The sequence below is a fragment of the Amaranthus tricolor genome, chromosome 11 (assembly GCF_026212465.1).
Source record: "Amaranthus tricolor cultivar Red isolate AtriRed21 chromosome 11, ASM2621246v1, whole genome shotgun sequence".
Taxonomy (NCBI): domain Eukaryota; kingdom Viridiplantae; phylum Streptophyta; class Magnoliopsida; order Caryophyllales; family Amaranthaceae; genus Amaranthus; species Amaranthus tricolor.
Window position 1 is genome coordinate 20,658,235 of NC_080057.1, and position 144,179 is coordinate 20,802,413.

The following is a 144,179-nucleotide window of genomic DNA, read 5'->3' on the forward strand; positions in this document are numbered from 1 at the left end:
TGCCTAAATTAAACTAATTCTTTACTGATTTATCAACTAAATGTATTAATTCATTCATTAACCTTTTTTCAGGATGCGATTTAACCCCTTCACGGCGAGTTGGTCTATGAGGAAAATCTGTAATATTAAACACAAATTAGCCTTTTAGATTCAGAAAAGACAATATGAGATAGCAACCGTTTATAAGGAGTTTTCACAACATCCCCTTCATGTCCCCTGGACCAAGTATGTATGGAATAGAGCTTCAATCCCAAAGCAACGCTTAGATATTTTGTTCTGTTTGGTGCAATGGATATATTCGTTTTCCAAAAAAAATTTTTGTTTTCTAAATTAATGCGAAATGTGACCGCATGTGCAAGATCATTCGCCATGTATTTTATTATTAATTATGGGCTGCTTTCCAGTGGTACTTAACAATGGTAGTGTAACAACCCAACTTACCGTTGACTGAGTAAACAAGGCCATCACGGGGTTTATTTCCCAAAAACTCAAATCTAAACTCCAAAACTTTGTGCAAAGGGATCACCAATTTTATGACATAGCTGTATTAGCTAATTCTCAATCCAAACATCTAGCTAAATCAAAAAGTAATTATAAAAGTCTCTATAAAAGTCCAACATAACCAATACAGTCTAGACTAATATACAATTACCAAAGCCTAATACAAAACTACAAAATTCTAATGTGTTCAGCTCAATATAACATCCTTGGAACTCTAATCAACTCCGCTAACCCATCGTTCCCGACCAGTTCCGATCTGTAAAACAAACTAAAAGATGGAAGCAACAGGGGATCAGATTAAACTGAATGAGAAGTAACAATCCAATGTAATAAAAACACAGTAATTCAAAACAAAGTTTAAAAGCAACATCATTTTTCTAAATCTATGTGCGCACAGGGAGTCTAGTTTGAGAGGTGCCCCATAGCTCTAAGGCTATGTCGTTCTCGGGTGAAGCTAGTCAATATTTGAATGACAACTCGCCTCAAAAACAGGGAGTAGAGAACAATGTTCCTCAACTCCGTCAATGACCAGCTCGCAAGGCCGATCCATTGACCATATCATAATATCAACATAAACAGTCACAACAACATTTGTCTCAATAATTTTTAATTTCAAAAGAGCTTTAGTAAAAAGTTTATTTTCATGAATGTAGTCTGGCCAGACCCCTTTTAGGGACTGTTACTACTCTCCAAGGACGCTTTAAGAAGCTAAATCTGCTTTTCGGTGATCACTATAAGGGTTCCTCGTTGATGTCGCCTCCTGAAGCATAACAAACATAACATCACAACAAAGCGTACGATACTACAAACTAAGGTCATATAACTCATTGCATCTCCTCCTATGACCGCATCTTAGTTCCAACTTCTATTCTAATATTTCTAATTTCAAAGATTGCGCAAGTCCAACCCCCAATATATCATCAAAATATTATAACCATGCTTTAGACTAGCTTATACTCTTGTAAAGATCATACGTCTCCACAACATCCTTTGTATTTCCAATTCAACCACTTCTATGTTCTTCTAAACTCAAAACCAAGAATATTTAAAAGAATCCAAGAGACTAAAAACAAGAATGACAAACCATCTAATTAGAAAACACAACTAATTTATCCAACATTTTTCCATTACCATAATTTTTTAAACTAATATCATGATTTCCAACAATATATCCCAATGTCTTCATTTTTACTATTCTAGTCTCTACTACAAGATCCTTATCTTCCAATCAAACAACATTTCCAAGAACGCTAACTAATCAAAACCAAGTCATTAGAGTAGTCTCCTACTAAAATTATAATCCACACTTAAATTCTCATTATCACATAACTTACTAGTAACACATTTCCCATAAATTTCTCAATTAAGAACTCATCTAATTTACTCATACAAATTTTCAAGATTCATCAAAGTTTAGGGTTTAAAACATGATAAAAGAACATGCAAGTGAAAGTATGCCAATGAAACTAACCTTTATATGAATAGGAGTATAGTTATTAAGGAAAAACAAAAGAAAGAATTCAAGAAGGATTACCTTCTGTTTGCAGCAGCAAGAAACGAGAAAGAACAGGTTCAATGTTTGATTTTTGGCATGGATTTGATGTCTATGCAACCGGACCAAAACTCACTCAAACCTCCCCCATTTCAGTAGAATCTAGGTCAAGGAAGGGAAGTTGTCGGATGTTTCTACACTCATTATGGTTCGAATTCAGAGAGAAGTGAGCAAGAAAGATCAATTAGCCATAATTTACACAAACAATCAAGAATGTACAAGTATAGATCATTTACCTTGAAAATCACGAAGGGAAGAAGAACCAACTGATTTTCGCACGCAGGTCCTTCGAAGATCAGAGGGAAGAAGAAGAATGCTGGTATGCCATTGTTGTTTTTCGAAGTAAAGCTTCAAAGGAGGCTATGTTAAGGCTAAATTCCTTGAAAACTCAGATCAAAATTACAAAGGTTGCACTCGAAAATCAGTGAATTGAATAAAGGAGAAGGTTGCTAAACTGTGGAAGATTTCAAGTAAGATTTCGACCATTTTCAGAGGAAATGGTGCGATGGAAGATGGTGAAAATCTGATTTTTCTTTGGGTTCAAATGAATGAGGAATAAGGACTGTGTTCATGGGTTTTGATGTGTTCAATTACTGGGTTATGCGAATGAAAGAGGAAAGAGGAGGAGGGTTTGGGTATTTTATTTATTTATTTACTTTAAATTCCCGAATTAATTACTCGAATGTTACAGGTAGCGCTGATTTCAGTGGTGGTGGGAGCTTGTTTTGGCTGCGAAAAGGGTGGGGTTTTGGCTGATTTTAGTGGGAGTTGGGAGTTGGACTGATTTCGAGTGGTGGTGGCGATGGTAGGGCTAATTTCAGTAGGAATGGAGGGTTCTTTTGGCTGCAACAGGGGTAGGGGTTAGACTGATTTCAGTGGGGGTTAGGAATTAGGCTGATTTTGAGTGTTGGTGGTGATTTAGGCCGTAAGGGATGGGAGTGGTGGTGGTGTGGCTGGAGAGATAAGAGGTAGGAGAGGCGGTTAGGCTGGGGTGGTGGTGGCTAGGTTGGGGTGGAAGAATGGGCGATGGACAGGGTTTTGGGATTTTTTTTAATTTATTTTCCTTTTTACTTTTGCAAAAGTGACCTTTTATCATAGGTTATCGAGTGGTAGGGTGTGCCATGAACAAATTCAGGTGAAAGTTCAAATTGTTTAAAAATAAGTGATAGTTGTAATTATTTCTGGCCAATAAATAATAGATGAGATTAATTTGAGCAAATTTTCCTAAAAATTAATACTCCAAAATATTTCATTCATAAAAAAAAAATAATATACTAGAAAAGTCAAAATAACTAAATAATATGTTCTGTATAAATAAATTAATAGTAAAATTTAAAATGTCTAAAGTACGAAATTATTGTTAAAATAAACTAATTACTAATATCCTACTGAAACTAGATAAAATAATTAAAAAGGACCACTAACTTACTAAATTAAATAAAATATTATCATCTTACTATGAGATGATTCCACTATTTTTTTTTATTTAATCACTTTAAAATGATTTGTGATTACTTTAAGATTTTAAGACATCACTATAAGACTAGAACTTAATTACTTTAAAGTTATAAGTAATTGTTTTAAGGTTATAACTATATAATCATTTTGTTCCTATTTGCTTTTGTGGAACAATTTATTACGAATTTAATCCTCTGATTTGGAGTTAATCAGAAGTTAAAGCTGGTAATGTGGAGGTCTGTCTTTGTTATCTAGCCAAGCTATGCAGTAAGATCACCTCAGAAGATACATGTTCCTGTAAAATGCAACAAGGAGTTAGTAGGGCCCAAAATATTTTTTCGTGGATTAATATTATTATTATCATTAATAAAATAAATTAAAGTTCATTATGAGCTAGGGTTAATTTTTTTTTTTTTTTAGTCTTATAGATAATATACCCAAGTATTGTATGGGCAAAGTTTTAAAATGTAATTACCCCCTCAAACAACCCATTTTCACATTTTAATTCTACCTCGCTCCAATCTCTTATTCTCCCTCAAGCTCTTGCTCCTCCTCAAAGTAATTCCAACCACCACAGCAAGCTAGCAGCCGCCAGACCGGCCACCCACCTGCCACCTGCGTTCAGCCGGCCGTCAGACTTCCCCGCCACCAGCAGGCCGCCGGTAGCAACCCTCCCCCGCGCGGGCCTCCTCTCTCTTTTCCTCCATTTTTGTGAGCTTCTTTATCCTTATTTAAAATTAGTGCTTTAAATCTTTAAAGTTTTAGGTAAATTCATAAATCTCAGTTTAAATTAGTTTATATCTTGATAGAATTTGTAATGGGTAAGTGTTAGAAGTGAGATTTGAAAATGAATAAGTTAGGTTTGTGTTGGGGATGAAATTGAAGGTATTATGTACTATTTTTATGTATTTTGGTGATTTTGTGATATTGGGACAAATTTATAAAAGCTTTTGATAAGTGTTATTTTTTATTAATAATGGTGGTTTTGATGATTAAAAATAGTTAGAGCTGTTGGTCACTTTTAATAGTTAAATATTAATTAATTATGCTAATGGTGGTGAATATAATTATTATTGTTGGTTTGGTAGTGATAAAAATTACTAATAAAGATTAAGTGATAACTAATAAAGAATTAGTGTCTAAAAAATTACTAGTAAAGAATTATTGTATAAAATTACTAATAAAGAATTATAATATCACGTGTCGGTGGTTAAGTGTCGTCATTATAGTTGTGGGTATATAGTTGATGTTTAGTTGTGGCGGTTAGTATCCAATTATTGTCAAACTAATTTCTTGTCATGATTTTGAGATGTCTAAGCTACTAATCGCTTTGTTATCTTACTTTGTCACTTCAAACCTTGAGGATTGTAACAAATATGCTTGAAAATCATTATCACCTTGAGTTGAATCATTGAAGTCATGTGTAATACGCTACATTATACAATTTAAGCTCACATAGTCCTTTTTTATTGCAAATGTGTGTGAATTAAATTTTTTCCCCTTGAACATGCCTTGTTGTAGAATTTAATGGAAACTAATGTTATAGTTAGATTGATTGATGGTCATGTTTGTGAGTAAATATGTTGTGTGTATGATTAGATTGCATATTCATATAAGTTGTGGCTTGTAAGGATTGAAGTAGGGTACTTAGTGGAGCAAGTAGCTTCTAAAGGAAGTCAAGTAGACTTATTAGTCTTACTTTAAATGTGTATAGGTGCCCAGTTCATAAGAGGGGCGTAAGAACCTCTTTTGAAGTGATTTTACAACTTGTCATCTTGCAGTTGCAGGTAAGTACATGCAGTAGCTAACTCTTGCATGCATCTTGAATATGTTTTCTTTGCGTAACAATATTATATGAGTTATGTTGACTGTGATTTGCTATTAAACATTATTAAGTTATTGTTTCAAATGTGGATCGGTTTGTAGAGATGGTAGAAAATGGGTTTTGATGTCGCAAGAGTAGAATGTTGGATTATATGAGATGGAATGGGAATGATTCCTTATTGATAAGTTTTGAATTATGTTTTATGAATGGGAATGAGTCCTTATTGATGAGATATTAAGCTAGTTGTTTATTGTGACTCCACTGGATTGATACCCTAGTTGGTTTAGTTTCCGGAGGCATGGATCATCTGTATATGGTCGCTGTACGGGGGTAATGATCATATTTTGTCATTAGGCGCCGGCATGGCCGTCACTGTCCTTGACTGAGGTGTTACCATGTTGGTCTTGCAAACCCTAATATGGTGGCCTATGGTGGCCTCTTGTCACATAAGAGAATATATGAAATCAAAAAAGAGAAGGAAAATGGTGAAGGCATTGAGTAGTACATTGAAACGAGAAGTAGTTGGAGTTGATACTTACAAATTGGAATGTCTCCCTTACCTTGTTTTGTTGATATTGATTGTTGGTTATATGTATAACATGTTGTTAGTTACTGACGTGTACTGTTTGTTTTCATTACTGATGGCTCGTCTTTGATGGCCCTGCTATGACGCGGTCTATGATCTTACGTTGAGCAGCGGGGATATCATAAATAAACATTACAGGTGATGGAGCTTCTATGCATTGCATACGGGGGGAATGCGTGAGAGTCTTGAAGTGTGCAATAATCTTATTGTTTTGACTTTACCTGTAGTATATTTTCATTCAGGTTGTTTATGTTTTGAGTTTGAGGCACATGTCCTTTTTGTATAAGTTATCTCCGCTGCGTTGTTTTTGTGGTTTGTATGATTTAAATAGTTATCGTTCTTTTTCTTTCTTCAAACTCAAGTGTTTACTTTGGAACCACGATCCATGCTTAGCATGTCGACATAGGATTAGGTTATGAACATTTCGCCGTGATATTTTGTTACAATGTCGATGTTGCCTCTTCTTGTTTATGTTTTAGTGCGCGTTTATTTTCTTTTGGTGCGTCCAATTTCAAGGCAGGTGTTGTCGAAATTTCTGCACGGTTTTAGTTAAAAGTTTTTCTATAATCCCTTTAATTAAATCAATCAAACTTTATTTTTTGTTCTTCCTTTTCTTTATTTTTATTTTTATTGTATTTTAAATGTAACACCCGAATTTCCTCTGTTCCTTGCGGTTTTGGTTCCGTTTAGAGGGTCGAAAGTTCAAAGGTGTTACAATTCCCTCGCATGCCACTATTGCTGTCTTTGACGTGTTGATTTCTCCTTTACTTTGGTGGTTTTTCCTCTAATTTGAATGGTGCTCTTTGCTTCTTTTATTAACACGTGTCCTACTAGCTTGTAATAATCTTCAACAGTGGACAAGTGTCCTCATAATTGTACGTGACCTTCTCATGCACTAACATTCTTAATGCACGTTTAATCCTTTTTCAGCCTTCCCAGATAAATGTTCTCAGATCTTCTTCTAATCTTATTATTTTCTCCCAGATTAACCTTAATTTAATCTTCACAGACGTTTTTCTGCTAGAATTACTTATGACTAATAATTTACATATACACATTTTAATTAAGATAATATGTATATATTAGACCAATAAAATAAAAATAATCTCATTGTGAAATCGTAAAAATAAAAATAATCTCATTTTAATTAGGGTTTTTAATGTTTAAACTCAGTTGGACTCACATTTGGGTTGGGCCATCGAAAATCTATCCATAAGTTGTTCATTAATGTATAGTCCACCATAGAATGTTCAGATCAAATATCTTTACATGTCCGACCTATGAATTGTGATAAGCTCTTTTCGGAAGGAAATATTTAGGTGAGATTCGATTTAAAGATATTTTTTGAAAAAAATAATATTTACTTTAACTGAAATAAAATTTGAATTTTTATAATAAACTTTGATAGTCCAATGCAATGGGACTAATTAAGAAAATTGATTAATAAACAATTATTAAGTCGAATCGAGTTATTTTTGAAACAATTATTAAAAATTTATGAAGTATAAGTAAAACTTCAACAAGCCGTCACTCTTCTTATCAGTCTCCTTTTCTTCTCCTAATTTTCTTTATCAATATTGGACTTACATTGGTTGATGATTAGCTCTTTAATTTAAACTGCTTATTTATTGAATGCTATTTTTTTTTTATCGATTCATTGAATGCTTATTTTTTTTTAGAGTCTGGGGTTTTGATTTTAACTTTATTTTTTTAATCATCATAACATATCATATAATCATACAATACTATAAAAGTGTTCTAAAATTTCAAGTGTCATCTTCTAAAAAAGCGTGACAAATAGAAAAATATCATTGGGTGTGAAAATATTACATGACATATTGATTAATTTTTATTTAGTAATAGCATAACTAAAATCATACAATACTGTACAAGTGTTGGAAAATTCTCTGTGTGATCTTCTAAAGAAGCGTGACAAATAGAAAAATATCATCGGGTGTGAAAATATTATATGACATATTGGTTAATTTTTATTTAGTAATAGCCTAACTAAAAATGGTAAATGAATAAATTGAAACATATAATATAGCAATAATTAAGGAAATAATTATATAGTAAAATTTTTAACTTAATGTATGTTTTGTCTTAGGATGGGAAATAAAATCAAAAGATTATGTAAAGCAGAGAATAGTTGATTACATGACAATATTTATCTAATTTCATATTTAATATTATTTTGTTTAAAATTGGATCTAAATTAGGTAAAGTATTTGTATGATTTACTATAGTAATTCTATTTAGTTAACTTAGAATTTAATATGTTCAATTGAATGAAAATAATTTGTTTATTGGGTAAACAATTTTAAAAAAAGTTAGTGTTTATGTTTTAAAAGTCATGTATTTGAAATTTAATAACGATAATATATACTTGATTTATTATTTGAAACTTTTTTTTTATATATATTTTGTACTAATAAATTCGTGTCATACACGAGTTTCTATACTAGTTTTATCTATTGATGAAGATTTTTAACATCAAATTTTTTTTTGATAAAAAAACTGCATCAAATTTAGTTACATTCTTCTATACTAATATACTAAAACAGAAATCAAAAGAGTATCTTATTGACACGCGTTAAGCTAATAGTTAAAAAATTTTCCGCCTAAATGATCAAGCTTTAATAGTCAATTCCATCATTAAATTTAAGTAATAGCATAAAATCATATTTAAACATATACCATAAAATATTATCAATCAATTAAATAATTTAAAGGAATATTATAAAAATGATATAAGAATATAAAAGGAAAAATATCAACTAATACGGTAAGGAAATAATGGAAGAATATTAAAGCTTGACTTGTATATTTTGTAACATAGTAGCTAATAAGATAAGGAAAAATATCATGTTAATTTAGGAAAATAAAGTGCCAAGTATTCAATTCTAACCTATGAAATTAGTTTCATTTGACAAAGTTTTAAAAGTTTGTTATTTGTCATTTTTCAACTCTTTTATTATATGATAAGTGATTCAATTAAAAAAATATGTGTTTTTCATATAAAAAAGAAATGTTGAATGTTGTCATCGTATATATAATGTCATATTAAATAATTTACATCTTCAAAAGGTGTTAGAATTCTCAATCGTCCAATTAGCAAAATTTTCCTACACTACTACTCTATTGATAATATCATTTATGAAATATCTTACCTTATGTCATCAAAAATACACAAAAGCACTTATGAGTTGAAAAAATTAAGATATTATATTAAATTAGTGCAAATCTTGATAGAGCCTTTAATTCTTCAACCTTGCTGATTTACTGGATCACATGAAAAAAATAATATCACTAATACTTTTTTTGATGTAAAGAAAATACAAATTTATTCAACCATTAATTTAAGTTTACATAAAAAAAACTTAATTATTTATTAGATTCTTTAATTTGACACTAAATTGTGTTATAAGTTTTTAAATTATTGTTATGTCAAACGAATATTTTAACTTATTATATGGTATTTATACTAACATACTAAAAGAGAATAAAAAAAAAGTATTTTATTGACATGTGTCAAGTAGTTAGTTATAATAGTCAATTGCATACTAAATTCAATTAATAGAATAGGTTTCATATTTAGACATATATACCATACTAGAACATCAATCAATCAAATAATTTAAAGGAATATTATAAAACTAATATAAGAATATAAAAGGAAAAATATGCATATCAGCTAATAAGGTAAGGAAATTATAGAAGAATATTAAAGCTTTACTTGCATATTTTGAAAAATATCAGCTAATAAGATAAGGAAAATATCATGTTAATTTAAGATAATAAAGTGGCAGGTAAACAATTCTAACTTATTTAATAAATTCATTTGGAAAAATTTTAAGAGTTTGTCATCATTTGGAAAAATTTTAAGAGTTTGTCATTTGTCATTTTTCAACTTTTATTAAAATTGTATGATACGTGATTCAAATCAAAAAAATCTGTGTTTTTCATATAAAAAAAATGTTGAATGTTGTCACGCTATATATAATATCATATTAAATAATTTATATCTTCAAAAGGTGTAAGAATTCTCAATCGTCATACATACGATTCATTTAATTACTTGATCAACAAAATTTTCCTACACTACTACATCTATTGAAAATATCATTTATGAAATATCATCCCTTAAGTCATCAAAAATATACAAAAGCACTCGTGAGTTTAAAAAATAAGATATTATATATTATATTATTTATAAAAAATTACACATTGAAGTATATATTCAAAAGATTAAATTGTGATTACTATAATACTCGATATTACATGCATAAGAAAATGTAAAGTGATACGTTTAATTTCTCTTACACGTCAAATATTATTTTCTCTATATTTATTATAGTTAACAAATGACAAATTAATATCATGATAATTTAAACAATTTTTTTATATTTAAGAAATTATTTAATTATTTTTAAATTATCTGTACTTGACACGGGATTCAAGCTAGTTAAAACTATATCAGAACAACCCTTAGTTGAAAGTTAAACCAACAACGTGAGAGAAGGTACGTTAAAGCTATATGTTAAGATAACATCGAGAATTATCATGGTTCAATTATATAAATCAACAACGTGAAAGAAGGTACGTTAAAACTATTACATAAGACTTGTTACAAACAACTAAATTTAAAAATACAAAGAACATAAAACAAAATCTAATAAAAGAACTAACACATAAGAAAGGCTATTCTCTTTTAAGGCGATATTTTTTGGGAATAAACTTATCATTGATTGCCATGATTCGTAGTTTTCCTTCAACTTTCATCCATCTCCGTCCTTTTGCTGAAATCAAAGCATCCTTTATATCAAATGTCCAAATTGAATCCACTAAATTATACGTGTCCAACTTTCCCTGTCAAACACCAACATAACTACGACTGAAGTAAAATACACAATAATTATTAAGGCCCTTTTCATCCAATATTTTTCATAAGTTTAAGGTATTAAAAATAAAGTAATCCAACTAAAATAAATTGATGAAAACTAATGTACACTAACATTTGATGCCCAATCTAGCTCCGCAAAAGAATCTATGGAGAGCTTATTTTAAATAGCGAATATTTAAAATTCCAGAATATTTTATATACTCTACAAAAATTTAAGCATATTTTTATTTAGTTCATCATCAAAACTAGTGTTTGAAATGGTGAATAGTTAATACAATCATAGAAGGGAGGTCTTAGACTTGAAAGACTTTTTTTTTTTTTGAAATATAAGCCAAATATAATTTAATCGAACTAAATTTAAGGTCAATAAAATTATTTTTGTTAAAATAAGTTTATTCTAAATATGCATCACACAAGTACTAATCTCATAGAAAAAGTATCTATTATTTCTAAAAAAAAAAATAGCTAGCATCTTGAGAGATATTATATTTTGTGAATAACATTTTATTGGATAACTATTTTCTAGTTATGAAAACTATACCGAAATAGAGAGATTCAACATCGATTCTTGGCTTTGAAAAGCTTTTAATGTCGACTGCAATAAAATTAATAGTCAGTGAAGAATCAATGTTATTCCAAGAAAAAACAAATATTATTAATTGATTAACAAAATAAAATTGATAGTAATCTAATCCGTGCATTTGTTAAACATTTATAATATGTATAGCTTTCAAGTCTCACTAGTATAACATTTAATTCAATTCTTACATTTAAATTATTTTATTTTTTTGTAACTACAAATCACATTATTTCTTATTATTGCATTGCTTAATAACTACTACTTTTATGGACAATTGAAAAAAATTTATGTTTTGTATTTTTATGAAGCACCAATGCTACTCTTACGTAATTTTCCAATTCCTCTGAATTTACTCTTCTTAAAACCCTAAATATACCCTCGTCGCCAACCACTACAGAGACCTAATCATGCCTGTCGCATGTTGTGACTTCAGATCGTGCTGTCGATTTAACATTTAAGAATTACGGTTTCATCCTCTTTTCTTATTAGATCAAAGTTCTTCATTTTTTACTTTAATTCCTTTTTAATTGATCTTAGTTGTTTTTGTAAGTAATTTCTAAGCATATTATTGAATTTAATTATTCAATTTTAGAATGAGTTATGTTCTTTTTTTTTCTTTTTTTTTTTTCTTGTTTTAAGATTTCTTTTTTTTTTTTTTTATTTTGATGTACATATTTTTGGACTGTTTAATTTTTATTTGATTTGTATATAATTCTTAAGAATATTATTTAACTTATTGTTCAATTTTAGAATTATATAGGTTTCACTCTTCTTTTCTATATTAGGGTTTTTTATTTTTGATTTTAATTTTTTTTATCTTGTTTGTTTTTGTGGGGAATTTTGTGGATTTTATTTAATTTTATTATTCTATTTCATTGTTTGAATTTAAAACATTATCAGGTTGATATGTATATTCTTTTTGGGATTTATGGTTCATCAATACCTAGTTAATTTTATAAATGAATTCCTGCTGAAATGTTGGAAAATTATTTTAAAATTTTGTCCATTTTTTTTATACCCCTCTAATTCTAAACCCTGAATTTGATATTGACTACATTAATGTTTATGTTCCAATATGTATTAGAATAGGTACGACCTATTTAATTTACCGTTAAGAATTTCTAAATTCAACACCGTCAATATTCATTATAGTGCAAAAAATTAGAAAACAAATCAAGTTAATACGATTTGACCTTACAAAACTGTCGCTGAACTTTTTGAGCCAGCTTCATGGTTATGACTTTAGCTTCAATAAGTTCATCTAATGCTGCAAACAAGCACCAACCAATCGTTGCGTTAACGGACATTATTGGTCATATCCTTGTTGATATTAAAAACTAAGCAATGACAAAATAAAACTAATTGTAAAATTGTGTTTTCGTTGTTTAATTTTATGTTTGTAGTATGTGTGTATAATAATTCTTGAGAAAAACCTTATATATATATATATATATATATATATATATATATATATATATATATATATATATATATATATATATATATATATATATATATATATATATATATATATATATTGAAGATTGGAAAATAAGGAATAGGAAATGCATTTTCCTATGCAAATTAAGTAATATGTTGTGAGATTGTGTTATATGCAAAACTTGGGAGTTTGGAGGGCTCCAACTGTTCTAATCGTGAAGAATTAGTACAAATCCCCACAAAATATTAGCTTTTATTGTGAAACATCTAGCAATATATGAAGTTTAGACATGATCCAACTGTTCTAATCGTGAAGAATAAGTACAAATCCAACTGTTTTAATCCTAGCTTGTCTTGTATGAAACCGTCTCACCATAAAATGAACTCATATAATAGCCCATCTCTGTAATTGATCACTTTAAAATTGTAAAAAGTTATTTTAACACACTAAATACACATGGGTCAGACCAATAAAAATGGTCTTATTATTAAACCATCTCATTTAAGAATTTGTGTTCTTATCGTGAAGAATTCTAGAGTTGGGAGTCTGAGTGGTTGAAACGACCTTTTTATTTTTTAGTCTTAGTGCCTGAACCGTAGTCAATTGATAGCATTTACACTAATTCTTTATTGAAGTCGTCTCATCATGAGACGATTGTAATTTGGCAAGCTCAAAATAATTTGAAGAAAAAGTTACTTCCTGTACAAGTGTGAATTCAAATTTTTTTTGTTAATGATTTTTAACAAAAAGACTGTTTGTATGGACCCGTCTCACAGTGAGATGGTCTCATACAAGAGTTGTAGCATTTAACTTTTGTACAAAACTAAATACCTTTGGATACTAACATATGTGTTGGTTAAGTTGGTAAGTTTCAAGAGTTTTGCTATGTCATAGCATTGATTTGAATTTGAACCTCATTAAGAACATTTTTAAATCTAAAAAGAGTACATATCCATTTTAATCAACAATTATAATTTTTCAAATATTATCGACATCATTTCATTAAAGTATCCTATTGTTAGTCCTAGCGAGACTCATCAGAATAAATATTATAAGGGCAAATCAAAGAGAGGTAGCAATGTAACGAAATGAACTTGGATGCTATGAATCTAAGTTAATGTTGTGTCTTTTTGAGATTATGAGAACATGTAAATTAGAATAAATGGCGTGATCATGAAAAAGAAAGGAGATGAATGTGTATATGAAGTGTAGATGAATTTTGTTGATTATACACCAAGATTCAAATAAAAATACGTTTTAGAAAAAGGAAGGATAAATATTGATTTTTTATTAATCAAAAATATAAACGGCTCAATTTTCGTAATATTATATTCGAATTATCTCTCATAATGCTTGATCACACACTATCAAGCTTAAAGCTTGCACCTTTAATGGCTTTCATTCATCTAATTCATGATAGGAACTCTCTAGGCTCTCTACCTCTCTTTTCCCTTGCATTAGTCTTAGGGACTATATATAACCCCTAAATATTAAAATAACCCTTGCTAAAAGGACAAACTTGGCCACGAAACAAAATGCAAAACAAGAAACTTGATTTGGGCCCTACACTAGGGTGCTCGAACAAGCACCTACTGCCAAGAATTCACTAGATCCCGCTGTTGTGTGCCTTATTTCAGACACCTTCCAAGCTTTTCATGCCTCGTTCAAAGCATACCCAATGTGCACCTTCTTGCCTTGTTAATGTAAAGGTGCCTTGAACAAGACACACTTCATATAGTTTCATCTTTTTGTTCTTTGTTGCTTCATCACCATGACACATCAAAGACCCCTTAATTGTTTCCTTAAAGCTCCCAACTTCAACCGTCTTGCACCTCATCATTACTCACAACATATTGTGCCTTAATTTGATCAACTCATTTGGTGATCAACATTATCACCTCCAAGAATACGTTGCCGAATGAAAAATTGTGATGCCTAATCTTAATTCTTAAACCATCTACCCAAACTTACTACCTTTTTTTACCTTTTATAAATTGATCTTTTACTCATTTTTATTTTATTACTTTTTTTTTTTTACCTTTTTACTCTTATATTTTTTTTATGTAGCTTATTTTTATTTCCTAATTATTGTTAAGGATAAATATGTGTTGTAAGTTCCAGGTTTTAGGGTAGTTGCAGGCTTCATTTTCATTGAAAATCTTTTTTTAGCTGATGGACTTTTTGACCGCACTCTCCTTTATGGGTATGAATTGCCGTCTTTCTTCCCTCCTCAGATCCTAATTATAATTTTTCTATGAACGTGATACACCAAATATGATGATGATGTAACCAAACTTGTTTAATGGATTACTTTGAACATTGATTAAAGATTGAATATTAAAAGTTCAGTCATTCTGAGCCATTTGTTATTTTCTTTCCATAACCACTGAAAACAATAAGCAATAATTGAAAAGAAATTTATGTGTAGTTCATTAACAAGCTAAGTGCTCGTCCAATTCACTATCTCATTCTTGCTAATCTATGTACTCAATATTAGGTTCTTACCAAGATAATGTTATTTACATTTGTTTGGTGTGGTGCACTTTCACCTTTTGACTTAGCTTTTTTGGGAGTGTAGTTATTAGTTAAGATTAGTTAACCAATTCTATATTTTAGAATATAAAACATTTTTCTCCTAAATTTTGGAAAAAGACAAACCCTACTAATCATTAAAATTTTGATCAAATAGTTTACTCCCTTTGTACCATTCTAAATTCGGACCGAATAAAGTTTGGTCTAAATCGCAAATCAAATTGGATCAATTTGTAATTTTAATATATGGTCTGGTCTACGATCTAAACGGTTCGATCCGATTTGTTTTTAAAATTATCGGTTTCTGGTTTGGTCTCGATTTTTTATTTTCCAGATCAGACCAAACCGCAAACTGTTTGGTGATTGACTGATTGTTGGGGTGAAAGATTTGCATAAACATATATATTAATTTGGAAAAAATATAAAAATAAAAATCGTAGATCATACTAGACTAAACAATTGTAGAATGGTTTTATCCAATCCGGTCTGAAAAATTACCAAACTGAAATTTTAGTTTGGTCTGATTTTAGTGTCAGACCAGACCAAATCGGACCGTGTACACTCCTAAATACCACATTTAAATTTCTACATTTTCAATGGAACACAAAGAATTTAATATTGTGTAATTTTGGGAATACGGCCACATAAAACTTTTGTATTTAAGTACTTAAACTAAAATTATTATTGAATATCAGGTTTTGATTTTATTGGAGCATGTACCGTTGTTTATAGGTAAGATATTGAGTTTGATTTTTATTGTCCTTTAATTTTCCCTTTCCTCTCGGGCCTCAAATTATCGTGAATAATATTCCCTTTTATTCTTCACAACTGTCCAATTTGCTTTTTAAACACTGTTCATCATTTACTCTTAATTTTTATTTATTTTTATTAATCTATAAGTTAAAATATAGTCAAGTGGGATCTTGTTTGATTTGTCTTAAAGTAATGATTATTAATATTAACTTTCCATAATTTTTAATTATGTACAGTTAGAGATATTAAGGATTGAATAAGTGCATTGGATAAAGTGCATAGAGCAAATGGGTCACTTGTGTTGAATAAGAGGGAGTACAACATTTCGTTAATTTCCCTACAATAATATCAAACTATTGACTAACTATGAATAATGCCAACTTAAGAGTTTTTTTTGTCCTAAAATAATACCAACTTTAGTTTATTAACTAATTTACAAATTTTTTTGTCATATAATCTCCTATAGTTTGATTTTTAACATGAAAGGTATATTCTAGGAAAACACCCCCTAAAGATGATATAATTCATGGTTAATCAAAAGTTGATATTATCATAGAGAAATAAGCAAAAAAGATCGTAAGCATCCTAATTAGGGATATGTCTTCAAATAAAAAAATAAGGTAACACACGTTATGTTAAGTTGTATATAGGAGAGGCGTCATTAGCTAGAGTTGTGAAGTTGAGCAGCAGCAGGTACTCTAGGACTAATCCATCACGTAGTTGGAGTTAGCTCCTTACTCTTACCTCCATTTTCAGCCATATATAGATAAATGTATTCATCGCTAGGTGAAACTTAGGTTAAATTTATATCCTAAAGATTATAGGGTTTTTCAGCTTAAGGGTTGTCGAAAAAAAGTATGAATTGTGAGTTGTTCGAGATATTCAGGATCCGAATGAGTTGTAGTGAAATCCGACTTATGTTGTTTTTCCGATCAAAAAACATGCTCGAGATGATAAGGATCCAACTTAAATTTACTTGGGCGGTAAATGATGCCATGATTTGATAAAGTACAACTTGAAATTTCTAATCTTTATATGAGCCCTTTAAGGATCCGATTTTCATCGTCTAATTTTGGCCTTAGGGGTGTTCTGATACATTACCTCGAGTAGTGTGTTACGATACATAGTATCAAAAATCGACAAAAATTAGAATTGTAACTTAGATCAATATTTAAAATCTAAAAGTTTTACAAACTAAGCTGTTATTAATCTTATATTTTTTCATCAATATTTTTTTTCAAAAACAAACATAGCATTAGCCACCACTTGCTACAAAGTGGATTGGCCTATGCTATCCATAATACCCCTTCTCTATATATTAAAATTTTATTCAAATTATCATCATCGCATAGACATGAGTACGCAATCTTCCAAAAATCATGGTGCAATACAATGCTATGGGAATGGAAGTAAATCGTTGAATAGAGGGATTATTATTATTATTAATATTATTCATTACTACATCACTAATTCCAATTTCCATATACATGCATTTGATGACTTGAATTTCGCAACGCAATAGTGGGATTACCCAAGCAATAATAATCTAACACATTAAATTTAATTATATTTGTTGTCTTGTTAGGCATGTTGTGTATTACTTATTTTTTTCTTTGTATAAACCTATTTTTTGACAGATAAATTAAGTGCGCATTTTACTTTTTATCCTCTCTTTGTAGGGGCACGTATATGATTTGTCCACTACTCTTTTTCTCCCCCTCGGACCCTAATTTATACGGGATATTAGGTTGATGATCATAACCAAAACTATGGGTTCTCGAATTTAATTTTGACAAAAAAAATTAAAAGGCCGATGATATATATTTTATTTGAGAAATTAAACATTTTCTAAAATTTTTATTATGAAAATCAACGTAATTTATAATTTATGGTGAAATTAGAACACTGAGAGACCCCTGAATAGCCCTTAGTGTTTCGCCACTAACACAATGTATATTACATGGATTCACAAAGTGTGATAAGATTAAGACCCAAGTGTATTAATTAAGTAAGGAACCGCCTTTGCTTATATTCCAATTCTTTATGATTATCACCACCTAATTATTTAATTAGTCCTAAGAATAAGTCAAGAAGCTAACGTAGCTATCATCATTTCAATTAAAAAAATTAGATTTAATCATCAAATTAAAAAAATATTTTCTCCTTATAAAAATCTTCTTTGCTACTTAAAATATTACATATATGCATGGATGCTTACATGAATAACACCTTAGTGTAAAACAAGAATTACACCTATGCTAATGATGATAATTATGATTAATTAATTACTATTTACTTATATTTATTATTTATATATTTAGTAATACATTGTTGTCCACACAATATAGAAGTATATATTAAATATTTTTGTTACATGTATAGTTTTATACTTTTATTAGTTGGTATAAAAATTTGTATATATTGTTAGTTGGCTTATGCCTATTTTGAGGGTGAAGGTTAGTTAATAGTTATACAACTGTGTAAAGATTATTTGGTAATGGATGGCTACTCAAAGACAAATAACAAAGACCTAAATAATTAATTATTGCTAATCAAGGACGGCTAAATCTAAGAATATGCTTAAGCTAAATATGATAGCTAACTTTTTCTTTTATCAATGACTAGGGGAAGAAAGAGAAATCAGGTAAGAATCAAACTCATGATTTTTTGTATTTGCTCTTTAATTGAGATAAGATTTAATTATTTTATTATCATTATACCCAGTTATCCTGCCTATAGGAAATTATGATCAAGATATGGGGAGGGAAGTAAGGCGGCAACCCATACTCATAAAGAAGGACGCGGCTAAAGAGTTTCTCGACTCAAGAAAGTTCTTCAAAAAGAGAGGTTGTTGCAAAGAAAGGAATTAAGTGAAATTGAATCCGCAAGCTTGCATCTCATCACACAAGCTTGACTCTAGATCATAAAATTTAAAAAATAAATAAAATACATATAAATAAAATAAAGTTAACAAGGTAAAAACGAGTAAAGAACAATACGTAAAAGGCAAAGGCAAAGGCAAAGGCAAAGAATAAAAACACCAACAGGTAAGCGAGAGAGTATCAGTAGTCTAAGACATGAATAAAGCCCCTCCAACTATTTATATACATGGTTAGGTCCTTCAAGAGGCGTAAGTCATACAAGTCATTTTCTTTATCTACGATAGCTAATTAGTCCTTTTGTTTTTATCATTGATGACATTTAAAATATTTTTTACATGTAGAGAGAATTTTTGCATGTATATAAAGAAGTTATAAGTGTGTGACTTTAAAACTCGAATCATAAGTGAAAACTATGCGAAAAAGTTAAATACAAAAACGAAGTGATAATTTTCCTTAATCCCTCTCAATGTTTCATATATTTAGTTTGGCACACATATCAATGTAATTATTTAAACTTAAATATCTTTAAATTAACATATTAAAAATTATAAAAAATTAATATTAGTAATATAACTTTGCATTGAGACGAATCAAATAACATTTTGTTTTATGAATTGGGTATAAAAATTAGTGGGATACTTCGGCGGAGACAAATGGGAATACTTAACTGTACGATAAATTACTAAATAAAATTACAAAGGTTCCTTAAATTCGTGACAATGACACAATGTGATTTTAAAAATGAACTATCATCACTGCAATTAAGTGTAAATTATTTAATTTTTCCGAGAATAGTGCCCTAAATTCTTCATTATATTATATACACTTATATTTAATATTCAATCTTAGTTATTAAAATTGTTATTTATTAGACTAAAAAAAGTTTCATAAAAACTTTACAAGTTTTCAAATGACAAAGAGATTAACACAAAGTTTTCTTAAGGGTTTAGGAAATCAAATACTTTATTCAATAAAATATGAAGAAACAATGTGATTATTTTTGTAGGGCAAATTCAAAATACTAGTATAAGATGGCTGAAACTCATTTTTACATGTGTACATAATCAATTGACTTTATTTTTATCTTACATGTTACCAAATTCAAAATTAATAAGTTTTCAAACAAATAACTCAAGTCATAATTTAGATAGAAAAATATATTTTCACCATATATATCAAAAAAAATATTTTATAAGCGGAATACGATGATTGATATCAAGAAAACGTTTCAACAAAAAGCATAAAGTTTGTGCGTGAGACTTTGGTGGTAGAAAAGGACTTCACAACCAAAATGATAAGCTCCGATCCAATCAGCTATAGGGAATGAAACGAATGAATTCGATTTGACATTTATTAGTTAATAATGTAATTAATAGAAATATTTATACTTAATTTTTACGGATATTTCATGATATACCATTGAGTTTCTTCGAAATTCACCATATACCACACGAAATGTTTTAATTCACCATATACCATTGAGTTTACGTCTGTTAGCACATAATACCATTAATGACAACTGCCGTCAGTGTGCCGTTTGTGGTAAATTACCAGTATGCTCTTACGCATTCAACTGGCGCCATTATTAGGCTTGACTTCCTCAAACACAATCCGTATTATTTTCTTTTGCAATGCAAATCAATGCTTACCCCAACTGTAAACTTTGATTCCAAGAAATTCAAAGGCCACCTACTTAGTTCGCTTTCTTCAACCGGGGGTGGAGGAGGTCTCCAAACAATGAAATAGGGGAGAAGAGCATAAGCGCCTCCAAAAAATGAAAGAGTGACAAATTAATGACAGGGATACTACTTTTGGAGCTGCAAAAGAAGTAACACTACTTTCTCAGGGCAATGAACAAGTAAAGCTTTAAATAATGCTACAGAAATATATGAATTCTCATGCAGGTAAACTTACTTACCTTCTACCAGAAGGAAGCAGTAACAACCCCATAATTCATCCACCTTCAATTAAAATGGGAAAACCCACAGCAGGCTTTTACCTCAAATACTAATTTAGGCATAAGTCTAATTAGCATCCCTTTTACTCAAATTTTTGATACCATGAAGTAAATCTTTGTGTAAGAAAAAGATCAGCTGATCTTAGAGTTGGAGATAACTTTACAAGCCTCGCACAAATCAGCCAAGAGAGACTCAGGAACTGAAAAAGGACATTTTGGAATCTTGGCACATGGACCTTCACATCTTAGCCTAAGAACATTGTTTTACATAGAGGACAACCCATGTAAATCATTGGTGAAGGTCACCCAGTCAGCAGATGACCAAAACAAGACAGAACAGCACAGTTGGTATTCCACTGACCAGGTGACCTAGCAAGACATGTACAGAACGTGTTCGTTGATCATTAGGGCCACCAAGGGTAGAAATGGAATCTCTACATTAGAAACTTTCTACCAGGACTCATAATGGCCATCATCAATCATTTTTAGAACACGAGAAGATGGGTGGAAGGTCACCTGTTCAGTAGCCGTTTATCAGAATATCATAATGTTTAGCAAAAGTTTGAAATTTCAGAAAATTAATTCATTGGCAAATTGAACTCTCTTCAGAATCTGGAATCTTCTTATTGTTGTTGTTAAGATTCGACGACGTCGTATTGGATTCCAGATATCGATCTAATTGTATAGCTGATAACGTTGGCATCGTCTGAAATCTCTAATCAATCTCTGCAAATTTCAAAAAATTGATTCAAAATCTCAAATCAAAATTTGATAATTGAAAATTCAAAATTTGAAGCTTGATTTTAATTTTTTTGATGATAAATTCAGAAATTAAAGAGAAATTAGTACCTTCTCAATGAGGAGAGAGAGAGGGAAATGGAGGAATTCAATGGAGAGAACCCTAGAGGAAGGAAGTGCTGACGGCAGTTGTCATTAATGGTATTCTGTGCTAACGGACGTAAACTCAATGGTATATGGTGAATTAAAACATTTTGTGTGGTATATGGTGAATTTCGAAGAAACTCAGTGGTATATCATGAAATATCCGTAACTTTTATATACCGATTTGAAAATTAATTCTTATTTCTATTGAAATGAATACGATTTTTATGAGGAGGTTTCAAATTTTACAAATTTTTATACGAAAATGTTTTACTGAATATACGTTTTACACATAAGTTAAATATCTCATCTAATACTTTATATTATGAAAATATGAGCTCCTTATTTAAAGTCATCTCACCAAAAGACATTTTTTCAGAAAAGTAACTCTTTTAAATTTTTTTTCTTACTGTCAGCTTTTCTCTGCTAGCTCTGAATCATAAAATTAATTGTATGAACACGTTAATTAATAAATTAATAAAAAAATATCCCATTTTAATGATAATGCTTGGCATTTCATAATGTTTTTCTAAATTGACCATATATTTTTTATTAATATTTGAAAGACCATCAACAAAATCACTTACATTATACAGTAACCGGCAATTGAGACTGTAAAATAAACAAATGATCAAATAATAAAATATTCAGAAATAGAGGAATTAATCAACCAATATTAAATTTCTAAATTTTTTCAACCACAAGCCATATAAAAACTAATCTTTTTATTTTTAATAATTAAATTTCCATGTTCATTGCCAACTAAAGACACGCACCATAGTATTAGTCCCGTACATTTCCATGAGTCTTCTTTATTAGAAAACTTTCGAAAAAGTTGCTTTCATGAGGTGACCTCTTTAGCTAAATAAATTATTCTAATTTTATTACAGGGTATAAAAAATAAGAAGTGCTAAATTAAAAACAAACTCTGATTAATATATATTAATAGGGTACTTGATTCAACAATGAAAAAAATCCAATTCTTATAAAAAAAATTAAAATTATATAAATATTAAATATTCAATATTATTTTATTGTACTCGACTAATAGGGTTTAAATTTATGTTCAAACACTAGATATTTTTTATTTCACCCGAATAAGACGTACATAGTTTTAATTTAATTAGAGAAATATATTTAATAACTCCCTTCGATGTTTTTTTGTTCTTCTCATTTAATTACTTTTTACACAGTTTTCAAAGCAAATTTTAAATCTTTAGACGAATCTAACTAGATCTAACATGAATATATTTTATCTTCTTAATATGTCACAAAAACATTAATTAAAATTTTTTCCACTTAAAATGGAATATTTCAAACGGAAAGAACGACTTTAGAGAACGGAGGGAGTATTTATTTGCAGGAATAATTTATTTGATGAATTAGATAAGAAAAGTTTACGAAATTATCTATATATAAATTATTACTTTTAAAATATAACTTATAATTTCTTTTTAAAAAAAATCAAGATTTATTTAACATAAATTCTCGTGAGAGACGGTCTCTTTGAGAGACCATCTTTAATTGGGCCAACTCATTATATACTTTTTAAAATATTGTAAGTATGTATTAAAAATAATGTAAATAAACATTTAAAATATTGAAAGTAGGCATTAAGGATACGTAAGTAGCGTCAAGGATAATGTAAGTAGAAATCAAACATATGATAAGTAGGCATTAATTTTTTAATAAATTGGGCTTGAGATACGTCTCTTAAGAGAATAGCTATTTATTTAAAAACCACCATTTCAATAATATTAATGAAATTTGACCGTTAATTTAATGGTTTAGCTTGCACAAAATTTCTTAAATTAAGTGTTTTTCTCTACTTTCCTCTAAACAAATTAATACTTTGTTTTTACAAAAATATATAAGGTGAATTCTTAAGGAAAATATTAGTATAAAATAAAATAATCTTGTGGGAAATTTTCATGAAAATAGAATAATTTGCGAATTATAGTTTTAAAGTTTATAACATTTGCGAATTACAACCGCAATATTTTTTTTTTCGAATTATATGCCAAAGTATCAATGTCTAGAGCATTTAGACCAAAACACATAATTTTGACCATTTTGGTGATCAAAACATTTGGTAAGCGATTATTCATGTGATGGCTTGAATTTATAAACATTGATACTTTAGTGATTATAGTTCGAAAAAATATTTAATTAAAACTATATTTCACAATAAACATAAAATTTAAGACTGTAAATCACAAATTATTCTAAATGATTTAAGATTTAACGAGTCTAAATTTGTGATGCACTAGCAAAACGCCCTTTTAACAACCCATAAAGAGCCATTACCTCCATTATCACACAAAAACTAGATATCTTAAACTAATGGTTTGACTAACATAATTAGGTCACTTTAAAACTTTAATACTCATATAAAAAGCCTCACCACACAAGCTACATTCAAACCAATCTCAAACTCACCTTCTTCTTTACTTCTTCAAAGTAAACACCAAAAACTAATTTTGTAAAAAAAAATTTTAAAAAATGTCCAAAATTCATCCTCAACATTTATCAACACCATCACAAACACAATTAGTTTGTGATCAGCCCTCAATTTGTTATGGTCATCCTCTTTCTATATCCTCCTCGACCTTGTCCTCGTCCTCTATACAAGGAGAGATCTTCACCATTTGGATGAAATCTCTCATTCTAGGAGGTAAAGGTTGTACCGTTTTCGACTCGAAAGGTCAAGTTGTTTATAGGGTTGATAATTATTCTTCTAAATGTTGTGATCAAGTTTACCTCATGGATTCTCATGGCCATGTCCTCCTTACAATCCTTAGAAAGGTAAGAATAACAAAAGGGTATTTTTGTCATTTTATATACTTTCTTCGTTTTAATTTGTTTGCTATATGTCAAAGTGCAACAAACAAAGTGAATATATTGTTAGAGTATATAATTAATATATTCTAAAATCTTAATCATCAGTTTAAACTTTTATTTGAGTTGATTTCTTAACATGATATCAGAAACCAACATGATAAGAATTCACGGGTTCACATCTCAACCACCCCTATACATCTAAAGTGGAATATTTAGCACTAGGTACGAGGAGAACTTGTGTAGTATCTACACTTTAAACCCAAAGAGCTTTCATTTGAGGTGACGTGTTAACATATCCTAGAGCCTCAACTATCAACTTAAGCTTTTGATTAAGTTCAGTTAATTTCACATATATATTGTCATGTTTGATAACCTTTATTAAACTCTTTTTATGTGAAATATATGCAGAAGTTTAGATTGTTAGCAAGTTGGAAAGGGTATAAAGATGAGAAGAAGAAGGGAGCTTCATGGTGGTTTCAAGTAAAAAAAAGTTGGAAATTTCCCAAAATGCCCTTAGAATGTGAGGTTGTAGTGAATTTATACCATGATAGAAAATCACCAGCTTTCAAGATTGAGAAGGGAAAATCTGATTTAACATCTTGTAAGATTGTAGATAGATTGGGAGGCCTCATTGCAGAGGTAATATTTTGATCTATAATTTTATTTTAATTATTTTTTATTATTTTTTAATAAAAAAATTGATATTTTGTACATATGACATTGATAAAATGTTTATGACTAATCTTGTCTTTTGTTTTTGTCATGTTGTTTACAGGTGACAAGAAAGCAGTCATTCGGAGGGGTAGTTTTGGGAAATGATGTGCTTACATTAGTGATTGAGCCTAATATTGATCCCTCATTAATTATGGGAGTTATGGTTGCATATAATCTCATTAATAGTAAAATGTGATTATATATATATATATTTTTTTAATTTATAAATTTATAGAGTGCTCGATGAAATGGGGGTTTTTTTTTTTTATCACATAGTAGCCCCGATATGATGATTGCGGCCAATGAGAATATGGTATTTGCCATCAATAAGGCAAAACTCGAGTCTCCATGAATTAGGGTTTATTTTAATTCAATTGTAAATACTCTCTTCTCTTTTTGTCTTTGATTTTAGGTTATTGCTAACTAGACAACTTTATGTTGTCAACAAAATTAATGAGATGTATATGACATGGTTTTCATATATGAGACTCCTTGATTTGCCAATGTCCTTTGTTTAAGCGGTGAGACAATCACATACAAGAGTTGTTTTTTTGGGCACAGAGTGTCATTTAAATGATAAGTTTTAGATGAGATTGTATAACAATTATCATCATTATGCTTGGGAAAAAATTATCAATAATAAATCAAATTTTACTTGATTCCCTGAAAATAAACCCACTAATTAGTAATTTTTAGATAAACTCATTTATAAGGTATATGTAGGAAAATAATTCCCAATGACACTCGTGGTATAGTAATTAAAAACGTAATTTTATCTACATTAATTTTAGTCATCGACTTCTAGAACTTACAAATGAACTTTTTTAATTAATCTATTAATCTAGAACTTTTCTTATCATACTCCAAGTTTATATGTAGAAGACTTTTCTAGATTATTTCTAATAGTATATTTACTAAAAAAGTCCACATATTGTTTATAACGACCATCTTGAAATATTCTTTGTACGACAAACAATTAGGATTAAACAATAGTTGAATTTCGTTTCAGAAATTATACCAAATAGGCGGACTTAAGTATAAATAAACAATTGAATTTATTTTTAGCAAATTGAGCAAAAATTAATTTATTTTGAGAAATTTGTCAAAAAGTACCTAATAATTTTTTTTCCAAAAAAAATACCTAATAAAAAAAGTTTTGCCAATAAATACCTAACAAAAATTTTTCTTTTCTAAAGAGTAACAAGTCACGTTTTCTTTCAATTGGCCGTCAAATATAATGATTGACTGGTCAAAATTAAAATTTTTCTTCCTCATCTTCAATTTCTTTTCCAATTTAATTTTGATTTTGAGTAAAAAGTAGAGGAACAAGATAGTGAGGAAATTAAATTTTGAAAGAAATTGAAGATGAGGAAGAAGAATTTTCAATTTTGATTAGTCAACTCTTATATTTAACGCTCACTGAAGAAAAACATTAATTGGTACTCTTTAAAAAAGAAAAAAATTTATTAAGTACTTTTTAACACCTTTTCTATTTATTTTTAACAATTTTCATAATCCATAAGTGAGGCTCTAACATTTACTAATAGTTTAACAGAGAATTCAAAATCTACAATCATTGAATGATAATAATACTCCATATGTAGCACTAGGGTTATACATAAGTGTTAATTAATTTGATAATTTATCATCAAACTAAGCGTTAATCTATAATGTAATAAAAATTAATAACTCCTAATATTTCTTTTGTTTTCATTTGATGTGCTATTTTTTTTTTATTTTAGGTCATTTATTTGTTATTCTCAAAAATAATCTTTCCATAAAAAAAAATTTTGGACTTTATTAGCCTTAGTCATTTTAATTTAAATAATTTTTTTAGTGTTTATAATTCTAACATATATTTCATTGACTTTATTTTAATATTTTTATAATGCTTATATTTTCAAATATTTCCTACTAATTTTTAAAATATTTTCTCATATTTATAGTTTTCATATTTTTTTAATGCTTATAATACTCAATTTACCATTAAATTTATTATTGAAAAAAAATAATATTTAAACCATTTAAAAAAATTAATTTTTCTTAATTTCTGTAATATAGGAATATCAAATAGAAACAGAAAGGAAGGGTATACAATATATTGCTCAATAAATATATATCATATGATATGATTAAGTATTACCGACTTGATGGAAATATGAACACGGCAATTGATGCGATTGTCCTCATGAAATGTTTGGATAAATATTAGCCACAATTATAAATCTTAGAGTAGAATTTAGTACAAAATGTATGAGTGTGCTCCCCATTAACCAAAACCTGCCATCATGATAGAGTTTCGCGTATTCATTACTCTTCCTCTCAATATACTTCCTCAGTTTCAAATACTCCCTACATAAAGATTTTTTTCCCTATTAATTTTACGATCATATTTTATAGATTGCTGTTAATATATAAGAAAAAATATGGTCAAGTAAAATCTTGTTTGAATTATCTAATCGTATATTTTCTAATATTAAGTTTTTATAAATTTTAGACGTGTATAGTTCAATATATAAATGATCAAAATGACATATTAAATTGCACAAACAGTCAAATGCAGCAAATATAGTAGAACGGAGGAAGTATATTATAGAGTAATAAAAGAGAAACAAGTAGATAAGATAAAAAAGTGAATTAAATATTTAAGTAAGATAAAAAGTTAAATATATAAATGAAAAGTAAAATATAATACGAGTTATTATTGTCAAAGATGAAATAAAACAAATTAAATTGAATACACTAAAAAGAAAAAATATGACAAATTTGGTAGACAAATTAATTGTCAATTCGAAAGCATCATTACATGGAAGGAAGTCAAGAAATTCACCACCGGCCATATGCCATAAATATCATCAGCCGAATTTTATTTTAAAAACGTTTTCGTAACATAACATTTAATCTAAGATCTCATGTAGGAACATGCATTTTAAAATATAAATTATCAATATATATATATATATATATATATATATATATATATATATATATATATATATATATATATATATATATATATATATATATATATATATTATTACGGGCCAAATATTTCGTATATCAATAATGTCGAAAATACCCTTAGTCAAAGGTCAAAGTCAATACATAAGTCAACGCTTCAACAACTACTTTCAATAACTACCCATTACTACTAAAATAAGTACTCGCTATTTCCACTTACACAAGCCTGATCGCAATGAATTACCATTAATTAGGTAACTACCTCCACAATCCTACAACGTATTGCTATAAATACTTCATTCATCTACATGAAAGGGATATATAATCTTATTTTCAGACTATTCTGCTAAATTATTATCTTACACGGATTTCCTACTATTACCTTTCTCGATCTAACTTAAGTATCGGAGAGGCTTTTCGGGACATCAGCCCCCAGTTTAGTCTTTCTTTGTGGTTGCAGGCACTCCATCACCGCCGTCAGATCATCTCACTTCCCTTAATTTAAAGGTACTTCCTACTTAAAGTATCTTTTATAAATTCGACCGTTTCTTAGCAGAAACACACACATACATACATACATACATACATACATACATACATACATACATACATACATACATATATATATATATATATATATATATATATATATATATATATATATATATATATATATATATATATATATATATATATATATAATTCTCTCAAATTGTGAATTTCACGTAGCAATAAATGGGTATGAACTACAAGTCTACAATAATCGGAGATAGTCAAAATGTCATCAAACATTGTTCTTTTTGTGTTAGTCTACAAGTATCAATCAGATTACGACATAAAAGTATACTAGTAATGAATAAGAAACCTCTTTCTTATTGATTTCAAGGTATAAAATATATGATGTAGAAAATTTAAACGGACATGGGCGGCTCAAAGCCTATTTTATATGCTCGACCGTTTACCGTCTAAAAAAATTAGAGACCCTAAATATTAAATTAAGCCTATAATATACTTCTAAGAAAAAAGAAATAACTCATTTGGTTAACATGCTTCCTTTTAAATGCGAGGCTTGGTTCTTAACTTATTAGACGCCTTTTGGAATGATTAAATGGTTTAGTTAAGAGCTTTTTGATAGTTGTCTACTTTGAACCAGGGTCGACCCTAGTTATTTTAGGGCCCGGGACGAAATATCATAATAGGGCCTTTTTATCCTTTTCCTTTGCAATTTATCACCTATATGGATTCTTCTACAACCATTAATTTTACTTTTTTTGACGTAGAGCCCTGGACGACGACCCCTATTGCCCACCCTTAGGGCCGACCCTGCTTTGAACTTATTAGTATCTTTGACAATGTTCATGAACTTATTTATGTTACACAAAAGGCGACTGAAGAGACAGAATACTTGAGTTTTTAAAGAAGAAAAGCGGCCAGGAAGTCTGAGTAAGAGGCCGACAACCACAAAGAAGAACTTTTGATGGGTGATTTCTAAAAAAGCTCATTTGATGCTTAAGTCAGTCCGAGAATAATGTTGAGCGAAAATCAGAGAATAAGTTTTTTGTAAAGAAAAATAATTGTGTAACCTTTTTACCTGTTGATGGCAGTGGATATTTATACTTGTAACCTATAGGTAAATTGGGATCTTTTAGTGGATAGTTTCTGGTTTCTGATTGATATTTAGTTAGAGTTTCTAATAGGTTAGTGATTTTTTGAGATCATGGTTCATAGATGGTGAAAAGTTATGTGAATCATAGGCAACGAGTCAATGTTTGATCACTATAAAAATTATAAGTAGAGACGATCATGCTATAAAATTATAAGTAGAGATGTTCAAAACATATCCAACGATTTGATATTCATCCGACCTTGTTATCGAAATTGATTTAACCCGATTTAAAAATGAATTTACAATTATGTAAAAATTATTGTGGACACAAAACCCGATTTAAACCCGAAACACCTTATTCAAACTCAACCTGATTACTCGAATAAATACCTCTAGTTATAAGTGATTACTTAAATATACTAAATGTATATATGATAGTGAGACCGTCTCATTTAAGAATGTGTGTTTGTTTAATCACAAATTCTTGTGAGACGGTCTCTTTGATAGACCATATCTGTTTGGATCGGTCCACAAAGGAAAATATAGAGTAAGAGTAGACATTAAACAAGAGATGATCTCTCACGAGACTGACTGTTATTCAATTTCTCTGTTACAATTGGTTATTTTTTCAACAGTTCAAGATTGTGTCATGTGGCCCAAGCCCAGCGTATTGCAGGCCCTGAAAGGGCGCATTCATCCGGACGATACCATTTATTGAGTAAGAAAAAAATCACTATAAAGTACCAAAACCCTGTAAAAACACAATTGTTCATGGCGATAAAACCCTAACAGCGAAATTTGCTAGAGACATTCAAAAAATCGTTCAGGACTAAGTGGTAATTATCTCTGACCTGAACTTTTCAATCGTTGAATTTATTGAGGTTTATGTTGCTCCTAATTTTTTCTTCGTTGTTGCCGTAAACTGTAAAATGGTGAATAAAATATCATGGTAGAAAATTAGATGAATAACATTTGTTGATTGATTTGGAAAATTTTAATGTGAAGAAATACAGCAGCTGGCCGAGCTAATTGGCTTAAATACTGTCAATTAGTAAGTTAATACAGCTGCTCAAATCGAAATTTGGGGCTAAAACCAGCTCTTGCTTGTTGTAGTTTCAACAGGCTAAGATTGATGCTGCTCTACATTGTATTCAAGGATTTGTGGTTCAAATCCTTGTATCTCTGAAATAGAGTATTTCATTGATGCTTTAGGTAAACATCGTATTATCCACATTTGTGGCATTTGATATGTGGTGTTTGGTTTTTGGGTTTTGTGTTGATTGGTGAATAGACGGTAGGTCATAGGTGGTCGTATTTTTGTTTTCTTTCTTAGGATTGATGTAATTTACAGCAACCCTGAATAAATGGGATTGTTTTAAAGGAATTTATCTCATACTTGACTAGTGAAGGATGTTCTTTTTTGACTTCATTATGAAATTTCTCATGGTGGCAATGTTCTAAACCTTAATAATATACCTGCTGCAGTTTATTTGGATTTTGAACTCTAACCCGTACTTGGATTGATTGAAAATATTAAAGGAGAGAATAATTGTCAAAGTCGGAAAACAACGATAGTTAGATAGGACATTAATGGAATTTGATTGTTGGAGAGATAGGACATTAATGGAATTTGATTGTTGGAAAGGTGGAAAAATTGGTTTCAAATAAATGAGAAAGGATAGAATAACTATTAGTTTTCTCATTTTGGGTATAAATTTAACCTAGATAGGAAATTAATGGAATTTGATTGTTGTTGAGGTGGAAGAATTAGTCTCTAAATAATGAGAAAGGGATAGAATAACGATTACTTTCCTCATTTTGGGTATAAATTTAACCTAGGGAGGGTGAGAAAATATTGTTCCTCTAAATGAAGGAAATCATCCTCTATTTTCATTCATTTTTTAGAGTAATCTTATTTTACCTCTTTCACACCTATTTGGATTAATTTATATGCATTTGTACTTGCCTTTATTTCATTAGTTTGACTTTTTTACCCCTTGAATATTTACATTCAATCCAAGCATGCCCTTAGAATAAATTTTTTGGGCGTTGAGTTAACACCATGAATGTCTCTTACTTGGTTCATTGACCTCTTGTGATGCTTGTTTTAGTTCCTATGAATGTACTTGAATTGTGATTCAGTTTATTTTTGTTGAGCCTTAAGGCTACTTCATTTGCAAAGTACTAAAAGAAACTTGAAACATTGTGATTTACAGATTTTCTAAAGTTAGTGGGTTATCATAGTCGCCTTCATTTCTCACTACATCTTCCTGAACCCACTGTTTCTACCTTAAGATGGGAAGCAACAAACTTGAAAAGAAGGTAAAGAAGATCAAAAAACGCACTCGGGAGCCAATTGATTATGATGACAAGTTTACTATTGCCGAGACAAATGAGGATGATGTAGCTGAAGCAGGTAAGAAAGCTCACAAGTCAAAGAAAGCTTGTAAGAGAAAAGACAATGATTCATCAATGTTACCAAGTGTAGTGGTGAACGATGCAGATAATTCTATTGAAGGAGAAAAAAGAAAGTCTAAGAAGGCTCATAAGAAAAAAGATGGCCACTCAACAAATAATAAAGGCCATTTGAAGAAGGAGGTCCAGGAAGTTGCATACGATTCTTTAGGAGAAAAAATAAAATCTAAGAAGGCTCATAAAAAGATTACCCATTCAAAAAACAACAAAAGCAAGTTGGTGAAGGGGGTACAAGAAGCTACAATGCCTAATGTATATGAAATCTCGTTAGGAGAGGAAGATGACTCCAAAGGGATGAAAAAATGGATTAAGGAATTCCACGAAAGGAGACCTGGACTGAAGGTTTTGCAAGAAAAGGTTGACGATTTTATAACTGCACATGAAGAGCAAGAAGAACAATTAAGAAAAGAAAGAGAAGCCAAACTTAGTGAAGAGGGATGGACTGTTGTTGTACATCGCAAAGGTGGGAAAAGGACTACTGATCCTGAAAGTGGTGTTGCTGTTGGGTCTGTAGCTGAGGCTTCTGTACGTGACAAAATTGCCAAGAAAAAGAACAAGGATTTTGGACTAGATTTCTACCGATTTCAGAGGAAAGAGGCACACAGGAGTGAGCTTATGAAGCTGCAAAACAAATTTGAGGAGGACAAAAAGCGGATTCAGCAACTACGAGCTGCTAGGAAGTTTAAACCTTACTGATAAGTATCCTTGCAATAGCAAATTGAAGTTAAACCGTAGCCTAGAGTTCTCGAGCTTTAATCCTAGGCCTAGGATGCTCTACATTAGTTCAGGATCTGAACGACAATACGACATTGTCTAGTTGGCTTTTGTAATCGGGTTGTGTTCCTTAGATTGAAATATAAAGAACTGATCGAGTGATTCAAAGGTATGACTGTTGCCAGCCTCTGTTTATTTTATTTACCGATTATATTTTCAAGCATTCACTAGCAGAAGGCAGAAGTGATTGTAAGTGCCAACCCAGTAAAAATGGTTTCGACGTGCGACTGTGTCATATGAGAATTTGTGAAACTTTTAACATATAATGATAATGATTCTACATGAACTGCATTTCAGTTTTTGCTGTATAGTTTTAATTTTGCCGGTGTGCCTGATTGTTCGGCTGTTGTATAAGAAGTTCTCAGCAATCTTCATAGATGATCAGCTATGCACAAGCATCTTTAATTATGCATAAATGTCTCCAATGCTTCTCATTTATTATATAGTATTTGATTTAATTCTTCAATCAATTTAATCATGTTTTTTTCGTTGAAATTTACTCAGCATTACATCTAGCCCTATTAAGCATATATAAGATGTGCATTAGAGGCGTTTATGGACAGACATGCTTATAAAAATTAGTCTGCGGGCTCAAATTTCAACCTTTATTATAGACTTAATTTTTTTGCTCGTGAATGACAAATAAAAAAGTGAAAATACAATTTCAAAAATCAAATAAACATTCCACACAAGAAAATATTAGTACAATACAAAGTCTAAATTTAAGTCTTATCATCAATGAAAATAATACCATTCATAATATTTTTTAAAACTCAAAATGGCTTTTGATTGTCTTACACAATAATGTTCTATCCACCTAGAAACTAACAATAGTAATAATTAACCTCAGTTCAATATTCCACTCGAAAACAAAGTTGAAAGGGTAATAAATAGTCCATACTCATATCCCCTTTAAAAAACAGGTCAAAGAAATATGGTCAATTTAACCCCAAATAGTCAACTAAACATATATAATCACATAAGGTCATATGTGTCTAAAGGAAATACATTATGACAAATCAATAAGTCTTTTGAGAGACGTATCTCAAGCCCAACTCATTAAAGATTAATGCCTACTTATCGTATACTTAATGCCTATTTACATTATCCTTAATGTTTACTTATCGTATCCTTAATCCTTACTTATTGTAAACTTAATAACTACTAACATAATTCTTAATATCTACTTACAATAATATTTTTAAAAATATATAATAAACCAGCCCAATTAAAGATATCTCTCAAAAGAATTTGTGATACTTTAATATGGCAAATTCAACATAGGAGTATGTCTCAAAAATTCAAATAATTGAGCACTCGTCTGCTCTTCTCTTCATCTACCCTTTTCTCTACCACAGCCCACAGGACAAAAAAAAAAAAAAAAAAAAAGATAAAAAAGCAAAAAGCCATGCAATTGAAAAACTGATGAACCTGTAATACATAACGTTAGTACGTTACCATTAATTCTGTACAACAAACAGCCTAGAAGCTAATCAGCCTCGAATTTATGGAAATTAACTTTCTAAATTCATTTAAAAAAATAATTACATTCTACGACTATAAACCCCAAATCATGTACTATCGTCTTTCTTTTTAATTTCATTCTACAAGTATAAATTCTTAAAATAGAGAAGTACGTGGGTTGATCATGCATGATGATGACAAGAGTCGGGAAGAATGTCAAATGATGAAGACAAATGAGGAAATTACAAAAGATGTAATCATCTTTAGTTACGTCTTAATCAAGGTAATTGAATTTGAATTAATTTGATGAGGTTAACTTGAATTAGAATTAATTGGTTATATTTTATTGTTTTAAAATCAATATTTGATTGAATTTTTTTTAAAAAAATATTAGGATGTTTATCTGTAAATGATTTCCGCGCTAAGAAATGTTGAATGACAGACTGGAATGTTGATGATTTATGCAAGTAAGCGTGTTATTTCTTATAATTCTCCACATATAGCGGGGGTGTTAATTGATTCTGCAGTATTTTCTGGGTTTTCTTCCATTTATATAAGGTGAAGAAAGACATTTTCGTTTTCTATCGTTTGATTTCTGTAATTTTGAGCAATTTTTTTGGGTTTTTTTTATGTTCAATTTGATTGTGAGTAGTGATCACTTATGAGCCTGATAGCCATTGGTTACAATTTAGGTGGAAAGACTTGCAAGAAAAGAGCTGCAGTTTGAACTGTCATTTTTAGGCATTTTTTGGGGTTATGCTAGAGGTTTTATTATATTAGTAAATTTAAGTTGTGGGTTTTTACTGTCCTTGTAGGTTGTTGAAGTTTGAATTAATACTTCGAAGATTTTGCATTCGAGGTTATTCCAATTGAATTTTTGTTCTAGATTTTGACGGAGACGCAATGTTGGATTGGTATGAGCTACAAGCAATGGTTTCCAACTGAAATTTTAATTTGGTGATCGAGGATTTCCGGGGTGTAGCGTGGTTTGGCATCGTGTGATGTTTATGTTGTATTTCTGCTGTGGTTTATTTGACTTGTTTTCTTGATTATTACTTAGTTGATTAATTAATAAGATTTAGTCAATTTGAGTTCATTCCTCCGAAGCCACCTCAAGCTTTGCCTAATTGATGTGAGGTGGCCTTAAGGTCATTGTGCAGTCAAATGAGCATTGCACAATGAGGAGGGGAAGAGGATTGTCAGTAGATGGGCAATTCTATCAATAAAGGTTTTGATCTATTTAGGGTTCTCAAGACTTGGATCCCATGTCGATTCAGATCTGCTAAGGTATCGCGGGACTTTTGGATGCCTGATCATAGCTGTAGGGTGTGCTATGATTGTGATGCCCAGTTTACAGTATTCAATCGTAGACATCATTGTCGACTTTGTGGTCGAATCTTTTGTGGCAAATGCACAGAAAATTCTGTTCCAGCTCATAGTTTTCAGTCTAGTGATTTTCTGGGTGAGTGGGAGAAAGTTCGGGTGTGCAACTACTGTTTCAAGCAATGGGAGCAGGGTTCAGCTAGTATTGATCATGGGTCACATGATCCGATAGATTCTGTTTCAGCAGATAGTGATGCCAGTTCAAAGTCTAGTGAATCCGCTTTTCCATATCAATCAGCAATGATAGATCCATCTGTAGATGTCCAGTTCACAAAGAGATCAGGAAGGAGCAATATCACTGTCCCCTATGCAGATGATGCTTCTTTATATCAATGTGGATCGTGTACAAACAGGTTCAAATTCTATGCTTTCTGGTTAAATAAGCTGAAATCTGTTGTGCTTCTTTTATGGGGTCTAGCCGTTCCAATCCACTGTTATTTTCTTATCACTGTTTTGGTGGATTGGTTTCTTCAATTAAGTTGCTGTTTCTAAATGTTTACTTTTATATTACTAATTAGATTCATTTGTTTAGCAACTTTTAGTAGCTTTTTATGAGTTGTTTGCTCATGCTTAGTTTACTATGCTACTTCTATATGAGATGGCTAATAGCTATGTTTTTCAAACTCGTCTTGGAATGTGAAACACAAGTAGGGATTAGAGGATCTAACACATCAATAACATATTGGAAAGACTACATTTCCAGTATTCTTAGAGTATTTGCGTCGGACTCTTGAATGTTCTATCATGTGACACATGGGGATATGGGGTAAGTAGGAGGGTCAGAGTAATAAAGACATATACACATTAAATTTATGAGGCAAAATTAGTCATGTCAACCTATATTGATGCTTTTGCCTATGCCGTATGAGATGGCTAACAGTATGCTTACTTTAATTTGTTTACTTCAATTTGCTTTAACTTTATTCACTTCTGTCCAATTCAGCTCAGCTCATTAATTTCATTCTTATATCTCACTATTCATTTAGTTGCTCATTCCAGTGTTACACGAAACAAAATTCGATTTTATATGAGAAACATAACAAAAAAAGAGAAACATTAATTTAGTGTTTCGGAAAGTTAGGAAACAAAATTTGATCCAATAAAAGCTAAGATAGGAGCATAATGTTGTCTGAATACATTGATTGGTGTAGTGTAACGTGTTTAAGTTGGGGGCAGTTTTTTAGAATATAGATTGGTAATAACATCTAATTAGCCCATACAGCCATACCTTGTCGTTGGCTAATCAAAATGCGTTTTGAATCGCGATTCCGTATCGTTTTTGTACAAATAGTTCGAAATGTGGTAAGGGGCAACGTTTTGCGTTTCACACTTCAATGCTCATTCACCTTAGGTTGACTCCATGTAGTTTAGCTTAGCTCCATTCTTTTAGCTCTGTTTAATTTCATTCAATTCAATATAAGTGATTTCATCCAAGATGACGTGTCCTAATCATTATATCTGATTTAATTTTTATTTTATATACATCTCTTTTATGGCTCTACCACCTACTCATACTAATTTTTGTAATTTTCATTTATTTGCAAATTGAAAATTAAAGTTTATTTTTTATTTGAAAATGGAAAAATTTATATATTTCAAGATTAATGATGTCTTATTCTACATCAAAAAATGATGTTTTATTCCAATTATAATGCATTTCAATAAGAATCACATTGAAAAGCAAGTTAGGATTCTCATGAAAAGAAACTGAATAAAAAAATATTTTATGATGGATGAAAAAAAATATTTTCTTATATAATTATGCTTCCATATAGTGTCCTTTTGGAATAATGTATGGCTTTTTAATCTATTTGTTTAATTTTTTTTATTAAACCATGCCCTTTAAATTTTCAATTGTATTCAAGGCCTTTTTCTTAAAAAATGAGCCTCCCTTCCCGTGTTTGCACACAACATTTCAAATGACCATTAAATAATGTGCACTTTTGATTTTGGTGAAGTTGAAGATGTTTTCTATCAGGAGTGAATTAGAAACAACCTTTTTGTTATCGTTAGTATGGATAAGGTTGCGTAAATCTGACCGCCAAGAACCTCACCTTCTGAGGGAGACATTTAATGGCATTGGTGTAATGTAATGTTGTCGGATTTGATATTCTTTCCAATACATTACCCCAATGCCATAAAGTGGCTCCCACTTAGGAGGGGTTTCGGGATCCAATATACGGATCCTTAACCTTGTTAGTGATTTAGAGTTTGTTTTCGATTGACCCTTGGTAGGAAACGCCTTTTGCAACTTCTCATAAATAAGAAGTGCATATGGTTTACTATATATTCTCACAGAATGTCTTTTTGCTAATATATATATATATATATATATATATATGTGTGTGTGTGTGATCTGTGTATCAATGAAACTTTTTAAGGTCTGCAATCCAAAACGGTATATATATATTTATTAATTTTAGTTTAGTAGTATGCATATATATAGTTTGATTTTTTTATTGAAGATGTTCTTGTTCTTTAGCCTTGTGCAGTTTACTTTTAACCTAAATATTTTACTGCATAACTGTGTTTAAGATTGTTTTTTGGTGGTTTTTGTGGGGAGACCTTTCAATGATTATGCTATTAAAATGTTGTTATTATCATTGATCATTCTTAATCTTTAAGTTTATGTACAGCATGAATATAATCCCATAAATATTTTATTCTTATCTATTATCCACATGCTATATTTTAAACACCCATTCATTTGCAGGGCATTGAATGTCATTGACTAGTATATTTGTGTGTGTACACAAAAATAGCAACATCACAATGCTCTAAAGCCATAAGTGGCTTCTGGCTATGCAAGATTAAGGTGTTAGGTCAAATGTATGTGTGTCTATGTGTATGAGCTTTAAAGAAAGAATTAATGTTGCTTTCTCCAATAACTTGTTGTAGGGCCTTTTACCTGCTCAACTTTGCTTGTCTTTTACAAGTATATTATAACTGCCCCTTGATTGACTATCTTCATTTCTGTTGCTTTGTTTAACTTCTTTGTACACCTTGGACTTATATTGACTAATTGGCGATGATAAAATTGTGGTTTCTAGGAGTGATAATGATGATGATGATGACAACGATGTTTTTGGAGTTTATAATTTTGATTCCCCTGCAATGAGTACTCAGTTTAATGGCTTCTATGGTCCACTTGAATTCAATGCAATGCAAAATGCCTTTGAATCGTACAATTATGCTTCTGATATGGACACTGATGCAATAGAAAGATTGTGTAGCTCTGCTTTTCAGGAGTGTTTCAATGTGCAAGATGATGGCAAGCATTTAGTTGTGAAGAAGGCAGATGATTTTGGTGATGTATGTGAAGCATCCTCATCTTTGTGTACTATTGAGGAAGTGAACAATATCACTGAGCTTGTGGATTTTGAGAACAATGGACTTCTTTGGCTTCCCCCAGAACCTGAAAATGAAGAGGATGATGGAAATGGTAGTTTTTTTGATGATGATGATGATGATTTAGAAATCTCAGGAGAGTGGGGTCATCTGTGGAGTTATTGCAGTTTTGGTAGTGGTGAATATCATGAAAAAGAGAAGTCTGGTGAATACCAGAAGAAGGCTCTGAAGAATGTAGTAGATGAGCACTTTAGGGCTCTTGTATCCCAACTTCTTCAGGCTGAGAACATTCCAGTTACTGATGACAATGCTCAAGAGAGTTGGTTGGAAATTATTACTGCTCTTTCCTGGGAAGTTGCGACCCTCCTGAAGCCTGACACAAGCATGAGTGGGGGGATGGATCCTGGTGGATATGTGAAGGTGAAGTGTGTGGCTAGTGGACGTCGCTCGGAGAGGTAAATAAATTTTATGAGCGTAATGATATAGAAGATGCATATCTTTTTGCAATGTGTTACCCGGAGATTGTCACACCGCATTTCTTTTATCACTTTTTTCCCTGTCAACCTCTTTCCTGATGCAGAACTTTGCTATTGTTTCTCTTAGTATGGTTGTGAAAGGCGTTGTGTTTAAAAAGAGCTTGGCTCATCGTCGAATGGCTTCAAGGATTCAGAAATCTCGTCTCATGATCCTTGGCGGAGCTCTGGAATACCAACGGGTTGCTAATCATTTGTCAAGCTTTGATACTCTTCTGCAGCAGGTTTGGATAATCCTTTCTCATTTTATCTGTTATCTAATTGCTGTCGTATTTGGAATATGTCACGTGAATGCAGAGTAGATTATGTCTGATATTCCTCTGCTCAAAATGTTCAATTTTATATTTGTAATTTTCATCAGGAAATGGACCATTTGAAGATGGCAGTTGCAAAGATTGATGCTCATCGTCCTAATGTCTTGTTGTTAGAGAAGTCAGTTTCTCGTTATGCACAAGAATACATCCTTGCAAAGGACATCTCTCTGGTTCTTAATGTCAAGAGACCAATTCTTGAGCGCATAGCACGTTGCACTGGAGCTCAAATAGTTCCCTCAATTGATCATCTTTCAGAGGAAAAGATTGGGTATTGCGATCTTTTCCATGTGGATAAGTGTTATGAAGATCATGGATCTGCTAATCAAGATGGGAAAAAATTGACAAAGACGTTGATGTACTTTGAAGGTTGTCCAAAGCCTCTTGGTTTCACAGTAAGTCCTGATATATGATTAATTAGCTGGTTAGAAACTCAAAAACTTCATCCTTTGATACAATTTTGCTGGATTTCAAAATTTCTAGCACTCTAGCCTTGAGGTTTTGCAAAACTGTGAGTTTGTGTTGTGATTATGATATTTGCATATTGAGGCAGAAAATAAAACTGAAAGAAAAAAAAATAATGGTATTGTTTGAGTTAAAACCTGACTGCATCTAAACATCTTTCTGTACAGCTCCCTAGCGTTGACCTAGATGACTTCATAATTCGCTTTTCCCTTGAGTCTTTCTGTCAAACATTTTCTTGTGTTTTGGGCTCTCCTTATGTTTTATTGGGCTTGTGGTAGCTTCTGTTTGACACAACCATCTTGAATATATTTGGGGACATATGTGAAGCCTAAAAGTGCCTTATATAGCTATAAAACAAATCTATAATCCCATATTTTCTATAATTGGATTAAATTTTGATGAAAAAATGTTTGAAAAAACAAGTAACTTTTAAAATGTTTCAATATTATTTTCTTCATTTTTCTAACAAGAGCACATCCAATATAAAACTATAAAAATATTGTAGCTGGGGCATCTTAAAATAGGGGCCTCTGAGCCGCTGCATACTTTGCTCATGCCTTTAAAACCCCCCTTGTCAAGGGGAACTAACTCCAAAAGTCTTGAAATCTATGTTTTGATCAGTGTTGGAATTTGTAGAGAATCCTTTTAGATTACATCTATTTTGCACAGAACAATCATTAGCATGCTTATATGAGCTCTCAATTTTAGCAAATGGATTCTTAGTTATCAGCCCTTTGCTGTGATTGATGCTTACCACTTTCATTGTTACATCCACTGCAGTAGGTCTACCTGGTGGTGATGTTTATGGGGTGGAACTGTTATCTATTTGGATCTACATGAATGCTTTTGACTGATTGATAACATTGCGCACTCCTTACTATGTCATTCTTAAATCAAAGAACTTTTTTCTTCTCATTGTGAATATAAAAATAGCCATAAGATAAATTAATGGACGTTATTGTTGTCCCCAACCTTATTCTGAGCGCTTAAAGCATCAGCAAATGTACCAAATATACCAAAAATAAAATATAGGAGTAATATTTGTTTTAGTTTGGAGTGAAATCAACATGATAACTAAAACCAAAAGAAAAGATTTATCACATCAAACAGTCTTAACGAAATTGTTGCAGGGTCCTAAATTCAAATTGACTTAAGTCACTGGGACTTCAATATGGCTGTACTTGAAATGCTCTTGATATCATTTTCTTCTTTCTGTTGGTATGACTGTTGGTTTCTTGTTTGGCAGTGATAAAATGTACTGATTATGTCAGTATATTAGGTTTGAGTACATCAAACTAGTTTCTTTAATTTTTACATATTGTGTTTTAGATTTTACTTAGAGGTGCAAATGGAGATGAGCTGAAGAAAGTGAAGCATGTGGTGCAATATGGAGTCTTTGCTGCATATCACTTAGCTTTGGAGACATCTTTTCTTGCAGACGAAGGGGCCTCCTTGCCTGAGCATCTGTTTGATGAATCATTAACAGTAGCTCTTTCAAATAAATCCTTAAATATAGATTGTTCTATCTCATTGGTGCCTGGCTTCACATTTCCTGCACATGAGAAGCAAGGAAACTTTGGGGAGCCCGAAGCTGTGAATACTATGTCTACTTCATTACATAATGTTGCAACCGTGCAAAATACAGAGTTGATAAAATCATTGTCTTTACCTTCAAACACTATCCTTAAAGATGCAGGACCTGTATTAATCTGCAGTAATATTACTAGCCCATCCAGTAAGCCTTCAGACATTGTCTCTGGTTCAGAGCATTGTTGTGATGATGTGGCTTCCATATTGGAAGTTGACAAGGAAAATTATTTTGAAGAACTCATGATTTCAGATGCTATTGCAGACGATTTCTGTGAACAGTTACATGCTCCCCTTGAAGATGGTCATTCTGAATCACAAGAGTCTATGGACGTTACATCTGATTATACTTGTATTGCTGAAAATATTTCTGGCTCAAATAAGACAGGTTCTGAGGCTATCTGTCTTCAACAAGATGCTAAAAGTGTTTTGCAAAACCAGCCTGGATCCTTGAAAGAGGCATTTCCTAAATCTATATCTGATGCACAAAGCATCTTAGTTTCCTTGTCATCGCGATGTGTGTGGAAGGGGACAGTCTGTGAAAGGTCTCATGTTTTAAGGATCAAATATTATGGTAGTTTTGATAAACCATTAGGTCGGTTTTTACAAGATCAATTATTTGATCAGGTGAATTCATCTTAAATGCAAATACTAGTTTTTTCAGCAATATAATTAATAAACATACTCTAAAATATATTTCTCCTGTTCTTAACAGAGCTACAGGTGTCGTTCATGTGATATGCCCTCCGACGCTCATGTTCATTGTTATACTCATCAACAGGGCACACTCACAATTTCAGTTAAGAATTTACCAGATATGCTTTTACCCGGAGAGAGAGAGAAAAAGGTATGGATGTGGCATAGGTGTTTGCGTTGTCCCAGAACTAGTGGTTTTCCTCCTGCTACTCGGAGAGTTGTGATGTCCGATGCTGCGTGGGGTTTATCATTTGGAAAATTTTTGGAGCTTAGCTTTTCAAATCATGCAGCAGCTAGCAGGGTTGCTAGTTGTGGTCACTCTTTACATAGAGATTGTCTTCAGTTCTACGGGTACGTATTTATTGTAAATACTAATAGTTTTCTGCATCCATGCATAAATAGATTACCATCCACCAAATTAACTGGTATTGGTTTCAATGATGATTGCTGCGAAGTTAATTAGATAAGTTTGTCTCTTGCTTAAAGCATAAATGTCCATCTTTGTTCTGTACAGATTTCGCAATCTCACTTTTATAGACTAAGTTTAGACCAGTCTATTTATAAGACATATATAGGCCTGGTCGTTGGGCAGGATGAGGTGTGAAACATGATGGGAGACCAAACTAGATTTGACACAGGTTTGGAGTTTGTCAGTTTGATACTGAATAGGAACATCTCTAAACTTGAATTTATCTTCCTCACTTGACTTTGCTCTAAAGATTGACCTGCAATCACCTAATTAGCTCAAGAATTCCCGATTTACTAACAGTATTATAGAAAGCTAGAAAATGGTAGAAAAGATAAGCATTTGTGTCTAGCAGTAGACTTACTAGTATGGCAATTGGCAAACGAATGATTACTGATGGTACTTTAATGAATGTTAATCCTATATTGGGCCTAGCAAATAGGTTCCTTAGAAGGGGTATAGTTCGGTATTGGTTATGGTCTTGTTTTCCATTTTTCTTTTAGTATAATTGAGGACATATGTGGGTCTGTTTTCATCAGCTTGTTGTGAAAGTACAATAGCTGTTGTCAAATGATTCTGAATGCATAGATTTGGAATTGGTCAAATTAAGTTCGATTTAAAGCAGGTAATTTTTATCTTGGTGACAGTTGCTGTGGTACAGCTAATTTGATTGAGGTAATTGGCTACAGAATAGCGATGCCAACTAGGAGCAACCTTCTACTGAAGATAATCCCCGCTCCCCCTCCCCCCCCCCCCCCCCCTCTTTTCAGCGTGATAAATATTTTTCTAAAGGCCTAAAGCTAATCATGCCAGATTTTGTCGTTACCTGAGAAAAAAAGGGTATGGCATAGAATTAAAGTGAAGGGAAGAAGTACAGTTAATATGGTTACCTGGGAAGGAAGGACTTCTTGATTTCTAATCCATTCCTCTGGAATCATTAGAGGAACCTAATGATGGGTTGGAGGAAAGCTAGGTATAGACTTTATATTCTCAAATTTTATAAGTCTAAAGCCTAGAGGCTGGATACATGATGGTCTTGTCTCATGTTGTATTTTCTTTGAACCATGTGGAGATTAAAATTTGTCAAGCAAGATAGATGTTTCGTCTGTTGTTTTCTCTATCCCTTAACACCAACTGGTATTCTTATTGCTAAAGGTTAATTTGGAAAGAAAGAAGTGACTTTGATTTTTAAAGGACAACGATTCCAAGAGCTTTGTTGCTTTCACTCTCTCTTTCGGCCATCTGACATTTATTTTATCTTTCTTCCTCTGTTGCCACTTCAACTGCTACAAATCTCCTGGTGGCATCTCCCAGTTTAGGATTTAGGCCTGTGTTTCCTAGAGAATAGAGAATTTGAGTGAAATTTTAAATTAATGGCAAGACTAGAGGTTTACGGTCGTTCATCTTTTCTGTTGACGGCAGTGTCAATTTCAAACTACCGCTAGTGAATAACATTGATGAGATTTGTATCATGTGAAGGAGGGGGAAGGGGAAGGTCTGAAGGGGTGAGGAAGAGAGGGACAAGAGAAAGAAGTTTGATGGTGAACAGAGAAAGAAGAAAGGAAAATGAATCTGCAAGGGAATAGAGTATTCTTTGTGATTATTATTGCCATCTCAAACAGAACTAATCTTGAAGTAGTACTCCTGGAATCTTCTACCTTCTCTTTTCATTTTCTGCATTCTCAACTTGAAATGGAATTGGAGTAAAAAAAGCTTCATCCATAGATAGGATCATTGCATTTCATAGGAACATCTTGCATGTCAGCTGGAAGTTGGTTACTTTCATTAGTAACTTAAAGTATTGGATTTTAAGAGCTTTTCTTTGGATTTGCTGCTGAGAATATTAGCTTGGATTTTGAAAGCGTTTATCTGTTATTTGTTGCTGAGAATATTAGGCTTGGATTTTAAAAGGTTTTTCTTCTGGTTATGGTTGTGCACTTATATGCCCTTGATATTGTATGTTTATCGTGGTTGCAGGCTGATATGGTAATAACTAATGCAATTCCTAAGTTTCCTTTAGTGTCTGAATTCTAAACAATGAAAACATTCTTAAATTTCCTTTTTAGCGCGAGTTTGGTTAGAGGCGGAGCAAATATACACAAAATTTTGTTGCCATACCAGTTTTACATTTTTTCGCAATTTTGGGAGCTAAAAAGAAGTATCCAAACCAAAACAAAAGTAATTTAAACTAGTTTTTGAGAGAGCACTATGCTGTTGGACACCTTACACATGCTTATAAGTTATAACCTCCTTGCGTTTTCTATAAAGGTTTTCTATGCTTATGACATTTTCTTTCAATTATATTTTTGAATGATTTATAATTTCCAAAAGTAGTTCTTAGAAAATCTCATTCCCCTTTTTCTATAAGGTTTTTCTATACTTTGTATTTGAGGAGTTGCAAATACTCTTCATACATCCTCTTTTTTCTACTATGTTACACTTTTAATCTTTGACTTTTTGCATCACAATAACATGTATAACATAGTATGGTAATGAAATGTTGGATTAAAATGACAACACTACTATACGCGTTAGAATATTGAACTTTTAGAAGAAATCATCGTAGGATAACTAGGGTACTTGAGATGTACAAGGTAATATGGATGAGTGAATATACTCTAAAGGATATAACATTAGAAAGTATCTTAGAGGAGTAGATATTGAAGATAAAATGAAGGAAAATTTACGTGGGTTTGGTAGTTGAAGGTCGAAACTTCGAAAAGCTTATAAGAGTAAGAGGTACGCTGAAGATTTGTTGTGTTTAAGTGTCTTGGTTGTAGTAGTAAACTACATAAAATATAGGCTTGCCTTACCACAAAGTTATAGAAAGACATGGACCCTTTATTCTTGTTTCGGTCACAATTAACAAAGCAAGCGTCACAACTATTATTAGAAATAAAATAAATATTTTTCTGAAAAAAATGAGGGGGAACTCAAACTTCCGTGGAAGTCCGAATTCTTGTGCCTTAACCTAATCTTGCAACCAAACACCATACTCAATTGCCAAATCCCTGGATTTTTGAATGCCGGTGGATTATTCTTGCAACTAAACTAGCACTTATACTTTTTAAGTTCTTAAATGATGCAGTTGTGGAAAAATGGTTGCTTGCTTCTGGTACGCACCAATTGTTGTTTACTCAGTATATCTTCCACCTGCTATAGTTGATTTTAACTATGAGGCTCAGGATTGGATACAGAAAGAAGCAGAAGAGGTATCATAATTGAAGGTTAAAAAGATGTTTATATATGGTTTCATTTTCATGATGCATTGACGTTCCTTTGCTTTAGGTTGTTATACGTTTTGAATCCTTGTTTTCTGAGGTGGACGATGCCATCAAGCGAATTGCAAAAAAGAAGTATGGTGATTTGGGTGCTGGTGCCATACCTTCTGAATCAAGACTTGCTGCCCTTGAGGAACTTCTAGAATATGAGAAGACAGAAATTGAGGTAATATATTGAGTATTGTCTTCTGTTGCTTTGTTGCTCTTCTGTGGTATTGTGTGCAGTATCCAGGGAAAAATTATTACTCTATAGTGTAGTGCAATTTACCAAAACTTTGATCAATTCTTCATGAAGTTGGGATGTCCTACTGTGATTTTTTTTTTTCTTGTTATTGTACTTGTGTGTTTCAGAATTCTATCATAATTGTTATTACTGAAATGTTTAACTACAAGTTGAACTCGTGGCCTCCCTAAAAATTTGTTATTTATTATTTTTTATGTCATTTAGACTGCTTGATTTTATTTGCATTGTTTTTTGTGGCAAGTTTCTCCACAAATCCCAAGATGGGTGTCAATTGTTGTGGCAAACTTTGATGTGTTCATTTTTCTTCAGCAAACGAGATCGGATGCATTTTTCTTGTTAGCTTTCAGTGGTCTGATAAATGTTTTTCAGGATTTGCGCCAGAAATTCTTTGACAGGGAGGTGATAAAGGGCCATCCTACTCAAGACATTTTGGAGATTAATCGATTAATGAAGCAGCTGCTCATCTTATCTAGCTTTTGGGATGAATGTCTGGTAGATGCTGCCAAGGATGACAACCTAGATGCCCCCAATGGTTTTATGGGAGCAAGCATTCTCACAAGATCAAACAATGTTTTTACAGGTGGTGAAGCTCTTCCTCTGGACCAAAAATTAACGAGAGGTTTTGATCTGGAAGAAGAAATTAAGAGTGCTGGGAAACCTATAGAGACAGCTTTGCAGACTAGGACTAGTTTGAATCTCACCTGTGACTTTGAAGACCAGAGTGAACCCTCCACTCGCAATGAGAATTATGAGCGGCTTGACCCTTTGGCGTGTGGATCAACTGTTCGAAGGGCCGTATCCGACAGTCAGTTCATAAATATTTCTGATACTCTTGATGTTTCCTACTTAGGTAAAACTCGGCCAGGAATTGGGGTTAGAAAAGATAACAGTTACACATTGATGGGGTCGATTTCAGTTGATTCTTCATTGGCGACAGTGGTTGAAAGGTTGGCGCTTAAAAATCAAGCCATAGAGATGGGTTTTGTGAAGGCATCTTCGTCCTCTTCACCTGTGGCATCTACTTCTTCAAAAGGTTCAGACAATGCAGAAGATACCCTAAACCGATTGAAGATTCCCTTTCTCAATCGCGCTTTAAATATTAGCTATCATGGAAGTCATCAAAATTTTGATAGATTTTGTGAGTACAAGCCCACATACGTATTATCAGCCAGGGATTTGGGGTCGCAAGATGCAGTTAAGTGGCTTCTGCCTGAAGGTCCGAGTGAAACTGTTGTCCCAATTTATGATGATGAGCCGACCAGCATAATATCTTATGCATTGAATTCTCATGAGTATCACACTCGGTTATCAGATGATGGAGAACGGTCCAAAGTTATCGAGTCTGCATCTTCATTGCCGCTGCACGAATCAGCCAGCTTTCATCAATTTCTTTCACTTGCTATACTATTTAGTGAATTAAACAGAACTCATTCAATAGATGAGAGCATCTCATCCCCATCTCCTACACGCAGTTCCTTCATGTCAGATCCACTTTTGTACACAAAGCCATTGCACATAACAGTACCTTTTACTGTTAATGGTCCTATTGATAAAGTGAAATATACAGTTACTTGTTACTATGCACAACACTTTGAAGCCTTAAGAAAAGTTTGCTGCCCATCTCAGCTGGATTTTATTAGATCATTGAGTCGTTGTAAGAAATGGGGTGCCCAAGGTGGAAAAAGTAACGTCTTTTTTGCAAAAACTTTGGACGACAGGTTTATTATCAAACAGGTTACAAAGACAGAGCTTGAATCATTTATAAAATTTGCTCCCAAATATTTCGAGTATCTCATGGAGGCAATAAAATCAAGGAGCCCAACATGCCTAGCAAAAATTTTGGGCATTTATCAGGTATGTCTGTACTCTGTATATTTCTGATTGTTGTTTATTATTAATATGTTTTAAGCATTACTGCTGTTATCTTAGGAAGCATGCTTATAGAACTTGTAACTAACATCTCTTTCTGCAGATTTTTAATGACTGTTCACTTTAATGGCATTTGAGTAATGCAATGGTGTTCTTGACTATTTAGATAAGCATCATATTCCTAGAGAGTAGAGATGAATCTGATCAAACGACTTAGCCTGTGATTTAGTGCCATATACATTAATATATTGGGTTAGGGGTTCTGAAAACTTTAGGCATCGCCACTTCTGTTTCCCCCCGTATCTCACAGGTGTATCATGTCTATGAAAACAAAAATAATGTCATTCTATGTGTAATGCTGCGTTATGGATTCCAAAATGTGGTTGTGTGGAATGCCATTCCTTCATCAGTTTTAAAATTACGTCAGTTTCTCTATTCTATACCATGAGTTTTTAACATACTTCCTCCATATCTTTTAGTTGGTATAGACGTACAGTTCCCCCAAAAGGATGCCTTATACAAGGGAGAATAGTAGCAAGTGGCAAATAAAAGAAATCAGAATATATAGAGGAAGTATTAAGTGTTATAGGCTGCTTTCGAAATCCTTATGTGCAATTATACAATAGAACTGACATATGATTAGATATTTTAAATGTCAATAACCAGCTATTCCTATGTGAAAAATACAAAATTTTAAATGCTAATTATATATTTGGTTTGTAAAAAACTGCTTAAAGAAATCTTGAATAACTTTACAATGAATCATTTTTAATCTTTCAATTAACACTGTGATGGGTACGAAACTTGTTGTAACACCCATGAATTTCTACTTCATGTCCCTGTCATGTCTATGATTGCAACTTCAGCAGCTTTTTGTAATTTTTGTGACTCCTTTGTCTTTATAATAAGTAATAATTACATGTCTTGGTATATTTGGTATTAGTTAACTCTTTTTTTTTTATTTGTAGTTGTGCTTGTTCATTTGTATTGCTTTATGGCTTTACCTGCATCATTCAGCTTTTGAATTGTCACTGGCTATAAATTGCAGGTTACCTCAAAGAATTTAAAAGGAGGTAAGGAATCAAAGATGGATATTCTGGTCATGGAGAATCTTTTTTTTAGAAGAAGTGTCGCAACAGTTTATGACCTGAAAGGATCTTCAAGATCACGTTATAATTCAAATTCTAATGGGAATAATAAGGTTCTTTTAGATCAAAACCTAATTGAAACAATGCCGACCTCCCCCATTTTTGTTAGCAAGAAAGCAAAGCGCTCATTGGAGAGAGCGGTGTGGAATGACACTTCTTTTCTTGCTGTAAGTTCCTAATTCTCAATTTTCAGTCAAACTGTAGGAATTTCTTATTAAAGGCCCTTAGTTTTCAAAATCCAAAGCTATTTGATGGATTTATATTGGTTTTACTAATTATGAATTTCATGCATAGGCAATATCGTTCATGAAAACGTATGAGATGTTGTTTATAATTTAAAAGAATGGGTTAATGAAGGATAGGGATCAGTTTAGGAGCAGGAAAGTAAGGAAATACTTGACAGAAGAAAAGACAGGAACTTTGACATGCTTTATTGACAACGAACTATCGAATTTTTTGCCTGGCTAAACATGTGCTGATTTAATCGGAAATTGCAGTACTGTGCTCATATCTTAAACTTTCATGATCGCTTATTAGAAGCTGTTTTGTCATTGTCTGTTTGAAATCTATGCCTCTATTGAATTCAGCATTTGTTCCCATCTGCAGCCAGATCATACATTCTCTCTAAAGGTGGTTTGTCTCTGCAGTCTGCACCATATTACTCCCTCTTTACAGCACATCATAAGTAACTTATCAAATGCTCAATTCTCCAACTTGGGAGAAACATTTTTTCTTCGTAAAATGAAATAATTGAGTTTAGTTTAATCTTTAATGTAATGAGATCTAGATGCACGTTCATTGCCTGGCACCTAGCATCTCTAAATAGATCTTTCCCTTTCTGACATACTTACGAAGTACCATCGCACTCAGCATTAGATATATACTACTAGAGATAATTGGTTTATTTTTATTTTGACTTTCATTAGATGTCGATTTGTGAACCAAATAAAAAAGCTCCATGGCATGACTAATTCTATAGAATTTTTTGAGGTTGTTCTTATATACAGTCTAATTATTGTTTTTTGATAATGCAGTCTGTGGATGTAATGGATTACTCCTTGCTGCTCGGAGTGGATGAAGAGAAGCACGAACTAGTAGTTGGGATCATTGATTTCATGAGACAATATACCTGGGATAAACATCTGGAAACATGGGTGAAGACTTCAGGTATTCTCGGTGGACCTAAGAACGTATCTCCTACTGTGATTTCTCCCGATCAGTATAAAAAAAGGTTCAGGAAAGCCATGACTACCTATTTTCTCATGGTCCCTGATAATTGGTCACTGCCATGTGCGCTAAGTGCACCAACTGCAATACCTTGCGATTCGCCAAGCAAATTGTGTGAAGAGAACGCTCAAGAGGGTTGTGAAACGATTGAAAATCTGTAGATTGAAATATAGTATGTCCATAGTAGTTACTGTTAGATTGAGATATATGTTATCATTTGTGAGACATGTTAAGCGTCTCGTAAAGTGAAGTTTAGAATGTGTGATTGGGGTATATATTTGATGGACTACCTCATTTTTGAAGGATGTGTATGTTTCTGTTGTGCCCTATTGTATGGTTGTACTAGCATTACAAGCTGTAATTTGACTACATTTTTGGTAATGTATATAGTTAGTGAAGTTTCATGTTACCAATCTTCAAGTCTGATATATACATTTCTGTGTAAACACTATAGTGTCTCATAGCAAACAAAAGGGTGTTCATTTCATTTCTTTTCATGTCTATTGGACCTGGGTCGGATCAGGTCATGTAATCCGTTTTGATCAAATTCATTTCCGATTCATAAATTGTTGAGAGGTAGTTTTTGTTGAGAGATCATCTTTTTGAGCTGCCTAAAAGCAAATTAAATCTAATTCGCGGTTGGATTTCTGTTCACCAAGAATGATTATTATTGGAGGTGTTTGAAGAACGGCCGATAGCAAGTGCCTAGTGGAATGGTTGTTTCGACAAACTATTTTTATCAACTGGTTTGACACGCTAACAAGAGCAGCTTGTTTAAAATAGATTCAAACCAAGTTTTAGACTTAGATGTTTAAACTATCCAACAATCTATTTGTACCGAAATAAACTGAAATCGTCCAATAAGTTATTTTACCAAACACGTCAATTATTTTTAAACAAGCTATTCTCTTAGTCTCTAAGAAATTGCACCATCCACGATTGACACAATATTAAAACTTAGTAAGAACCACTAAATTGTTTGAATATGGTTAAAAATGAGAGAAAATGAGAGATCATATATAGATTAGAATTAAATAAAGTGGTGAGGACCCCATCTAAAATAAATTGTTGTCATTTTAAAAAATAAAACTAAAATAAAAAAACGTAACAATCTCATACTGACACGGAGAGTAAATGACAAGCTGGCCTAGTTTCGAGAACTTTGAATGAAAATGTCCAAATCAACAGATACCTGCAATCGAAAGAAAGAAATTAAATTTATATGCAGATGGTTTGATTTAATTCCATGATTATAGACCTTACTGAGCTCTGAGAATGACACAAATAAGTAGTTTTACCATATTTTATGATCTTAACTCATTTAACAACTTTGTCATGATGACTTATAATATCCTATTAAAAAATAATTCAATTAAAAATTTAAATAAATAGTTAAAACCCTACTATATATTATATTATATACTCTAATATTCTCTCAACTCTAAATTTACTGGATCAAAGAAGATATTCATACACAAATACTGCACTTTCTGCTCATTTTCATACAGATTACAAAAGGTGTCTCTTCCCCTTCTTCAAAAAGCACCTACTAAAGGGCACAACTTCTACCCGTCCGTCACATTGAATTTACATTATTTTTTATTTTAGTATATTCTATTTAATTTGCATTATTTTTATTTTTGGATAATAGCTCACTACTTTCTTTTAATCTCATCTATACATTTTAACTCTTTTTTATTTTCATCTACACAATTCATTCTTTTTATTTTTTTATTATGACCTTTTTAAAAATTATCATTTTTCTCTTTAATGCAAATCTAATAAGATTGATCAAGTATATTAAAGTTGTCCTTTCAGATGAGTTTTCTCACTTAATTTCATTGCCTCTATATTCAATCCATCTTTTCAATTTTCAAATATAATTTAAAAATACTCCCAACTTTTTCAAATATTCTTCCTATTTATTTTTGCATAATTAATTTTCAAAGTAAATTTTGAGTCTTAATATCTCTAAATACGCATCATAAAAAATTATAAAAATTATATAATTAAAAAGTATAAATTAAGACGAATCTAACGAGATTTCACTTGGATATATTTTATCATCGATATATGTCATAAAAATCTTAATCAAATTTCCCTCTCCAAAATAAAATATTCTAAAAGGAAAAAACATTAGAAAACGAAGGGAATATTTTAGTTTCCGATTTCAAAATTTTCAACCAGACTCCTTTTGTTCCTTTAAATTTGCGTAATAATATTAAAAAATCCTATAGATAAGTTGATCTATTTAATTTTGTAATTAAACATGATTTTATCACATAATTTGAAAATAAAATGCTTTTAACTCAAGAAAAGCTGAGTTTATGTTATAGAAAGCTAAGAGGTCTCAATTAAAAGACACCATTTTATACAAACAAAAGTGTACACACTATATTATTCAGTACAATGTATTGTATCCATTACATGAATGCTTCTCCTTCACCAAGAGGCTAGAGTTTGCACCACTTTCTCCGTCCACAAACCGGAGCCATCTTTCTTCAAGACGCTCACCGCCATCATCCCTACACAGGGGCGAATCTAGAATAAAATCAAATAATGTCTATAATATTAAAAAAATAAGTTCTTAATGTGCTGTGAACTCGGGTTAATACTGTCACATAGCAAAACTCCTACCAACTCAACCAACACATATATTAACATTTACAAATGTATGATTTTATACATAAGTTAAATGCTGTAAGTTGACGACATTGACGGACCATGGATCTACCCTTGTCCCTATATATTTTCATTCATTTTGAATCACTTAGATGGGGTTTTAGGATCGGAAGTATTCAATATTAAGTTGTTTCATTATCATCATCATCAGTCCAACATCTCGCTGAGGAAAACTAACAAATATTTTATACTCGTACTCCTTCAAAGAGAGGGCCAGAAGAATATAGTAAATAAGAAGTTATTTCCAACTCAAAAAATAAAAGGTGTACATAATTTAATCAGTCATTTTAAAATATTTCATTTTTATAATTCGATCCAAAGAGCGATTAATCTATAGTCCAATAATTATAAGAGACAAAATTTATGCACTTGCCTTGAAGAAGGTAAAGGTGTTGGCTGATAATGAGGAAGAAGGCGAGGACCTTCATCTAAACCTTCACATATAATCTCCCCTCTATCATCTTTATAGCAAACTATACCTCTTGACTGATCTTCAAAAACCTACAATATTCAATCACACAAATCATTAGTACAGGTCCAATCACCATTGGTTGAAGGGCCCTTGTGCGGTCTAACCCCTTGCACATGCTCAAAATCACCCGTAAACGAGACAAAACCCAAACAAAGAAAAAGAAATGGTAACTATACCATGTCTCTAATGGAGGATTTGATCTGAACCTTGATTGTTTTACTAAGAGGGAGCATAGCTTTTCTAGGCATTACCATTCCATAAATAGGCTTTCTAAATGGAACAGATTGATGAATTTTGAAATGGGGTGAAAGATAACCTTGTAATTGTATAGCCATTGATTATTTACTAAAACAAGGAAGAAAAGATAGAACAATAACAAGAAAACAGAATTAGAAGAATAATAAAAGTGGGGTCTTTTTATTTTATATATATAAGCAAACATTCAACTCTTGTAGTTAAGAGTTGAGGCAGAAACAACTCTATTAGTTATTACTATAATAGAAGGTGTATGATTAATCAAAGTGTAAATTAATATAATTATTTATGATTATTATATGATTATGAGAACATTAATAGTATGTCTAATCACATTCCATCATGTGGGGTCAAGGGCCCCATCTTGCTTATCTTCTAACTGTTGCTGTTTATTCAAATGAAAGTCCTTCCTATAGTTGGTAATACCTCATCTTGTATGCAATTGATTGGCCAAGCTCCTATGAAAATGTTTGAAAGAAACGGTGTTGAGATGATGCCACCTATTTGGCTTTTATTCTAATCATGCAACTTTTGGAAACATCCAAAAATTTACCAACAAATAGTTACTTTACCTGAAAAGCATAAAGAAAAAGAAGAATATTGATAACATACAACAATCATAAAAACAGTAAAAATATAACCTATCTTAGAGAGTACAAAATTTTTGGATGTTTGATAATTAGTACACCATCTAATTCACTAGTAATGTCCCATATAAGTTTAGTATAAATATTAAGAAAAAGTTATGGGGACCACTAGAAAGATAGTGAGCATGTATAATTAGGAAAAAGTAAATCAAAAGTAAACAAAAAGAGGGAGTTTAGTAAGGGTAAAATGGAAAAAAAAAAAACCATTACTAAAACAGGAAATAGAACATTATAGTGAACTGACCTAATATAGAAAGGCGACATTAGTACTGAGTTGGAGGGAGTACAAATTTATGATTTCAGCCACATTGGCGGTAATTGTCCTAAAATGATATTTGCGTCAATGTTAATTGTTTTATGGTCAACTTGTCTTTGATTTCAGTTGTGGTAAGCTCAAAAACCTTATAATATGGTTACAATGTGATAGTGCAGGTAATACATTTATCCCCTTCATCACAGTGTAAAAACAAGGCTGCATAACCGTATTGTAAAGGTTTTTGAGGTTAGTGTGACGGAAATATATGTCATATTGACAATAAAATCCAATTCGCAACTAAATGAGAAAATAGTAAAAAAAAAAAAAATAACAAAATAAAAAAATAAAAAAAAATTAACAGAAATTAACAAAAATATACAAGTTGAAGTCACAACAATTATAAAAGTATCAAATCTTCCAAAGATGTGTTCTACTTATAAGCTATCATGGTAGTTTGTCAAAATTTGTGAAGACTTGATATGCATATAAGCTTCAACAAGTCCTACTCTGCTACAAATCTTAATAGTTTTTTAATAATAGCATTCCCAAATTTAAAAGATTATCCTCCAGGAATAGGGTTGTTTAGTTGTTAAGGGTACCAGATTATTTAAGAGAAGCCTAATTTATATGGTTTTGTCCTTTTCTCTAAATATTCATGAGGACCATTACAGATGAAAGGTTTTTTTAATTGTACCTGTAAGTCATCTGATAATTTACTATCCACTTCAGAAGGCAATATGATAAATTTGAGTAAAAATAAATACCAAAAGAATGCTAAAATAATCACCACTTTAAATTAGAGATTTGTAAATGAGAATTAAAGAAAATAGTAAAAATAAAATTTTTTAGGACAAAATTAAAATTTATAGAAAATCTAAGAAAACGGAGAAATATTTAGTATTATATATGAACAGTTTCAACACCGCAGGATGAATATTTCTTGTCTAACATAAATCATAAAATCTTTATGAAAATGAAACTAACCCATTTTTTCTAACATAAATCATAAAATCTTTATGAAAATGAAACTAACCCATTTTTTCTAGCAAAACTTGGAAAGGGTCCCTTAATTATAAAATAAAGTACCAAGCCCAAGAGGACATGAGGATTCAAACTCAACGTTATTCCCTAGAAGTCAAGGCTGAAATAAAAATACATAATAATTTTCAAGACCTTATTTTTTTACATTAATTTTTGAAATTTTAAGGGTAAAATACACAATAGTTATTTCCTAGACAGTTCTTTATCATTTTTTGTTTCCAGATTTCTTTTTTTTGAAAACTAAAAATCCAAAATAGACAACCAAAAAAAGTGATTTTCACTTTTTAATTGTCAGTTTTCAAATTTATCATATTCCTAATAATTTGACAAATATTTTATTCATTATAAAACATATATTATATGACTTTAAAAATCAAAAAACTCAAAACAGAAAACCACATTAATACCGAACATCCCATTCCACCCCTTGTTATCAACATAGCTTCACCTCCTCTTCTCTTCCTCATATAACCTATGCAAAATACTTTACTCACTATATTGATGATACCATTTATCATACTAAACTATATTTTATTATTATTTGGTACCTACAAAATACAAATACACTGTATAGCAGTATAATTGACAATTGATAGAAGGAGTCATCTTCCAATGTGTGGCACATCTTGACAAATTCTCACTTATTATAACTATTGTCAACCATTCCATCATCATCCAACTACAACATGAATGATTACTTTATCTTAAACTTCTTTATCATGCTTATTGAGGACTAATTTTGTATAAAATAAGTCTATTACCCCTTAAATAACCAAAACTATGACTAAAATTAATTCTACAATGCTTTCAGGAGAAACTTTGGCCACAATCTTCATTAGACACGACAAGAAAGACCAATAGAAAAGGGCCATGGGTATTGCATCATCAAACACTTATACTAAATAAATTAATTAATTAAAATTTAAAAGAAAAAAATAATAGGAAAAATTATCATGAATAATCTAATCTATTGACCATTTGATGTGAATAATCTTTGCTATTGATTATTTTTAAATAATCCAACCTTTGTATATGTTTTGTTGATGACACCCCTTGCCACATTTTAACCGGATATTGTAGGTACCTAGTAAACATTACACTCACTTGTTAAACCTTTTATGCTTCTTCCTTGGTCTATCCCTACTCATCTATTCAGTTAATATATGGCATAGGGTGCTGTCAGCAAAAATATATATAAAAGTTGAATTATTTAGAAACAATTACTAGTAGGGATTATTCCTATCAAATGGGCAATAGGCGGGATAATTGATGAGAATTTTCCAAAATAATAGAAGATGATGATGATGATCCGAGTAGCTAAAGAGGATGTATGTATCAACGAGTTAATAAAGCTAGTATTGAGTGCATGAAATAAAAATAGATCGTTTCCGTCAAGGACTCAACTTAACCAAAAACTTGAGCTAATGGTCCTTCCGAGTCACATGAAGAAGCAATAATCCAGACAAATTCACAAAGGCACTTAAAGTTTCAGGATAAATTATTTACCAGATTCTTGCTTGTATGGGCCACAAACCCTCTCGGCTCGCAGCACCCAAGACCACATAGTTGCATCTTTAGGTGACACTTGCTCAAGTAGAGCCATTGCTTCTTCTAGGAAACCAGTTCAAGACAGGAGATTAACCATGTATGAGTAGTGCTCGTATCCGTTCTATTTAATGATCATTTAGTGAACATGTAACAACAGTTTGTGAGAGCCCAACTTTGAAAGCATGATTATGCTATTGTTTTCCATAGTCAAGAGCACCAGCACTCGAGCAAGCATCGAGAAAATTTGAGCAATCCGGCTTGAAACCCTTATACATCATCATCTGAATAAAAGAAGACCCCCCATCAGCTGATCACTAGTAACACACCTACAAATTAACAAATTCCAAACCACAACACATGGATTCACCTTAGCATTATAAGCTCTTATAATATGATCTATTTTACCTACCTTAGCATATCTTGTAACAATGCTGAAAATGAAAAGACATTAACTTGAAGACATTTTTTGCATTGTCTAAATCACCATAGTTGCATAACAAATTAACAACAAAACTTCTAAGATCGTGTCAAACTCCATCCTATCAACGATGATTATAGCATGTATTTGCTTACCACAACCAAAGCCATCATATCAGTACAAATACCATCTATAGTTGCAAAACAGAAGGGTCTCTCCTTCCTAACACATCAGCATCAAAACTCAAATCTTTGTATCCATTTCAAACTTCTCCCAAAAACCCACGTCGCCCCTGTACCTATTAATCATAGAATTACCATTCTTTGTAGGCATCTGGTTAAACATCCTAGCTAAACAGAGGTCACCCCATTTTGCACATCCGAAATCACCACATTTTACGTAAAATAATTCTTGTATAGCATGAAATTGACCATTCCCGTTGATTTGTCTCTATTTCCTGAATTCATGAATCCCTCAACCAGGGTCTTCTAAGATAACAGTTTCTATGCAGCATTTTATCGAACACTTTACCTGCATCCCTCGTATTATCACATCTAACATAAAAATGAAGATGATGACTATCAATTGTTATAACAGAATAGAGGATACCCTATTTGAGTAGTAACAGGTCGATTCTTTCTGAGTTAATTAATGGAGTTATGGGTGTTGTAAGATTGTAACAGCTGTCCATAGTTATACAAGTCAAAATCCATCAACTAAACATCAAGATTTTGGAACTGAAAGCCCGAAAATTGTGTCCTGTTTATATTTATGTATGTATGTTTACTCAGATTGTTGATTGCTTGAAGCAGAGCGCCATTTTCGATATACTTCATTTTTTCAACGAGCATGTGCAATGAAACGAGACCTTAAATTTTTTTTAAATAAAAATATTTTTTTTGTAAAAATCGAGTGGTCGTAAAATTTTAGAATTGTTAAAACTTTAGAGATAATACTCTACAGAAAGCAGAGTGAATAAATAAGTAAGAGATAAAATTTTACTAAATTACAATTTGTTATACGTGAATTTACATATTATATGCAAGTTCTACCTACAATACATTGAATGCATTCACATTGGTGTATGCTTTTACACTATTTTCAATAAAAATTGAATTTTAATTTTTCACCTCTTATTTGTATTTGTTTTTTTTCTAAAAAGTTAGATTTAAAAAATTTTCTATTGTTTGAAGGGAATTAAATTTGAGAGGTGATATTTTTTTGATAACTTGTGCATGAGTGTTGACCTAAGCTTAATTGATCAAGTTTCAAGTGTGTGTAAGTTGTAACTCAAGACTTGGGAGAAACAATGTTTATGTTGTAGATGGACTTATGTTTAAAAAAAACAGTTAAAAATTTGTAAAGAACTTTTAGTCATAATAGCGTTAATTTTAAATCCTTTTATATTTGACATATAAATGCCCATAAACTTTATTTGTAGAGTTCGAAACAAGTAACCAACCTATGTTATGCCCAAAATATCTCATGTCCAAGACATGCTATTCATAGTTATCTACACATTATTTATTTATTTATTTTTATTTATTATTAAAAAAAAAAAAAAAAAAAAAAAAAAAAAAAAAAAAAAAACTTACTTTTTCATGCAAATGCGAGTCATAAGAGTAATCAACTTGGCAGAGCAAAACTGCATAATGAAGCCCATAGTCACGACCTTTGAAAATTTAGAAAAAGTAGAGCGTGGAGCCCACTCGATGAACCACTTATGCTCGACCAGGTTGAGCATGTGGGCTTGCCTGCATCTCATAACTTTGTTTTCTTTTGCTTGAATCATCACCATTATATTTATGACCTTTTTGACATTAAGACTTCACTCTAATTCTCTAAATTATGGTAGATATTTTGCTACTATTCCAAATAAATTAGTGTAGTCTGAACCAAGCAAATCTTGTATCCACAAAACTAAACAATTACCTCTCCAACAATGACATAGAAACCTACATTCATATTCAGCATGATCAAACTTGTTAGCATTCATCAACATAGAATGGTATGTCAAACGTTCTCATCATAAAACTCATCCATGAACTTCTTGTGGAATGTTGTTACACGCTCAACAATGGCCGGTATTTTATCCTCTTGTGGCAGAATCGTACACCTGAAGTGCCAAGTGCCCGGAACCTTTGAAGAAAACACAAAACAAGTTCAGCCATAATTCAAGAAACAGACAAATATAGAACACAATGTTACAAAGAACATCTTCATGTTATGCCTCCCCAGGGCCGGTTCTTAGGCTATCCGGGCAACCAACCGCCTAGGGCCCCTAGAAATAAGGGACCTCAAATATTAAATAGTTTTATTCAGGCCTGATTCTAAGCAACACTTTTTAAATGATTTGTTTGTAAAACCTTTTATATGTTTGAGTAATGTATGTTACAATACAATTTTGTCTTGAAATATTTTTCTTGAGGTGGAAAATATTTTATCTTTTAATATAATGAAGGGCCCCAGTTTAAAAGACGTTGCAAAAATAAATAATGCCTCCAAATTCTTTGTTCCGCCCTGTGCCTGCCCTAGCTGAACTTAACGAATCATCTTCTTTCAACTTGATAAATTACCTGACCAAATCCAGATCCAGGGACAACGACAATTCCAGTCTCTTCAAGCAGACGACTGACATAGAATGCATCAGGCGTAATGTGCACAGCTTCAGCGGCTTTTATTGCCTTCTGGGGAAGATTTATGCGCGGAAATAGGTACATGGCTCCCTCTGCTTTGTTGCAAGTCATGCCTTCTAAGTTGTTGAATGCATCTTCTAGTGTCTGATGACAATAGATGCGAAAAATACGACGATATTTTTATGCTACAAAACTTGTACATTGTAGAGAATCTATTCCAAAATCTGAAATCAAGCATCTGCATTACCTTCGCTCGCCTAGCCAAGGATGAAAGGATTCCATTTTTCTCGGCAGAATACAGTTCGTAAGATGCATCTCCAGCCTAGATTTTCGAAGTGGATGTATTAAATAGTTTTTGAAGAAAATATAATTGAAGAAAATATAACTAATAACCGAACACAAATTGACTATATAAACAACCTTAGTAGTAGTACGTACTACAAGACATCAATTCCAACAGCAAAACTAAGCATTGTCTACAGATTACAGAGTCCATTATCCCCACTATTTTTGAGCCACCTTCAGGATGACACCCCCTACGCACAGTCGCAGGGCGGTCGATTAGCAAGGCAAAGAGGGCTACTGCTTAGAGCCCCGAATTTTTTAGCGCCAAAAAACTTATTTTTATGTATATAAGTGTTACTGACTTGAATTAAATTTATATATAACTTATATTTTTTTGCCAAGTAATGAGTTTTTAGTGCTTTTTTTATAAAGTAGTTTAAATATTAACAATAAAAAATAAAATGTGTATTATATTATTCGTTACGCCTTAAGTTTTTAGGCGCCTTTTTATCTTTTGCTATGGGGCCCAAAAATGAACAGGACGACTTTGCATAGTCGGCTCTATAAGGGGGCAAGAGGGGCCTGTGCCCAGAGCTCATTCAAAAATATTAGATTAATGATGTTTTTATAGTTAATAATTAAGGGTTTATAAAAGTATATACTCCCTCCGTTCTTTTTTGTTCGTCTCGTTTACTTTTTGCACAGATTTTAAAGCAAATTTTAAATCTCAATATCTCTAAATACACATAATAAAAAAATTATAAAAAATACATAATAAAAAAATATACATTAAGAGTTTAAGACGAATCTAACAAGATCTCACATGGATATATTTTATATTTTAACCATATGTCAAAAATATTAATCAAATTTCTCTCTCCTTAGGGTGGAATATTCCAAATGGAAAGAACATTAGAAAACAGAGGGAGTATTTAATAGTTAGGGCCGGGGTTTATAATTTTTTTTTTTGCCCCCGGGCCTCTCAAATCACAAGACTGATCCTACGCCTGCGTCTCCCTTCCCTAAACAATCACTAACAAAGACCAGAAACCAACACAATTGTCCATAATCAATCACCAAAGGTATCATAGAACAGTAATAAACTGCAAACAAAATGAAAGGAAAGTACCTTAGGCGGATTCATGACGAGGCTAGTCAGAATCTGACCAGTTATATTGGTCGAGCACAGATAGACATGAGCAATTTTGCAGATTTGTTCCCTAACGTCAGCACTAAAACCTGTAACTTCCATGTAACCTCCTCTTTTCCCACATTCTCCATAATATCCTAGAGGTTCATCAGCAAGAGTTAGAAACTTGCCAGCTTATGAGTTGATAGATAATATGTTGATTATTCTAAAAAAATTTCCAAAGTGAACTTGGGAAAATTTTATTTCCCAAAATAAGCGTCTTTCTGTCCAAGCTTAAGGAATGGCATTGTTCGTTGTTACTAACAGCGGACAATTACTAAAACTGAGTCAAAAACGTAGCTGCGATTGTTGGACTGACTTTCTGACTCAGTTTTAATAATTGCCCGTTGTTATTAACAGCAAACAATGCCATTCTTCAGGCTCGGACTAGGAGACGCTTATTTAGGGAATAAAATTATCCAATTTTTATAGAAAAAATAGCTTATATTGTTCAAATTTTCTAATATTGTCCAAATTTTCTAATATTGATTATATGCTTTTTACATCAAGTTGACAAAATAGGCAATAGAGCTAGACACCTTTAGAAACCGAATGAATTGATACCAAGGCGATATCCTTCTCTTGGTACCCCATAAAACGAACAACCTTCTTGAATGAGTAAAAAATCTTGTCGGGAGCATACACATTTTCCTGGTAAACCTGCGTTGCACAACATAGCACAGGCGAAAACAAGAGAATCAACTCATTAGATATATCAATATTCCGAATCTAATGCAGTCGAAAGCAAAAATTCTAAAATTCCTTTCAGAACCTCATCTGCCAGAAGCACAAGACCTTCTATCTTACAGAATTCAACAATTTGCTTCTGGTTCTCCAAAGCAAGAACCTGAAAGCAAAATTCGACAATACGTCACAAAACTCAACCAAGTGGTTCACCTAAGTGACGGAAAAATATCATATCCTCAAAATTAAAGAAGTATCACCAAAATGTAACTCACTTGTCCAGTTGGGTTTCCGGGGTTGATCACAACTAAAGCTCGAACTGTTATACCCTTTGACCGAGCAGTTTCTAATTGGCTCTTGACCTCTGAAATATTCAAACTCCACCCAGTTGCTTCATCAAGATAGTAAGGAACCTGTCATTACGATTGAAGATTTCCCCGTCCAACAAAACCAAACATTGTCACAAGCAAAAAAGTTAGAGATGTGCATATAATTGTTTCAAATTAAATATTAATATCATCGACAAACGAATACAATCAAGTATCTAAACAAAGAAACCAGTAAATGAAAACATACCAAAGTTCCACCATGAATAGCAATCGAAGCTGAATACAAAGGGTATAATGGAATGGGGCAAAGAATTCCATCTTGCTCTGATCTGAGTAGTAATTGCATCATCATATGCACCTGATGGTTGATGAAAAATTAAAGTCACATTTCAATCGAAAACATATGGAGGCACAAGCGTAAGCTTAGTCTAGGATGAAATTAAATATCTTACTGCAGGGGTTGCTCCATCAGTCAAGATAATATTGTTTGCATTGGATGGGAAACCATCACGTGCTTCAATTCCTGCAGCAATTGTTTCACGCAGACCTTTAATACCCTACACACGATCAAAACATATAAAAAACTCATTAGAGAATTGTATTATTAAACAAAAACTAAAGTATTTGTAAATATTTTGCGTTGTGGTCGGATCAAGTATTAGTGGAACTGGGATTTTATGTGATTAGGAGTTCCTCTTAAGCTGAAGGAAATTTTATTAGACATCCACTAGAACAATGTTATGGTATCGGTCAGAACATCCGGCCTTTATAAAGGATTACAATATAAAGATAGGGGTAGCTGAAAAGAGCTACGTATGCTACGTTGGGTGAGTAAACATACACTGAAAGATTAAATTAGGAATGAGGACATAAGGGAGGGGTTGGAAGTTACGAACATTAACGATAAAATAAAGCGTAATCATATTCAGTGGTTTGGCGTGTGCGACGACAACCACAAATAACACTACTAAAAAATGTGAAAAGCTGGAATCGGATTGATTTCGGAAAGGGAGCGGCTAAAGCATGACTTTGATGACAGAAGTTAGGAAGGATATGAAAGATTTACGCCTTGAAGTCCATATAATAAGAAAAGGATTACATAGAGGTAAAGAATTAATATGGGCGACCACTAGGACAATTACTGCATGGTTAATGCCATTTTAGGAGATTAAGTTTGGCATTGTTGTTGTGTTGTTGTACTTCCGTACTAAACATATTTAGAAAGGGAACCATAATCACCTGAGTCATACTATAAGCACCAACAGCTCTTCCTGGTATTTGATTTAAGATCTGCAAAGCTCTCCTTATTGAATCACCACTGCATTAGATCAAAAGAACAAAAAGTATATAATTATGAAAGTCGCTTAAATTGTATTCATCAAGAAAAAGAACATAAGATTATTAAAAAAAACCATTATCTTCTAAGTCCCTAAAGGTAACAACTCCAAAAAAACTTTCAATTCAAGTTATCAACATGGTCGGTTCTTAGGGCATTCAGGGTAGCCGACCGCCTAGAGCCCCGTAGAAATAAGGGGCTTCAAATATTAAATGGTCCTATTTAGTCCCGGTTCTAAGCAACAATTTTTAAGTGATTTTTTTGTAAACTTTTTTTTATATTTGAAGTAATATGATGTTACAATACATTTTGTCTTTGAATTTTTTTTCTTGAAATGAAAAAACTTTTATCTTTTAATATAATGAAGGCCCCATTTTAAAAGATATCGCAAAAATAAATAGGGCCTTCAAAATCTTTGCTCCGCTCTTTGCTTATCAACATGTACAACATGTCAAAACCTCTCATGAATCATAGAAGAATTTTACGATAGATGATAAAACTAGAGGAATTTCTAGTACATTAACCTTAAATGTGAATTATATCTTTATATCTGAAATTTGCAATTTAGTAAGAAAAGGAAGGAAAAGGAACACATCTTGCCAAAAGTTAGAATCTTGTGGTTTTGAACTAAACCTAAAGAAAAAAACTAAGTGCAAGGAGATTGGAGTGCAATGCTCAAAGGGAGCTAAACAAAATAAGCAATGTGAATCATAAAGTATGGTATGTGTGTGGCTCTATTGTTAGTTGTTAGTTTACTTCAGTTTGTCATTAATCAAGCAAGAAAACCAGAAAAAATACTCCTTAAGCCAATTGGCTAATTACAAATGAAATTGTTCCTGTGTATGTGTTTGACCCCTTACTTGCCACTGATATTAGTTATTGGAGGTTCGTTTGGTGGATTATAAATGCGTTTGATTAGGGTTTTAGTGCATCCAGCAACCTATAGAATTCTGTCTATCCGAATTACATGGGCAGATGGGCTTCTTTTGAGGCTAAGACCACAACACCTTGCATCCAATTGGCCATGCCTTTCACCTTAAGTGCTAAGGCGCTCGCCTAGTATATCCCTATCAAAACGCACATCATCTGCTCCCGCCCCATGATGCAGCTTATTTACACCATATCCAATTAAATCAAGAGTATTCCTTTGACCTTGTTGACCCTCCATCTACGTACATTTTAATTCAGAGTATAAAGTAGTGTCCAAGATCCTTGATGTTTGTATATGTGCGAAATGGAATTCTTTTAGAATAGGAAGGAAGTTTGAAGGTGTATCATCATGTGTTAGGTGATGACTAGAGGTGTTCAACGGGTCGGGGCAGGTCATGTCAAATTTAAACGGAGTAGGGCTGGTCAAAACCTGTTTAAGCCCGACCCACTTTGAACCGTCTTTTAAAAGTTCATATAATAGTTATTTTATTCTACTTTATGGCCCTTTGGGTCGACCCGCCCCGTTAAACACCTCTAGTGATGACCTTTGTTTGGACAAGCCCTCTAGACTATTTTGCGGCCACCTTATGAGAATTTTTAAGGACTTCAAGCAAAACATTCTTATCAAATAGTAACAATATTGTCTACCCAATTACTTCAGATGAGCTGGTGCATACCTAGGTTTACCCCGCATTGGTAGAAAGCCCTCAAAATATCATCTCATATCACATTTGGAAATACGGGCTTACTGAACACCGAGTACTTTTAAAGACATGCAGCATGACCTAATGACCCTGATTAAATATACCCTTAATTATCTGATAAAGCCATGCAGGGTAATGGAAACGCTAAATCCTTGCTTAATCAACCGCAGCAATCTGCTACAGTTTGCTAGAACGTCTTGTGGGATAAAAGAGGGTAAGTGGTTGAGGGGTAGTAATATCTAGCAAGGAAGTGTTTAGGGCTGAAACTGAAGGAGGCCTGGTTTTTTAGTCATTCAACACCAAGCTCAGCAAAGATACTTTCCAAAGCTAGGCCTCAAATTTCAAGCCAATAGATATTGCAACAAAAGTTTCAAACTAGAGTTTTTGTTGTGGCCCTCACATGCTTATGGAATGCCATAGAGCTAAGATAATTTTCTTCTTCATCCAACTTCAGTGAAATTCATACCTCAAAATAGTCTATCTTTGCCATCAAATTTAGCTAATCCCAAACATAAGTAATTGGCCAACGTAAGAAGTAATTGGCTATTCGACAAATCTAATAAGCTAGCAAAGATTGTAGCTTGCCAGATTTTGTGGCATGACATTCAGTTATTCTCAGCCCAAAATCAACCAAACAAATCCTTTAACCCACCACTTCCCTCCCCCTCAAAATATTTTATCAAGTAAAATGTTAATGCTTTTGTAAGATCTGTATGAGCTGTATCTACAGCAACTGGGATTGCAAGGATGCTACAGGTAATGACAAAGAACAGTTTGTGAGGAATCTAAACTGCTTTAAAGCCGTGTATTTTTAGAAATTGGAATGATGCTGGAGATAGAAAGGCAGGCTAAATGTATTGCTGATGAAATCAGGGATTCCTAAACCTATTACCAAACGTTACTATGCTTCCAGATAAGAAATATAAGTACTAATGCAGTACTGCTGCAGCAGATGTTTTAGCTATCTTAACTCTGTTGTGGAATAACTCGGATACGCTGTAATAGGCAAGACAAAATTACAAAATATAGATGAATACATAGTGTAAAAACAAGGCCACATCGCATTGTAAAGATTTTTAAAATAAACGAACCCATATTTCCCGCATTATAAAGATGTAAAAAAACAGCGTTTTGGGCCCCGTATCAAGAGATATCTAATGGTTTCAACTGATATTTTGACGTTACGATAACTACATCACTCCCATTACTTTATCACCGTTCTGATACCGCGATCGCGACCGTAACCGCATTTTTACACTATATGGATGAATAGCAAGCTATTGGATTTTGTAAAAACCACATCTAATGTTTCACCAATTTACTCGATTTTAAGTCAGAGAATGGATACGAGAAGAAATGGACTACTAAATCAAGTCAGGCTGAGAGTACCTAAAGAGTCCCTGTGTTTCACTTCCATCCAAAATGTCTGGATGATAACAAAGAGCAAGGACCTGATGCACAACGACGAAAAATTAAGATAATAGAAGTTCGTAAGTCCGCTACTGAAACTTTCAACTATTGTGAGTTGGTGACTTACTTCGCGGAAAAACGTTATTGGCTGCTGCCCAAGAGCCTGGGGACTTCCAATATTACAGTAAAGTATCTGCACAAGAAGTTCAGGCTCTAAGCTTGACAACAATATACTAATACAATAGTTCAAACCTCTAAAACGACAAAGGATACTCTAAATCAACTTAAATTGCATAAGAAAAACAACAAAACATGATAAAACCTTACTACTAAAACAACAAATCAATGTCTACTCTATGTTTTGGTTATTTATGTTTAAATACATTGTAATTCGTTATTGCTCTTTTAGATCCCCAGAGTTAGCATATATATACCTCATCAAAGGATAGAGATGAAGGTTGCTGCTTCAATTGTTCTTGCAACCTCTGTGAATAACAAACAATATCAATATGTTAGAACTAAAAGTAGATAAAATTTATTCCATTTTTGTCCCAGCAAGACAGCCATATAATCAATTTATTCCATTTTTTACCTCAGCTTGCGCAACGATTGCTCCTAGAACAGCATATTGACATTTCAAGACCTAAGGGATAAAATCAATCACCATTATAAGTTAAAAGCCTGTCATTAAATCTAATAGACATCTAGTTTCAACAGGTGATAGAGCAAATAAGTTCAAGCATCGTAGCATGAAAGAAACAGTTATATACAATAAAAAATATTACCTACAACACATTCTTGTAGTGCTAGTTTTAAGCTTAATTGTCTAAATCATCCAAGAACTTAAGGCAACTCTTTTTTGCAGTCTAAACAGTGTCTCAATACCAAATAATAATCTTTTTTAAGCTTCTAACTGCATCAACTAATATAAATTAATAGTCTTAGTGGATTTTCAGCAGAGTTGTATAATAAGTGATCTCACAGCAAATAATAGCCCTATTGATGTTTGGTAACTTGAACTAAGTCTGGAACATGGGAAGAAACAAGAGGAGTGGTGGAAGAAGTTTCTATCAGCAACATACTATAATCTCGGTCGAGAAAAAAAATGGGAGAAGACAGTAACTTTTGGGCAATTGGAGTCTCGGGCGAGACTCAGTTAGCCTTGGTTGAGACTGGTGGCCAATTCGGTCGAGATTAGAGTTTGTGGAATACGGTAACTTTAGGCGAGATTGAGTCTCAGTCGAGACTCAAAGCGACTTCGGTCTAGATTGATAATCTCGGTCGAGATTGCATTAATCTTAGCCGAGATTAGGCATGACTGCACGTTTTCACTTCAAATCCGACGGGTTTGGTTTCTTAATCAGTTCTCTTTTAAAACTAATTTTCTTTGTAAATGAGGGTTAATATATAAACCCCCCATCATTTAGGTTTAGGGTTAAGAAGAGAGAATTAAAATTTTGAGAGCCACAAATTGAGAGCATTTGGTGAGCCTATATTGTCTTGTTTCTGTAATCTTTTTAACATACTGGAAAACTGTTTACGGTGCTTGGTGACGTAGCTATCACATTGATAGTGAACCACACTAAATTTCTAGTGTGATTTCTTATTGTTAATTATTTCTTTATTGTTTCTTGATTGTTTTGGGTAATTGATTTCGTTGTCCGCACAACACACCCGACAAAGGTAATTATCATCAAACCATAATTAAGGGCGTTAATCATGAGAATAACAAGTAGTTAAGTTTTGTAATGCCTAACCGCTAACCCAAGCCCATGCAACGAACTCACACATATGGTCAAAACCCATCTTTGAGAATTTTGTAAAACTCCTTGTTACACCCATTCAAAAAGCGAAAAAAATAATTAAACATGTCGTGAATATAGGACACATAATGAAGGAAAAGAAGATGAAGGACATGAAAAAAACAGAGCAACAAGCACACGCACAAGTAAACTTTGCAAGAACAAGCAAGAGTGCAAGACCACAACAATCTAATGGTACCTTAAGGTACCCTCCCCCACAAAAGATATTTTGTATTTCTTAATTGGAAATCAACAATTACAAAGAAGTACTCTCTTAGCTCACTCAATAGAGCTCTCACAACGTGGGCAAATTTTGTTAAGAATATAATTTGTAAAGTAGAAAGATAAAGACTTAAAAGAGAAAACACTCATTTTCTTTCCTTTTCCCTTCTCTTCCCTTCCAAACAAACAAGGTGACTTACCCTCGCATGGGAGGTTCTGAACATGCTCAACATGTTCGACCGCACAAGACCCCGCAAAGTTAGGGCCCTTAACATTAAATTACGTAGTAGATGTTAATTGTTTAAAGATACAAAGTTGTTAGAAAAATATCATAATTTTTAAAATTGCACAGGACGTTCAATGAATTTGTCAATTTTACTCCGCCCTTGTACCCTCTTTACCCCTGCCCTTCCTTTCACTTCCTTTCCCTTCCCCTTCCTTTCCTTTCCTTTCTTTTCTTTTCTAATTTTCCATCTAAACATAGCGTAAAAAGTTTCTAAAGGTTTATCATTTGGTTAGAATAGGAATGAGTATTAGTAAGACAAGAAAAACCCAAGAAGACATAAAACTCAAAAACACCCATATTTATTGAATAGTACTATCAAACAAGTGACAAATGACAAGTGACAACCATCTCTTCTAAAGCGGAAAGACTTGGAAGGAAAAAACTCATTTTCTTTCCTTTTACCTTCTCTTCCTTTCCAAAAAAACAAGGTACACTTACCCTCTTTACCCCTCCCCTCCCTTTCACTTCCTTTCCCTTTCCCTTCTCTTCCCTTCCTTTATTTTCTTTCCCAATTTGCGTCCAAACATAGGTAATAAGGTTTCTAAAGGTTTATCATTTGATTAGAATAGGAGTATTAGTAAGACAAGAAAAAGCCCAAGAAGAAATAGTATAGAACTCCAAAAAAAACCCATAATTATTGAATAGTATTATCAAACAAGTGACAAATGACAAGTGACGACAATCTAAAAGAGTGAGAGAATAACAACAAAAACCCAGATAGATGACAAAATAAAAAGAGCAAAAGCCACAATAACAAGTGAATAAAACAGCAAGCTCAGCTGATATCAATTCATATGTGTATTCATTCATTCAATCAACCACGGAATGAATAAAATGATGGAAACTAGTAAAAAAAAAAAAACAAACAAAAAAAAAAGAAGAAAGAAGATTAAACTACCTTGGGATTGATGGTCTGGAGAGTAACTTCATGTGATAACCCAGAAACAGAACCCATTGATGAAGATGAAGAATCAGTACTCAGCACTCAGCACTCAGCACTCAGCACTCTAAACTTCAAAAGTATTTACAGTTTCAATTTGTATTTGACCCTGCTGAGTGGAGTATCATTAACTACTGCTCCTATTCACCAATACATACTTGAAAAATTCTCAAATATTTTACTACCCTCTTCTTTATGTAGTCTAGATTTTTTAACATTTTTTATTTTTGTTATGCACAAGTTCTTGTGAGAAACGATTTCTTTGAGAGACATTTATAATTGGGCCGGTTCATTATATATTTTTTGAAAATATTGTAAGTAGGCATTAAAAATGACGTAAGTTGGCATTTAAAATATTATAAGTAGGCATTAAAAATACGATAAGTAGGCATTAAGAATACGATAAGTAGGCATTAAGAATACGATAAGTAGGCATTAATCTTTATTGGGTTTGGCTTGAGATACGTCTCTCAAAAAGACGGTCTCTCAAGAGACTAGCTGTTTGTTATGACCATTGACCCATACGAATATTTTTCTAGTATAAGGAATGTTTTACGATGAGACTGTTTCATACTCCTCTTATTCGCTTTACTTGTCCCATTTGATTTTTCAACACTATTCATCAATCCTCTTATTATGTGATTTGTTCTTAATCTATAAATTACAACATAGACATGTGGGATTTTTTTGATTCGTCTTATTGTAAATTTTATTAATATCAATTTTTTATAATTTTTACAAAATTAAATGTGACAAATAAAGAGAACATGAAAGAGTATAAGAATATGTGTTTTTTTATTTACACCAAATTTGTATGTGGTGCTAATTTTGTAGAATAGAGGGACTAGTTTCTTTTACTTCATCTTTATTTTTATTTTTTTATTTTATTTTTGCTTTCACTCATTTTTTTTTCGAATTACAATACAAGCTTAAAAGTAAAATAATTTTAATTAGAAATATTTTAAAAAACATTTATACTTCAAGTATATACATTGAAATAAATTTATCAAAATCTCACATATATATATATATGCTTTTCATAATTCATATTATATATAAGTTGAAAAGAATTTTATACTCAAAATTTGACTTTAAAATTCAAAATATTCTATTGAAAAGACAAAAAGAATATATATTGAGAATATTGTGTTCCTTATTTGGCCTTGGAATTAAATTCTCGTGGAAATCAATAATACACGGAAATTTACCTCCTTCGCTAATTTCTAGAAATTAAACAATGTTGTTTGGTTGGCTATAGTAATTTTAAATTAACACAAGATTTGTAATTACCAATAGGGTACCAAAGTGATTAAATTCCTACATATTATAATAATTAACTTTCCTTGAAATTTTATATTCCCATGCTATTTGTCGAAGAATTTTTTAAATTACACGGTAAAATAAAAGGAGTACAGATAAAAATTCCATGTATCATTCAATAACAACAAACAAATGGGTAACTTGTTTTTTTTTTTAAATGAACAAATGGGTAATTTTAGTTCCTTATCATTTAGTCTTTTGTTACTTGATTTTGTTTCAAGATGTTGAGTTCGTTATGACTATTAATTAATTGGTTACTTTTGTGTCTATTAATCACCCTCTAACTAGGTCGTCATTATCATACTCAATGTATCCCGCCTATAGAAATACTATGGTCAGGGTCTGAGGAGAAAAGGAGTGCGGCAACCTATACTCATAAAGGAGGATGCGACACAGCTCTAATTAAATTGTAACTAACAAATTGAAACAAAAGATTGTCTCTAGAATTAGTTGCTGACTTCCTCATCGACGGAATTCAGAAATTCTGCATGAATTGGTTGAAGCAATCAAGTTCCAATAGCATGAAAGTGCTTTTCTTGAAAATTCATGACCACTCTTCCTGACTTGTTTCCAAATGAAAAGGCAGTTATATAAATAGATCAAAAACCACTGCAGCTCGTACAAATTATAAGTAGATCTAACGATCAATCTTCCCAGGGTAATATTAATGCGGGCATTATTGCAACTTAATTATTTTCAGAACTAAAAAATGCTCGTAAATGCTTTTTCCAGCAAAGTTCAACACAAAATATATGTTGGATTATTGAGCCAACATGCCAAATGTTTTGCTAAATGGTTGTAGCCACCAATACAGATTTTGTACGAATAAATTAAACGATTGTTCCCGAGTAATGATACGACTTGGATCACCAAACTTTGCTCGGGCAAGGTATTTAGCTTATTCTCAATCACGAAACTCGTCCATGAACTTCTGATGGTATGCTGTTAAACGCTCAACAATTCCTGGGATTTTATCCTCTTGCGGAAGAATTGTACACCGGATGTGCCAAGTGCCCGGAACCTTCAAAAGAAACATGAACCAAAGTTAGGCACGAACCCAAAAGAAAAAAAAAGAAAAACAAAACCAAAACCATATTGTCAAGAATCGTGTCCGCCTTAAGGTTATACCCATAGTGTAAAAACAAGGCCGCATCGTATCGCATCAGCCGCATTGTAAAGGTCTTCAATAAATGAACTGATTTTCGAGCGTTATAAAGGAGTAAAAAAAACCGTGTTTAGGGCCGTATTCAAGGAATATCTTATGGTTTCACCGATATTTAGGCATTAGGATAACCACATCAATCCCGGAACTGTGACACCATTACATTACCGCGATCGCGTCCATTACCGCATTTTTGCACTATGGTTATACCACCCATTAGTTCCTATTTTTTAAAAGCTGTCCATTGAACTTGATATACATTTTACATGAGATTGATAATTTTGATTGCGACCGACAGAAAAATCCGGTAAAAGAAGATCAAGATCTTTGAATAGGTTGGTAGTTTCCAAGCATAAATACTTGGATACTTCAATAAACTTTTGGGAAAAAAGGTAGAAAGGGTTCCTTTTGGATTAGTTCATATAAGAGTGTGATTAAACTCAGATGTGAGAATTTAAGGCGAAAAACAATAAACGAAGTCTAAGATGTTGGTTGGTCCATAAACTAACCTGTCCAAAACCAGATCCAGGAACGACGACAATTCCAGTCTCTTCGAGCAGACGACGAGCATAGAATGCATCAGGCGCAATGTGCTCTGCCTCAGCAGCTTTAATCGCCTTCTGGGGAAGATTGATGCGGGGGAATAGGTACATGGCTCCCTCTGCTTTGTTGCATGTCACGCCTTCTAAGCTGTTGAATGCATCTTCTAATGTCTGCGATTCAAAGTTGCAACGTACAATTAACTTTTCGGTAACTCTAGTCCTGCTTGTAAGATATCATCACCAGCAATTTAAAATCAAGCATCTACATTACCTTCGCACGCCTAGCCATGGATGAAAGGATTCCCTCCTTTTCAGCAGAATAAACTTCATACGATTCATCTCCAACCTGAAAAAGAGTGCATAAAAATTGAAAACTTAAAACGCTTCGTTCTATGAGTCCAGTGTATACGTTGGAAGATATTAATCTCATTCCGGAGAATTAAGCATAGAACATGTTTTTTTTTTTTTTGAAAACAGAGGTTTATTACAATCATGTAGAGAAGAAAATTAGCATCACGAAAACCTTCAAATGATATCAGAGCTCCCTTAAAAAAAAGGTCACTACAGCTCCCATCGTAAAAAGAAAGTAAGTATGTCACTACAGCTAAGTCACAAATTCATAACATGCTAGTTAGGCCGTGACAATTCGCCACATCATCACCCCATTGGGCACCCGTGGGCTCGGGCCCACAAACCCACAAGTAATGAGTGTTAGCTTGCATACAACACTTGATGAGTTTCACTCTTTCCCAAAACCATATGGTAGAAGTAGAATAACCCATGAAGCATTATATACATGTCTACAACCCACTATTTTAGCGATATGGGATATTCCTCGCATGTGAAGTATTTCCAACAACGCTCTCCTCCATTCCAAAAAAAGACGAACAAGAATGAGCAACATCAATAGTTAATCACCAGAGAAAAGAAAAAAATGCTAAAAATTGCCAACAAAAGGAAAAGAAACTACCTTTGGTGGGCTCATGACAAGGCTAGCAAGAATCTGACCAGTTAAATTAGAACACAAATTGACAGAAGCAACTTTGTAAATTTGTTCTCTGATGTCAGCAGTAAAGCCTGTAACTTCCATGTAACCTCCTCTTTTCCCACATTCTCCATAAAATCCTAGAATTACAATATAAAAAGTTATAAACTTGCTTAATTACAAATACACTGGACGATCTTAACTCTATAGAACATAAAGTGGGCACTAGAGGTACAAACCTTTAGAAACTGACTGAAATGAAACCAAGGGGAGATCATTCTCCTGATACCCCAAAGAACGTGCAATCTTCTTAAACGAGTGAAATTTCTTGTCCGGAACATAAACATTGTCCTGATAAACCTGTTTCGAAAAATATAGCACATGCAGTAAAAAAGGGGATCAAATCAAATGAGATATATCAATATCTAGCATCTTTTGCAGCACAAAAATGATGTAAAATTTGCAACATAAATATGAAAACATTGATAATCGAATTTGCAAATCTAGAAATCTTTTCTGAACAGATAAAAAAGACATCTTTAATTTGATATTCACCTCATCTGCCAAAAGCACAAGACCTTCTTTCTTGCAGAATTCAACAATTTGCTTCTGGTTTTCCTCAGCAAGAACCTGAAGACAAATTTTGATCATAATGTCACAAAACTCAAGAAACTAAGTAGTCCTCCAAATTAAATCCATATGCGAGACACATCACACCCTCATAAACTTGAAAAATACAAATAAAGTCACTAAATTCAATTCACCTGCCCAGTTGGGTTGCCGGGATTTATCACAACCAAGGCTCGAACAGTTACGCCCTTGGATTTGGAAGATTCTAATTGCTTCTTCAGCTCGGAAATCTCCAAACCCCATCCAGTTGCTTCATCAAGATAGTAAGGAACCTGTTGATGCCACACAAGATTTCCAAAAGTCAAAAAAGACAAAACATGATCACCACTCGCCGGTATTAACATTGAGGAATGGGCATATGATTATGATTAACATCATAAGCTGAAAATACACATCAAATCTGAGCATACCAGAGTTCCACCATGGAGTGCAATTGAAGCAGAATACAACGGATATTGTGGAATGGGGCAAAGAATTCCGTCTTGCTCTGACCTCAGCAATAGTTGCATCATCATGTGCACCTATAGCAGCATAAATATATGAATCCAACGAGTCAATTTCTTTCATTTTGGTTCATAATGGACTAGATTACACACTAAACCATGCACACTTTCTTTTTATGTAAAGTACTAGATGGTGCTTGCAATCAAAGGTCAACCAGAAATAACCTCTTTATTATTACATTGCTATAACTCTTGCATCGATCATGAAGGTGAAATTATGTACTTTACCTAAAAGGAAGTGTGCATGGAGGCAAAATGAAAGCAATTGACCTTTGAGAGCTAGTTAAGTGGTATCGGGCCAATGTATATATGTAATCCCTCGTATTGTATTCCAATTAAAAGAGTATGGAGGCATAAGTCTAAGCCTGCTCTTTGAAATAACTAAAGCGCCTTACCCCAGGGCTTGCTCCATCAGTCAAGAAAATATCATTTGCATTGGCTGGGAAACCATCTCGTGCTTCGATTCCAGCAGCAATTGTTTCACGCAGTCCCTTAATACCCTATCACATTATCAAGCCAAACAAAACCATTAAAAGGATTGTAAGCGTATACCATCAGAAGTATTATAAAATTTTGTTCTATACAGCCACAAATAGAATGATGTAGCAGGATTTGGTTCTAGATATCGAGCAATCCCTCCCTCTTCCCCAATGGACTTTACCCAGCTATAGTCAGCCAGATAGTTTTCCATGCAACTCTAATTCTTTCATTTTGAAGGCAATGAGGTAGATTGTTCTATCAACTAAGAATAAAAATGATCACCTGACTATGACTATATGCACCAGTAGCCTTTCCTGGTATTTGCTCCAAAATCTGCCAAGCTCTTTCTATTGAATCAGCACTGCATTATGTCAAAGGAACAAAGCGAACATAAATATAAAAGTCGTAAATAAATCGTAAAACTCTTGCATCGATCATGAAGGTGAACTTATGATCAAGCCAGAAAGATTATACCTGAAGAGTCCTTGTGTTTCACTTTTATCCAAAATGTTTGGGTGATCACACAGAGCAAGAACCTGATGCACATTGAAAAAAGGGTTAGGCTGTAAATTGGTATAGGTGCTAACTGCTAACTGCTAACTACCACATAAGTTAAGTTGGTGACTAACCTCTCGGAAAAATGTTATTGGCTGCTGCCCAAGAGATTGAGGATTTCCTATGTTACAGTAAAGTATCTGCATAATAATTTAGAAGTTCAGACTGCAAGCTTGAGACAACAAACACCTCTATTGACAAAAGAACTTCTAATCAAAAAATTTCATTGGATAGACACACGGTCAATAACATCTATATACTATGCCAAAACAAAAGTACCTAGATGAACAACTTGCCATATGTCAAGCTCGCATTAATGTTTTTCCAGCCTAAAATTAAAGGATAAAAATAGGAAATGTGATACAAAGATTTTACTATGTCAAATAATATTGATTAACTTGATGTAAGCGAGTTAATGGTTGCCATTAAGATTTTTCCAACCTTAAGTTTAAGTCTTATGATGCCAAATATGATTTTAGCATATCAAAAAACTTGATAATGCTAATCAATTGGTTTGATAGATTTGTCATTTAGAGGAACATCAAAACACAACAACAATGTTAAAATCTTAATCCCAACATGTAGAGGAACTAACCAAAAATTAGGTAAAAATTTGTTTATTACAAAAACATCGAGTTGCGAGTAAAAATAAATTCAATTTGGTAAAACTATGTTCAATTCAATAAAAATCAATACTCCAATGAGGAAAACGTAATTACAATTAAGTAAAATAAGTTCTAGTTAAGCAAAAGTAAGTTCACTTAGTAAACCAAATTTATTCAGTAAAGCAAGGGTCATACTCTTATTAGTAATATCATAAAAACAAATTTCATACTTGAAATATTGTATCCTAATTATGCGACAACTAAATAAATTCAATTTCAAGGAAAAAATTAAGAAAAAACTAAGAAATAGCGTGCTATTCTTGAATTTTGACTACTAGCTTGATGAACGCCGATACCAAAACCACTATAGCTAGATATTTGTTATGCATTTGTTGGTTACCTAATGTGTGCCTTCAGTTCTCATTTCAAAAAGAAGAGTGAAAGGTAAGCAAATATACCTCATCAAAGGGGAGAGATTTGGGGTCTTTCTTCAATTGTTCTTGCAATTTCTGTAGGTGTAAACATCAGCGTCAGAAAAGAAAAACTATTGCAGTATTCAAATCAACCCAAAAAAGATATTTAGTTCTGTTATACATACTCCGATTTGGAAAAAAATGTTCTACAATGTTGAACATAAACTCTACGCATTTAACATAAAAATATTTACTTATGAGTCTAAATTGAATAAGAAGATCATAAATATTATTAAATTCATTTCTTGATTAGCTAAGGATGTAATATATTATTATAAGTTCTCAACATCTTAAACAGTATAGGAAGGAGCAGAATATTTTGGAACAAGTTTAGCTAGAATGATAATCCATTCTATGTGGAATAGAGTTCCTTCTTAATTATACCTGATCAACAATTACGACCACAATTGTAGGAAATTAGAATATTTCTTAAATATATTTTAGGAAACTTGTATTTTATTTTATTCCTTTTGCCTCTTTTTACTTCACCTATATAAACCGATGTAATTCTCATTAGTATTCAATACAAAGAGTATTCAAAACCCCAAACCAAGTCTAGTTCCGCATAACCAAATTCTTCATGGTATCAGAGTCGAAGGTGTTTTCCGGCGACCAGTAACCAGGTCACCATACGGTGTTCATCATATATCAAATTCTTACCTGAAATGGAAAACAGAATCCGATTGACGTCATTGACTCCAATGTTGCAACCTCAGTGGTTAAACACCAACAATGGAGTCTCCATCATCAGATTTATCTTCCCAATGACCAAACCAAACCCAAAACATTCCAACCCAGATTTAAAAAATCAAAGAACTGTATGTCTTCTTCCCAAAACAGCACAAACAAAACCAAATTCTCCCAAACAATCGAGACTTTTCAACCCAGCTTTTCCATAAAGAAAATCAGCCACTCCTTGTTTGTTCTACCTCATTGGAAGGCCGCCGCCAAGGTGTCGGTAATCCGAACCGGTTACATGGCCTACTCTAGTAAAACACCATATGGTGGTGTGGAATCAAGTAGAAAGGAGAGAGGGAGATTAAAAAAAAAAGGGAAAAAGGGAAGTGAAAGGCCATTGATTTCCATGGAAAAAGAGAAGGAAAATTCAAAAAATTTGGAGAATGGGGAAGGTGGGCCGTGAGTTTTCATGGGAGGAGAGAGAATGAAATTAAAACCTTTGAAGAAAAGTGAGCTGTGGGTTTTCATGGGGGAGGAGAGAGAAAATTCTAATTTTAGGGAAATTGCAATTAAGGGAAAGAAAACAAAAAATTGCCTTTATGCTACAATCCTAAAAAACCAAAACCCATACAACCCAGCCCAAGACCCGCGTGCGGCCCAAACTGCACGGCCCCCCATTGCTTCTTCAAATGGTGTAGGCTTCCTTTGCAAGCCAAATTCCTCCCCGTGGATTTTTGATTTTGGGGCAACGGATACAATGACTTTTGACTCTACAGATTTGCTCTCCAATGGTCATACTAATCGCACTCACATTCAAACTGCAAATGGAGAGTGTGTTAATGTGGCTCAAGCAGGGACTATTGATATTTCCTCATCTATTCAAATAAAGAATTGTCTTCTTATTCCTAACTTATCTCATAAGTTGTTATCTATTAGTCAATTAACTAAAGAGCTTAATTGCATTGTTATTATGTCCTCTACTGATTGTGTTGTGCAGGATGCTCAGATTTAGAAAATCATTGGACGTGAGACTGAACGAGGGGGCTTGTATTATATGGATGAGGCGACTCAAAAGGGTCATACTTTGCTTGCTCATGACTCAGATCATCAATTATGGATGTGGCATCGACGTCTAGGTCATCCTTCACTTGGGTATCTGAAACGTCTCTTTCCATCTTTCAATAATTGTAATGTATCCCTGAATTGTGAAGCATGTGCCCTAGCGAAAAGTCATAAGCACAGTTATTTTCCGAGTCTAACCCATTGTATAAAACCTTTTGCTTTAATTCACTCTGATGTCTGGGGTCCAGCACCTGAATCTAATATACATGGGCTTTCGTACTTTGTTTTGTTTGTAGATGATTGTACTCGGATGAGTTGGGTTTCTTCTTGAAACATAAATTTGAGGTCTTTGATGTCTTTGTGAAATTCTATAACATGCTCATAACTCAATTCCAAGCCCAACCTCAAATTCTACGGTACAATGGGGGGAATACATAAACTTGGACATGAAAAACTTCATCTCTACTCATGGCTTAATTCATTAGACCACTTTCCCAAACACTCCACAACAGAACGAGGTTGTTGAGCGAAAAAACCGTATACTCCTTGAGATAACCCGAGCACTCATGTTTGAAGCTCATGTCCCCAACTCATTTTTGGCCAGATCAGTTGCCACTGCCACTTACCTCGCTAATCATCTGCCCACAAAATCTCTCCAGTTCAAAACCCCTTTGGAAACAATACAAACCCATACTACTATTTCATCCTCTCATTCCTTACCTCCTCGAGTATTCGGTTGTGTTGTATATATTCACCTTCCCAAACAAGCTCGAAACAAGCTTAAACCTCGTGTTGTTAAGTGTGATTTTATTGGGTATGAGGTGCATCAAAAAGGCTATCGATGTTTTGACCCAATCCACAACAAACTCTATACCACCATGGACTATGACTTCTTCAAGAGTTCATACTACTACCCCTAGCTTAGTCCTCAAGGGGAAACTATGAGTGGTGATGACTTAAGCTCGCTAACCTATCCTATAGCTATCAATCCAGATCCTATAATTGATCATGACCCTACAGAGCAAGTAGGTAATCCACCAAGGAGTACGAGGGGTATCCACCAAGGAGATATGACCCTGAGTTTGAAGCACAACGGTCTCGATACCCCATCAATCGGAGTAATGTTGATAATCTATCCCAGACTACTGTCGCTTTTAATACCGCCCTATATTCGAGTTCTTTACCTCAAATTACTGAGGAAGCACTCCAAAATCAGAAATGGAAGAGGGTCGTGGAAGATGAGATAGCAGCTCTCAAAAAGAACAACACATGGGAGACATGCATGTTACCCAGAGGGAAGAAAATAGTAGGTTGTAAATGGTGTTCTCGATCAAATATCATGCCGATGGAACCATTAAGAGATACAAAGCTCGATTTGTAGCTAAAGGGTATACTCAGACATTCAGGGTAGACTACTCAGAAACTCATTCCCCAGTTGCCAAGATTGATACAATCAGAGTCATGTTCTCGATAGCTGCAAATAAAGATTGGCCGTTATACCAATTTGATGTAAAAAATGACTTCCTCCATGGTGAAATTGAAGAAGAAGTCTATATGAAAGCACCACCGGGGTTCTCAGATGAGTATGGATCAGGAGAAGGGTGTAGGTTCAAGAAAGCATTGTATGGCTTAAAAAATCTCCACGACCATGGTTTGGTAGGTTTACTACAGCAATGAAGAGATTTGGTTATGAGCAAAGTAACTCCGATCACACTTTATTCTTGAAGAAAGAGAAAGAAAGGATTACTTGTTTGATAATCTATGTTGACGATATGGTCATCACTGGGAACAATGAAGAAGAGATTAGTGAGCTAAAGAAGAGTTTGTTTATGGAGTTCGAAATGAAAGACCTAAGAAACCTAAAATGTTTCCTTGGGATTGAAGTTTTAAGGTCAAGACGAGGAATCTTCATCAATCAGAAGAAGTACATACTTGATCTTCTAGCAGAAAATGGGATGCTTGATTGTAAGCCAGCTGAAACACCAATTGTAGCCAACCATAGGCTGCAGACAGTACAAGATGGAGAATTAGTCGATAAAGAACAGTATCAGAAGTTGGTGGGAAAACTCATCTACCTATCCCATACTAGGCCCGATATATCATATGTTGTTGGGGTAGATAGTAGATTCATGCATCTCCCACAAGTTCCACACATGGATGTCGTGATAAGGATTCTTAGATATTTGAAGGGCACTAGTAGCAGAGGGGTCTTCTTTAAGAAGAATGATCATCTTGATCTTATGGCCTATACAGATGCAGACTGGACAGGTGATTGGGATAATAGGAAGTCTACCTCAGGATACTTTACCCTACTTGGGGGTAACCTTGTCACATGGAGAAGCAAAAAACAAAAGGTTATAGCATTGTCTAGTGCTGAAGCAGAATTCAGAGGAATTGCTAAGGGGTTAACAGAGATCCTTTGGCTCAAGAAGCTTGAGTGAGTTAAACTTTCCTCAGAGGGAAGCATGTAAACTATTTTGTGATAATGAGGCAGCCATTAGCATCTCGAGTAATCCAGTTCAACATGATCGAACGAAGTATGTAGAGATTGATAGGCACTTCATAAAGGAGAAGCTCAAGAAACAAATCATCAGTCTTCCATCTGTACGATCCAAAGATCAACTAGCTTATATTCTCACGAAGGGAGTCACAGCTGAAGCCTTTGAAGATACTTTGTGCAAGTTAGGTATCGATGATCCGACGACCTAACTTGAGGGGAAATATTTCTCAAATATATTTTAGGAAACTTGTATTTTATTTAATTCCTTTTGCCTCTTTTTACTTCACTAATGTGTGTATATAAACCGATGTAATTCTCATTAGTATTCAATACAAAGAGTATACCCCAAACCAAGTCTAATTCCGCATAATTATATTCTTCAACAATGACCATAAGTACTTTGACATAGTGGATGTCTACGCAAATGAAGCACCTAAGGTGTTATGACTCGTTTCACAGACATCACAATTTGAATTGTTAACTTTAAAAAAAATCCATTTTATCATACTAATTCAAGTTTATTAGAACACATATTTAAACTACAGCTTATAATAGACCTTTTGGATTAAAAAAAAAGAAGAGACTATACTGACGAGTTTATTAGAATAACAGTTTATGATGGTTGTAACTCCATGATTATAAATCATAGGTTATGAAAGTTCTGTAGAACAGCAAGCTTAAAATCCGTTATAAAACGGTTGCTATGTAATGGAACAATCATATTTTTATTCCATCGTACTCAACAAAACAATCCCATAAAGACGATCATAACCAATCAGTTCCTTTTCATACCTCAGCTTGAGTAACAATTGCTCCACGAACAGCATATTCACATTTCAATACCTAAGGAACGAAATCACCATTAAACATTACAAGTTTTCCATTCAAAAAATCTAAGCTTTAATCATAAATAAAACAATAAACATAATGAACAGAAAAGAAAGTTACTCATATAAAATAATACTCCAGCCATTAACAGATTCCTAATTGTCTTACTTTTAAGCTCCATTATTGTCAGTCATCTAAAAAGAACCAGAGCACAGATATTTTGGCATATTCAATAGTTTATCACAAAACTAAAGTTTTTTTCTTATATTCCCTTTTAATTACATCAATTAATACCTACTAGGTGTAAGGAATTTGTAACAGTAGAACAATCAACAATGTACCCATTAAAAATATTTAACAGTAAAAAGCATATATATACCCTATTATGGGCCTCAACCATCGGTTTAACTTTTTGCTTTTGATTGAACAATCTCAACCACCCCTTGAAGAGTGGAATGCACTTGCATCCACACATCATACCCGAAGAGCTCTCGTGTGAGGCATTTAGAGCATATAAATTATGGGTCTCAACCATCAACTTTTAGTTAAGTTTGTTACCTTCAAGTTAATTATAGTTAAAAGTATAAACCCATAGAATCATTATAGAAAAGACTAAACCCAACAATCAAATTGAGCAAAGTAAAAAACTAAGGCTAGAAGTGAAAACCAAAACGCAGATGAAAAAAGCACAAAATCAAAATTCTCCATTAACAATAATAAAGAAAAACAAAAACCCTGTGAAAAAACACAAAGATCAGCAATACCCACCAAAATAAATGAATCAAAAAACCAATCAAACAATCAATAAAACCTTCCAAATCAAAAAAAGGAAATGAAAATCCAAAAATGAAACCTTTGGATTGAGAGTCTGAAGAGATAGCTGGTGTGATGAATCAGAAGACTCCATTGAAGAAGGAAAAGTAGTAGTAGAAGTAGAAGTTGAATAATAAGAAGAGAAGAAAAACGATTGAGAAGCAAGAGAAGGGTGATGAGATTTATAAGTAAGGAAGTGAGTTCTAATGAGTTGCTTTGTTTTGTCTGCTACCAATCTCCGCATTGCAACAAATTGATTAAGAACCGATCAATGAATTTATATGGTTTAACAAATTTAGGGCTCGGAAAATTCCAATAAATTCGTCACCACCCTTTTGTTGATGTCAAATCTGTGGCTTGTAGAGCAAGAAAAAATTAATTTCTGGAAAATGAGATAAGAAAACTGCCTTGGTTCACACATATGGGTTATTTTTCCGCCCACAAAAATTTTCTTTGATTCTTATGTATGTTTTTTTGTTCGTGTGTGCCGTTTTTTGATTGTGAGAGGAGTCGAACAAGATATTAAAGAACAAAAAATGAATTAATTGCTTGAATGAAAACCAGTTATTTTATGTATATTGCTGATATTAAAACTAAAAAAAAAAAAAAAAAAAAGTATGTTGTCTGACTTTGATTGTCTCGTGGTTTGTGTGACGCGGGATTTTGGTATCTCACGTTCTCTTGTACTCTCTTCCTCTATACTTTTCTTTTCATTTGAAATATTTCACCTTAAGGAGAGAGAAATTTAATTAATGTTTTTGACACTTATTTAGAAGATAAAGATCTCATTAGATTTGTCTTAATGTATGCTTTTTTATAATGTATTTTTTTATAATTTTTTATTATGTGTATTTAGAGATATTAAGGTGTAAAATTTACATTGAAAACTGTGTAAAAAGTAAATGAGAAGAACAAATAGAAACAGAGGGAGTAGTATATATGAAGTACTTGTATTTTTGGGTCATTTTGACTGAGAATAATTATTTAAAGAGGTAAAAATAGTCAAAATAAAGTAACAAAGGTATTTAAAGGTGTAAATGTAGTTATTGAAATAATTATGATAGGGGTTGAATAAGAGTAAATTAAAAACAACTCGTCTTATATGAAATCGTCTCACCGTGAGACGGGCCAATATAAAGCCCATTTCTTTAGTTGATTACTTTAAAATCATAAGTGATAGTTTTAAGGTTATAAGTAATCACTCTAAGACTATAAAAAGTGAATATTTTAAGATTAACAAAAAGTATATACTAGGTCAGCCCATTAAAATGGTCTCACCGTGAGACCGTCTCATTTAAGAATTGTGAATTAAAAAAGATGAATAAAAAAAAAAGTTAATGTCCCTAATTTAGAGGTAATGAATTTCCCCACTGCCCCACCCACCCCAAGGGTAAATTTATGTCCAAAATATGAGAATTAATTGTTATTTTCTCTGTTTTTTATTATCTTCTAATTAATTCTTCCACCTTCTAACAATAAAATTCCTTTAATCATCTATCTACCTAACTTTGTATTTTTAGTTTGACTTTTATTTACCCTTATAAATATTTGCCCTCAATCGTAGCAACCCCTATAAGAGATCATTTTTGGTGACATCTCAAAATAATAAAAAAATACATATTTTGAGCTATTTAGCTCATATATAAGACACGTTTCACAAGAGATCGTCTCATACAACAGTTTGAAAATACTCTCTTTGTACTCACAGTTTAAATGATTCTATAATCTCACGAGTATTTATTACGGACGAAAAGAGTAATTTGTAATAGAATATTACTACTCATTTGAGTTAGTCTGGTGATTGAAGATTTTATTTTTGATGCAAAGGAAAATCAATTCTCAACACCTAGAAGAATTTATTTTGACGTTGAAACGATTTTGATATTATCTATGAGCTGAATAGTCAAACTAATACAATTATTAGCATATGTACCCTCCTAATTTTGATGTTATCTAATCAAAAGATGGTTTCTCACAAAATAAATGTTTAAATAATTGAGCTGACAAAATAAAAGGCAAATTAAGAGTCTATGTGGTCGACCAAAGAGAAAAACAAAGGGGAGAAGACTTTTCATTTTAAATCTCATAACTCATTAGAAAATCAGGCTCTCGAGAGAGAGACCGTCTATGTTAAAGATGGCTCTCTAAAGTCCAACCCAAATTTAATTTATGTTAATTTAAAAAAATACCCGATGCGCGTGTGAAGTGGAATGTGAAAAGTCACATAATTTATTTGCAATTATAACAACATTTATTTGAGGTTAAAAATAATATATTTGGTATTATACCAGCAAATATTTGGGGTAATAATATAATTTATTTGGGGTTATAACATAATATATTTAAAGTTATAACAATATATGTAGTTGATGTTATAACATAATATATATTGGGTTATAACAACATATATTTGTAGTTATAACATAATATATTTAGGGTTGTAACATAATCTATAGTTGGGTATATAATGGTCTGTGTTTAAGGGTATAGTATTTTTATAACACCAAATATATTATGTTATAACCCAAAATATATGTTGGTATAACCCCATATACTTCCTCCGTTCCATATTAGTTGCGACATTAGAAAAAATGGCAGTATTCATTCAATACTCTTAATTTGCGATGAGTTTTTAATTTATAGGTTGAAACATAGTCACGTGAGATCTTGTTTGATTTGTCTCATTACAAAGATTATTAATATCAAATTTATATATTTTTTACTATACATAATTAGAGATATTAAGGATTGAATTAGTGCATTAAACTACATGAAAAAAACAAACGTTGCAAGTAAATTGAACAGAGGAAGTATATTATATTATAACCTCAAATATATATATATATATATATATATATATATATATATATATATATATATATATATATATATATATATATATATATTGTTACAATTCTAAATATATTACATTATAACTACAAATATATACGTTATTATAACTTCAAATATATTATGTATAACCCAAAATAAATTATGTTATAACCCAAAAACATATGCTGGTATAACACCAAATATATTATATTGTAACTCAAATAAATGTTGTTATAACCCCAAAAACATCATTTGACTTTTCATATTTCACTTGAGACATATACGTCAAATTTTTTTTAAATTAACATAAATTAGATATGAGCTGGACTTTTTAAAATTGTCTTTACAAAAGACGATTTAAAATGAGAATTGTTGTTAGAAAATTAAAGGTCGTTCTTAGCTCTCCTTTATTCCTACACTTAAATTCTACCATTATGCATAGCTTTTTACTCCAAAATTAACAAAAAACTTAATACTTCCTCTTATTCATCTTAAGTGTCTCATTTACTTTATGCACTCTATCCAATGCAATTATTCAATCCTTAATATATCAAGTTATGTATAATTAAAAATTATAAAAAATTGATATTAATAATCTTTACATCAAAACGAATCAAATAAGATCCCACATGACTATGTTTAACTTATAGATTAATAATAAAATGCAATTTAAGAGTGATAAATGAATAGTGTCTCAAAAGTAAATGGAACATCTAAGGTGAATAGGAGAGAGTATGATTTATGATTTATTGGGTGATTCCAGCTAAAGCAATATGAATTCATCAACTTTGTTTTTCACTTTTTACTCCAATCTTCAACTTCTTAAGATTGTACGTCTTACGAGGATAATCCATTTTTATCTATAATTACTACTTCTCTTTTTGTTTGTCTAGTTTACTTTTTTACATATTTCAACGTAAATTTTGAGCTTCGATATTTTATAGTACACATAAAAATTGTAAAAATTATATATTAAAATTCTTTGCATCAAGACGAATCTAACAAGATCCCACATGAATATATTTTGTCTTGAATATATAAATCTAAAATCAAACTTAAATTTCTCTCTCATAAAGTGAAAAAACGTAAAGTGGACAAACAAAAAGAAATGGAGAGAGTTTGGATTCTCAAAGTTGGGGATGGGAAACTTGGAGGACCTAATGATGGAGAGGCTATTATTGTTATACCTGAAGATATATTAATAAGAATGCATATGATCCAATAGCTGTAATTGTTGATGCAATATATCGTGGAATTTATGAAGGCTCAATTGATAGTTCATACTTTCATGAGAGGACAGTTTTAGCCCTAACCAGTGACATTGTTGATAAGGTTAATGAGCATGTATTATCACTTATAATTAGAGAAGAGAAAATGTATTTGAGTTTGGATTCAATCGACAAAGCTGACGGTAATTATGGTACAAATTATGATACTTTTTCAACTGAGTTGCTCAACTCAATACGTGCATCTGGAGTTCAAACCATAAATTATTGTTAAAAGTAGATGCTCCAATAATAATGCTCAAGAATGTGGATCAGTCAGCAGGCTTATGCAATGGTACACGCATGGTTGTTGATCATTTTGGTGATCGGGTCATACAAGCAACTATTATATCTGTATCTAACATTGGCCATAAGGTATTCATTCCAAGAATTACACTCACACCTTCAGATAGCTCTCAAATCCCGGTTGCTCTTAAAAGAAGGCAATTTCTCGTGTCTTTGTGTTTTGCGATGACGATCAATAAAAGTCAAGGACAATCACTATCATACGTTGGTTTGTTCCTACCTATGCCTGTTTTTAGTCATGGACAATTCTACGTTGCATTTTCTAGAGTGACTAACAGAAAAGATTTAAAAATTCTCATATGTGATAAGAATGGTCAAATAAGTGATCACACTGAAAATGCTGCGTACAAAGAGGTATTTTAAAATCTTTAAACTGTTATTCTCTAATATAGAGATCTTTATTATTGTTTTTTATTGAATTGTTTTACAATTTTATATTATATATATAATTGCTGTATCTTACATATGTAATTGCATTATTTCTCAAATCTAATATTATGCTATTAAATTGTTACATTATTTTTATATCAAATGTCACAATTTTTAAAAAAATGACAAATTAATATGTATATTATGAACATACATTAATTTTATTATTTTAAATTTTTTACGTATTAATTCTAAAAACTCCGAGCATGCACGGATTTTAATGCTAGTTGAAGTATAAAACAAAACACCACTGTTATCATAACATTTTAAAATTGCATATATATTTTACTTTCTCAATAAAAAATTTTCTTTCAAAACTCTTTAATAATGTATTATTATTACTATATTATTTATCTTTGATTTTACTATATCATTTATGACTAAGTATTATTCTTATTGATAAATTTTTGATTTTTTTTACTACATTATTTAATATACAAGAAAACTATATATTTTATTACATCTAGTTTCAATTATTCAGAAAAATTTTTAGCAATTTTTAATAAGACCGTCTTAAAATGAGACATAGCCAAACATAAACCCCAAATAAAATAATGAGCATCTTAATAGTTAAATGTTTAGATTTTTAATATAATAAATAACATCTTAAACAATATACAACTAAAGTAATTACTTTTAAGTATAAAAATAATATTTTAGTTGATTTAGATAATTATTCAACTTAAATCAACAATAAATTGTCAGTGTCACGGTAGAATAATTTATATTTGGCCAATTCAATATACATTTACCAATTATCATATACTTTTCATTTTTTTTACTAATTGTTGTGAGAAACGGTCTTTTCATCTCTAATGGGTTGGCCCATTAAATTTTCTAAAAATAATAAGGAAAATACAGTATGATTACACGTTTACTCGGTAGGATTTTAAAATAGATTAAGTAGGCATTTAGAATATGGAATAAAGTGAAATCTAATGAGATGCTCTGTTTTCGTCACCACCCTTTTGTTGATATCAATCTGTGGGTTGTATGGCAAGAAAAAATTAATATCTTCTGGAAAATGAGATAAGAAAGCTGTCTTGGTTCACACAAATGGGTTATTTTTCCGCCCACAAAAAATTAATCCGTGTTTAATACATGCATGCCTTTTTTTGATTGTGAGAGGAGTCGAACAAGGTATTAAAGAACAAAAAATGAATTAATTGCTTTAATGAAAACCAGTTATTTTATGTATATTGCTGATATTAAAATTAAAAAAAAAAAAAAAAGTATGTTGTCTGACTCTGATTGTCTCGTGGTTTGACACCGGAATTTGGTATCTCACGTTTCTCTCGTAGACTCGTAGTATATAATTTTATTTTTGGGTTGTTTGAATTGAGAATAAATATTTAAAAGGATAAAAATAGTCAAAGTAATATGTTATGATTGATGTGACTTGAGTGCACATTTGGTGTGTGCATTTATGTGGTGACTCTTGGGATGGAATCCCATAAGTTTGTCAAGGGAGTTAATCAATGATTGATGTGACTTGAGTGCACATTTGATGTGTGCATTTATGTGGTGACTCTTGTGGTTTATGATGATGATTAAGGTATGAATTAATGAGTTAATCAAGGGAGTTATGAGACTTAATGAAGAAGTTCAAAGGTTTAATTCAAGATGCTCAACTATGCAAGTCGAGCAATACTGTCAGAAGCCCTCTGAAGTGCCGCTTGACCGAGCGAGCTTCAGAATGGGTCGAGCGAGCGGACAGAATGCAACTAGAAACTTCCTGTAGTCCGCTCGACCGAGCGAGCCTCTGCTTTGGTCGAGCAATGTCTCTGATGCTCCTAAGATGATGTTTTTTTGATATACTTAATTCATAGCTTTAATATACTTAATGTTACTTAGTGTGATCTCTCCTATAAATAGAGAGCTCTCATTCACATTGTAATTAACATCCACAAAATATACCCCAAGCCAAACACTAGCCTATATCTCTTCTCTATTGTAATTCTCCGTATTTGAGAGTTCTTTGAACTCCTTTGATAATATAAGAGATACTACACACCGGAGGACGTAGCCTAAGTTGGGTGAACCTCGTTAAATCTTTGTGTCGTTTTTATTGCTTTACTTTCTTCTACAAACGTCGATATCATTGATAGCGTAATTTATTTGTCACTAAACTTCATACACTCGATCTTGGCAATATTGGAGTTTGAAACACATTGTTCGAACTCTAATATAGCGTCGTTTATCATAATGTAATAAAGTTAATTAAAGATGCAAATAAAGTTATTGAAATAATTATGATAGAGGTGGAATAAGAGTAAATTAGTGAATTAACAGCTCGTCTTATATAAGATCGTCTTACCATGAGACCGGCCCATATAAAGCCTAATACTTTAATTGATTACTTTAAGATCGTAAGTGATCGTTTTAAAGTTATAAATAATCACTCTAAACTATAAAAAGTGAATATTGTAAGATTGTAAGTGATCATTTTAATGTTATAAGTGATTACTTTTAGACAAAAAGTATATATTTGGTCAGCCTATTAAAATGGTCTCACCGTGAGACTGTCTCATTGAAGAATTAGTGAATTAAAAAAGATGAATAAAAAAAGAGGTTTATGTCCCTCACTTGAAGGTAAAGAATTTTTCCACCGTCTCGAAGGGTAAATTTATGCCCAAAATATGATAACTAATTGATATTTTCTCTATTTTATTATCTTCTAAATAATTCTTCCACCTCTCTAACAATTAAATTTCTTTAATTATTTATCTAACTAACTTTATTTTCGTAGTTTAACTTTTATTTACCTTATAAATATTTGCCCTTAATCCAAGTGACCCTATGAGAGACCATTTTTCAGTGACATCTCAAAATAAAAAAAAAAGAAAGATTTGATTTCAAAGGTATGAACTTTGTCTCTTCTGTTTTTAAAAGTTCGAACTTTCATTTATTTTTTTAAAAAATTCGAACTTTTGGGTGCCTCCGGTTTTGATAACCTGCAATATCAGGTTACCTTCTTCTCTTTGTTTTCAACATCTATTTTTTTACTCAACCAAGTCTTCTTCATCCCTCAACAATAGCATGTTCACCATAAGGATGATATTTTCTTGTTTGATGATCTTAAAAAACAACTCAATGAATAACAAATTATAAATCTTTAAAACGAATTATTCAAAAACATGAAATTGCAACAACATTCATAAAAGCAAGATGATAAACAATCAGTAACACAAAAACTTTGAGAAACAAACCTTTTGAAGCTCAAGATTATTCAAAATCAAAGAGTAGGAATAGAAATTGAGCAAACCTGGGAGAAAAAATGGGAGAACTTAAGAAAAACCCAGAAAGTAAAGAACCTTAAATGGACAATAAAATTAGTAAAAACCCAATTCTAAAACAACAATCTTCAAAATCTTGAAGTTATAAAAGAGAGAAGAGGAAAGGAAATAAAGATGACAAAAAAAAAATACCCAATCAAAGTTATAAAAGAGAGGAAAGAAAGATGATGAACAAACCATGGTAAAAAAAATTCCATATAAAAGCAAACTTCAAAATCTTTAAAATTAACAAATACCCAATTGAAGAAAGATGACAATCAATTAATATTTTAGAAAATAAAAATCTTCAAAATTAACAAATACCGAATAAAATCTTCAAAATTACTTTTATAGTGTCCTAGATTTCATTGTTAGTTTCTTCAAATCCTTCTTCTTTGATTTCTTCTTCAAAGGAACCATAATTGAAGAAAGATGACATCACCAGTACCTGGATTTCTTCGTTAGTTTCTTAAATGGTGAAAAAATCGAGTTTAGGGATTGAAAAATGGTGAAGAAAGAAGGAGGGGATCACCAGTACAAGATGGAAGAAAGAAGAAGGGAAAAAAGGATGAAAAATATCATTTCAACCGGTAAAAGGTAAATCAAACCTTTAGAAGCGGAGGCACACCAAAGTTCAAACTTTTAAAAAATAAATGAAAGTTCAAACCTTTAAAAGTGAAAAAGACAAAGTTCATACCTTTGAAATTAAATTTTCCTAAAAAAAATATATTTTGAGCTATTTAGCTCATATATGAGACACGTTTCACAAAGAGGTCGTCTCATACAACAATTTGTGTTTGAAAATACTCTCTTTAAACTCACAATTAAAATGATTCTATAACCTCACGAGTATTTATTACGGATGAAAGGAGTATTTTGTAATAGAACTATTACTACTCATTTGAGTTAGTCTGGTGATTGATGGTTTTCTATTTTGTTCAAAGGAAATCAATTCTCAACACTTTGAAGAATTTATTTTGATGTTAAGACGGTTTTATCATGAAACGCTCTTCATATATGAGCTGAATAGCCGAACTAAGATAATTATTAGCATATATGTGCCTCCTTATTTTGATGTTGTCTAATCGAGATGGTTCCTCACAAAATAAATGTTTAAATAATTGAGTTGACAAAATAAAAAGCAAGATAAGGGCATAAGACTTTTCATTTTCAATCTCATAACTCATCAGAAAATTAAAGGTCCTTCTTAATTCTCCTTTAAAACTTGGTGTTATAAATATTTATTGATATGAATAATGATATTATTTTAGAAAATTAATTCATTGACAACATAAATTAAATTATTGAATTTTTGTATTTGTTATGATACTATAATTATCAGAGTGAAAAAATAATTTATTATACAATAATATTTAAATATATACTCAGAATAATTATTGATAATTGAGACAAATAAAATTTAAAAATCTATCAACATATATTGATAGATAGGAGGGAATATTTAGTTGAAACAATAGCCAAATTAGTTAGTTTATTCATTATAGGAGTATGATGGTTTGTTATCTAAGTTAAAATAAAGATTTACGTGTATATTATTTTTTTTGGTTTATATAAGGAAATGTAGTAATTCAATAAATTATTACATATAGTTATACTCAATAAAAAAAATATTACATGTTTTAATGTGTTAATTGTTTCCCAAAATATCAAAAGTTTTCCTGTCAATAATAAAAAGCTGAAATTTTTTTTAATGATAATGTGACGCATATCTCGAGTCGTTTCTTTATTAGTATATTTTATTGATTATTGATTATTGATTATTGATGATTGATATTATTTTATCAAAATGAATAAATAATTTATTATACAACAATATTAAAATATATACTCATAGTAATTTTTTTAATTGAGACAAATTAAATTTTAAAAAAGTGATTTTTATTTTTAAATCAAAATAAAGAAGGAATTTTTTTTTAATGCTCTTTAATAAAAGTTGTTGTGATTTGGGTAAGAATTATTATTATGTATTTACAATGAATGTTAGGGTTTAAAGGAAACCCTTAATTTCAGTTAGTTAATTGATGGAAGATATGAGATTTTTTTTATGTCAGAATATTAAAGGAAATCTAGCAGTACACAATTTTTAATATGACAGATTTTTGGAAAAATTCTTTCTGAAAAGCCAATTTTTTTGGCCATCTACAAATAAACGGTCAACTTTCATTTATTCAATAAAAATACAACTTTTGTCTCATTTTTACAAATAAAGAGATATTTTATTGGTAACCGGTTTAGTATTTATTTCATATACCAACCCATCCATAGTTGTCTCTGTCATTACTTTATTTCAAAATTCACCATCTTCTTCAACTTCCATTTGCAAATACACCACAATTGAACTTTTTGCTTCAACCCAAATTTTTTGCACCATTCCACATTCTTCAATGGCGGAACAAATCAAATTTTAGGGCAAATTTAATTTTCAGTATAACATCACAACACAAGTAAGTTTTTAACTCTAAATTTTTGTAATTGATGTCTCATTATTAATAATTGTTGGAATTTGCTTAGAAATTAGGTTTTTCACTTTTATGGTGGAATTTGATTAAATATATTAGAAATTATGATTTGTTTGTAATTGTGAACATAATGAATGAAAAGGTGTCTATTAGAATTTGGCATGGGGGTAAATTCAAGGAAGCCAAAAGTGGTATTAATTATGTTGGAGGTTTTGGTAGAATAATGAAGGTAGATTCAGATGATTTGTCCATGGATTACTTGATGAGTTTAGCTAATAAGTGCAATGGAGATAGATGGATACAAGGGCTTTTTTACTTGCTTCTAGGTTACACTTTAAAGGATGACTTGAGGAAGATAAATGGAGAAAATGTTGTTGTCAAATTACATAATGCAATGATTCAGATGAGGACAATGAATGTGTATATGCTTCATAAATATCCAAAAATTACTCTAAATTGTCACATCATATCATAGGATATATTAACACTTATCAAAAATTTTCAACAACCAATCTTTGCATTCTAGTAGAGTTTAGGCGGGAGTTCGTTTGATTGATAAAGTGACACGTGACATAGTCTGCTTTTCTTTTAGTATATTGTACAGATAGATAGATCGATAGATAAATTGTATAGATTCCTACACTTAAATCCTACCATTATGCATAGCTTTTACTCCAAAACTAACAAAAAAAAGTTAATATGAATTTATGATTTATTGGGTGATTCCAACTAAAGCAATATGAATTCATCAACTTTGTTTTTCACTCATTTAGTCCAATATTTATTATTTATTTATACTTTTACTATTATTTATAACTATAATATTATCTATATTGATTAATTTTTGACTTTTAAGACTATGTCATTTAATATATATGAAAAACTATATGTTTTATTCCATCTAACTTTCAATTATTTAGAAATTTTTTTTAACAATTTTTAATGACACCGTCTCAAAGTAACATATAGTCAAACAATAAGCGTTTTAACAGTTAAATAGCTAAATTTTTAACATAATAAATAATGTCTTAAACCATAAACAACTAATAAAGTAATTACTTTTAAGTACAAAAATAATTTTTTTTATTAATTTAGATAATTATTTTAACTTAATTCATAAGACAATTTGTCAAATGAGACTGTGTCACAGTAGAATAACTTTTATTTGGTTAATTCAATGTACATTTAGCATATACTTTCCTTTTTTTTTTCACTAATATTTGTGAGAGACGGTATCTCCATCTTTAATGGGCTAACCCATTAAATTTTTTAAATAACTGCACGCTTACTCATTTGGGTTTTATTATACATCAAGTATGAATTTAGGATACGTCAACTAAGTGTAATACCCTTGAATTTTCGACCCCTTATACAAAATCATAACCGCAAAAGACGGGAGGAAATTCGAGTGTTAAATTGAAATAAAATAATTAAGATAATATTAAATTTTAAAAGAAATTATGAGTAAAAATTTCGACAGCATATCTCTCCTAAAATCTAACACGTGGTAGAGCAATTAGCACAATATAAACATTAAACTAATCTAAGGCATCATTGCCTTTAAAATCTCACACCACGGCGGAATGATTTGTCGTCGGCTTCTTAAATCAACATGCCAAGCATGGATCGTGGTTCCAGTGTCAACCGCTTGCGTTTAAAATGACTTAACTCTTTAAAATCTATACAAAATTATAAACTACGTAGCGGAAAGACAAATATACAAAGGAGTACACAAGGCCTCATAAAAAAACGTATACAACCAAAAGAAGCTCAAATAACAAAACGTATACAACACAAGCTACAAAATCGAAAGATAACGGTACGACACGGGTTATGCTTCGCCCTTATCACTCTCCTCCAATGCAATGCAACGCAAAAGAAGCTTTAATACCTGCCACACCTGTTTATGATCCTCCTGCTGCTCGACATCAGACCAAGGACCAATGTTGTAACGGCCCGGTTTAAGTGACTCGGAAATCCATATGAAAATATTAATTCCGGTTCACTCTTTGGACTCCAGAGAAGACTTTCCTCTAGGACCGTCAACGTTTCGTCGATAAAGAAATACAAATAAAACAAAAACAGAACCAGCGTGAAAGATAAAAAGTCAGCGGAAGCTCTAACGTACAACTCGAGAGCCTAAAGGCCTCTAAACCAACTAATTGAAATAGTGGAAGCGTAAAGAAAACTACACTATCTCTTGTTACTTAAATACAGAGTTTCTTTCTACTCATAATCTAATACAAAAGATAATAGCATAGTCTTGATGATTACGAGTTCTAGGTCGAGATCTCACTCCAGGCCCCACCTGCAATCAACCTACTAGTCGTCGTATGACAACACACAGTAGGTTCCAAAGAAACAAACCAATACACGTCAGAGACTTCATACCAATATCAATCAGGTTAAATACAAGCAAAATGTTCATCCTAACATGCATAGGCTCTAATACATTTATTATTAATTAATCCCAACTTGTAACGTTGTCCATCCTGTTCGGGTCGTTCAAGTATAAACCATTCATTATTAGATAATTTCAACTTGTAACGTTGCCCGTCCTGTTCGGGTCGTTCAAGTATAAGTTCAAAAATTTTTGGAGGAATACACTTGGGAGAGCTAATCTCAAGGCAACCACCGACCTAAGACGTTGCCCGTCCTGTTCGGGTTGTCAAAGGCTAAAGTATGCATACCCCATGGTGACCGTAATGATCCCAAACTGCCATGGGAACAATAATTATAATAATCCAAACCAATTCGTTAACCCCTTTGGGTAACATAATACATATGTTCTCAATTTCCAATAAATTTCTTTCAAATTATTTGAGATGTCTAATCCTTATGTGAATTACCATGCCTCGATAGAAATTAAACAACACTACTTGCACAACCACATAAACAGTATGGTCTAAGCGTGTACCTTTAAGCGCTGCAAACAACAATATTCAAGCACGACCGAAATTTCGCCCTCTTATGAATCGAGGTCCTAAATAACACACACACAAAACGATCACGTATTAGGACATGTTTACACATTTAATCCACTCTATACGCTAAAATATCACTAAGACGTGATAATTTTTAATTGTTTACATCCAATTCCCAAAGGTTCCAAATTTCACATTGTGACCAGAAACTTTGAGGGCCATTTCGGACAGGTTAGAAAATTCAAATGAAAAATCCGACTTCGCCATTGCGTTCGGAAGGCGTCAATTGCCTTGGGTACCAAATTTCGTAATTTCTAACATCCATTTACTATTTTTATTTATTTTAAGCGTTTAACGAGTTTTTAACGCAACGATGCATAAAGCAACGGAAAACAACTAATGTTTCCGGGTCGGCACCTTTAACGAGGCAGATCAGCTGCTGCCCGAATACATATACGTATATATATATATATATATATATATATATATATATATATATATATATATATATATATATATATATATATATATATATATATATATTATTCATCATTATTATCATTTTATACATACATTATCAACCTCTTTCTCTTTTAAATCTCATGACCAAAATAATTTTAGCAATGTCAAATTCACAAAATCCTTCAAAAGACTTGAAATTTCATAAACTATGATAACTAAATTAAATACTTAATTCTCTGAACAAATTAAATTTTGTAGAGAATTACAAAACCAAATCACTCCTTTTAAATCAAGACACATATATATAAATATAACACAATCTTTCAGACAAATCAAATTTTGCTAAAGGATTATTAAATTTTGGATGACTATATTACTTAATCCATACCATTTACATTTCATCTAACAAATTGAAATTTTGTTAGAGAAAAGTAGACCATAAGGAATTTATTAAAATATCAATATAACTTTAAATACTTAATTCTTATAACAAATATAAATTTTGTTAAAGAATGTTGATCATGAAATTCATTTTTTTAATCCATTTAACAAATTATAGCTTATTAAAGGATTATTAGAGAAAATTTTCGTATATAAAAGAAAAATATTCAATCCTCTTATAAGTCATAGGATATCATCATACATAAAATATATTGTATATAAAATCTTAAATTTAACAAGTCAATTAGACTTACCCTTAGATCACAAGATTGGATGGAACAACAACAAAAAATTTTATTTTTTCTTTTGAAGTGCCGAAACAAGGGAAGCAAGGAAGAAATTTTTCTGAATTTTGAGAGCTCTTGAAACAATTGAAATGGCAATGAAATCCAAGAAGACTAAAGAATTAATAGATAATTTAAACAAGCATTATAATTGTGCCATAAACACGATTATGAGAGGAGTTACTCCTCCCATGCCATAAAACCCAACCGGCCACTCTTCACTTTCCTTTAGTTTAATTTTTTTTTGTATTAATTAATTAAGTAATATTATATTATTGTTAAAAACAACAAAGAAACGTCACGCGATAATATTGTACGCGATAAAACTCGTTACCGTTAAAATAAACTTACTTCGTTTCTTATAATTAACCATGTAAAATAATATAATTCAATATTACTTATTTATTTTATTTTGTTATACTTTATTTTATTATATTTTATTTATTTTTTAAACCCGATAAATTACGGGGTATTACAAATGTGTCATAGCATCACAATCATAGAAATTCATCAAACAATCAATTATAAACATAAACATGTACACATCAGTAACTAGCATCAAATATAATAAGACCAACTACTAGATAACATTATGTTATACAACAACATAAGATGGTTTCAAAAGATACAAGCACAAATAGTAACCGTTTATCGTCCACCTATACTTCTTAATCTCATTACGTCCTTTCCGACCCGAACCATATGTTCTTGGGTAGAATGCAGGTCTTCACACTCCACTTCTCTAAACATAAACTCTTGTAAAACACGCGTAGTATCAACTCAACCAAGGCATTAACAAACTACCTAACACATGACCCTATAGAGCTTGTCTATCTTAGAGTACGTGTGATCATAGTTTATTTTTGGGACTGATAACTCTCTTGAGGTAGCTTAACTTAGGCGCACTTCTCACTAGCATAAACTACTCTATCATTGAATAAATTTTCCATCAATGAGTAAAGATTCAATCAATGTGTAAGCTTTCTATGAATGAATAAAATTTATATCAAATGAGTAACATTCTATATATCAGTGGATCTCTACTCCACTTCATGGCATAGTGACATGGCCAAGGGCGTTATCAGCCGCCCGACGCCCAAGGCAAAGAACGAGCTCATACCCCCTCCAGCTGACCCTCTTGGGTCCTACCTTAAGGAAAAACTAACACACTGGCTACTAATCCAATGAAGAGGCCACCATATAGGGGTTTGCAAGGCCCGCATGGTAACTATATTTATTTATCTAGATTCGTCTTCTTGCGATAGACCTTTGTGTGCTCATAAATTCTAATAGACATAATGATTTCGATTCAAACCTCTTTATTTTTAGAAATAGTAACTATATTTTAATATAAATATATGTTAACATTAAAATTCGTATATGGAAGAAATTTATTAAAATTAATTTAAAAATAATTTAATATAATTATAAAATCTCCAAAAGTTATTAAAATATTAAATAATTACGTCATTAAAAATCTACATATATAAAACAGATTAACATCATTGAGTGTTGGATTGTTTTTTCTGAGATAAGCTTGTCAAGTTAATATAAATATTTCAAATATAAATTGAGTTGTTAAAGTATTAAAGTGGGGGGGTTACTATCCATTTATCAGTTAATAAATAAGATAAAAAGAATGGGTTAAGGTTTTACGCGAGATAACCCTTCCCTCACCTTGCAAAAAAAACCCACGGCACCCTCTCTTCCTTCTCCCTTCTCCCCTCAGCGCCGCCCTGGACTGCTGCTGCTCAACCGAAGCTGACCAGCCCCCACACGCACCCCTGGACTGCTGCTGCACCTCGCCTCCACCACCGGCTGCACAGTAGACCCCAACAGCAGCTGCTTAGCCGCGGGTCTACCGCCCTAAAACCGTGCTCTGCGTGCCCCTACCACCATATCAAACACCTCTTGTCTCTTCTCCATTTTCTTTGTCCACCTTTGTAAGCCATCTTCCTCCCTTACTTGATTTCTTTTTATCATTGTAGAGATTATGCAATAATGTGGTGCATTACTCTAATGTTTATTGTAATGTTTATTGTCATAGTTATTTGGGGTGTTAAAAGGTGCTTTATGGTGAGTGATTGAGAGGTTCTAAGAATGATACTCATCTTCCCCTACAAAAGGGAGTATCATTCATAGAACAATGACCACCACAAACACATTTTGAGAGAGAGCTATTACTTTGATTGAAACTTGAGAGTGTTCATCATTGTTCTAGCATTTTGTGATCTTGAGAGATTGTTCTCAAGATAAAGGGGAGGTTTATTACATTGTAATTGTTGAATTTGAATATATAAAACTACATTTGAGGGGGAGGTATCCAAGATTCCTCATAAACACTTGTGTTCATCTTTGCATATATTTGTCATTTGTTTTTCATTGTTAAACCTCTTTGAGGCTTACATTTCAGTTCTTTTTTGTGATTAATCTCGAACTATTAAGAAAATGTGGTGATTTTCTGTATTGCGATTCTTAGTTGATTAAACAAGCAATTGAACTTCGTACATTTAATTGAAAATTGTGTTAGTTAAATTAATTGCATCCTCAATTTGAAACAATAGGGTGTCAATTTTCATTTTTAGATTTGATTAAACTGTAAAAAAGGTAGGTATTGGTGGATTAATGGTGAACCTTGAATGAGTCCGAATGCTTAATAGTTTACTAGTGGATTAAACTGTCAAATGATATATTATGCTCCACTTTCAAAATTAGCTTAAATAAACGTTTTTGAAGGTAATTTTATTTGAATTGTGGACATCACTTGAATTTTTTCTAGAACCACCATTTGATATTAGTGTCATGCATGAACAACTTTTTTATGTATACTTCTCTACCCAATCATCTATTTCAAGTTTCTGTCATTGTATATACGCTTGCTCAAACTTTATTGTTCAGTGTTTTGTGGATTTTTACATTTAAGTTTGAAGTACTTTCTGTTCGGTTTTGTATGCAAACATACTTGCCAACTAAGTTCCATGGAATACAAATGGTAGCAAAATGTGTATGTAGATATCTAATATGTATATATAACCTAAGTTTAGTGATCAAGTATAAAACCCAACTGTTTAATTTTAATCATGTATGTAAAGCTTGTAAAATTTTTTGATAGTTTTAAGGTTTTAGTTTTACTGGGTCTGAATTTTTGGATACAAGTGTTAAAAAGACATAAAATAAAGATTTTTAATATGTTTGAGTTTTGTTACTTGTCTATGGATTGGATTGGATCAAAAATTTATTTTTTATGGTTTGTGGCTGTTTAAAAGGGGTACTTAGGTTCTTGAAGAAGGAGAAGCATGGGAAGAAAGGGGAATAAAAACCAAGGAGGTTTTGATGGGAGTTACCAGTCCAAAGCTTCCCATGGAAGTGAATATGACCGGGGTATGAAAGCTCATAAACACCCAAAGAAGCATGATCATTCAGATGATGCTGAGACTTCATATATCAGGTTATAATTTTTAGTTGATCTGTTTTGTTCTCCTATATGCTATAATATAATAACTGGTTATGGTTATAGGCTAGACTGATGCCACGGATTTATGCATGCAATATGTTGATTATTGGTGACTCGAATTGAGTCTATCGTGGTTGAAAATGAATTGAAGTCGAACGAGTGAAGATGGAGGTCAGAAGCTGAGCGACAAGTCGTCTCACATAGGCGACGAGTCGTAGCTTCTTCTCTGAAGTCGCATTTTTGGGTCAGAATGTTTGCCACGAGTCGTGGCTTTTTGGAGACGACTCGTCGCTTTTGACGGTTATGCATTTCGTCTTATTTGCTTGTGGTTTTTGACGGTTATTTGAGTTTCTTAGAGCCCAAGTATCTTTTAATTAGGTTTTAGTATATATATCTCCTTTTATTAGTGCTAGGGTTAGAGGGCGGAAAAAACACAAAGTGAGAGAAACTAAGAGAGAAAAGCTTGGAGTGCCATTGTTGTGGTTTCTCATGTTCATCTTGTAATCTCTCAGTTTATAGTGAAAAGTTTATTCTCGGTGCCGGGGGATGTAGCTATCACTTTAATAGTGAACCACGTTAAATTTCTTGGTGTGATTTTCTTTATTGTTTGTTTGAATCTTTATTGCTTCCGTTGTTGTTTTCGGTCTTTGCTTCCGCTGTCGCACAACACAATACAAGTTTTGCTGGTAATTGATTGTTTGAGGGATTGCTTTCATTTTGTGTTGAATCCACTTTTCAATATTACATAAGCTTCAAATTCTGTTATGCTGTGGCTTATATAAAGTAAAAAAATTTACCTCCTATACATTTTTTAATGTACGTTATAAGCGTTACATGATCAACAAGAGTATATGTAGTATTGAGAATCATAAATTGGCCTAGTGGTTGAAGACTTTTCCTTTTACCATTGTGACACGAATTGGAATCTCATATCCTACATAAAGTATTAATTTTCTCTCCCCCTCGATTAGAGGGAGTCTCTTGCCCTTATCCTCGAATGAAAAAAAGAGAGTATAAGATAGTACTATTATATAGTTTTAAAAAGCGTGCCTTGAGCGCTAGACTTAAAACGCCTTCGCTAGATAAGGCAAAGCCCGCTACAAGAGTTGTGCGCAGGTGCGTGTCGATGCATTTCGAGCCTTGTCCACCTTGATGCATTTTATGCCTTGTGCATTCGGTGCGCCTCGTCATTGGGTTGGGTAATTAACTCAAGCTTACTTGTTTGAAGAAGAAATTATGTTCAAAACTCGAATTAACACGAATATGAAGTTTGAGAAACTGTTGCTTGCATTTAAAAAAGAGCAGAAAACAAGTGAAGAAGAAAATGGCTTTAGGCATTCTTCATATTCTCATTATCGTTGTTATGTGCTAAAGTAGCATTTACGGTAATGATAACGAATGTTAAGCTTGTTGCTATATTAGTATTAATGTCACGTTGTTTCAAGTATTATATGTTTTAAAATTGATTTTCAAGATTTTTGGAAAAAAGTGCGCCTCATCTACAAACAATTGTTATTAAAATCGCGTTCTAGTCTACGATCTAATGATTCTTCGATTCAAAAATAGGTGGGCGATTCAGATTGTATATATGATCGTAATGTTGGTAGAATCTTACGATTATTATTGGATGATCCTACGATCAGATCTAGTATATTTAGTCATAATTGCTATTAATTTCTCTCTTATATAATCTTTCACTAATTTCTTTTGCATACATGCATATGTTTGAAATACTCTATAATTATAAGTTTTTTAAAATGAAGTTTTTTGTATCGATTTGGAGTTTCAAAATGATTGTTGAAAGTTTTTCCATTTCATTCTTAGATACAGAGGCGAAAAAACTCTATTCACAAACTTAAATTTTCAAATGAATAATAAAGACCATGTACTATCTATTTTAGCATAATTGAGTTTATTTGTAGGATCGTACGATTCCTACGATTTGATCCTACCCCTTTGAACAATTCTATGTAGAATCCCAATCCTAATAACTTTGCCTACAAAAACTTGCGCCTTTGCCCAGTGACGCTCTGCTCTAAGGACCTCTTGCATCTCGCGCTGTTCAGAACTAAGATTATTACATATTCAACTTGAGGCCAAACCAAATAGCTACCAGGCTCGCTGTTCATTTAGTTAATAACCGTTGGAAAACTAGTGCCTGTATAATCTCTAAGAGATTGGCGTGCCAATTTTATTGATTACAGATAGTATGAAATTGTATCATGGGAAATAGTATGAGGTTAAAGGTTTGATACTTATTAAGGCAATTATTTTATTCTTTTACATAAATATAACTAATACAATTTCATGCCATATAATGTGTCACGTAAGATGTGAATACAATTTGATGCCATGTCAATGTTGGAGAGGGGGAGAGGGACATGTGGTGAAGTCTTTTCAAAGATTACACTTTTTAATAATGTGGTAAATACATAAATGATGTGGTGTATTGAGGCACCTTTGGTTTTTTTGAAAAATGCTAACATGATTTTTAAATATGCATAGGAAGCAGGTGGATCCTGAAATAGCAAAATACTTTTCTGATATTGCAAACCTACTAGAAGGTGGTGAAATAGGTGCAGACGAGCACCCTATCATATGTAGTAATGCCTTGGAAGAAAGTAGAGGGAAAGAAGTGGAGCTTGTGACAGATTATATTCTTAGCCACACGATGCAAACGTTGTTGGAGGGTTGTGATGCAGACCATCTTTGTGGTTTTCTCCGTAGTTGTGCAAAGAGTTTTGATCGCATTGCAACGGATAGGTCTGGTTCTCATGTTGCAGAAACGGCCCTCAATTCTTTAGTTAGTCATCTCCATGACCAGGACTTGTACAATTTAATCAAAGATACACTAACCTTGATATGCCAGGTAGTTTTGTCATATATGTTTCTATTTCTTGTTGCTAACCTTATGTTAAATAAAACATTTTTCAATTTTGTTATTGTTTACTTTCTCCATTCTTGTTGACATGCTCTTTAAATTTGTTAATTTTTGAGTTATAGTTTACATGGTTGTACTGAACAAGATATGGCCTAGGGCTTATAGTATGTAGTAATTTCCTTATAAGCATTTTCACGAACATGTATTTAAAAATTTGTTTGGAATGCATTTGCCTCTGTTTCACAGTTCTAACAGGTGTCATTCATTATTTGCTTATCAGGAAATAGTCCGTAAACCTGTAGCTGTGATGTGCAACTGTTATGGATCTCATGTTTTTCGGAGCCTGCTGTGTCTATGCAAAGGTGTACCTTTGAATTCAGAGTTCCATTCTGCGAAATCATCCACAGTTTTGTCTCGACGACTGAATCTTATGTCAGATAAAGAGCGTAAAAATGGGGCGTCAATTGTCTATCAAGGGTTTCCAGATTTACTGGAGTTTCTTGTGTCTGAAATGTTAAAGTGTAGTACAAAAGACATAGCAGCCTTACAAGTGGACCAGTATAGCAGTTTGGTTCTGCAGGCATGTTCCAAGAGCCTTATACTAATCATGATATATAGACTCGCTAAGTTGTTGGTTTTATAGGATTCTTATTGTCCACTTATTCTCATTATTTCAATGTCTCAAATATGAAGATAATTGAGATAATCATTTATTGAGAAATTTGATTAAGAGGGACAGGTAGATTGAACATAGCCGCTTATTTCATACAAAAATGCAGACAAATTTCATTTAGCTTTCAGTTACTGGCTGGTCGTCTCACTTGGCTATCAAATGTGTATTACCGATTCTTGACTTTTTAATTTATCTAGTCTCATCAAGTCTCTGGATTCTGTACCTTGCAGACAGCTCTGAAGTTGTTAGCGGGACAAGAGCAAGTGCTCCTCCATACAATTCCAGTTATTATGGGTTGCAATGTGGAGAGTGGAGATGAAAGTAGCTTTATAGAGACAACAAAGGTGCAGAACATTAGAGATTTGGTTAAAGAAAATGCATTCAGTCATTTAATGGAGGTAGGTTCTGTTATCTGTTTGTATGAAAATGATCTGATGTTGCTCATGAATAATGAATTTGCTTCAAAACTTGACTTGTTTGCATGCCTTGCTACAGATTTTCATTAGAAAAACAAATATTATATTTGTTTTTTTTTTTAAATCAAGGCTCCTTCCTATTAAGCAACAGACCACGACAGCATGATCTAATTAACTTCTCACCCACAGTCACAGACGCACACCCCACCACTCCCTGATGTAACCAAGCTGTCCCTTTTTCATTCTTGTTTTTTTGGACACTTCAGGTGTGCATGATTCCCATTGCCAGGATCCCTATTGCCAGGATCCCTATGGTGCTTCATAGCTATCTTTACCGACTCCTGTACTTTGCATCTTGAAAAAGGGCTAAACTTATATTCGGTTTCCTGTACGGTTTATTATTATGATGTCACTTGTATTAATTCTTATTTTTTGTATTGAAAATCAAGCTTGCTATATGTTTTGCTATCATGCATTTGTGCCTGTTATGATCAAGATTACACTTGTGATCTTTAAGTTAAAACCAACAGCGTAGGATTTTCAAAGACACTCAGATTTCATCAGTTTTGGGGATTCCTAAGTCAACGGTGTAATAATTCTATTATTTCAGGCAGTTAAATTGTAGGCTGTAGATGAACCACTGGAGCATGTTATATCTGGGTTCTTTTCCTTTTTTCCCGGTTTTAAATTTTTTTTTTCTAACAACTACAAGTGGATGTGCCACACTTTGCAGGTCATATTGGAATTGGCTCCAGACACTTTGTATGATGAGATTTTCATGAAAGTATTCAAAGATTCGTTGTATGATCTTTCTTGTCATCAGTCTGCCAACTTTGCTGTACAAGCCTTAATTTCTCATGCAAGAAGCTCAGATCAAGTATGTCACTTGCTATTGTCCATGTTATATGAGGATCCTTAATGTTGCATAAAAGACTTGTGCATGAAACATGTCATGTGTTAATCCTTTACCTTTCCCATATTGTTTTGAGATAGTCATTTTGTATTTGATTTGCTGAATTATATGCTGTATCTTGTCACAATTCTAGTTCGGTTGTATTACCTTAATTAATTTCATTGTTGTTAATCATACTCTAGGTAAATATTATATGTGAGGAAATTGGATCAAAAATGAAGAATCTTTTGGCAATGGGAAGATCAGGAGTTATAGCCTCTTTGATTGCAGCAAGTGAGAGGCTTCATGCTTGTGAACATAAGGTACAAAACTGCAAAGTTTTGTATAACTTGCATATTTCTTATGTTGTGCTGTACATTAAATGCTGTTGCAGCAAGTGCTGACAATGACAAATTGATCTGATTTTACCTATGATATCAACTTTTTCTTAGCAGTATATCTTGATTATCCTTTAGACAAGTTCCAGTTCATTTTATGTTAACTAATTTCATTTTCTTCTGTCTTATTGTCAGTGTGCAAAGGCGCTTGCAGCTGCTGTAATGGCAACAAATGAGGCTCCAAAATGCATTGTGCCTCGGATTCTATTACTTGAGAACTACTTCTACTCCAATGATAAGGCCAATTGGAGCTGGACAAGTGGCTGTAAAATTCACGTGATGGGTTCTCTAATTCTGCAATCATTATTCAAGTATCCAATTGTATGTAACCTTCTTTTGCTGCTTTTTATTCATGCAACCATTTGTGTATTTGGAGTAAATTTAAGAGTGCATATTAGATGAAAATGCTTCACCTTAGTGTATGCTATATGCATCTCTTTTAAGGCTTTATCATGAATCTCAAACGATGTCTCTTAAAATATAAGATGATCAATAGTAGTCTAGTGCTGCTTCCGTTAAGTCAGTGTATAGAGGGCCAGTTCAGAGGAGTTTTTGGAGGAATTTTTATTTCTTTTTGTTTTTTTTCTATCTTTTTTGGGTGTGTTAGTTAAAACAGGGAAGTGTCAAAGGTTGTACTGTTAGCATTTGTCAGGAGGAGAGGTTAGGGGAAATATAATTTTATTAATGTAATACTTCCTCTGTTCCTTAAAGTTGTTCCCATAAGGAAAATTTATGGGAATTAAGAAAAATATAATCTTTTAGATGGTAGATATATTATTTTATTGAAAAATAAATTTAATGGAGAAAAAATGGGGAACATAAGCATTATAAAGATATTTAAATATAGTGAAAAAAAATATGAGAACTACAATTGTTAAAAAATGTTTAATAAAGTCAGTAGGAAACATGTGGGGATTGGGGATTATAAGCATTAATAAATATTAAAAATGATGATGAACAACGCTAATTATGTCAAAAATTTGTGATATATATAGAAAGATTTTTTAGAGCAATAACAAATGGAAACAACTTTAAGGAAAGGGAGTAATCATCTATTGTATTTAATGATAACCTGTGAAAAAACATGTTAGTAAAAGTTATTGGTGAAATTACCGTTAAACAATTTAACAATCTTTTTTTACTATAGGGTAGGCTGAGGGAAGGGGAGGGTTAATTTAGGTGAGAATTGAACCCAGTACAATATAATTAACAGTATCAACAATTTAACAATGACATTAATGTAACACAATGTCGATGATGTTGTTGATTCACTATACAAACATTAAACTCCATAGATTAAGGCTGTTGTCACAAAACCAGCGTAATAACAGCAACCTGAGCAAGAATAACAGCAACCATGTCGGACTCAGTTAAGAACCAGGGTCTTATATGGTGATTTTCTTTCTGCTTCCTGGGCTGTCATGGGTTCTTCGACTAGTCTTATGCTTGGCTCCTGTTCCACTGTAAACTAGGATTTGGGTAGGTTTGACGTTAGAAGGAACACATGCCCTTTGCTCTCATATACATGAAGTTTTGGCTGGATTATGCCTTAATTAAACTAAAAGATGATAATAGGCTGATCGAATTAGAGATGATTTGTCTCTTATAGAAATTTGTGATATATAAATACCGCGAAAAGTTATTTTTAGAATTGTTTTGTGTCCAAAAATAACCTTCTTAACCCCATTTCTTCACCATATTCTTTGCTAGACAATCTGTTTCCTTCATTACTTGTGTTTTGTATGTGTGTAATAAAGTCCTTATATTGGTACGTCTTCAAATTGCAGGAATATATACAACCGTACTTCACAAGCATCACATCAATGGAAAATGTTCAAATCCTAGAAGCATTAAAGGATGCTGCAGGAGCACGTGTTTTTGAAGCCTTTCTGGGTTCAAAGGCTCCTGATAAGCAGAAGAAGAAGTTGATTAGCAAGTATATTTTACGTCTAATATTCTGTTGAAAATTTATCTTTCTCGTTTGTTCCCCAAAGTTGCTGAAACTAAGTACTATTCTATCCCATGCTCTTGTTACTTAAGAGAAACAGAGAATGATCAAGTAACAAAGTATACTCAAGGGAGGAAGATTACTTTAATTGAGCAATAATTTCATTTTTGATTAATAATATATTTCTTTGAATTTTGTGAAGGTTGAAGGGGCATTTTGGAGAGCTTGCCATGCATCCATCGGGTACTTTCACGGTCGAAAAGTGCTTCAATGTGAGTGATGTTCCAATACGAGAGATAATAGTCTCTGAATTGCTCAGTGTTCAAAAAGACCTTTCTAAGACAAGGCAGGGTCCTCTCCTCTTGAGGAATCTTGATGCTGATGGGTAATCTCTCACTTGCCTCTTCTCTTTTTTAGCCTCGAGTATTATCCTTACAACATTTTAAAAGTTTTGATTAAGGAGCAGAATTCTGAACTATGTTGAAGCTATATAAGTTTGAATTTGAGGCCTTGTCAGTTGCTTACTACTAGAAAGGTCATACAAAGTTTCTCATCTCATATTGGACAAGTGATGCTTCTTACTTTTCAATTGCAGCGCCATTTTGATTAAGTTTTCGACCCTTTGGCTACAAGAGTTTACATTTAAAATGAAATATATAGAGATGGGGATTATGCATATTTTGTTCATTATGGTAATTGTAATTTAACATCAGATAATTTCTGTGTCTCATATTGAAAGTTCTATAGAATCTTTGAAAAAGGATTTACTTCATAAACATAAGTAATAAAGAACAGACTTACTGTCTTTGGGATTTGATCCTACACCGCCACTTAATACCTTAGTCTTAGTGGATCGACTCTATTACAGAAGTTAATTCCTAACTTTTCTCTATTTTATGTAGACTTAAGTAAGCAGTTTTTTTCTTAATGTATTGGCAAAAACCTCATTAATTGATCTTTACGGTGCTTCCTCTCTATTAATTAGATCTTTTTTTATCCATAGACATAGGAAAAAGTATCTAGGCATGTTTTGACTTCTATTAATATGATAATATGAAGTTTCTTTCTTTGCTACAGCTCAAAGAAATCATGTTTTTCGACGATGCATTTATAGCGAGCCTTGTTTTCGTATTTACTAGCAGATTTTGTTTTTGTCTTCCCTTTTCTTTCTATAGTGGAGATAGCTGCACGTAATGACAGATCACTGCCATATTATTAAGAGCCTGTGGTAAGATGGGTTTCGTTCAAAGAGCAATATTCTAAAGCTTTCGTATGTTCTCCATTACTTGTGTGGATAAGGCCTATATTATAGAGTATATAACTTCGATCGTAGGGATCGATTTCTAGTCGCATAGCTTCGTAATAATTCTGTAAAGCTTACGCATAATTTCCTTTGGATTGAGCTGACATCCATTGCGGTCGTTATTCGATTCAAATCAAAGAATCTCCGTTCCAGAACCGCACCGTGAAATTTTGATCTCATATGGCTCTTCCCTCAATATAAAATAAAAAATACATGGAATTATCAAAAAGGGCGACTTTCAATCTCGATGGAGTGAAAGATTCATAGTTCTTTGGTTTTGTATTACAACGAACTATAGTAAAATGACATACTAAATCATTTGCGCGTCTTCATTATGTGAACATGCAGATTATGTTCGCCATTAAGCTCAGAAACATTATCTTTGTTGTTACGAGGTTAAAGTTGCATACATCTGAACCCCAAATCTCACCTAGGAGCCACTTGGCGTTGGGATAATATCATATTGTGGCGCGTTGATCATATATTATCTGCTTTTCCACTGCAATTATATTTCTATTTCTTTGGATTATTATTATCATTTCTGTTTCAGATTCTCAAGACGACCTGAACAATGGAGATCTAGACAGAAGTCTAAAATCAATGTATACAAGGAGTTTTTAGCTGAATTTGTAGATGAAGATATCGGTCTCTCGGAAAAGAAGAATCCTCCTGTCATTAATAGTTCAAAGAAAGCAGCAGTACCCGAACAAACAAATACAATAAAGAAGATGAGGCAAGAGATTGACAGTGCCTTGGCATCATTCACTAGTCCCGATCCTTCAAAGAAACATAAAAAACACAAAGAAACTAGAAAAGGTCAGACTGATAATAATGTTGAACAGAAACCCTCGTCTGGCAAGAAAAAGCGTAAGCATCATCAGGAAGATGACTCGTCAAAGACATCTATGAAGAAGCTCAAATCCTAAACTAGCAGACGCGTTACAGTTTTGTCTGTAAGATTTCCTTACCCTATAGTCCATGTAAAAATTTTTCTTGTCCGATACAACAATATGTTAAACGGTTGCAAAAACGATGCTAGAGCCTTAATTATTACAATTTGTAGACAATCACAAATCCGGAAATTTGGAAATGAGCAATTTTGTTTTTGTACTACTGTTTTCTGTTATTTTTACCGGAAATGATGATTATGATGATAATTTTAAAAAGGGGAATATACCGGAAATGATGATTATGATGATAATTTTCTGCTATATGTTACATCGGTAGAAAGCAGGCCATGATCATGAACAGGATATCAAGAAAAACTGTTCCTTGGATAGAAAAGTTCTACATTTACAGTGAACTAAAAGCTGTTCATAACAAAATTGAGAAAACAAAAGAACACTATTCTACAAAACTAAGATATCTATGCAGATCTTCTTTCTTTACCCATGAAGTGGAGGCTTGAACCTGAGAAAACAACAGAACAAGAAACAAGCAAATCTGAGACAGCTATGAACCACTAGCTGTTCTAAGACAGTGAAACCAAAATTTTTACTAGTTCTGTGTCGGGTTCGATCTGCTTGGAGGTATCCTTCGAAAGCTTGAGTCCACCTTTTTAAAGGGATTCTTATGGGATTGTAGATGTTTCAAGGATTGTGAAGAAACAAGAAGCAATCGCGCTTGTACTCCATTCGACCAAGACAGCAATACCAGTGCAAGAACAAGTATTAAAACAAGGGTCTTGTAGTAGGCCTTCACGGTCATGCTAATTTCTTGTGTTTAGTATAACAAACAAAGATACACTCTCAATTATGAAAATTTGGAGAAGATCTTTGAGATGGTTGAAGTTAGTTATATACTAAAAGATTATCAAGTATGAATTCAAAGATACTATTATAATAATATAGACCAGACATAAATCTCTGCATGTATATTGAACGGACGTAAATGACATTTTTCTGTGTAATGTTGCACAATTTAATATTTGACCTCATACAATAATTTGTGATTCAATAATAGTAGATTTTTTAGTAAATGACTTGGGTAATGACATAGACAGATTCGAGCCTAGATTCTCCAGTGAATATCGTAGTACGTAACTCTTTCACACTTACCTGTTGTTGTTTTTGTTCTTTGCCTCTTTACATATAACTGTTTTACTCGTTTATTTATTACCTAGTTATTTTTATTATGGTCAAGCTTGTGTTGTAAGATGTAAACTTGCGGATTCAGCTTCAATCGATCTTTTTTGTTGCAGGAATATCTCATTTTGAGGGTATTTCTTGAGTCGAGAGACTCTTTAACCGCATCTTTCTTTATGAGTATGAGTTATCATTTTTCTTCCTTCCTTGGATCCTGATCATAGTTTCTATGAGCGGGATATAATGATGTAAATTAGATGAAAATGAACAAGTAATGGGGATCTGAAGTGAAGCAAGTGAGATCATGTGCTACTATGTTTGACTGTGCATGTTTTTGGTCTGATCATTGGATTAAGTAGTAAGTTAATACTATAACTACAGAGGTAGTCATGTGATTTGTCACATGATTATGATAGTTTGGATTTCTTGGAGTACTAAATGGGTAATATATTATTGCATGCTCTTATCTTTTCTGATGATCTTGGATTAGTTTACTGCCTTCATCTTTCAGACTTTAGAATCAGACACTGCATATATTTTGCTCATTTTACTTCTTAACCTTACAGCTGTATCTGCATCACCAAAGTTAGCATTTTTGTCCAAGTTCTTTTTTCATGTCTCCTTTACTTTTATTTTTTTCTTTTCCAATAATACCCTTAATCATTTGCTTTTTTTTTTTTTTTTTTTTTTTTTTTTGTTGTTGTTAAGAACCGGTTTTGAAGCATGGGTCATAATGGTTCTAAAATTCATTCTGACTGAACGACCACACTACCGATAAGAACCGAACCAGAAACTGAACCCCCACGGGACTGGTTCAACCGAACTGTACGGTCCGATTTACCTAAAAAATACAATTTTAGGGAATTTCAGAAAATCAACAGTTAAATTGAACCGTCTAAAAAGTCAAGCAAAAAAGAAATTAGCTATCAACTAGTTGTTGTGTGCATCATTATTATATGGATGATTTTATTCTTCCAATTCACACCATCTCATTCTCATCTCCTACAACTCTCTAATTACTCTCTTTAATCAAACAATAATTCTCTTAATTATATAATTGGTCATCTTTTCATATTTTTTAAGTTTTTAATTGTCAAATACTATAATTATATCTTCGTTCTGAAAGAAAGCCACTAAAAAAGTTAGTAAGGTGGCTAAATCAATAGGACGATCAAACTCTAAAAGAAAAAATACTTCCTACTCCAACAGGATCAACAACATCGTCGGTTAGTAACTATGAGCAAAATTACCGAGAAGATACGATCATGATTTGGATGAATTTGAAAATGAATTCAAACAAGCACTTGAAATTAATAAAGAAGAAGAGGAACCATTAACCTTTATTAGGTTAATTATATCTCCACAATTATTAACGAGATCACAACAATAAGGTCGTAAAAATTAATGTCGTGTCAATTTCCAAAACATTAGTTATTTTGATTATAGTTTTAATTAAATTAGAAATCTATATATATTGAAAATTTGTAGTATTTGAATATAATTTATGTTTTTGTTTAAAAGAAAAGGATGAGCAAGTAAAACAAATATTTTTACAAATAATATTAAGGATATCATAATCCCTTGAATGTGACAATCCATGATTCTCACATATTACGAATATCATGATAACCAATTTGTAACGTGCCTATATTTGTAATGTAGTATAACCAATATCATGATATTCCATGATAAACATATTAAGGATATCATGATGAATTTGGTAAATATGTTATTCGTGATGAAATGCCGTTTTGCCATTGTGAAAGCCAAAACTATAAAGGACACTTCCAGTATCTTGTATAAGGTAGGGTTCGGGTGGGGTATTTTTTTCTTGACAAACCATACCTGTTTTCCTCAAAAAGGGCGTAAAGAGGATGTGTACAGTCAAAAATCTCCAACTAATACATGCGCCCAGTAGGAGTGAAAGTCAAAACTATAAGTGTTTTAATAGAAAAGCTTTACAACATCAATTTGGAGCGGTGCCTAGGAATACTCTTGCTGAACAATAAATTTACATGAACAAAAACAATTTAAATTTACCGAAATATTTCAATCCTTTAATGGTACGATAGCTTAACAACCGACATTTAGTTCTCCACTTTATATAATAAACCTTATATATATGACCGCACATTCAATAAATACAAATTAATTTATTCAAAAAATAATTATTGTGTTTGATTTAATATTTGAATCACATAATGATTATAACATTAAATCAAGAAATAAATATAAACAATGAAATTTTTTTTATAAATATATTATCTTGTTCCGTAGATAATGCGGCGGCAAGTATTGAAGGCATACACCTTTAAATACAAGAACTTGCTTTAATTTGATCCTAGATGGTCAATATCATACCGTTATAACTCGACCCAAGAGTTGTTAAAAAAGACGCCGTTATAACACAATTATACAATGAATGTACGTCAAAAGGGGTAAGAGATCAAAAATATGAATTTGCCATTTTTATACCCAACATCTTAAAAGAGTATAATCGCAAATGATATCATTACAAGTTTTAGCTTATACTGTTATGTCAAAATCTGCTTTTGATGCATCTAGGCAACCACTAGATGAAAAAAAATCATTTTGCAGCACATATTATACAAATATGTGTTTACAAGAAAAATTGAGATCAAGCAAATATATGAACACAAGGACCAAAAAATGATAATGATGATGATGATCCATAGATGCTAATGAATACATGAGAATCATCGAAAGGAGAGCCGGTGGAGACACCATATCGAGAAGAAGATAACAATGAAGATGATGATTAAAATTAAAGACCATTGGATAACAACCAAAAAATAAAATTAAAAGGTATAAAAAAACCACGTAAGCTTTGATTCCTACTAGGTACGTGGGTAGCCTAGTAATCTTTGGTAATACCAGATTCAGGTCCTCTTTCTCTCTTTTTCTTTTGGTTAATTAATCATAATTTAATAATCATTTTTGCTTTCTTCTTATTAGTTTTCATTTAAATGACATTTGACATGGAATGAATTTGGACAATACTCAATGAAGGTATGTCATGTATCATTTTAAGAATTTTGATTGTTTTTATATTTTTATTTTAAAAAATAATTAAAAAATTATTGAACCCGTGGGCCAACCCGTTCGACCTCCCTCCTAACGTGTTTGAAATCGCACCCTTAATCGCTTAAACCAAAACAAAATTCGGAATCGTCTATAAAAGAACCAAATTAGGTTCCATCTTGTGAAATCGATATCAAATACAGCTGAAACATATCCAAATCTAATCGGGGGCGATCACCGCCAATCTTGAGTTTGATACACTTAAATCAATTTTTAATTAGTCAAACAAAGAAACTAAGAAAACTAATAATCAGCAGACATTAGCCAAACAAGCCTTTACTTGAAAGCTTTTGTAAAACTCCAAAAGCATACTGCGTAGAAACATTTTTTAACAGAATCTGGCATATACTTATATTTATTTTATAAGTTGTAACAATGAAAAAAACTTACAATCAACTTGAAATCACTCAACAAATAATTGATTTTAAATTATTTATATTGTTTACAACATGGTAAATACTTGACTCAAGTTGAGATCAACTTTTAAATTAAGTCCTCAGATGGTGTTATTATAACAAAATATATTATGTATTATATTAACCTGATTAATTTATCTTTCCCTAAATTTAATATTTATTTGGTGATATCATTAATTTTTTATAGAAAAAATTACCTAAAATAATTTAATTTTTTTTATGATTTTCTTATAATAATTCCAACTATTGATTAATTTTGAAAAAGTCCAATTTTATTGGGTATTTGCCTAGAGTAAACTTAAGTATTCGGATGACCTGCTATAATAGGTAATGTACCAAAAAGTAAACTAAAGTTAATATTAAGTTAGAGAAGAATTTTAAAAATTTACATAAAAAATTCTAAAAGAGTTTAACATATTTTTTTACATTTATTTTAATTTATCTTTTTTTTGAAAATAAAACTTACTAGAACAGGTTATTCGGTTACTCGAATTTGCTCTAGGTAAATACCTTATAAAGTTCATATTATTCATAGTTAATCAATAAGTAGAATTATTATAAAAAAATCATAAAAAAATTAAAATTATTTTAGGTAATTTTTTTTTTCCTTTTTACAAATAATACTCCTTTTTTATTTTATATTTCTCAATAAATCTCGAGTCAAAGGACTCTTTTGTCCCTGGATACAGTAACTCTGACCACGACGAAGATTTATCGCGATTGTGAACTAAAAAGGATCAGGATCGCATTCGACGGGTGAAAAAGAAGGGAAAAATTAGAGCGAACAGGGGCACTCGCACATCACATGGATTTGCTTATTTCCACTTCTACAACTGCTGATGAGGATTGAGGAGAGAGATAACCGAAATTTTGGAGGTAAGTGAATTTGATAGCGTTCGTTCCATTTGGATCCACGATGGAATCGTTATTATAATTACGGTATTTTAACTCTTTCAATTGATTTTCATCCTTCGCTTTCTATCATTATTTTCTAATTTGAATTCGTGATTTCTAGGGTTTTTTGATTCTTTTGTTTTGCCTTGAATTCAATCATTATGTCATCGTCTTCTCCATTTTTTGTTTGTAGATTGTTGTCTATTATTTACTACTAGGGTTTTGGTGATTCGATATGGTCATACATATATTTATTTGTCTGATTTGATATGGTCATGACTGATGTGGTGATACTTTTTGCATATAATTTTTTTGAAAATTTTTGGATTAGAGGGAAGGGTGTTGCGAGGGGAGGGATAGATGAGAATCCAACATTAAGACATTTATTTGGGAGAGTGGTACTCACTACTCAGCTTCAACTCTGACGAGACTCTGATTATCTTTATTTTTTAATATTTTTTTTATTTCTCCTGTTTTATTGAAATTGAGGAGTACTTAATAATTGATGCCTGTTCGTATCTATTGTTGACACGCAATTGAAAGAGGAATTTTGATCTGGGAATAAAATGCACCAGTAAGCTTATGCAAATTAAAAGAGGAGTACTTAACCTAGCGTTCTTTGGTTTTTACTGTCTTGCGTTTTAACCTTAAGTATGCTTGGGGTCTGTGGAACCACTAATATTACAAAGACTTGCGTTTTTGGTAATATAGTTCTCATTTGGGCTATTTCATCATTTGATTTTTTTTCCTTAAAGGGGTTTTCTGTTCAGTAATGCTTATATTCTTACTCACATTCACATTCTCATAGGCTTAGAGATTGTTTCAGTTGCACAATAGCTATATGAGCCATTCCTGTAACAGCACATAGTGCTTAGGCTGTGAAAAGTTAGCCTATGAATTTACATCCGACGTACAAATCTCCATACTTCTAGTATAACATTCTTAACCTTTTCTTTTGTGAAATCTTAATGAGGTTTAAATTCTTGTTTTTGTAATGCTTTTAGGTTTTATTTTTACCTGTTATTTGTAAATTAGAATAATATAGTATTATAGGAGTATATATTAGATGGGATCGAATTATCTTAGTTAGCAATGCTGATTTGTTTTTGCCTCTTTGGATTAAGGCTTTGACATTGTTGACATTATTGTATCTTTTTTTCCTATTACATTCTCTAAATTCAACATACTTTATGGAAGTAATTGTCTAGTGAGAAATTTAGTTACATAAGATATGAGTGAAGATATCAGGTTTATATGTAGTCATTGACTACACTTATTGAGTGCCTAGAATTTTTGTTTTGCTTGCTGTGAATTCTATGTTTTTTGATGATATCATATTTTCTCTTATATAGCTATTTTTATTCAACTTTCTCAGGACTATATAAACCACCAGGGATGCTTAACACTTAAAATTTTTATGTTTTTCATCATAGTCCTTTCCTAGTTATAACTAACCATCATAAATTACATGCTAATTCAGGACAAGACATTTACTCAACTGGCTTACAACCTTGCTTATGCATACGCTTTGTTGTGTAAGTTTATTTGCCAGCCGTTATAGTTTGGGATCATAATTCAAGAATTCCGATTCAGTTTTATGAAACAAGGACATTGTTTAGTCATTAAAAGTTTGGTTCGCGTGGGTGTGTGTGGGGGTGGGTGGGGGGGGGGGGGGAGATTTTTCTCCATAATATGTATTGTCATGTTATTTGAAAGTGAGATGTGTGAGAGAGGAGTGATAAGTGATGAGTGAGTGAATTATCATGGAGATGGTATACCATGTTTTTGTGAGTGATACGTGAGAGAGGAATGAATTGTTGATTGTGGGTATTATAGAGAAAGGCATCTCCATAATATGCATTGTCATGTTATTTGAAAGTGAGATGTGCGAGAGAGGAGTGATAAGTGATGAGTGAGTGAATTATCATGGAGACGGTATACCATGTTTTTGTGAGTGATACGTGAGAGAGGAGTGAATTGTTGATTGTGGGTATTATAGAGAAAGGCATCTCGTGAGGAGAATTTGTATATTTTCCGCACCTTTTTTATTCCTATTCTTTGGGGATGAAAAAACTCTGATAGCTTATAAGTACGCATGTATGTACCAAAAAAGGGTTTTTAGTTTGTTAGATTGTTGCTTCATGCAAGGGTGCTTGAGTTGTGTGTTGATGTATTAGCACTATAGCAATAATGTGGTGTGGAGACAAGATGATTTGCACAGTGTTATCATAATGCCCTACAATTCGTTATGGTTTTGAGAAACTGTTTTTTTAAGAATAAATTGATGTGTAATGATTTTTGTTGTTGAATTGAACTTATAAGCCTTGACGTTTGAAAAATGCAAATTGCCTGTCGTGTTCTGATGCTTTTTATAATGCCTTTGGCGTGTCTCATGTTGTCATGAATATGCAATTCCCAATAGGCTACTCAAGAACTATATTCTTTTCTATATATAATTTTGAGTCTCTTGTATGCAAATGCTGTTTATATTTACAAATTGTATATATGGGTTGATGATTTTATTAAACTTCTATAAACTCTTATCTACCACTAGCGATGATGGTTCTTTTGATGCATTTTTCATATTGGATTCTCTAGGATTTAATCATAACTTCATTATGTAGGTGCCTCCTGTATGGTTGTAAGGCTTTGGCATTGTTGGTCTCCATTATTTAGGTGATCTCTTACCGGCACAAAGTGGTTGAGTTTTCATAAAAACAAGAGTGAAGCATTGTGCAGTGCTTTATCTTAGTTATATCTTGAGGTAATGCATATTATGAGGATCAATTCTTGATTTTTCATTGTTTTTGTTGAAATTGTAGATTTGGAAGTGCTGTCTATTCTAACCAAAGGAATTTTCTGTTATTTCCTACAGTTTCATTTGGTAGCTAAGGACTAATTTAACCGTCAAAAAAGGGACCAGTTTGAGGGTTGCATTCGAAGATCTTTGATGGCTGAAAAAGCTTGTGTTAAGCGTCTTCAAAAAGAGTTTAGAGCACTCTGTAAAGTATGTTGTTTCCTTTGTTCTTTCTCTTGGGGTCAATAACTAGTCACTTTTTTATTTGCTGTTTTATTTGCAATGTGTATGATGTGTATCATGGTGGATTTGTCTATCAACCATCACTCTTCTCTTATCATTTGTGGCAGAGCCGGCCACAAGCAGGAGCAGCCGGAGCTCCTGCACCGGGATTCCTTATTGGGGCTTCTTATTTTCTGTTTATAGAGCTGTCATACAGTTATTGTGAGAGCTAATTAGCAGTGTCCTCGACGGCAAAGCTATTAGCATGTTATTTCCTAGGTCCCTGGTTCAATTCATCTTGTCTACAATTTTTCTTTCCTTTTTTGATTTTCTTATATATTTAAATTTCTTTTGTCTACATTTCTTTTTTTTTTTTTTTTTTTTTATAGTCTTTTACATCTTATATATTGGTTTTTTTGTTCAACTTTTATTTATAATTTTAACCATTTGTTACTTTTTTCATTTGTTTCAATTCTAGCGCAATTATTAATGTTAATTTTTTTAGCTACCGCTTAGGACCTGATTTTAGCGCGCTCGTTATTTTTTTGTTTATGTATATGAAAAACTGTTTTTTTTTTATTTATTTATTTATTTTTTTTTTATATTCTTGTAAGCGTAAGCGATATAAGATAATTTAATTTCTTCAATTAGTTGTTTGCTATTGCTTCATATCTTACATTTGTGTTTTTGGTCTAATTGTAGGATTTAATTACATATTTAAGTAGTTTATCGCTTTTTGCTAATATTTCGATAGTTGGTGGCTATTTATTTTTTGTTAATCTTCTTTTAAGTTATGGCCGGTAGTATACTAGTGAATATCGTATAACATTTTTATATTTCAAGTGAGAAACATTTAATAAGTACTAGACAATTAGTATTTTTGATTTTTTTTCTTTTCTTTTTTTTTTTTGTAGTTTTCTCAATTAACTAGTTTACTTTTACAAATTAGAGCTTTGTCCTTTGAAAAATATAATATTTTATCAACCATAAATAAAAAAATAGTCAGACACACATTCATTTCTTAAGGGCCCACAAATTAGTTTCGCTGAGGGCCACTAAAATGCCCAAGACGGCCTTGATTTATGGATCTCTTTACTCGTTCACTCGTGCCTGCATGCAATGCAGTTATTTGCTGTGAGCCTGTGACTTTTGGCTGTCCCTCTCTCTCTTTTCCCAAATCAAGAGTTCTTCCTTAGTCTGAGTTTATTTGGACTAGAAAGGATATATTTTAGAGAGTAAATACTTCGCAATAAGGTTCTTAGTGTTCTTAGTAGCAGGTGTTATCATTTGGAGAAATAAGTTTCATGACTTGATTTCTTTCTGTCACTGTAGCGTTGATTGACAACTGTGGAGTTCCTGCGGAGAATGAATTTCATGCATCCTACTGTTATGATATAATCATTTGTGTTTTACTGCGTGTACACTCTTACACTTATCACGGAGCAATCTTACCCAGTTCACTAGCAATGCAACATATTCTAACCCCAATACAATTTAGTGGCTCCCACCTAGGGGAGGTTTCGTGGGTTAGATAACTTTACCCTCCCTTAATAGCAATCATCATTTGCGACTTACATAAATAAAAAGTGCACATGATTTAATGAGTCCTTTACAAAATTCACTAGCTATATGTTTTTTTGAAAATTCAGCCTCTTATTCTCTATTAGTATTTAATAAAAGATATAGAATTTCAGTTCAGAAAATTGAAGATGAAATGAACAATCTCTTATCAGGCCTTCTTTTCATTTGAATTTATTGGAAGAATGAAATTTCTTACATTTATGTTAGCCTATTTTGGCTCCTGTGTCTGAATCTTGACATCATTCACTGAAATGAGTTTCTTACCTGTTTGGAACTTGCAGGAGCCAGTACCTAATATAATTGCTCGCCCCTCACCAAATAATATTCTTGAATGGTGTAAGTTTTTTGTCTTTTGTTTTTCTTTCACTTGATTAAAACTGAGTTGCCCTCATATAGTCACTTATATGTAAACCTTTTTATCTTTAGTAGTTTAGTGTACTTTGTGTTGCGTCTCACTATTATATGGGACAGTGGTGCAAATGTGTAGAAAACAATGTGGAAACTAGAAATGTAAGGTGGAGGAGGTTCTTATAGACGTTATAGTGATGGTGTTGTAGCTCACTGGTTTGTGATTTGTTGCTTGTGTGTACTGTGTATCATTAATTATTTGTAATTGCTACTTTATTTCTTTTGGTATCGAATCAATTTTTTTAGTTGCCCGAGAAAATTGGAAAAAAATAGTTTATGTTTGGGGTATTGAGATCAGTCTAGGACTAGGTCCCATTCGAAGTTGATTGGAAGTTTGAGAAAGGTGCAAGTGCACAGCATTTTTTATAACACTTCTCCTAGATGTAGGTTTTACACTTTTATGTCTGTGAACATAAGATTGGATTTTCCTACTTTTGTGTCATGTCCTCTTTTAAATAGTTGTGCCTTTAAATTTTGATGATAATAGATTATTATTTCGTATTAACCTCTAATTATATTAAAATTAGTATATTGAGTTGGCCTTTATCTGTTTTTTGGTCCTATCCTGTATTCATTATTTATTTTGGTCTTTGACCTTGATCACAATTTCAGATTATATATTCGAGGGAAGTGAAGGAACACCTTTTGCTGGTTAGTCTTCTTGTAATGACTTCATTTTTTCCTGCATTCCTGTTACTCTTGTTTACAGTTGTGACTCAATCATTGCTTGTGTGTTGTGTCACCTTCGTTCTGCTGATGAAATTTTCTTATAATGTTCAAATTGTTTGTCAAGGTGGGTTTTATTATGGGAGGATCTCATTTCCACCAGAATATCCATTTAAGCCACCATCTATCAGGTACCTGAGTTGCTTTACTGAACTAATGTATTTTTAGTAATCATCCTGGCATGTAGATTCGTCACTTCACTTTCAAATGTTTCCGTATGAGCAGGATGACGACTCCTAATGGACGGTTTATGACTGATACGAAGATATGTTTGTCTATGAGTGATTGTAAGTTTGTTTCAACTTCATTGAAGCTAGTTCTTTTTTTCTATTGATTATAGTTTTAGAACCATCTCATTTATTTATTGGCAGTTCATCCGGAGAGTTGGAATCCAATGTGGTCAGTATCAAGGTATGAGGTTGTGTATGAATAGTTTTTCTCAACGCACAAGGTTTTAGATTGGTTTTCTGTTGAGGTGAAATTTTGGTAGAATTTTGGACTATGAGTTTTGACAATTTTGAAACACAACTATTTTTGTGGTTTTTTTTGTTCTATGTACAAATAACTTCACTGGTTTGTCAATGTTTTTAATCTGTGCAATTGCATTGAAGTAGTGAAATTCCATTAATCTTGTTTGCTCAGTTGCATTTTACTTGGTAATTTATCATTATTTTTCCTTTTTAACTGCTATCTGAGAGAAAGTTGCACATTCTCGAGGTCCAGTTTGTACTTTATTGCTAGAGACTGACTACTCTTCGTTTTGAATGCAGCATACTTACTGGGCTACTCTCATTTATGGTAAGTTAATACTTTCAAGTTGGACTTGAAATTTTGTGATTATTAAACCATTATCTGTAAAACTCTGCTCTACCATTTGTACTTTCAGGCCTTTGGTTTAGACTTGTGTGTCTTATAAAACTAAGTTAGCCAGTGAGATTATGCAGTTAATGTAATACATATGTTTGCTTGTGTCTCTTTTTCGTCTTGCAGTTGGATAAAAGTCCTACTACAGGAAGTGTCTCAACAACTGCTGAGGAAAAACAACGTTTAGCAAAGGCTTCACTTGCTTTCAATTGTAAGATGTAAGTGTCATCATTCTTGTGTCTATTTTCGTTGTCAGTTGTAACAGTCTGAAAATATATTCTGATCTGTATATCGTCGTGCACGCGGACTATTGTTCTGTGTTATGTTTCCCAAAGTCACACATGTCCTTTCAGAAGACTGCATCAAACTTATTATTTGTGTCTGTTTTTATCTTTTCTTCCAATTCTCAAATAAGACCTTGGTCCGAAGTTGCCAGGAGTTGCAAGACCAGTTAGCCTGTGCAAAATGAAATTGTAAAAGACATGTTATATCTCTTATTTCTTGAGGGTGTTTCTTTTGAGGGAAAACATTTTGTTGAATACCCGTTTTTCCTTCAAGTCAAATAAAAGAAAATTAATTATTAATTATTTTTCGAGCCGAGTCTTTGTCCGCATCTTCTTTTATGGGTGTGGTTTGCCGTTTTCCATTCCTCTCTAGACCCTGATCATAGTTTTTATAAGCGGAATATATCGGGTATGATGATGGTGATGAAGAATTACATTTTTATTGGAAAATAGTTATCATGTAAAACTGTTTTCTAAGGCTAATATTTTTCGCCAAACCAAACATAAATTGCATACATCATATCTTCGAATGATTTCCTGTCAAGTATGATAGGTACCTCTTCCTATTTGATTAGCACCTAATTTCTATTTTGGATTGTCCTAGTTACTCTGCAGTCCCACTGTCACATGTTTCATTAATATCAATCGCGAATCAAAAATAGCGAATTATTGTTGGTTTTGGGCTATTTTAGGGTCATTTTGAGCGAATCACGAATTCAAAAAGCGAATTAACTGACGAATTATGTTACACTGCTCTGCACCCTTTCCTATTATAGTAGTGGTTCTCACAATTTTTTTTTATTTTCACCCACAAATTCATTCACTATTTTAATCTCACCCACTCATTTCTTGACCCCATTCGATTTACCAACTATAAGTTGATATTTACACCTCTTTCAAAGAGATGCAAATCAAATGGGATGGAAGGAGCACCTCATTAGTTCAGTTTGGCTGTTCCTCTTGCATGGTCTCTGAAACATGTCTGTTTTCTAGCCCTACTTTCAGGAAATTGTTCCCAGAGTATGTTGAAAAGTACAATCAGCAACGTGAGCAAGCTCAGTCACAGGCATCGTTAGTGCCCCCACAAGATGAATCATCGCCTTTTAAATCGGAGACATCCAATAATAACAGGCTAGAAACAGCAGCGAACGTAGAAAATGGTGACAGGAGAAATAATGGGAGGCAATCCATCCCGACTTGGATGCTGTTGTTGCTCCTCTCAATATTTGGTTTAGTTATGAGTTTACCTTTGCTTGAACATTGATTTCATTCCTCAATCTATATTCTGGTTAAGCGAGTTTGAAAATTTATATGTGAGTTGATCAAATTATAAATCCAGAATCTGCCATTTATGGCGTTTCATTACCTTAAGATGTATCTACAACTTGTACAGTCAATGGGATGTTTTTCTGCTTGTGATTGTGATTCATTTATTTCTTTATTTGGAATTGCTGCATAAGTTGTTGCCCGTCTCATGTTTGATGCTACATTGAGTTTTATGTTATTATTTTGCATTTTAGGAATGAGAAAAGAAACAGAGAACTTTATATTGTGAATGCACTTTGGGCAATTTGAATTAAATATACTGTATATACTTTATCTGTTTCATTATACTTGCTATTGATAGTGACATTTCTCCATTGAACATGTCACCATCAGTAGCAAGTGTTTCAGAACGGAGGAAGTACATTATAAAAAGACTATGATTTAGATTTGAAGGTTCAATAGGTGAAAAGTTTACTATTAAAATTAATTGGAAACAACCTGGAAAAGAATAAATTATAATAGAGAGCGAGTAATGATATTGGTGGTAGAGCTAGGACTCATGGGAAGATTATACAACAATAACTGAGTCTTAATTCAATTTTGATGTTTTATTCAAAATTTTTTGTTTGTGTAATAAGATTAATAAAAGAAGAGGTAATCCAGTTGAAATATGAAGTAAATAAAGGAAGAAGCAATCAAATTGAAATAAATGATTGATGAGACGTTGACATAAAAAATAAAAAATAAAAAAATCACATATTTTTTTCGTTTTAAATTACTTGTAATACTTTCTATTTATAGATGTTTCATATTACTCGCTATATTACCCTTTTTGACAAAAGACAACTATGTAATTCTCTATTTTACCCTTATTTTATTCATATCCCACATATCATTATCAATTATATACTTTTACTTTAATTACTTTAATTTCCACTACCTATTATCTACATTTAATAACTCAATAAACTTTTTTCCCAAATGGCTAAATAATTAAATTCAATAATTACCCCTCCATAAATAGAATTACCAAAACTCTAACCCCTTTATTATTTACGGATTTTAGATGCTCATCCTCACCTTTCTTTCCATAAGATTAATCAATCTTACTTCTGCCTCAAAACCCCTTCTTCCCTCAATATCACTCATTTCTCCCTCCCTCTTATAAACCCTAAATCAGGTTCACTGTTTTATCTTTAGGGGTTTTTACTTCTGTTGATCATTCCTTTTTAATCAGTTTCATTTTTCCTGCTCCATTTCGTATCAGTTTTTAAGGGTTTTTTCTTCATCTTCATCTTACCAGTTTTGTAAACAATTTTTTTTGGGTTTATTTTCATCTTCAACTTTATTTCGTAATCAGTTCTGTATTCAAGTTGATCTTCATGTTCAACGTTTTGGGGTTTTTATTGGTTGATTTTATCTTTTCATTTGAATGAAAAAAAAGGAAGCTTTGAAGAAGAAGCAAAATGGCTTTAACAGACATTCACATTCCCAAATCCCGCCCAAATAAACCCTAAATCAACTCTCTCTTCTTCATCCTCTCACTGAAACCGGCGGCCCTCTTACAATACCATCTGTTCTCCTCCAATCCGGCGGGTAGAACACGTTCATCTCCGGCAGCCTGTAATACCGTAGGTATGAAGTTCTTGTTTTTTTTCTTTTTCTCTGTACCGTAGCAATTGTATCTGTTAGTAGCAATTTGGCATTCTTTATCTTTCAAAATGAGCTGGTAATTGGAATTAGGCACCAAGTTCTACTGTAAATCTCCTTCTTCCTTTTGATCTAACTTTGATTTGCATTTGAGTTCTAATTTTGTAATGGGCTGAATTTTATTTTATCATAGATTTTTTAGGGATGGGATTGAGATGAATGATGAGTTTTGCTTTGAGTAAATTGCTTTGAATTTTGAGTTTTGCTTTGAGTAAATTGCTCTGAGTTTTGACGATAGCCTTTTCATAAAATTTGTACCAGGTACTTTCGGATAGGATTGATCTTCCATGTATGCTTGTGAAAGGGAGTGTATACATAGGCATTGATGAGGGGGCTGTGAACTTGATTAAATTTGGTGAAGGAAGGTAAGGGCTGATGCTATTGTCTTTGAAAGTTATATTTAGTTCAATTCTCTTCTGTATGAATTGTGTTGCTAGTTATATTCATTGTGTTGCTAGTTATATTCATTGAGTTGCTAGTTCAATCCTCTTCTGTATGAAGGTTAGTTCAATTTCTGTATGAACCGTAATGAACAAACATTGTTGTTGCTGCACAGACCTGCTGAGCTGTTGCTGACTCTTGCTCTTATAATCTGTATGTATTGATACTAGTTAATGGCTGCAACTTATAATCTGTATGTACTTGCTATGCTGATGAATTGAACAATCAAATTGAATAACCAATCTGGATTACATGCTGTTTAACTTCAGAATGCACCAATGCACAGTTTGTGTTCATATTTGGTTGCTTAACACAGGATTGATCTCAAGCATATTCATTCAAATCTGAACTAAGCATATTTGGTTATGTTGGAAATTGATTTTTTGTAATTTTTGTTCATGTAATTTTGTCATGGAATTTTTTGTTCGTTCTTTGTGTGAATTGATTTTGAATATTTTTGACTAAATTTTTTCATTGTATTAGTAATCTTTAATATAGTTTGTCTTCATGGTTCTCATTGTTCATAACTTCAATTTTATCATCAGTGTTTATCATAGACTACATGAAATTGTAAGTTTGGGTTGAACTGTTCAACTGTCAATTCGATTCTTCATATGCTGATGAATTGAACAATCAAATTGAATAACCAATCTGGATTACATACTGTTTGACTTCAGAATGCACCAATGCACTGTTTGTGTTCATATTTGGTTGCTCAACACAGGATTGATCTCAAGCATATTCATTCAAATCTGAACTAAGCATATTTGGTTATGTTGGAAATTGATTTTTTGTAATTTTTGTTCATGTAATTTTGTCATGGAATTTTTTGTTCGTTCTTTGTGTAAATTGATTTTGAATATTTTGACTAAATTTTTTCATTGTATTAGTAATCTTTAATATAGTTTGTCTTCATGGTTCTCATTGTTCAAAACTTCAACTATAAATCTCCAAATGTCGCTGTACTTTTGCATCTGTTTTCTTGTTTGGGTTGAAATTGTAAGTTTTTGTATAGAAAAAGGCTGATATTCATGGTTAGCTTTATCAAATGGCCCCTTGTAAGTTGTTCATATGTTGTTCCTATGTTGAAATGGTTGCAACTGTCAAGTTTTTGTAAGTTGTTCATCTGTTGAACCCCTGTTCTGGTGTTTTTAGTTAGCTTTATCAAATGGACCAAAATCTTTTTTCATTAGCATAATTTTCTTTGTTATTGGTCATACCACTATGGTTTTTGCTTCACAATTCACAATCATATATTGGATCTGAATATTCTAACGTAAATGTTTTTGCTTCTATCGGACACAATTTTCACAGTATCACGAAGAAACAAATTTGTTGATGATGGATCAAGGAGAGCTGTGATTCGGATTTATAACAGTTCGATTAACAATCGGTTCGGGTTGGTATCAGTTCGGGTTCATAACAGTTCGATTAATAATCGATTCGGGTTTGTATCAGTTCGGGTTAAAAACAATTCGATCTTAATCGGTTTTAGTCAGGTTGCATTCGGTTACGTGCATAATTCGGGTCGGATTTGACTCGGGTCGATCACTGTTCAGTTCGGGTAACATCGGTTAAGGTTTATATGTCGGTTATAAAATTCGGTTGCAGTTCGACTTCGATTTTGCCCTTTTCGGTTATTAAACGGTTCGAGTGAAGTATCGGTTCGGGTAATTGCGGTTCGGTAAACCTAAAAAACTTACATTTTTCGGGTCGGATAATTTTCGGTTCCGGGTCGGATTTTCGGGTCGGGTTTGTTTTGAACAGCTCTAAAAACACACAATACTTGTCAGAAAAATGCAAATGCTTCCCACAAAATTTACTCTTTCCACTCCAAACCCAAAACCATCCCACTATCTCTCCTCCATTAATGCAATCTCCACACTCTCTCTCCTCCCCAAACTCTCTTCCCTCTCTTTAATCCACAACCACCTTCCTCCGTTCAGCATCATCCGTATGGGTGGCGGTCCTAGAACTTTCCCAGGAGGCGTTTCAAAATGGCAATGGAAAAGAATGCAAGCCAGGAAAGCCAAACAACTCCTTAAAGCTCGTTTAGCTCGTGAACGTCAAATCTACGAAATGCGTAAACGAGCTGAACTTAAAGCTGTTGTTTCAAATCTTGAACGTCCATGGGAAGTTGTTCAAAAGGATGCTCTTAAAACTTCTTCTTCACTTTTCTCTGTTTCTGCTGACGAACAACTTAAGGTTTTAGCTGACCGATTTCAGAAACCTGGTGGTTTTGATTTGTGGTCTGAGAATGATGGGCCTCAGATTTTTCATACTCCTGATGGTAATTTGCCTTATTCTAGGTTTTTCCCTAAAGGGGTTGTTCATAGTATTAAGCCTTATGGTCAGATTGATGAAGGTAAAGGTGAAAAATCGAGTATTAATCGAAGCCTTAAGGATAGAAATGGGAAGAAATTGGATAATGGCGGTGGTAAAAAAGATGAGAATTTGTTGGGTTTGAAGGAAGGAAGAAGAAAGATGAACTCTTCTTCTAAGAGCAAGGGTCGTTCTTATGATAGAAGAAGGAACTCAGAACAAGTATGGGAATTTAGAAGTAGTTCTAATGGTGGAGATGATGTGTATGATATGAGTTTGCAAGGTGATGGTAGTTATGAGTTTAGTGATGATGATAATGGTGGAAAATTAGGGTTTTGATGTATTCTTGTTTAAGGAATGCAATTGCATACAATTATGTATTGATTATACAAAGAAAGTGTAAGCTGAAACCTTTGTTTTATCATGATTTTAAATATGGCTATTTTTTATATATTGCTTTTCTGATGAGTTTGTTTTAGACTGATTTCTTATTACATTGATTATGCTGATAAAGTTTATGCCTCCAGCTAAGATTGTTAGTAAGAATATTTAGCTGCTCTAACTATGCTACTCTCTATGTCTGAAATTAGTTGTAATTTATGATTTTTATACTTTTTGCACTCTATGATTGAGGAAATAAATTAGCTTGATTGGATAGTATATAAACTCATTAGAAATATGGTGTACATAAATGATCTTTTATCGGTGATATTGAAGTTGGATGACTTTAATTTGGCACAATCTTGTAGAGTATAAGAAATAGACCCCGACTTATTGAATTTGTAATTTTACAAATTAAAGCTAGCTCTCTAGCTATATCTATAGCAATACAAACATCAAACCCGAATATATGTTCTTTTCTTGAACTTCAGTGATGGGGATAAGGCCTGAAAGAGGTAAATCTTGTGGTCTAAAATCTTAGTCAATCACGGTTATAGACAAAAATAAAATTAATATAATAATCAAATAAAAAACTAAAACAAAGTTACACAAATGATAGACCTATGGCATAGTGTTACATACCAGTAATTTATAATTTATATATATCACGGTTATTTACCTAGTGAAGCTCATTTTGTAGTATGCGGTGAGATGACCGAGCTCCATTATCGTCTGAATTCATTCATTTCGGTGCAAGAGTGAGAACTCGGAAAGCCTCTCGAAAACATATTGTGGCTTTGTGCAATATGGATGATTACTGGGATTCGTTGAATGCCAATGCCTTTATCCTTAGAAGGCTTATGGGATGGGATTAGACTTGAACATATATTCTCTATTTAGTTGCCCAGAGAACTTTGTCAAATGCTCTTGAACTCTTTACTATATTTGAAGGCATTCAATTTATGTTTCTTTGGACGTACAGAACACCATATGTGAAACACATGAATGCTTAAAAGAGCTACTGACAATATTTGGGGTTAGCTTCTCTATATGTTAATGGATTTAGTGACATTCTCAGTTCTTTTATCTCTTTGTTAGTGGCTGTGCAGTTAAGGCAGATTAGAATAAATATATAGACTTATTTCATTGTCAAATTTAGACCTGATAGTTTGGTTACATATGGAGCAGATGTGCTGGTAGGAACCCTCGAGACAAGATCAGCTAGCACAGGTCATTTGAGAGCAGCGGTTAAGTTATAGTCAAGAGTTGATTGTTGGGTCAACACCCATTCATGGGGACTTAGAATTGAGGTCAAATATTTTCTAGGAGGGACTGAACCTAGTGTACTTGGCTCTGGTCATAATTCAATCAAAAGAAGTGTTGTGACTGGATATTTGGGTAGCAGTGTAGTGATCTGTGCACTCAGCTAATCAGTCAAGCAGCTGCACATTTGTGTATAAGATCTGTTCATCAGCTAGTTCAATTCAGAATCTTGTTGAGATCGCATGACTAAGATGGGGTACTGCTGGTGTAATGTAACAACAATAGTTTTGGCAGGGTCTGTGCAGGACCTGTTGGTCTGTACAGATCAGAATTTACAATGTGCTATAAGGATTTATTGTGAACAATCTGTTGATTCAATGCACCTCTGTGAGTTGAGAGCTACTGGTTCGCTCTGATGGAAGTAGCATCATGTCAATCTTTGGTACAAGTAGTACAAGAGGAATCAGTAGTGTAGATGATAACATGTAAATGCGTTGCGTTGTGTCTTTTAGTTTTTTAAATAACTCTAGGTTGTTAGGAGTCTGTCGTAAGCTGGTTACATGGGCTATAGTAATGTAAAGCCACATTAGTGTTGTCATGGGCTTCCAAGCACGACTCATATGCTCTCTTTTATAAGGAGGTCAAAGGATCATTTGTAATTCAGCTTTTGATGTTTAATAAATACATTCTAAGAGATTAAAATTCTAGAAAGAGCTGTTATCTTTTAAGGGGATTGATAAGTTGCTATATCCTAATTTGTGTTCTTTCTTTGTGAGTGAAGCAAAGGGGGTAATAGCAAGATCCTGTGAAGATTAAGGTGCGTAAAGTCCTAATTAAGTGCGTGGAGATAAGAGCTTCTTGGTGAGTGAACTCAACTGAGTTTTTATCCATGATTGGTAGACCGGTTTATATCCTTTCATTTTGATGCAATATCCATTGGAGGGTCCACTAAATTCATGCATCCAATCATCTTGATTGGATTCTTAGATTCATTGGCCTAATCCTTGGGTCCTATTCGGTGCAAATTGGCCAATGCTTTCGTCAACTTTGTGCTGCTCAATGGTAGGTATTACAACCTAATCAGAACCGAGTCTACATTTGTCAATTGAATGTTTCCTACATAATTAGATCGATGCTTCATTTTCATGTCACGTGGATTTTGGTGTATCTTTCAGCATTTTTGTTCCCACTTTGTTTTTGAGATTAAAAGTTTTGGAATTAACTAAATTTGTTTGTTATTTGGTGTGATTATGTTGCATTGCTCTATGATATGATGGATTATTTGGGTTTTGATTATAAATTTATTCTTCTTATAATTGGTAATGTTACTTATTTCCTCCCCATTGTTATTGTAACCTAAAGATTTATTTTGATGTTAGGATAGGCTTTAGCATCGTCGGTTTAAACTTGAATGTGTGTTTTTAGAAGAGTATGAAATAAGTTGATGACTTGTATTTATGCTGCTCCAGGTGGTCAGATTTGGTGCTGAAATGGGTTTTAGCTGTGGAGATAGCACAATCCCTGATGATATAGATTAAATTATTGTCCAGAGAAAGAGGCATCTACTGAGTTTGATGCAAAATGAAGAATTTCAAAGGATGCTATTCGTTTTAAGATGGATGGAAGTATGTTCTACATAAATTTCTTACATACAGCATTTTGTGTATCTTTTGTAATATATATCTGAGTGGGTTGAACTTTTTTTTTGTTTTTGATCTCTGTGGCGGCTGAATTCATTAAGTAAAAATGCGGTTACGGAACGGTGATGCGTTTATCGTAACACCTAAATATCGATCAAAGCCAAAAGATATCCCTTGATACAGCCAAAACGCAGTTATTTTTACACCTTAACAATGCGAGAAATTTCAGTTCATTGTTTTTCAAAATCTTGACAACGCGGCTGATACGATGCGATACGACCTTGCTGATCTTATATGATTTTGTTGATGAAAAGATAGGAAGAGAAGATGCCTAATTGATGACTTTTTACATGTTCCCTTTGGTGCTGTGCTGGTATAGTCCTTTGTTATCTTGTTGAAGGATGAAAACAAGGTGGATTTCAAAAGACCCAAGGTAACATTCCTACAATCGTTGTCCCTACATCTTATGCTCTAGTTCCCCCTTTAGATGAACATTTGGGGACAACTCTTGAAGGTTTTGGGCTTGTGACACAACTTTCACCGAAGAAGAGGTTCCAAGAGGATATAATGTTTGATAATAAGGAATCTGTGGTTGAAGCTGTTAGATTGTATCATATTCGTTGAAATGTTGAGTATAGAATAAAGACTTCCAACCAAACTGTCATTTCATTGAAGTGTAAAAGGGGATGTTTTTGGAAATTACGGGCTAGTTTAAATTCTTATTCATCTTCATAGCACATTGTAACGTATAAGGGAAAGTGTGGGTTTTGTGTTTTGGGTAGTGACAATGTTTTACCTAGACACTTTCCTTTGACATCTTCAGTGATTAACAATTTGATTATAAACTGTATTGCCCAAGACCTATCAATTAAGGTCTCTGTGATTAACTACGTTGATTTATTATCTACCACGTGGAAAAGCCAAAAACTCAGGTCAACACGTGAAATTTCTCTAAATTAAATATACAATTTTTCTTATTTTTATTTTATGAGGTTGAAAATTTTATGCATTATGACTATTATTGTCCAAGATGGTGACAAAGAAATCTTTCCACTTGCATTTGCCTTGGTAGAGAAGTAATGCGTTGCCGCATGGTCTTGGTTTATGGCTTGTATTCGTAAGCACGTGACACAGAGGATGAGTTTATGTGCTATTTTTCATAGCCATTCAGACATTTTAGCTAATATGGAGGAGCCAAAATAACAACCACCTCATGCCCATCATAGGTTATACTTACGTCATTTCCTTAGTAGTTTCAACCTTGATATGCGTAATGTAAATTTAGAGAAGTTGTTTGGTATAATTGCTTAGCAAAGACAAAAACCTAAGTTAATTAAGGGCTTGAGGGCAATTGGAGCTGCAAAGCGAAGGGCCATTTTTTAGATCAATTAAAGCAGCTGAACCGGCACAACCAACTACTCATACCGTAAGGGACGTGCCAAGGTCATCTCCTACTTCTTCTAACGTTCATTTGGATGCAATGGACTTGATGTACCCCCATGATGGTGCTGGGTCTTCCCAGGTTGTTGGACCATATTTTTTGTTTTTCTTTTTTTAATTACATATTTTAGCAAAAAAACAAAAAACAAACTATAAAGAGTACTCGTTCATTGTCAAAAACATGGAACTAACTGTTTGACTAAATTTTCTTTTCTTTGTTGTTACTAACAATGAATAAATACCTAATCTCAGGTCTAAAAAGAAGATGCTTGTTTTCGAAATTAAAATTTTCAAAAGTTTAGTTTTGATTTTTTTTTTAAAATTACCCTTATTTATTTCAAATTTACATGAAAATTAAGGTTCATCTTTATTATGACTAGTTGTGAGGCTGCGTGCGTAGCACGCGGTCTCCCTAATTACACTTTTGAATTTCATCATGTTATATTACAAATTTCTATTGACAATAATACGAATGCAAATATTAGAATGTCAATGTGTTGTAAAGGTATGAAGGACAAGACTGGAGCTGTATATATTACTAAAAAAAGTTGCATCCTCCCACACTTACATGTGAGTCTAAATTCATTCCCCACGTTTAAATATGGGCTTAACCATGCTTATGTGCGTGGCAAATGCATCTCCAACCACTCATAAGCGTGGAGATATTTTCCTCACTTATAAGCATGGGAAAATTTATTAGAGTTTATTGTTTTATTCCTCGTTTTTCCACATATATAAGTGTAGGTAATGTAGATGGTAACTTATTTTTAAATTATTTTAGCACAAAATTTATTATTATTATTATTATTATTATTATTATTACATCAATAGAGCTAAAAAAGCAAGGTAAATAATATAATATGTTGTCATTTTTAAAAATTAATGTATTGCCTTCAATTAATAATTATGTTCACAAGTTTTTTAATCCTAAAAAAAGATATAAAAATATCAAAAAAAATATGATTGACATGAGTCACACCTAGTAGTAGCACCAGACCCTATGCATCCATACACACCCCAACAATGAGTCACACCCAAACCAACCCAAATTTTACCTAACCCCCCTCACACACACAAGCGCACACACACACATCACCCTCACTCCCACGTCTAACAATTACGACAACCACCCACATAACAACTAATCTTTACCACCACAATAAACAAATAAAATAGATAATTAAAACGTACATAATGTTGAATCATACTCACCATTAATACTAGATACTTAAAAAATACAACACAACAAATTAAAACTGAATATATATCACAAAACAAATAAGTTAACAAAATAAAATCTTTTTTTCACGTTAATACAAGCACAAAGTAGTTTTAGACAAGAAAATTTCGACACTTGTATAAGAAATGCAATTTAACGCTTTAGTAAAATAAGTATTGTGCATTTGACTTCCATACAAGTGCAAGTAGAGTGATGCCTCTGTTCGCATTGGATGTTCTTCATAAAGCTTCAAATAAATACATACCCATGTCAAATTCATAGGTGATTAGCAAACAAAAAACCTAAAACCAAGCTCAAATTGCCACCCAAATTAGGTATGGATGAATGAGTAAAGCCTATAAATTTCAAATCTTTGATAAGAAATGTAATAAATCAGCAAGAAGACAGATTAGTATCTGCATCTAACTGCAAGCTTCGTTTTATAAATAGTTGTTCGAATTCTAAAGAAAAAAATTAAACAAGAAATTCAACTATAAAACTCATAAAACGTTTATTTAAATTATCACAATCTGCATTCAAATGTTTGTATTTTGTTCCATTATTAACGTCATGTTATTTGAACATTTAAAGGAATTATAGATTTTAATTAAAGATACTCTTCATACTAATTTGAAGTGTTAAAGCAAGTGCCAATAATCTTAATAACGACGTTAACTTTAAACATTTAATCGAACATGCTTTGTCTTGTACTTTAGAGGGGGGTCGATAAAGATGTGTCGAATATGGATGGTTTAAGGTTTGGAACGGTTGATGAGAGTTGTTTGATCAAAGCAACAGGAAGATCAACAGACTACTTTGGATTCTGTTTTGGTCAGAATATGAAGTGACTATGCAATTATGTGGTGCATTACTCTATTGTTTATTGCAATGTTTATTGTCATAGTTAATTAGGATGTGTATTGAGTTGTTAAATGTGAATTTATGGTGATTTATGAGGGAATACTAAGAGTGATGAATATTTTGCCTATAAATAGGATTCATCACTCATAGTAAAAAACACCACAAACACACATATTGTTGAGAGGGCTATTGCATTGTTAGAAACTTGAGAGTGTTCTTACTTTGCTTTAGTATTTGTGATCTTGAGAGATTGTTCTCAAGATAAGGGAGGTTTATTATATTTGTAACTGTTGAATTCATTATAATAAACTATATTTGAGGGAGAGGTATTCAAGATACCTCATAAACACTTGTGTTCATTTTGCATTATAATTTTCATTTGTTTTTCTTTGTTAAGCCTCTTTGAGGCTTGCGCTTTCATGAAGAAATTAAAAGCTTCAAGAAAATAAAGAACCAACAATATTACTTGGAACATTTAAATATTTGTAATTTAGTCAGCTCAACTAATCAGTGTAGCAACGAGGTCATCGACAAGTCCATTGAAGCCGCCACAGCTAATAGTTGAGTCAGTAGCAGCTCGCCTCGCCCCATTTAACCAATCACAGCACTACCTCTTTGATTCAATTGCAACCAACAGAAGCCTCGCCACATTAGCAAGTTCAAGTTGTAAATCATTGTTCTTCTCTATTGCAAGCACTCTGAGAGACCAGATTAGAGACTTCCTATGCATCAATATTAAAAAAAAAAAAAAAAACCCAAAATTAAGCTCAATCTTCAAAAGTAATGATAAATTATTCATATTATATAATTACCATGGAAGCAAACTTGAGTCATTTGTAAAAATAATAAAGCAAATGACAAAATCAACATCAAATTAGCATCATGGTCATCATAATCATCTTACAAATGTTAGTGTTACCAATTGCCCTGGTGGAGTGTACCTTGGGTTCATAGAGTTTATGAAATGAAATTATCTCTATATAATGTTAAAGCAATTCACAAACACATTATCAAGAATTTATAATTGTCCATCTTCAAGTCTACCTTTAATTTACACAACACAAATGCATATAAATAAATTGTCTGCAATGCAAAAACCAAATTAATAGCCAAGTTGACAATTTGATTTAAAAATCAACAAATATACATATAAATGAAAATGAACTTAACCAATTACTAATTAATCCTAAATATCTCAATTTCTTATCTCTTATAATTTTAGTTACATATTAATCATTACACTTTAAATAAAAAAAATGAACTTAACTATATTAATACATATTTGCCCTATTATTTTTAAAATCTTATTTTTGATAGATGTTTATGCTAAGAAATGCGTGCTTTGCATGGGTCCTATACTAGTATATCATAAATGAAATAAAGTAGTCAAAGAAAGTTGTACCCTTAGAGATGAAGTTTAATTCGGGTATTAACAGTTAGTAAAACAGAAAAACGATATATTAAAAAATAATTAATAAATATAAATTTTCATACTTAATATAGACACTAAATCTATATTAGACGCTAAATCTATATTGGAATACGTACTAGATGAAGATTTATGACCATTTGATTTGAAATATCATAAAACTTCATCTAAGTATTCTAGCAAAGATTTAGCAAATAATTTCATTTATTAATTATTTTTATTTTACCATTTTTCTATTTCATCATTTCTAGTAAGTATATGTTGAACATTTAGAGTATATAGACCTACCTCTCACCGGTCAACCTTAGTTGATTTCCTGCTCCCTTATTTTTTCTTTTCTTTTCTCTGCCGTGTCTCGCACCCATCTACTGCCACCACCGCCATATTCCAAGGGTCCCCACATTTTTCGCCCATTCTCACCCTGAATTTTCCGATATCGACTCCTTCTTGACGGTTACCGATCCCTCCCTCTATACGCCTTATCTGTTTTCTCATTGTTCTGGCGTCGGCCAAGGTCTCCCTCGGATCCACAACATAACTGATCCACAATCTCCCAATCTCTTTACTGGTCTTATTTTCGCTGCCAACCTTCTCTCCTTTGGGCTCAACGGAATCCGGCCAGTCCCTGCCCTTTTCTTTCTTACCTTTTTCTCCCCGGCGGCGGCTCTCTTCTCCGGTACGGCTATCATCTCCGGCACTTAGTCAAACGACCATCAGGTTCTTTTTTTCAATTTTCGTCCAATATAATTGTAGATTTATCAATTTTGTTATCTTTTGATTGCTTTGTAAATTGTTATATATGTCGATATATATGTTTTTCTGATTTTTAACAAGATCTCATGGAGATTGCTGTAGATATATGTCGATATATAGGCTTGTTTTTTTTTTTTTTTTTTTTGCTTTTTTTTTAATTACACGATAATATGTGTGTTCATGAGTTGGTGGAGACAATTGGGTTACGGACGCTAACGTGCATATGGGTTTTGATTGCTGTTATTGAGAGATGTTTTGGATTATTAAAAGGAAGGTGGGGTATTCTTAGGACCCCATCCTTCTTTCCAATACGTACTCATGGGCGTATAGTTCAAGCATGTGTACTATTACACAATCTTATTCGAAAACATATGCCAACAGATTACACAATGTATTGGGATTTCTATAGTGAAGAAGGTGAAAGTGATGATGAGGGCCTAGATGATGAAGTTGAGTTGATTACTCAAATAGTTACTACGGATGCTTGGACTACTTATCGAAATAACTTAGCACAAAATATGTTTAATAATTGGAGACTTAGGCATAGTAGCCAAACATAAATGTTTAGTTTATTTGGACTTATGTTTGGGTGTTCCTTTTTATGATGTAATCGAATTTTTTTTTTTTGTAATCTATAAATTTTTTTTATGGTGTTGAAATATTTTTTATGGTGTAATTGGATTATTTATTTTATCTTGCAAATAAGAAAATAGCCTTATTTGGTAATCTTTTTTTTAATACATCATTGTTGTATAGGATGGATGTTGGTCAATTTGTTCAAAGTGGAAGAGGGAAAAATAAGCGATCATGGACTAAATTTGAGGAAGAATGTTTGATTAATGGTTTGTTGGAGATGAGTGCCGATCCTTCATGGAAAGCTGATGGGAGTTTCAAAGGTGGTTTCAAGAATAAGTTAAAGGAGAAATTGAATGAGAAGTTTCCCGGGTGTGGGTTGAAAGCTATTCCCCATATTGAATCAAAAATCAAATGGTTTAAGGATAAGTATAATGTGCTAACTGAAATGTTTCGCACTTCTGGTTTTTCTTGGGATAATGAAAAGAATATGATTGTTTGTGAAAGGCAATCTTATGAAGAATTTTGTAAGGTACACAAATACTTTGACTTGTTTAATATTTGTTAGAAATTATAACATATTTTAAATGACGTATCTTTTTTTTATTCAATTCTTGTTTAATTTCAGCAACACAGAAATGCTCAAGGATTATGGAATGTTCCTTTTCCATTTTATGATCAACTGTCAGTTATCTTTGGTGCCGATCGAGCTACTGGAGTGCAATCTGAGACTTTTGTCGAAGCTGTTGCCAATCAAGAGAAAAAGACCATTGAACTAGATAAGGGTGGTAGTGATGAAGATGATGAATTTGATGATAATGAGTCCGTCAACCAATCAAAACAATCAACTCCAAGTGAACCTTCTTCAAAGAAAGCCAAAAAAGAAAAGGCTCCAAATGAACAAGGAAGGAAAAGAAAGAAGCCGGAGGTTGTGGACTTAACTTCTTCTTTTAACAATATGTCTTCTAGCTTTTCAAATCATATGAATGAGATGAACAAGCACATGTCTACCATTGCAAGTGCCTTCTCTACTACACAACTACATGAGCAAGCTATCATGGCTCGTGAAGAAGTTGAGAAAAATCAAAAAAAAATTTGGTTAGTGAATTGCTTCGCATAGAAGGGTTGACAAGATTTGAAGTAATGGAAGCTTCCATGAGGTTGGCCTCCAATCCAAGTGAACTCTCACTCTTTTACCAATGCCCGGATGATGAGTGGAAGAAAGAGTTTATAATCAACCTCATTCATCCTAACTTGGGTAAGTCATCTAATGAAAATGCTTAACTCATAAATTATCTAGACTTTGTGTTTGGTTGTCAAAAACATATATTGGAATGTTTTTGTGTGGAGATGTATTGACACCATTTTGAGTGAAAATGTATTGAACTAGTACTTTTTAATTAGTGGTAATTATCTATTTGCAACATAATATGTGTGTATGTATTTGTGTGTTTAATAAATGTATGTATGTATCTATATATATAAACTGGACAGAGAATCCATTCCATAATTGAACCAAACAGTGTGAATGGATTGAATATCTATTACAGGATTGAACCAAACAGTTTTAGTCTGGTATGGGGTTCTGAATCCATACCATCCTAGTATGGGGTTCCATACCATTCCAATCCTGCTCACTGAACCAAATGGACCCTAAGAGAATCTTAATACTAATACTAGAAATCAAAACCAAAAAAACAAAACCCATGTGCTTAAAATGCCAACCATAAAACAACAAAGACGGCTAGAATGAGATTATAGATTATAAAAACTCTATTGCCAATGATATGGACCATTAGAAGGATTTAAATTAATATGTAGAAAATTTTAAGCCTATGTTTGGATGTAAGTATTAAATAATGGCAAGGAGAATTAACTATAGATTTATAGTGTAATTTTTGTAAAATGAATCATATCATCTTTATGATAATGTAAATTTGATCATAAAAAGATATTTTGTTCACAATTCTCTATTAACGTCATCATCATCATCACCATTATCATCATCAACCTAATATTCCGCTCGAATAACATACAAGTCATACAGATAAAGATAATGGGATAAACTATAATAAACCAAGTATAAAACTCTGCCCATGCTTGCTTTACACAGTGGATAGCAAGAGGGTTTTTTAGCAACCCTAGATATGGAATTAAGCTTAGACAAAAGATAGTCTTCAACGATCTTAGATAATACTCCCTTCAATTCAGCCTAAATATCCTATTTAACTGGGCACATTTGCCAATGTATTATTTATATCATATTTTATAACTTTAATTGTGCATGATCAAAAAATATAATAAGTTGATATTAATAATCTTTGTATTGAAACAAATCAAACAAAGTCACATATGACTATGTTATAGGTTATAATTTAAGAATACAATACTACTTAGATTGAATAAAATTATCAAAGGCTAATAAGACACTTTTGATGAATAGGAGGTAATATCAGTTAAGTTCAATCAAAAGTTGATATTATTGTAGAAAAATTAATTAAAAATTATATTATTTACTATAATTTCTTTTTAGAATTTGATGAGGGAGTATTTCATTTTCCAACTCATCTCTTTCTTTGAATTTTAATATCCAAGAAATTTTGCTACATAGCTTCTTGTAAAGTATTTCCTCCGTTCCGAAATACTCGCTACATTTAGATTATGTGCACTATTCATTATTCAAGCTTATTTTATATATTGCGATTAGTATGTAAGTAAAAATATAGCCAAGTGAGATCTTGTTTGAATCGTCTAATCACATACTTTTATAATATTAGCTTTTTATAATTTTTTAATTGGTATAATTTAAAATATAAATAAATAAAATAACATATTAAAATGCGTAAAAAATAAAATGTAACAAATATATTCCCACACCATACTAATCTCAGTTGATGATAGGTCTAACACTCTAACTACTAACTAGGAGTTCAAGACGACCATAATATAAATCGTCCTCAGTATTCTCTTCCCTTTATATTTCTTTTTCCTATATCTTCTATAATATTGAGTGAAAATTATCTTTATTAATTGTGCTCATTTCCAAACATTTATTTTTTGCTTGAATCTTCCAAAACACATAAATTCCTTTCTGGATTTTACTTAAATCTTCCAAAACACAGAAATTCTTTTCTGGGTTTTGCTTTAAATCTTCCAAAACACATGAATTCCTTTCTGGGTTTTACTTCAAATCTTGCAAAACTCAGAAATTCCTTTCTGGGTTCTGTTCTTAAATCAAAAAAATCATCTGGGTTTTCCTTAATCTCACTAAAATCAATAATTATTCAACTAAAATCACAAACTAAGGATTGAAAAAATGTTAGGAATTGCATAAATAATGACAATATCACCATCACCATTAATAGACCCAACAACTCCAAAAGTTCCTTCAATATCCACCGAAATCACAATAGGAACCATTATAGTCTTAGTCTTTGTAGTAACCTTTCGTTTGTTTCTTCAACTCTATTCAAAACGTTTTTCGACTACTACAAATGAATCCTCGGGTCCTGCCCACCAACAGGGTCTAGACCCGGCAACACATAGTTCCTTTTCCGTTGTGGAATATAATCCAAAGGATTTTAAAGACGGGTTAGAATGTTCTGTTTGTCTTTGTGAAATATCTCAAGGTGAAAAAACCAGACGTTTACCTAAATGTAATCATGGGTTTCATTTAGAATGTATTAATATGTGATCAGTGGCGGACCCAGGAATTTCAATTTGGGGGGGCAAAATCCGAACGTCACGTCGTTCAAATAATCTGATCGTCGTCCGAATAATTTTTTTTTTAAAGAAAAATAGAAAACATAATAGAACAATATTAACAATATCTACTGTTACTTAGTAGAATGTATAATGGAGCAAGTTGATTCACTAAAGTATTTTATAAAACAGTTTCAGTGCGTAAAATGGGAACATACATATAAAAACTGAAAAAATCAATTGCAGTTCTATAATTACTTCTAAACAAGACTTTAACTAAATGAGCAATAAAAGATATACAAGAAGCTAGGATTTAGGGATTAACATGAGGATCAAGCCAAGGTGCTTGCAGTCTCTGTATTATATCAAGTAATATCAAGTAAATAGATACACCAAATGTTACTTGATATAATGTATGAATGAGCAAGTTTATTCAAAGTCTTCATTATATCAGTAACCAAAAAGTCATAGAAAGAGAGCAAAGGGAAGTGAAAGAATGAACAAATACAAATAGGAGAGAGCACCAAGAAGTCACAAAATAAGTCAAGCTAGCAATCAGGGTTATAGGGCCACTAAACAACCATAGATTTCAACCAACGTTAACCTCATGAATATAGCAATATCAAAACCCAAAAGTTAAGCATCAACAAAAGTCGCACCTCTCAAATGATACACCAAGATTCAT

At 32.3% G+C, this 144,179-nt stretch overlaps 10 protein-coding genes and 2 long non-coding RNA genes across 21 annotated transcripts; 9 read left to right on the forward strand and 3 right to left on the reverse strand.

Annotated features, from left to right (window-relative positions):
• Window positions 1-529: 529 nt before the first annotated feature.
• LOC130827574 (uncharacterized) lies at window positions 530-3,140 on the reverse strand. Its single transcript, XR_009047218.1, has 3 exons — window positions 2,290-3,140; window positions 2,036-2,187; window positions 530-769 (listed from the first exon to the last, which is right to left on the reverse strand). It is a non-coding gene; the product is annotated as an uncharacterized LOC130827574 (long non-coding RNA).
• An 816-nt stretch (window positions 3,141-3,956) lies between these two features.
• LOC130827575 (uncharacterized) lies at window positions 3,957-6,393 on the forward strand. The gene is made up of 3 exons (XR_009047219.1): window positions 3,957-4,222; window positions 5,226-5,298; window positions 6,034-6,393. It is a non-coding gene; the product is annotated as an uncharacterized LOC130827575 (long non-coding RNA).
• A 17,736-nt stretch (window positions 6,394-24,129) lies between these two features.
• Window positions 24,130-26,215, forward strand: LOC130827529 (protein LURP-one-related 11-like). The gene is made up of 3 exons (XM_057693268.1): window positions 24,130-24,657; window positions 25,102-25,332; window positions 25,469-26,215. Exons 1-3 carry the CDS (start codon window positions 24,355-24,357, stop codon window positions 25,601-25,603), a joined length of 669 nt encoding a protein of 222 aa, XP_057549251.1. The 5' UTR covers window positions 24,130-24,354; the 3' UTR covers window positions 25,604-26,215.
• Window positions 26,216-30,605: 4,390 nt separating this feature from the next.
• LOC130827377 (uncharacterized) lies at window positions 30,606-33,639 on the forward strand. Its single transcript, XM_057693080.1, has 2 exons — window positions 30,606-30,810; window positions 32,191-33,639. Exon 2 carries the CDS (start codon window positions 32,270-32,272, stop codon window positions 33,143-33,145), a length of 876 nt encoding a protein of 291 aa, XP_057549063.1. The 5' UTR covers window positions 30,606-30,810; window positions 32,191-32,269; the 3' UTR covers window positions 33,146-33,639.
• Window positions 33,640-34,507: 868 nt separating this feature from the next.
• On the forward strand, window positions 34,508-52,009 carry LOC130827147 (1-phosphatidylinositol-3-phosphate 5-kinase FAB1B-like). Of its 4 annotated transcripts, none has more exons than XM_057692793.1 (13): window positions 34,508-34,970; window positions 35,503-36,423; window positions 39,121-39,873; window positions 40,022-40,175; window positions 40,313-40,657; window positions 42,057-42,462; window positions 42,580-42,941; window positions 43,030-43,361; window positions 46,565-46,688; window positions 46,765-46,923; window positions 47,371-48,855; window positions 49,919-50,185; window positions 51,053-52,009. In XM_057692793.1, exons 2-13 carry the CDS (start codon window positions 35,894-35,896, stop codon window positions 51,404-51,406), a joined length of 5,271 nt encoding a protein of 1,756 aa, XP_057548776.1. In that variant the 5' UTR covers window positions 34,508-34,970; window positions 35,503-35,893; the 3' UTR covers window positions 51,407-52,009. The 4 variants fall into 4 exon arrangements, with proteins under 4 accessions (XP_057548776.1, XP_057548774.1, XP_057548773.1 ...); XM_057692791.1 differs by adding an exon at window positions 35,082-35,154 and having other exon boundaries at window positions 34,509-34,970; window positions 42,057-42,941; window positions 51,053-52,008; XM_057692790.1 differs by having other exon boundaries at window positions 34,509-34,970; window positions 42,057-42,941; window positions 51,053-52,008.
• Window positions 52,010-54,299: 2,290 nt separating this feature from the next.
• LOC130827150 (alanine aminotransferase 2, mitochondrial-like) lies at window positions 54,300-71,634 on the reverse strand. Of its 2 annotated transcripts, XM_057692796.1 has the most exons (19): window positions 71,276-71,634; window positions 68,660-68,710; window positions 68,502-68,552; window positions 68,195-68,260; window positions 68,047-68,108; window positions 64,927-65,005; window positions 64,140-64,244; window positions 63,935-64,045; window positions 63,634-63,771; window positions 63,447-63,521; window positions 63,214-63,334; window positions 62,615-62,772; window positions 61,448-61,522; window positions 61,141-61,344; window positions 60,160-60,703; window positions 58,105-58,427; window positions 55,546-55,624; window positions 55,081-55,226; window positions 54,300-54,428 (listed from the first exon to the last, which is right to left on the reverse strand). In XM_057692796.1, exons 1-15 carry the CDS (start codon window positions 71,330-71,332, stop codon window positions 60,578-60,580), a joined length of 1,479 nt encoding a protein of 492 aa, XP_057548779.1. In that variant the 5' UTR covers window positions 71,333-71,634; the 3' UTR covers window positions 54,300-54,428; window positions 55,081-55,226; window positions 55,546-55,624; window positions 58,105-58,427; window positions 60,160-60,577. The 2 variants fall into 2 exon arrangements, with proteins under 2 accessions (XP_057548779.1, XP_057548778.1); XM_057692795.1 differs by lacking the exon at window positions 55,546-55,624.
• Window positions 71,635-73,269: 1,635 nt separating this feature from the next.
• Window positions 73,270-85,008, reverse strand: LOC130827148 (alanine aminotransferase 2). Its single transcript, XM_057692794.1, has 15 exons — window positions 84,494-85,008; window positions 83,605-83,655; window positions 78,558-78,608; window positions 77,569-77,634; window positions 77,414-77,475; window positions 77,222-77,300; window positions 76,855-76,959; window positions 76,367-76,477; window positions 76,091-76,228; window positions 75,882-75,956; window positions 75,566-75,686; window positions 75,312-75,466; window positions 74,613-74,687; window positions 74,309-74,512; window positions 73,270-73,658 (listed from the first exon to the last, which is right to left on the reverse strand). The coding sequence occupies exons 1-15, from the start codon at window positions 84,695-84,697 to the stop codon at window positions 73,542-73,544; spliced, it is 1,614 nt and encodes a 537-aa protein (XP_057548777.1). The 5' UTR covers window positions 84,698-85,008; the 3' UTR covers window positions 73,270-73,541.
• A 3,797-nt stretch (window positions 85,009-88,805) lies between these two features.
• LOC130826649 (ATP-dependent DNA helicase RRM3-like) lies at window positions 88,806-89,219 on the forward strand. Its single transcript, XM_057692218.1, has one exon. The coding sequence runs from the start codon at window positions 88,806-88,808 to the stop codon at window positions 89,217-89,219; it is 414 nt and encodes a 137-aa protein (XP_057548201.1).
• Window positions 89,220-100,768: 11,549 nt separating this feature from the next.
• On the forward strand, window positions 100,769-112,229 carry LOC130826868 (pumilio homolog 23). The gene is made up of 11 exons (XM_057692470.1): window positions 100,769-101,094; window positions 102,418-102,599; window positions 105,111-105,474; window positions 105,767-106,070; window positions 106,394-106,557; window positions 107,309-107,452; window positions 107,671-107,790; window positions 108,001-108,186; window positions 109,653-109,801; window positions 110,016-110,198; window positions 111,667-112,229. Exons 2-11 carry the CDS (start codon window positions 102,448-102,450, stop codon window positions 112,040-112,042), a joined length of 2,142 nt encoding a protein of 713 aa, XP_057548453.1. The 5' UTR covers window positions 100,769-101,094; window positions 102,418-102,447; the 3' UTR covers window positions 112,043-112,229.
• Window positions 112,230-117,405: 5,176 nt separating this feature from the next.
• Window positions 117,406-125,969, forward strand: LOC130827725 (ubiquitin-conjugating enzyme E2 34-like). 2 transcript variants are annotated; one of them, XM_057693563.1, is made up of 11 exons: window positions 117,406-117,657; window positions 120,237-120,376; window positions 120,488-120,619; window positions 122,494-122,548; window positions 123,233-123,271; window positions 123,414-123,477; window positions 123,572-123,633; window positions 123,718-123,757; window positions 124,117-124,144; window positions 124,337-124,428; window positions 125,488-125,969. In XM_057693563.1, the coding sequence occupies exons 3-11, from the start codon at window positions 120,563-120,565 to the stop codon at window positions 125,756-125,758; spliced, it is 708 nt and encodes a 235-aa protein (XP_057549546.1). In that variant the 5' UTR covers window positions 117,406-117,657; window positions 120,237-120,376; window positions 120,488-120,562; the 3' UTR covers window positions 125,759-125,969. The 2 variants fall into 2 exon arrangements, with proteins under 2 accessions (XP_057549546.1, XP_057549545.1); XM_057693562.1 differs by having other exon boundaries at window positions 117,406-117,594.
• Window positions 125,970-126,495: 526 nt separating this feature from the next.
• On the forward strand, window positions 126,496-134,498 carry LOC130827724 (uncharacterized). 5 transcript variants are annotated; one of them, XR_009047241.1, is made up of 6 exons: window positions 126,496-127,395; window positions 127,732-127,835; window positions 129,226-130,632; window positions 132,659-132,939; window positions 133,347-133,502; window positions 133,619-134,498. XR_009047241.1 is itself a non-coding variant. In XM_057693561.1 (3 exons), the coding sequence occupies exon 3, from the start codon at window positions 129,709-129,711 to the stop codon at window positions 130,570-130,572; it is 864 nt and encodes a 287-aa protein (XP_057549544.1). In that variant the 5' UTR covers window positions 126,496-127,395; window positions 127,732-127,835; window positions 129,226-129,708; the 3' UTR covers window positions 130,573-130,701. The 5 variants fall into 5 exon arrangements, 1 of the variants encoding a protein (XP_057549544.1); XR_009047238.1 differs by having other exon boundaries at window positions 133,347-134,498; XR_009047240.1 differs by having other exon boundaries at window positions 132,659-132,738; window positions 133,347-134,498.
• Window positions 134,499-139,511: 5,013 nt separating this feature from the next.
• Window positions 139,512-140,912, forward strand: LOC130826650 (uncharacterized). Its single transcript, XM_057692220.1, has 2 exons — window positions 139,512-140,324; window positions 140,421-140,912. The coding sequence occupies exons 1-2, from the start codon at window positions 139,977-139,979 to the stop codon at window positions 140,910-140,912; spliced, it is 840 nt and encodes a 279-aa protein (XP_057548203.1). The 5' UTR covers window positions 139,512-139,976.
• The last annotated feature ends 3,267 nt before the right edge of the window (window positions 140,913-144,179 follow it).

Excerpts from the sequence above, each read along its gene's own strand:
- LOC130827529 (XM_057693268.1), top strand. The coding sequence starts at position 24,355 with ATGTCCAAAATTCATCCTCAACATTTATCAACACCATCACAAACACAA. Across the intron at positions 24,658-25,101 it reads TCCTTACAATCCTTAGAAAG|AAGTTTAGATTGTTAGCAAG; the intron begins GTAAGAATAACA and ends AAATATATGCAG. Across the intron at positions 25,333-25,468 it reads TGGGAGGCCTCATTGCAGAG|GTGACAAGAAAGCAGTCATT; the intron begins GTAATATTTTGA and ends TGTTGTTTACAG.
- LOC130827377 (XM_057693080.1), top strand. The coding sequence starts at position 32,270 with ATGGGAAGCAACAAACTTGAAAAGAAGGTAAAGAAGATCAAAAAACGC.
- LOC130827147 (XM_057692791.1), top strand. The coding sequence starts at position 35,894 with ATGGGCAATTCTATCAATAAAGGTTTTGATCTATTTAGGGTTCTCAAG. Across the intron at positions 36,424-39,120 it reads TGTGGATCGTGTACAAACAG|GAGTGATAATGATGATGATG; the intron begins GTTCAAATTCTA and ends TGTGGTTTCTAG. Across the intron at positions 46,924-47,370 it reads ATGAGAAGACAGAAATTGAG|GATTTGCGCCAGAAATTCTT; the intron begins GTAATATATTGA and ends AATGTTTTTCAG.
- LOC130827150 (XM_057692795.1), bottom strand. The coding sequence starts at position 71,332 with ATGGGTTCTGTTTCTGGGTTATCACATGAAGTTACTCTCCAGACCATC. Across the intron at positions 61,345-61,447 it reads CCTTGGCTAGGCGAGCGAAG|ACACTAGAAGATGCATTCAA; the intron begins GTAATGCAGATG and ends TATTGTCATCAG. Across the intron at positions 60,704-61,140 it reads CTGGATCTGGATTTGGTCAG|GTTCCGGGCACTTGGCACTT; the intron begins GTAATTTATCAA and ends TTTTCTTCAAAG.
- LOC130827148 (XM_057692794.1), bottom strand. The coding sequence starts at position 84,697 with ATGCGGAGATTGGTAGCAGACAAAACAAAGCAACTCATTAGAACTCAC. Across the intron at positions 76,960-77,221 it reads GTGCATATAGTCATAGTCAG|GGTATTAAGGGACTGCGTGA; the intron begins GTGATCATTTTT and ends ATAATGTGATAG. Across the intron at positions 75,957-76,090 it reads CCGGCAACCCAACTGGGCAG|GTTCTTGCTGAGGAAAACCA; the intron begins GTGAATTGAATT and ends ATTTGTCTTCAG.
- LOC130826649 (XM_057692218.1), top strand. The coding sequence starts at position 88,806 with ATGCTCAAGAATGTGGATCAGTCAGCAGGCTTATGCAATGGTACACGC.
- LOC130826868 (XM_057692470.1), top strand. The coding sequence starts at position 102,448 with ATGGGAAGAAAGGGGAATAAAAACCAAGGAGGTTTTGATGGGAGTTAC. Across the intron at positions 105,475-105,766 it reads CACTAACCTTGATATGCCAG|GAAATAGTCCGTAAACCTGT; the intron begins GTAGTTTTGTCA and ends TTTGCTTATCAG. Across the intron at positions 108,187-109,652 it reads CATTATTCAAGTATCCAATT|GAATATATACAACCGTACTT; the intron begins GTATGTAACCTT and ends TTCAAATTGCAG.
- LOC130827725 (XM_057693563.1), top strand. The coding sequence starts at position 120,563 with ATGGCTGAAAAAGCTTGTGTTAAGCGTCTTCAAAAAGAGTTTAGAGCA. Across the intron at positions 123,634-123,717 it reads ATGTTTGTCTATGAGTGATT|TTCATCCGGAGAGTTGGAAT; the intron begins GTAAGTTTGTTT and ends ATTTATTGGCAG. Across the intron at positions 123,758-124,116 it reads CCAATGTGGTCAGTATCAAG|CATACTTACTGGGCTACTCT; the intron begins GTATGAGGTTGT and ends TTTTGAATGCAG.
- LOC130827724 (XM_057693561.1), top strand. The coding sequence starts at position 129,709 with ATGCAAATGCTTCCCACAAAATTTACTCTTTCCACTCCAAACCCAAAA.
- LOC130826650 (XM_057692220.1), top strand. The coding sequence starts at position 139,977 with ATGGATGTTGGTCAATTTGTTCAAAGTGGAAGAGGGAAAAATAAGCGA. Across the intron at positions 140,325-140,420 it reads CTTATGAAGAATTTTGTAAG|CAACACAGAAATGCTCAAGG; the intron begins GTACACAAATAC and ends GTTTAATTTCAG.